The sequence below is a fragment of the Onychomys torridus genome, chromosome 20, assembly GCF_903995425.1.
Source record: "Onychomys torridus chromosome 20, mOncTor1.1, whole genome shotgun sequence".
NCBI classification, from domain to species: Eukaryota; Metazoa; Chordata; class Mammalia; order Rodentia; family Cricetidae; genus Onychomys; species Onychomys torridus.
This window is the reverse complement of record NC_050462.1, coordinates 36810807-36932926: the sequence shown is the minus strand read 5'-3', so window position 1 is coordinate 36932926 and position 122120 is coordinate 36810807. Positions and strand designations below refer to the sequence as shown.

Sequence of the window (122120 nt, the reverse complement as noted above, 5' to 3'; positions counted from 1 at the left end):
CTTCTCTTCCAGAGTTCATAAAATTTCCAGAGTAATTTGTACAGTGCCCAGCTAAGTTGCCTGCTATCCTCTATGTTTTCCTCTCTAAGTCTTTTTTTGCCCATCAAAACCATTTCAGTAGCTGGCCTGGTGGTTCGTGCCTTTAATCCCAGCGCTCCAGAGGTAGAGGCAGGTGTATCTCCATGAGTTCAAAGCCAACCTGGTCTACATAGCAAGTTCAGGCCAGCCAGAACTACATAATGAGAGGAGACCCCGTTTCAAAAACAGAATAGAAACAAACTCTCCAAAACAAAGCTGCTCCGATAGGGCTGGTTCTCATATTAAAAGTGGTGGTGTGAAAATATTCTAATGATCTCAGTCTCTGTGAATTCTTGTGCTCTTTGGAACAGGACATTTTTGGACAGTGCTTTCCGGAGGAGTCACATCATAGACTTAACACTTATGAGTAATCTATACAGTCAGGAAGGCGCCCCAGGCGTGCACTGCCACGAACCACTCTTAATTCTCATAAACAGTGTTCATTTAGGTACAGGGTCTAAGCACGCTTGAGAATCGTCCATTTGTGAACTGCGTCTGGCAGGGTAATCTGGACAGCTCGCCCTCAAAGCAAGGCCAATTGAAAAAGGAAAAGCTGCCCTCCCTGCGCTCGGGAGAGTGGGGACGGCTGCTCTCTGTTACTTCCCCCGCTACTTTCCCGCAGCACAAAGGACCACGCGAACACCGACGGTCTGAAGGGGGGCGTTGGCGACTGAATTCCAGCGTGCACTTGGGAGGGAGGCCCCGCTGAAGGCTTCAGAGGGTTTCTAAAGCCCCGAGCTCCCCGTTATCCGCTGGGGCCGAGACGGGAAGACGCTCCGTTGAGCCTGACTCCCGACTCTGTCGGACAGCCCGCAGGCAGGCGGGGGCGAAGCTGATCGGAGCACCCCGGGGCGCGGACGGTGAAAGCGGGGATGGAGAAGGACCCCGGTTCCAGCCCAGCGGGCCGGCTAGAGGCCGGGCGAGGCCCTAGGCGAGGACCAGCCCGCGGCGGCCACGCCCCTCGGAGGGCGTGGTCACGCCCCGACCCCGCCCCTTCCCGGGCTGCGCTCCTTGCGCGCCCCGCCCGCGGGCGGAAGCGAGAGCGAGGCTGAACGCCTGACGTCAAGGCGACACCGCCAAACCTCGCCCAGAGTCAGGCGTGGAAAGCAGCCTGAGCGGCGGCGGCGGCGGCGGCGGAGGCGGCGGCGGCGGCAAAGACCGCCGTGGCGCCGGGAGCAGCGACCCGAAGGGAACGCGGAGCGACGGCGGCGACGGCGGGGACCCGGTGACAGCGCGAGAGGTTGGCGGGGCGGGCGAGCGAGCGAGCGAGGGGGCGAGCGCGTGCGTGCGTGGCTGGCTGCGCGGCCGGCTGGCTGGCGGGGGCCGGGGCGGGCGGGGGAGGACGGGCGCCGGCTGGAGGGGAGCGATGGGGTGCGGCGCGGGCCGGGCGGGGCAGCCGGGCGGTGTGTGTGTGTGTCTGGATGTGTGTGTGTGTCGGAGGGGGAGCTCCCACGGCGGCGATGGTGGCCGGGGCGCACGGCAGGTGGCTGCGGGGGTCCCCACCACCATCGCCGCCGCCGCCACCCCACCCCACCGCGTCCCCCTCGGTCCCGCGGGCGCGCCGCCTCGGAGCGGCCGGGGAGGAAGCTCCAAGCCGCGGCGGGGAGCAGGCGCGCTTTGCGGAAGGGGTCAAATGTCTGAAATATGGCGGAGGAAGTGAGCGCCCGAGGAACCCCCACCCGCCCGCCCGCCTGCCTGCCTTCCCCGCCGCGCCCCGCTTCCCCGCTTCCCCGCCGCGGGGTGGGTGGAAGTTAGAGCGGAAACCAGAAAGTTGTCCTTTGCAGACACCCCGGGGTTTTTCTCCCAGCTCGCTCCCGGGGCCGGGCGGAGGAGCCTGGAGCGGGGCGTGGAGGGGATGGGGCGGGGGAGGGAGAGGACCACTCCCCGGCGCCCCGCGGGCTCGAGCCCGACGGGGGAAAAAGTTTGCCCGGATCGGGGCTGGCTGGCTTCGTTTGTTGCGGGAAGTGGCTGGAGGAAGGCAAACGGAGCGGGCCCCACCTAGTCTGGCCGCCGCCACCGTGCAGAAAGAGAGAGAGAGGGGAAAAAAATGTTAAAGGGGCCTTCCCCTTCGTCAGCAAGAGGAAATCTTTTTCTCTTGCAGAGGGAGAAAAAAAATCTAGGAAGTTTGTCCTCTTCTCCTTTTTTTTTTTTTTTTTTTCTTCCACCATCTCCATATGTCTGATTCTGCAAGTGACTTATCAGCGCCATGAATTTTCTTTGAAACTGCTCCCGGGGAACTGAGCCCTCCGGATTTTCCTTGGGGTAGAGGGGGAAGATGCCTTTGAGGAGAAAGATCTTCCCCTCAAGAGTTGGAGCGGATGGGCTTAACTTTCCTTTTCGCTGCCCCCCCCCCCCACCCTCCAGTACTTTAGAAAGACATTTTTGGCCCTATGAGCCCTGACTGGGGTGAATACAGGACAGTAATAGGAAATCACATTTTTTACTGAGTTAAAAGTTGACATTACAGTGAAGGCCGGACCTTTTTTTTTTTTTTTTTAATATTTTAAAGGTAATTGAGCCTCGTTTGAACGTTTGCTTTGCTGACAGTGTCTATTAACATATACCGAGTGCTTCTGACTTGTAAATTCATTTTTTTTCCCGTTTTCTTTTGTATAATTAGAATGTTGTTGAGACTTGCCTAAGAGGAATTTATCTTAGCAAGAAGTAACTTAATTGAATGGGGAAATTCTTTTCATTTAAAGCTCTTATCGTTCTTAAAAGCTAACCTGGAATCTATCTATCTATTAAGTCCTAATAGAGTCATGGGACTTTTTAAGGGCCGGAAAGGGACTATTTAAATCATCTGGTCCCACCCTGTCATTTTATGGAGGAGGAAACTGAGGCCTACAGTAGATAAGATAACCAGTTACCTGAGTCTGCTGACTCGTAAGGCAGTGGTCTATCCATTAAAAGAACCCACAGGAAGAAACGTGACATTTCAGTGGTGAGTGACATCTTGCAAAGATTATTATTAGTCCAATTACTCTCTCCTCTCTAAGGTAGAGTGCCTTGGTTAGCTAAATAGTGTGGAATAATCACTTGGGTAGTGTCATCCCAGGTTTGAGTTAGAGGAAGTTAATACTCTGGGGAGGAAATCATATTACTTAAAGACACAGAATCCATAATGACAGTCTTGTTTGAGCTTATCCATACTTTTACTCTCTGTAGTACATTATATTCCCTTGTACTTCCTGGTTGACATTCACTGTAGTTTAATAATCTTATCTGTGGAAGCCACAAAGTAAATTGCTGAAGGACGGGTAGCTATTTGGGTTTTAATGTGCCTAGTATCCGAATGCCAGCTGAAGGGCCCAGTGCTAAGCCGGCTTCATTTTTAGTCTGTGGTCCGGGACTCAGAGATGATGGCTGCGTCTTTCCCCATTTTCTGTCCAACGTATCCCTCTTCCCTTCAGTGGCTTGTGTCACTTCCGAACTTCTGTGACTGTTGTGTATTTTTATTTAGTCCACTCAGTTGTAAAGGCCAAGGACAGGATCTGTTTCTTTGATATGCTTCAGAAGATGAGCGTTTTGCTGTTTATATAGATTCTCGGTGGAAGTTAAGTGGAATTAAGTGAAAACACCATGAGGATAGGAATTCTGTTGTATTCTTAATCCTAGCATTTTTACCTGGGCCCTACTGATGTTTGGGGCTTAAATTTAGGGATGAATGGAAGATCCAAAGAGAACAGTGTAACTTTTCAAAAAGAATTACTTTTATATTTTCTTTGGTCTCACTCTGTACAAATTGATCATCATTTTATCATTGGTCATTTATAATGATTCCAGTCTTTTCTTTTGACCTATACAAAGAAAGTGAGTCCTCCCACCAAAGAGCCTGTTAGGACTATCTGGTGGTGGTGGTTGTGTGTGTGTGTTGGGGGGGGGGGGTGCGGTGCGGTGCCAGGCTTGGTATTTTGCAACTATAATCCCAGCAGTTAAGATAGTGAGGCAGGAGGATTGCCGTAAATTAAAGACTAGCCTGCACTAATGAAACCCTGTCTGTAAGTAAATACATAAACAACTTGGTCTACGTTTATGAAGACCTTTGGAAGACTTACACCTGTGCAGAGGTTGATGACATGTAACTGATTGTACATGCTGTTTTAAGTGCAAAGTCTAAGATTGGACTCATGTTCAACTTTCTTTCCTTTTTGTTAAGGTACTTGATAAATAGCTCTTGAATGACATTAACCTGTAAAATTCGATCTGAGAGAACTTAGCTGATTTTACCTCTCCCACCCCCAAAGTGTAGTTTACATTTGGCATTTTACTATTGAATGTCAGGGAGATCTTAGTGATTTTCATGTGTCATTCCCAGGAAATAAATTTTAAGGGGTAGATAGATGTTGATCTATAGTGTTTAGGCTTGAACTGCTACTAGGTTCATTTAGTGTTTATGCTCTAAATAGTCAAAGGCTATTTCTCTCGAGCAGTGATGTCATATCCTTACTCTGTAGAGTCCATAAAAATTCATCTTTCTGGCTGGGGATGTGGCTCATTGGTAAGTGTTTGCCTCTTTTCCAAGTTGCTGGATCCAATCCCTCACTGGAAAAAAAAATTACTCTTCACCTGTCTAAGGCTTTTTAAAGTTGTAACTAAATATACTTTGTGTGTTTGGGTTTGGTTTAGTTCTTAGGTGAAGGGTATGTTTTGTTTTGTTTCTGTATTTATTTCATTTATTTTTTCTCATTTTTTGTGGACCCCTTAGTCACATAAATTAGGCCAAAGCTTATACTGTCTGTCTTTCCAAACTGAATTCTCTTGAATAAGAACGTCTTAAGCGATGGCTTGATGCATTGTAACACTGGACAGAATTTTTATTCCACTGTGTGTAAGCAGCATTGTGCTGTCTCTTGTACTGAAAGCTAATCTTTTCAGTACTTGTAGATGTTTTGCAGGAGTGTTGAAAGGCTCTGATTACCAGTTGAGGACTGAAGTCTTGAAATTAGTTCTTTAGAAATTTCAAGGCTACAGTGGAAACAGTAGCTACAAAGAATAGAGTGATGGGCTGGAGATGGCTCAGGGGTTAAGTGTTTGCTGCCTTTGCAGGGGACCTGAATTCGATTCCCAAGCACCTATTGGGGGGGGGGGGGCTCTAGCCACCTTCCTTCTGGCATCCTCAGATGCCCACATGCAGGTGCATTTGCACACTCAGGTACACATAACTAAGAAAAAGAGACCAGAAGGAACTGAGCCATTTAGAGTAAAAGTTTGATTTGCTTTATAATCTGTTGTCGTTTGTTTGAACCTACTTGGCTGGATTCGAAGATCAATCCCTTTAGCAATAGAGTTTCTGTTTTGTAAAAAGTTTATCAGGAATTTTTTGCCACCTGAAAATAGTACAATTTTAAAATTCATGCAGACAAAGAATGTTACTTATTTTCCCCACACTTCATAAACACTGCTGTGCTTACTCCTAATGTTCAAATTGAGGGTACACAGCAGTTGATTACATTTCCAGAGAGCCCTAAAACTCTAAAAGAAAGAAATGAAACTTTAGGGGTGTAAGGTTTTGAAATTACATTCAAATTCTCTAAAAATATTTGCAACAGGAATTACAAAATTTCCCTCTTGTTTTTATTATACAGAGGGATAATATTAAAGTTGGTTCCATTCGAGATACCTGAATAGTAGAAACACTCATTTCTAGATGAAGAGTATCTATCATTCTCTAACTACAGCATGAGTTTGAGTTTTTACATACTGAACTGGTTCCTAAGGCTTCTGGTTGTTAAATACTGTTTCCTATCTTTATAGTTGTGCTGCTTTATAGCAGTGAAGCTCTTCTGTCTAAACTAGGTCGGGGCTTGAGGAGGTAACTTGCTGGGTGAACTGTTCCAAGGGTTGGGGATTGCAGATAGGTGAAGCCTGTTGGAGAATGTTAGAGGAAGAGGCGCCTGTTACAAGCAGCGCAGAGTGAAAGCAGTTTGAAGTACGAGATCTAAAATCTATCTCAGCAACTCTGTGTTTACGAAATAAATGTCTCATCGTCCCCCCAGCTGTGTGTGCTGGTCTGTACCTGTAATCCCAGCATTTGAGGAGGTACATACAGGAAGGGCCATCCTTCTGTCAGCCTTTGCCAGTCCAGCCTGGGCTACGGGAGACTGTGTCCCTGCGCATGTGTTCCTTTACTTAAACCATAAGTATTTTGAAAATGAAACGGGAATCGATTGCCTCACTGGTGGGCTGTGTCTACCTCCTGTGGTTTTCCTCTTTGCCTTGTGTGATAAGAAAAAAGAGGAAAGCAGCGTTCCGTCTGCTTGGTAGAGTGTCAGGTGGACTTGGGGAGACGCAGTAAGTGGTAGCTACAGGTGGGCGGGCTCCAATTGCCTGTCTTCTGAAGTTTATCCTCACATTAGAATGTTTTTCGTAGCCATCATCATAGGTGTTTGAATGCGGAGGGATCAAACCTAGGGCTTTGCATGTGTTAGACAGAGGACACAGAGTTCCATCCCCAGCCCTTCAGAGTCAGCCTGTACTAAATCTAAGTTAGTGAAACTAGAGGTTTCAGTTTTTAAAAAAAAAAAAAAAAAAAAAGTTATAAGTACAAACCACTTTCATTCAGTTAGTAATTTGAGACAGCAGATAGCCTGTATTCTCCATACAATTCATCACCCTGTGTTTTAAGTTGTGGTCATGCATGCTAATAGGACATTATACTAATGTGTTACAGATATAACCATCTGTGATTTTTAGGTAATGAATTGACTTCTCAGTTATTACTCCAGCATCTCTATGAAACCTTAAATTTTATACTGTACAGATAAAAAGGGATCAGGACAAGGTATATGTGTACTGTTACTAGTTTTCACACTCAGAATTTCTCTAACTTGGAGATACTACACAACATTTATATAGCTAAGATTGGCTGGGTTTTCAGATGTTCAGCTCTATAGTTTTTAAAATACAATAGAGAGGGTAAGAAGAGCATGAGTCTCTAATCTCTCCACTGCTCTGGTGCCTTGGGGAAGCATGGCCTTTTCTCTCTGAGTCTTTCCCTGGGCAAGATGACGTGTAGATGATGCACTTGAGGATGAAGTCTCATTCATAGACATTTTACAGATCATAGGACATACTCATGTAGTCCTCGTTCTTTAGAGCGTGTGTCCTCTAGCGTTATTTAAGATAATGTTAGAGAAGGAAAGGCATGAATGAATGAACAGTAGCTTGTGAGTGGTTGTTTGGGAGCTGTTGTTTTTCTTTTGAGAAAAGGTCTAACTGTATTGCCCACTCAGGCCTCAAACTTGCCATCCTCCTGCTTCAGCTTTGAAAGGACTAAGATGCCATGTGCATCCCCAAACTTGAGGAGTTTTAAATAGGAATTGTTTTGCTCAGTGATTATCAGAGTATGATCCTAGGAACCCTGCAGATCCTGTAGATGTGTATGGGGAGTCTGCGAGAACAAAGCTATTTATAATATTAATAACGCAAGGCTGTCCTTTGCCCTTTCTACTGTATTGACATCTGTTTCCATGGTGGAAGACCAGTGGCAAGTGGCAAGCTTGTGACACCTTGGAAGGAATCAGGTTAGAGCTCCAGTGTGTTCTTTACTGCCCTGACTCTGTTTAAAGGAAAGAAAGTTCCACCTAAATGTCTTGAGGTTCTAGGAATGAATTGATTCTCTCCCTGTGTACAGGTCTTTTTAATATGACAATAGGAAAATGCTTGAAACATGTTTGCTTCCCACTGAAGCATAGTGATTGTCTCCAAGAAAAGTGGTCAAGGCTCCGGGGCTGAACCAGTCCCTTGTGTTTGGAGTTTCTTTTACTTTGTGGGTGTTTTGCCCGCATGTTTTTGTGTGCGATGCCCTCAGAGGTCAGAAGAGGGAGTTGAGTCTTCTGTAACTGGAGTTGTATCTGGTTGGTTGGGAGCCGTCACCTAGGTGTTGGGAATTGAACATAGGTCCTCTAGATGAGCAGCAAGTGCTTTTAACTGCTGAGCCTTCTCTCTTCCCTGAACCACACACTTTTTAAAGGAAAAAATTGGCTTGAAAGAATGCCTGGTAACGTGGGCATTGGTGGCATATGCCTTTTTTTCTTTGGTTTTTCGAGACAGGTTTTCTCTGTGTAACTTTGCGTCTTTCCTGGAACTCACTCTGTAACCCAGGCTGGTCTTGAACTCACAGAAATCCGCTTGTTTCTGCCTTCCAAGTGCAGGCAGGTAGATCTCTGAGTTTGAGGCTAGCCTAGTCTATAGAGTAAGCTCCAGGATAGCTAGAGCTGTTAAACAGAGGAAAAAGCAAAACAAAACCAAAAAACCTTGTCTCAAAAAACAAACTCAAAAAGAAAAGAATGCTTGGTAAATGTTCAAATTCAGAGTTGAATATTAAGCTTTTTAAAAAAAATTTTGTTTTATATGTGTGAGTGTCTGAATGTCTGTGCACCACATGCGTGCAGTGCCCATGGAGGCCAGAAGAGGGCATTGGATCCCCTAGGACTGAACTCACAAACCACTTGTGAGCTGCCATCTGGGGGCTGAGAAGTGAACCCCAGTTCCCTGGACGGACAACAGTAACAGTGTTCTTAACTGCTAAGCCATTATGCCAGCCCCCTGACATATTGTTGAAAACAGCAAGGCTTAAGGAAAATTGTAACCATATCTCTGAATGGTTGTAAATAGCTCTTAAGCAGACATTAGGATTTTTTCTCAGCACTGGGCCCTTGATACTTGATAGCAGCCTCTTAGTACTGAGGGGAACATCTTTCTATGAAAGTGAGGAACATTTGAAAGAAGTGTATAATGGAATGAGCTATTTACTTGAAAATGTGTGTGACTATAAGCCAGTATTTTCAAAGTGACCAGCACAAGATGCTATAAGAAGTCTTGAGTGATGTGGCCTTGTTTCCCAATCCTTACTAATACAGAATTGGGTTAGATGGAGTTCTTTGTGGTCTTCTCTAGGCAGCCCATCGCCTTTGTTCACATAAATATAGATAGTTACTTGGCGTGTCTATGTTACCTTTTTAAAAATGCTGTTTCTTTTCCTTGTTTACTTAGGAACAATTGTAGCAATCTTGTTAAACAGTGAAAATTTTAGATTTTTTAGAGTAACCTAGGTCCAGCTCTATTAAATTCAGACTGAAAGCAAGTAGAAAGGTAGCTGAGTGGGTTGTGGGTGCACTGTGCACCGGTCATCTTAACCTACATTTTAGTGCTGGGGTCAAACCCAGGGTCTAAGGACGAGGACCCCAAGATTTCCAGAGTCTTCAACTCACCGTAGAGAGGAAGTAGAGAGGATGCCCCTGCTTTGTAGCCAGCTCACTGCTAACTAGCAAGACAAAAAAAGGCCCTGACCTATGACCCCCTGCAGTCTATTTCAACTACAAAGGAACAGACTTGCCTGTTCTACAATACTGTCATAGAAAGTGGTAACTTATTTTTTCCACGTGAGTAGTCTTGCTAAAGCAAGGCCTCCAAAAAAATTGGTTAATAGGGCCAGCAAGATGGTTCAGCTGTTAAAGGCACCTTCCACCAAGCCTGCTGACTGACTTAGGTGTGGTGGAAGAGAAACTGACTCCTGTGAGTTGTCCTCTGACCTCCCCCCCCCCCCTCTCACACACACACACACACACACACACACACACACACACAATGTAGGATTTGGGAAAAGTGCTCAGCTGCTAAGGTTGAGTGTTGTCCCTGTAGAGGACCTGGGTGTGTTCAGCTCCTTGCAGAGCCGTCTGTAACTCCAGCTTCAGAGGCCTGGTCGTTTGGCCTCTTCCTCAGGCACAAGCACTCACGTGCAGACATTAAAATGAAAAACTACGGTGGTTAAAAAACCAGCCTTGAGCCAGGCAGTAGTGGAGGCCAGCCTGGTCTACCAAGTGAGTTCTAGGACAAGCTCCAAACTACACAGAGAAACCCTGTCTCAACCCCCCCCCCCAAAAAAAAAAACCAGCCTTGTTTTTTTTCCACGGAAGCCTTTAGTAGAAGGCCGATTGACATGATCTGAAGGGAATCCAGGCTATTGGACAGCACTCTTTAAAGGACGGAGTTAACACCAGAGACAGGGTTGGGGGCGGTTTAAAGAAGGAGTAGATGCCCAGTGCCCACTTGAGGGATTAGGTACTGAAGGACTGCCGCCTACAGGAGCTGATCCCAGTGGGGGAGGAAAGTTACAGAGGAGCCTCGGTGCTGCTTCGTGTATTAAGTAATTAACTGCTCAGCTGGTCCAACGGCTCTGAATTAGGGAACATACTGGGAGCATATTTTATGTCCAGGACATCCAAATTCATCACAGGTTGCCACTAAAAAACTAAGTGCAATTTCTTCCATTTTTAGCTAGCTTTTATACATTTGTGGGCCCCCCACGAGCTCAATCACTTGAATCATAGGCTTTACTGGCCTTTTGGGGGGCACCTTGTTTGGTTGGCGTGTGTGTGTGTGTGTGTGTGTGTGTGTGTGTGTGTGTGTGAGTGAGAGAGAGAGAGAGAGAGAGAGAGAGAGATTTGCTTTGTTTGTTTTTGAGGTTTTGAGGCTTCCCTATGTAGCAGAGGCTGACCTTAAACTGCAAATCCTCTTGCCTCAGCTTCTTGGTGCTATTAAAGGTGTGTACCACCATAGCAGGCCTTTTGTAAGCTTTTAGTGACAAAAAAGAATTGATAACATTTCTCTGGGATGTGAAATGACTGTTGGTTGGTTGTTTTATTCTGAGATGTGAGTTAGAGCCTTTACTGACCTTGAATTTGTGGCTGTCTTGCCTCAGGCTCCTGAGTGCCGAGGGTCCCTGTGTGTGTCACCAGGACCTACTTGTGTTGTTTAGAAGAACATGATGGCATTGATAATAGCCATGAAGGGGAGAAGAGCAGGACGTGGCAGGACAGGAGGATGAAGAGGGTGCTGAGGAGGTTCCGGTGTGAGTGAACAGGACTGCGGTCACCTGTCTCCACTGCTGCGGTTCAGCAGAAATGGTCGAGCTGCCTTGTCTCCCTCTCGGAGCCTGTGCAAAGAATAATGCAGCCTTCTCTGCCTCTGAGCTGACAGTGCCTTTGCTCCCAACAGAACCTACTGAACATTAAACACCCAGGCATCCACATTAGACACTCACTTCACTGTTCTTTATGTTTTAGCTGATCCCTGGGAGTATAAGGGTAAATCAGAGAAATTACATACCTGCTGTTCTTGTTTCTTAAGACCAGAGCCTGGGCTGATCTCAAACTTGTCATCTCCTGCCTCTGAGCTCCTGGCTACCCCTCCTGGTGCTGGCCTTACAAGAGTGCTGTGTGTTTTGGATAGTTGCTAACCTTTGGTTCTGTCTTTTGTTCGTTTGTTACTTTATCTTTACGGTTTTGGTTTTTGGTTGATTTCCTGTTTTGGTTTGAGATAGGGCCTTACTCTACCACCTAGAACAAACTGTGTAGCCCAGGCTACCTACCCTTCAACTTGAGGTACTTTCCTTGCCATGCCCAGTCCTGGACTTGGTTACTTGTGGTTTATTGACATTGATTTGTCTTGGGTTCAGTTCTCTCTGGCGATGTCTGTGATAGTTGTTCACTTCTTAGGAGCTCATCTTCCTATGAGAAGTGGGAATGAATAGCTGAGGCCTTTTGGGCTCTCAAAGGGTTTAATAATACCCTCCTGGTGTCAACCAGAGCTAATCTTTCTGTTTAATATTTATTTAGATGGGTGTCAGAAGAGGCGGGCAGAGCCCCTTGAGCTAATTGCAGGCACTTGTGAGCGGCGCCCCCTCCCGTTGTAGGTGTTGGAACTTGGGTTCTCGGCTTGAGTAATGCATGGCGTTTAACTGCCGGTCATCATCTCTGCAGCCCTCTACTCTAAAAACTTCTAATTGGAGAAAAAAAAAAATGTTTATAAAGAATTTAGTGGTTTGTCTTTATTGAGGACCGGCATAAGCTACTTCTTGCACTTTGTTTTGAAAGTGTTGTATCTGATTGTTGAACTGTGTTTTTGTTCCTGAGAAGGGATCTCGTGTGGAACCTTGGGTGGTCTGGAGCTCACTATGTAGACCAGGCTGGTCTTGAACTCACGGAGCTCCTCAGCTTCCTCAGAGTTCTAGGATTAAAAGTATGCACTACCACGCCAACTTGTTTTTATGTAGGGTGTGTCTCTTGAGAACTGGTCCATCTGGCTGCATGTTATTCGTTGTTTCTGTTGAGCCTATTTCAATATAGAAATCAGTTCCTATCTTCCTCAATAAAAAATCGAAAGGGCCACTGAGATGGTTCAGTGGGTAAATGGTGCCTGCTGCCAAGCCCAAGGGCCTAGGTTTGATCCCAGGCCCCACATGGTTATTGAGAGCCAATTATTCATGGCTTTTGCATGTTAGAATTGAGTTAAACAATTTTACACAAAAGGTTTTAACAAAGATAGGCAGTTAACCACCAAAATGTCAATAAATACCCAATTGGTAATGCAAGTGTTTTTGGAGCCAGAATGGACAGCTCTTAGCTGTTATACTTAGAGAAGATGGTAAAAATGAAGTGGAATTATGCATAGTATAATAAGATGGGTAATAATAGAGAGTTCTTCCAACAGGCTTTATACTAGTAGGTGTTTGTGAAATAGATTGTAGGGTCCAACAAGACAAGCTGACTCCTGAAAGTTGTCCTCTACCTTCCACACACAGACACAGTGGTACAGAACAGATGAACTGGGTAGATGCTGCCCTGCTCTAGTACAGGTTTGAGAAATGGATTGTAGACCGATAACAGATAGGCCCTTCACCTTAACCCTTGTTGATAGGTATCTTCGTGTTGACACTTGATGTGGGTGATTCTTTTCTAATGCAGTGAGGATGGTAAAGTGCTGTCCATATGGAACATGAGCAGTCACACATCAGTGCTGAGGTCCAGTGTGAGCGCTTTATAAGAGACCAGGTGAGAAGACCCAGTATTCATCAGATTGTTTGGAAATAGAAAGTTTCTCTGAAGAAGACATTAGGATATGGAAATGGTACTTTCAAGCAACTTAAAACAGTCTACTAGAAACACAGAGGCTGGTAGACGTCGGCATTGGGTATCTTCCTCAATCCCTGTCCACTGTAATTTTTCAGGAAGAGGCTTCAGTGAAGCTAGAGCTCACCCATTCTATACTGACTGGCCAGAAAGCCACAGGGATGCTCCTGTCTCAGGAAGGACCCATATGGTGGATGGAGAGAACCCACTCCCTGAAGTGGTTCTCTGACCCCCACATGCAAATCTTGGTGCCTGTGCTCTTGAGGTACACATATGCATGCACACGCACAAAGTGAATGTAGTGAAAGAATTTTTCTTAAATCCCTGGTGTGGAGCTGGAGAAGTGACTTGGCCCTTAAGAGTACTTGTTGCTCTTGTTAGAGGACCCAAATTCAGTTCCCAGCCCCCACATGGTAGTTCACAGCCGTTGGTAACTAATTCCAGGGCATCTGATACCCTTTCCTGACACCCTTGGGCACCAGGTGCTGCAGTACATTATGAAGGCAGACACTTGTGGCCATAAAATAAGTAAATCTAAAGAAGATTTTACTTTTTCAATCCCAAGTGGAACCACCTGGTGTAGTGGCAGAAGAAGAGCTGCCGTGGATATTTTGAAACTTGGCCTTGTTAACAGGAAGTGTCTGCCCACTTTTCCTGTTTTCTCAGTGTGTTCTGCTGATTGTAACGGACTAAACACATCCAGACTTCACTTGGTAGATACCCTAATGTTAAAAATATGCTAACGTGTATGCATATGATTTGGGGGATAATAGTAGTTTGTCTCAGATTTGTGGGAGATGAACATTTTAAAGATACCTTTATGTTATGTCTGAGTGTTTGCTGGCCTGTACGTGTGTGCACAGTGTAACGTGCCTGGTTCCTTCAGGCCAGAAGAGGGAAACAGATCCTCTGGAAAGGTAGTTATAGATGGTTGTGAGCCACCATGTGGGTGCTGGTCCCTGAACCCGCTCTTGTGCATTGAGCTGGCTCTCCAGCCCCCAAGCTGCCTTTTGTTAACCTAGTAATTATGCCAGCGAGTAAGAAGCAGGGATTGTATATGGCAGTGGAAGGGAAACATTCTTTATGGCTCCCAGTGACGTAACACCTCCTTTATTTTTCTAAGTGTCCTTTACTTATTATCAAATGCATCTTTGAGCGAACTGAGAAATATAAAATAACTGTTAAATTAATCAAGCCAATGTGGACAGTAAGTAGCCAGCATAATTAATGAGTAGATTGAAATATTAAAACTAGTAGACAATCGTGGAACGTGCTTGTGCTTCCTGTGCCCTTTGTTTCATAGTTCCCTCTTCTGCACTTTCGGCAGATTTACTGGGGTATTTCCATTGGGAATATCTTGGTCCTAAAGTTTCTTGTGTGACATAAAGTTGTGCAGATTCCAGTCCACAACCTAAAATCAAGATATTCTCTTGGCTTCTTAATACACTGGGGGCAGTCACATTAAGCATGTCATTTGCTCCTAGTTATGTGGTAATAGGAAATGGAATATTTTTGTAACCGTGTGTTTATTCTCAAGCTAAATGCTAGTTGTAATTCTGAATTCAGCCTTATACTGAAACAGACTGTAGATGTTTATCCTGTACAAGGTAAAAACTAGGTGTTTATATTAAGAAATGTGTGTGATGTTTTCCATTCACAAAAATGGGTGTGACTTGTTCAAAAATCCCTACTCCTACCCTTTGCTAATAAACTAGTACTGATAGGCTGATTCTGATTTCTTACACTTTGCCTCCCAGGATTTCCAAACTGGACTTACTGCTTGCTTAAAATATGTTAGTGCGCGTCTTTTTACCAATGTCCCAGGGATGTCTTTACGGTGGATGAATGGTTACTTATAATTCGGCAGTCTCTGCAGATGTCCACCTTTGATGGCAGCATTAAATTATGTACATTGAGGACTGTAATGGGCTCCGCCCCACACCCCCGTGACTTACATAAGCTTGACTATGAGTGGTTATTTAGATAACTGGAGAGTTGATGGATGGAGGTCTGCGGACTTAGGACCGTCTCTTTGCAAAGCGAAAAGGTAGTTCATACTGTCCGTTGGACAGGTTGCCATCTTTCTTTGCAGACGTTCCCACCCTGTTGTCCTTTGCCTAAAGCGCAGTAGACATTGCTAAGGAAGGGCTCTACTCCTCCCTTGGAGTCCCTCGAGTCTGATTGCTCTCGACACTTGTTCCCATTACTACACTCAGTACACACACATATCTTGGGTGGATGTTTGAGCTTAACACAATTTGCCGCCGCTGAAGTGGGCACAGAATCTTCCCTTCAGGGTCTAGCCTATAAGGCGGTGATTCTCAACTTGTGCTCTCCAGCTCTTTGGGGACTGCTTATTAGAGATTTGCATTATGCGTCATAACAGTAACAAACAGTAGTTATGAAGTAGCAACAAATAATTGTATGGTTGGGGGTCACCACAACATTAAGATCTGTATTAAAGGGTCGCAACAGCAGGAAGGTTGAGAGCCATTGCTCTGGGGCCTCTGTAATGGACAGGATAATAATCTAGGCTTTGCTGACAATCTGTCCTTATCGGGACCATTCAGTTCTGCCATTTTAGCCTGGTGGCAACCATGGATGATACACTGAATGAGCATGACTGGGTTCCAGTTAAGTTGTTTTCAGATGCAGCCAGTAGATTGGAGACGAAGTTTGGTGGCGTAGTGCTTGCCTGGGATGCACCAGGTCCTGGATTCGATCTCCAAGTGTCTTTTCTGTTCCAGGCTATGCATTAAGTTTTAGTTATAGGTGTTACCTGTCAGGTTCACTTCCAAATGGCGGCCACACCAAACACTCCTCTCATGGCTGGACTTGCATCTCCAAGCAAGTAGCCTCCCCTCACCATGGACTCTGGAGTCTGTTCAATAAACTCAATGTACAGAATTATTCTAGTTGTCGTATTGTGTGACCTTATCCATTTCAGCAATAAAATAGTCCTAGAAATGAAAAAAAAAATGTTTTAGTTATACAGCAGTGACTATGACACATGATACTAGGCCACAGCATAGTTAAATAAGTCTTAACTTTGAGTGCATTTGGACAAATTCAAGACAGTTTATGTGCCTCACATACAGCCTCAAGAAAATTTTATTCAGTATTCATTCTTTTGTTTTGTTTTGGGGACGGGGTCTTACTATGTAGCCCTAACTGCCTGGAACTGAAAAAGATCCTCTTGCCTCTGCCTCTTGAATGCTTAGATTAAAATAGTGCACCCAGGTGGATCTCTGTGAGTTCAAGGCCAGACTAGTCTACAGAGTGAGATCCAGGACAGGCACTAAAAACTACACAGAGAAACCCTGTCTTGAAAAAAAAAAATTAGTGCACCACATGGCCAGCCTCCAAAGTCGTTCTTAAGGTGAAGTGGGGAAGCTGTGTGTGAGACCTTAGGAAGTTTGGTGCTGTGTTCTGTAGCAGTATAACTGTGGCTCTGGTATTGTGCTCCTTGTATATAATAGGCACAGCACAGCCATTTAAATAATACTGTCCGGTAAAGTTAACACCAGTTTTCTTAGCTGTCCTTAGGTCAGTTTCTTGAAGTTTCTTTCACGTGGTATATTGTTTGTGGTCTATTATTTCTGGCCCTTTTATTTTGGTTTTCATCAATATAAAACAGGTTTTTGTTTCGAGCCAGGGCTCATATTTTAAAAGTAGACCACATATTAATCTTAAGAAAGCATAATACCTGCAATATGTTGTCCCATTGCCTGCTATTACTAATGGCTACTACTACTGTTAGGATCTTCTTGATGATTTTAGGTGTCTTCCACTTTCTCAGTGTGGCATCTGCCCTTCAGACCGCCCATCGTCTAGTGTGTTGCCTCCAGAGTCGGAGCCCCTAAGCCTTTCACAGCGGTTTTCTTGGCTTCCTGTGACTACTCTCTGCTGTGACTTTCCTCTTCCTGTGCGTGCGCCCTGGCGTCAGGTCAGGCTGTGCTCTCCCGAGAGCCTGAATTCTGTGCTAGACTTCCTTTGGTACCTTGGTTCTCTTCTTGGCCCTGGTCATTTTTTTTTTTTTTTTCTAATTAAAACACTGTAGTTCTTCTTGACACTACCTCTCTGTAAAGCAGTTTCATGATTAGCATTTGAACTCTTACCACACTTGGTGTTTCTCGTGATGAATGCCCCTCCCTCTTTGGTGGTACTACAGATGGAGCCCCAAACGCTGACGCTAGGTTATAATCAAGCAGTGAGCCATATCCCTAGACTGTTTGCTGTGTTTGTCTTCCCCTGCAACCTTCTTGGGAACAAGTATGTGGTTTCCCTTTATAATTGAGATATGTGATCGGGCACGGGCGCCCACGCCTTTAATCCCAGCACTTGGAGGCAGAGGCAGGCGGATCTCTGAGCTCCAGGACAGCCTGGTCTACACAGAGGAACCCTGCCTCCAAAATCAAGACAGAGAAGAAAGGAGGGAAGGAACGAAAACAACACGCACGATGCATGCTTGTCATCCGAGTACTCCAGAGGCTGAGGCAGGAGGATAGCATGTTCCAGGCCAGCTTGTCTCATAGAAACATTTAATAGCCTCCTGTGGTCATGGAAACTCAAGTAGTGGAAATTTTGGCATGCCAGCACCTCTGTCATAGCTAAAATGGTGTCTTTTAAGAATCCATGGGCATTGTGGGTGTTAATAACGTGTGTCAGTGTAGGCATGAGTGTGGCACACCTTGGCACGAGGAGGTTGCAGAGCAGTGTCGGGTGTCATTTCCCCCCTCCATCCTGTTTGAGACAAGGTCTGTCACTGCCTGGGCCACACTAGCTGACCTGCAGTCCTGTGCCCTCTCCTCTGTCTCCTCATAAACACACTGAGGTTACAGATGGTCCAACTCGGGTGTCACACCTGATTGGCAAGCTCTTTACCCACTTCTCGCCAGCACTGCTTTTAGAGTTCCTTAGGTGTTTCAAGTTTCAAGCACGATAAACGGCCATCTATAGATAGAATTTCTAAAACTAGCAAATTAACTTACCACTGCTTACTTACTGTCTTGTCCATTCTCTTAACATTTTGTGTAGTGCAAGTTATTCCACTTGAATCTTAAAAACCCTAAAGAGGGTGATTCTGTTATCCCCATTTTCAGAAAAGGAAATGACGCACAGAAAGGTCAGATAACAGCCCAGTCCAGTCAGGTCTCAACCGTTGCTGCACTTTTCCAGTTCTATCAGACGATTAACTAAAGCCTTTCTTGTCATAGTCTGGTATCTATGGCAGATAGTAAATTAATGGCTGTGTTCTGGTTATCAAAATCATACTCCACAGATAGCATGCTTTGAGTGTGTATGCTTGCCTGTAGAATATACAGCTGAGTCTAATAAAAGGCGAGAAGGTTTCTTGCTTTTGTTTGGTTGGTTTGGTTTGGTTTTGGTCACTACCTTTTTTTACCTGGTTACTCAGCTGAGAAGTCTGTTAAGAAATTAGTGTTTGTGTTTTCAGGTTGCTGATACTTGTGTTCTAGTTAATGAACTAGAGCTAGTTTCTTAGGCTTCCATCCTGAGCTAAAAGGTGACTGCTGTGATAACTGGGAACCATCATTTGCACGTCGATGACAGATTTGGCGGGATTGGTGGAGTGAGCTTTGTTTACCAGAACTATTCATGCCCATGAAAACGGCAGGGGAGACTGTTTGAAGTATAGGAAACACGAACACGGTCAGAAGAGACAGACCTGCTATAAACAGCTTCATACTGGCTTGTTATGTTGTTGTGTTCTGTGCGGTGAGAGAGCCTCACTGCAGCCCTGCCTCGGCCTCCCAAGTGCTGAGATTTCACCTGTGAGCCACTGGGCCTGGCTAAGAGTTTATTCTGTCGGGTATTTGGCCTCTGAAAGAGAATTTTAAAATCTGCTCGGCTCTGCATTTTCACTCTGCCTAGCAGGTTAGGATTAGGACTGTGTCCTCCTGTTGAGTTAGCTAGTCTTTGGAAGTGAGAGGAGAACTTGGTGATTATCTGTAACTGATGAGACGCTCGCTACTTTGGGAGTTGGAGGCGGAAAGGAGAAGTCAAGTGCCTCCCTTCCAGAACGCGTTCAGTGGGAGAAGCGATGTCACTTGACTTCAGGAACTAGTAGTTAGGGGTTTTACATAGCCCTTATAATTTAAGATCACAGAGTTTCAGTTGAGGGAGGAGAGTTAGAAGGAAACAGCTTGGGGATAAGAACACTGCTGGTTACCAGCGTTCTAGGGGGAAAGTGTGTCTGTAGCTAGTTGTAGACTCTTTGACACAGTATTCTACTGGAAAAATATCAGGCCTTTAAAATGCTGCTTTTCAGGGCTGGAGAAACAGCTCAGTGGTTAGGAATACATACTGTTCTTGCAGAGGACCTAATTTCAGTTCCCAGCAGCCACACCAGGAAGCCACAGCCGCCTGTAACGCCAGCTTAAGGGGATCTGGCATCCTCTGACCTCATATATAGACATACATATGGTTACATAAATAAACAGCAGTAAATATTTTTAATGTTTTTCAGTTTTCAGACTCAGTTCTTCTCCTGACTCACTTGGCGCATTTATTATTAAGTCCAAGGGTGCACATACCTGCAGAACATAAAAGCTGTCGGTTCCAACATTGCTCCTACTCTCGGGTGCTTGATTTGCAACTAGACCAGTTCCGGGGGTCAAATGGAAAACCTTTGTATTGTGTGACGTCTTCAGTTGGGCTTCATGGTATCTGTTAGTACTAGATGTGAACTGAATGGGAGCTTATCTACTTGTAAAGGTAAATAATGGGTTGGCTTTTCAAAACCTAAATACGATCTCTTCGTTGGAGTTGTTTTATGTTGGGTTGGGTTGGGTTTTTTGGTTGGTTGGGTCTTTTGTTTTATGTTGTGAAGACATGCTCACTGTGTGGCTGCCCTGTGTGGAAACAGGATCTAGCCCTGTAACCCTGACAAGCTTCAGACTCACTACACTCCTGTCTCGGCCTGTAGAGTAGAAGGGTCGGTGGGTCAGTGGTGTGCTGCTGCAACAGCGTTTTGGGGGTTCGCAGTCCTGGGGCTTGGATTGGGGTTTCGCAGTCCTGGGGCTTGGACACAGGGTCTTGTGCGTGCTAGGCAAGCACTGGACTGCTGAACTACACTCCCAGCCTTGAACTAGTCTTTCATTCATTAAACAATTGTAGACCACACACTAAACACCAAAATGATCTAGACCCACTTTTCTCCTGGTTAATGGTGGTAATGACTATCGGTGAAGGCCTTTATCAGGACTGGAATTCTTGTTTAAAATCTGTCTATCCACCCTGTAAAATTGGCTATAGTCTGTGTTTCACAAGTTAGAGTATCAGCATAGAAATAAGTGACTTCCCTCTGGTAAATTACATAGATAGCCAGTTCTATGTCCCCTGATTTCCACGTTTCATCTTTCACCATCAAAAGAAAAAAAAAATACAAAGAAAAAATGATGTTTAATGAATATAAGGAAAAGCAAAATGTGGTCTTCTAAGCAGCCAAGTGACTTCTTCACTGGCCTCACTTGGTTAAGAAAGTGCCAAAAAATATCACTGGGGTTGTTTGGTTCCATCTTAAAATACAGAATTGCTGTGTTAGTGAAACATGGGTCAGCCTTGTTGTTGTTGTTGTTGTTGTGTGAAGATGGCCACAGTTTATTTACTCTCTAGGATAGTTGTAGATTCATTTTTCTGGTTCCTTTTGTCTATATTCTATCCTATACAGAATTCAAGCATTCTTTTTTGGGGGGAGGGGGGTGTTGTTGTTTTGTTTTGTTTTTAATGTGCATTGGTGTTTTTGCCATGGGTATCAGGTCCCCTGGAACTGGAGTTACAGACAGTTGTGAGCTGACATGTAGGTGCTGGGAATTGAACCAGGGTCCTCTGGAAGAGCAGCCAGTGTTCTTAACCACTGAGCCGTCTCTCCAGCCCCCAAGCATTCTTTTCTTTTTTTTTTTAAAGTGTGTGTGTGTACAGGTTCCCATGGAGGCCAGAAACAATCTAATCCTTTGGAATTGGAGCTGTAGGTGGTTGTGAGCTGCCCGGTGTGGGTGCTGGGAACTGAAATGGTCCTCTACAAGAGCAGTATGTACTCTTAACCATGTTTCTCCAGCCCCAAATGAAAGTGTTTTTTAAAAAACACTATTCACTTTTTTTTTTTAAATGATATAGTCTGGTAACTTGTGATTCCCTAGTCTTCTCCCCCTGTATTTGGTTTGTAGACTTTTCCTTCACTTTTTTCTTGAGTCAAGGTCTCACATAACCAAGGCTGGCCTTGAACTAACTATAACTACATAGGGTAGAGTGGCCTATGTAGCAACATCATTTTTGTTTATAGTTCTGGGTTGTGAACAGTGTGTCCCTAAGGAAGATTTCTTAATAGGTTTCAGTTTGGGGAGTATGTTGGGTTATTTACATCTCTTGGTATCTATCACCTATCTTGATGCTTTTAATAGTTTCCTTATATAAGGGGCTAGCTAAGTTGGTATAACTATAGTGTTCTAGAACATGTCTCAACTGATTCCTAAAGTCTGCAACCCGTTTCTGAAGCAAAAGGAAATGTAGCTTTGGTGGTGTGCTCATGACATGAGAATATTACTGCATTCAAGAAAAAGTGCTTTGTAATAATTGAATGCTTTAAATCTCAATGGGGGTATGGGCTACGTGGATGGTGACATATAGCAAAACTTATTTAATACTTAAGATCTACATGTTTAGCTAGATCTGATATATTCCCATAAATTAAAATGTTTTGAATGCTTTAGAAAATAAATGTTTTCCTTGAGCCAGGCATGGTGGCTCACACCTCTAGTCCACCCAGTATTAGGGAAGCTGAGGTTCACTGAGAGTTCAGGGCCATCCTGGGCTGGAGTAAGACCTTACTGCTAACAACCAAAAGGGAGAAAATGTTTCCTAACAGATTGTGAGGTTCCTTGACAAAGCAGATGTTAGAAGACAAACTGATTCCAAATTGAGAAAACGATTGTCATCCTCCGCGTTGTGTAGGTGACGGGAATTTAAGCATAGCCCCCCACGTTCGCCTGAATTGCTCGTTGGCTTTACTCATCTTCAGTTGGTCGGCTTGAGCAGCACTGAAGGCGATGGGGCCTCTGTAGATAGCAGGACAGTCCGGGCCAACGTAGAACGGGGGAGACAAACTTTCCCAAGTAGATGAGCAGAAGTTGAAGGAGCTGCAGAATCAAGCTAATGTCAAGAACACTGACCAAATGGTACAATTCAGAGAGAATCGGCAGGCCAGTGGCCTTCTTCTACAAAGGACTGTTTGGGAGCTGTCCTGGGAGATGGGCCCAAGGAGTCAGATGGAAGCCTCCAACAGTGTTGTTGCTACAGATGGCAAGAAGTTAGACCCGAGGAGCTTTCTGAGATGATGCCATGAGAAGAATGCAGGAAGTGTCTGAAGCAGGAAACATAAACGAGCAATTACTGGTTACTTAAGCACAAAAACTGACCATATTAGAAGACTGCCTCCCCTAGGCAGAGCAACCAAACTGCTGATGTTATGAATTGAGGGGAATTCTGAAACTTAAAGATTGACCGACTTCCAAAGGCAGGAGGAGTGCAGGAGCGTGGACTGAAGGAGCGCTGTGACTTGAGTGAAGCAGTGTTGATTGATGGGCATTCAGACGTCTGTTTTTCAGTGCCCCTGGGAGCTGTTTACGTCACCCAGTCCCTGTCTTCGTGACTGACAAGACAGCAAGTACTCACCCGTTCATTAACTCTCTCCCTGTGGCATGAACTAACCGGACAGTACACAACTGGAGCTGTTCTGAGTTCTGAGATTGCCGGGTGCACAGTCACAAGTCACACCTGGTGTGTTTCCAGTCCCCAAACATTCTTCTAGAACGTTGTCTCAAATGAGAGCAGGGATTTTTCTCCAGTTTGTTCGTTGAGTATATCCCGTACTCAACTACTTGTAGGTGGCTCGGGATATTTGCCTCCTCTTGTCTTAAGATGGCTTGAGAAAAGAGGGGTAGATATGCCATGTTATCTTGTAGAAAGCCCTTAGTGGTGTTTCTCACCCCTCTCCCCCTCCCCCATATTCTAATTGAAATTACTCACTGTTGTCGGGCTTCCAGATTCTTGGGTCTCAATCAGTGAGTTGAAGAAAGTGCACACAGGTTGCAGAGCAGCGGCGCAGGTCAGACATGCTGCCAAGGATGAGTGGACTGTGACAGGACTCCAGCCTTGCCTCATGGGGTCTTGGAGGAAGAGGAAGAGTTGGATCGCAAAGGCAATAGATACCAGGGGTGGTTGCTCTGTTTTGCTTGACAAGCTTTGATTATGTGCAGTATTATAGGGATTCTCTAAAAGTTCACTAAGCACAGTGTGCCTAACTAGTTGTACCAAAACTAGTTCAGACTGGACCTGCCCCCTCATTCCCATTCCTGGATATGTCCAAGAATATATTTGAATAGAAACTACCCAGAAAGCGGGGCTTCTTCTTGGTAGTTGTCAGGGGAGATTTAGAAACTTGCTCTTGTTTGTGGAGGGGTGAGCAAGCAGGATCTTACAATGCTAGGGCTTAATATAGGAGGGTCTGTGTGCCTATTACCTGGTGGGGGAGGATCAAGAGGGGTGTATTTATTCACAAGGCGATAAGCCATTCCCTATGCTTCTATGCCTCATTAAGAGAGAGCTAAAAGTCCTTTCTGTGACTCTTTGTGTTTTGCTCCGTCGCTATTGTGTGTGTGACACGCATGTGTGGGCACATGTACTGTGCAGAACACAGGTGAACGAGAGGGGCAGCTTTGTAGCTGTGGCTCTTTCCTCCACTTCCACATGGATTCAGAGACTCAAACTCAGGTTGCCAGGCATCATAGGAAGCACATACTGAGCTAGCACACTTACCCTTAACTTGAATTCTGTAGTAGATTTGTGCCCTGCTCCCATGGCAGTCTAGTCTAGAAATCCTTCTATGTGAATCTGCTGTTCTGACTGTCTTATAAAAAGCACGTAAAGACTTACGGTTTGTTTGTTTGTTTCCCTTCTCTCTAACAAGGTACTAAGTGTAACCAGTTTGCATCATGCGTGAATATAAGCTGGTGGTTCTTGGCTCAGGAGGCGTTGGAAAGTCGGCTCTGGTAAGCCACTCTTGCTCAGTGTGAGCTTTTTACTCTAGGTAACATTAAACTGGCCAGCTAGCACAGATGTTCTTTTTCTACTGAGGTATTTTTTTATTTAGTGTGTAGCCAGGGGAAGCCTTGATTTTGAATTCCTAATTCTCCCGCCTCCACCTCCAGGAACTCTGAGGTTACAGCTTTAAAGGCCACATCCATTGTATGAAGTGATGGGGACAGAACACAGGGCCCCATGCCGGCGGCACAGCTCTCCACCACCCGAACTGCAGCTCAGCTTTTGTTAATGTTTTTGTTTCCTAAGACGATTTTTGCCAGGTAGCCTGGGCTGGTCCTGAGTAGGTGACAGCCTCACTTAGACTGAGATTATAAATATGTACCACCACAGCTAACTCTTCTAAAATATGCGTGTGGTTATTTGTGTTTACTGATTAAGTTATCCTATAACTTTATGAGCAAGCAGTATAAAATTTTTCTTGTTATTTTAGGCAATTGTTAGTTGTATCTGCATGGGTAGTGTTTAAGTTACATGAGAATGTAGTTTAGGCTTTCCAGAGTAACAGCCTATACATGTGTATGTTTGCATTTTTAGTACCAGACAGGAATTAACTTTTTTAAATTTATAAATAGGCATGTACTGTATATTTGCAATTAAGTCTTTTTCAAAATCTTTGACTACCTCGTTTTATATTATTTTAATGGGCAAGGATTAGTTTTAGCAAGAAAGAAGAAACGGGTTGATACAGTGAAGGTTGGGGAATGGAGAAAGACAGAATCACCTTAAATAGTTTAGAGTTTAGCGAAACACCAGAAGAACATGAAGGTGATAGTGCATGCCTGCAATCCCAGCACTGGAGACTGAGATCTGAGTTAAAGGCCAGCCTGGACTACAAATGACTCTGTTTCAAAACAAACATAGATTGACTTTGTGTTTACCGCTAATAAGGGAAACCATCTTTCGTGGTCATTTAAAATGGCCATCTAGCACAGAACTTGATCATGCTTAGATCAAACTGAGAAGTGTATATAATATGACATTTGCTTTTTAATTTGTATCTGCAGTGCTGGGAAGGTTTTGGCTGTGTTTAGGGGTTAAAATTACAGTGCCAAAGCCAGCGGTGGTGGTGCATGGCTTTAATCCCAGCAGTCTTGCAGGCAGAGGCAGGCAGATCTCGGTGAGGCTAGCCTGGTCTATAGAGCGAGTTCCAGGACAGCCAGGGTTACACAGAGAAACCCCGTCTCCAAAAAAAAAGAAAAGTGCAAAGCCACCATTATATAAGTGCTGTTTGAGTAGCTATTGCACTGTATACTATAGTGAATAGTTGTTATATGTGTAGTTAACAGTGACAAAATGTGTGTATACTTAGTACACACACAATCCGATTTGTCCTATCCCCAAATATTTTTGATCCATAGTTGTTTGAATCTGAGGTTATAGAACCCTGAGGTAACAAATACAAATAGTTCAGCCGGGCGGTGGTGGCGCACGTCTGTAATCCCAGCACTCGAGGCAGAGGCAGGTGGATCTCTGTGAGTTCGAGGCCAGCCTGGTCTACAGAGCTAGTCCAGGACAGGCTCCAAAGCTACAGAGGGAAACCCTGTCTGGGGGGTGCTGGGGGACAACAGACTACAGGTTTAGGCTGGGCATAGTGGTATGAGCCTGTAATCTCGTCCTTGGATGGGAGAGGCCAGAGGGTCACCGCAAGTTCAAGGCCAGCCTGGTCTACAGATTGAGTTCCAGACTAGCCAGAGACACATAACTGTCTCCAAAAATAAAAATAAAAATAAATAAAATGTACAGATTTAGATTTTTTTTCTTTAGAAATGTAATGCTGTGTTAATTTTTTTCCAGACTGTACAGTTTGTTCAAGGAATTTTTGTTGAGAAATATGATCCTACGATAGAAGATTCTTACCGAAAGGTATGTTACTTTTTTTGAAAGTCTTGATTTTAATATAAATGTATTTTTAGTTTGCAGCTATCACGTTTTATATGAAGAATGATGAAGAGATGTTGGTTAGTTGGAAAGTTCTTGGCGTTGCTTGTCTGCTGGTCTCAGCGGCTGTGAGCACTTACACAGCGTGCTTGTGGAACTCTTCAGTTCATTCTGACCCAGAGCTGGAGTTTGACTGTCACTTGGGGTGGCCTCGCCCACTGGGAAGACTGGCCTCCAGCTCTCTTCTCTAGAGACAGCAGCCTCCAGTGGGTCTCCTGTCCTCCCTACTGGAAAGCTCCCTAAGAACTGCCGCAGCCGAGGGCATCGCTGTGTGCGAACACAGCCCGTGTTGATAAGACACTGTGCAGACACCCAGAGCTGTCTCTGCTTTCCTGTAGCGCCTGGCCCTCCCTCTGATGGTCAAGTTACTGTGTTCTGTTCCTTCCATTTGCCTACCTCAAAACTGGAACCGCCTTCTACACCCGGCCGGGGAGAAGTGCGCTGTTTCCTTCTGGATCTACTTCTAAATGAATTTCACTCCTAGGAATATTAGAAGGAATAACTGGGATCTAGGCTTTACTTCATAATTACGACACTGCCTCCTTGCTACCAGAAACTGTGTTCCATTGTGATGAGGAAAGTGTCTAGGAAAGAAATGAAGACATGCCCAAAGTCTTCATTTATAGGGAAGCTGATAGGCAAAATCATGCTGGCATTGTTGGAACCGTTGCTTTCCTGCTTAAACTATCTTGAAGGCGTTTCTGTTCCAGAATTAAGTGGGGAGTATGTCACACTGACTGAATCTTAGTGACTTATCAGTACATGCAGTTTGCACCTGACTAACCTTTGGGGGGCTTTGAAGCTTGATGACTGCATTCGGTACTTTTCAAGACACTGTGAACAAGGCAGCCTGTAGAAGGAGTTTATTCAGTGGAGTCCATCCATCAGGGCAGCAGGTGGCAGGCAGAGCATCAGGCAGAGAGCAAACTGGGAATGACACCTGGCTTTGAAACTGCAAAGCCAGTCCTCGGCACTGTCCTCCTACCGCTCCAGACCTCCCAAGGAGCAGCACCAAGTGAGAACCAAGTGCTGGTGCGCCATAACCTGAGTGCTTTCTCATTCAGCCGCCATGACTGGGCTGCTGCGAAGTGTCCTTGGTGTCTTGAAAAGGTGCCATAATTTATATCGAGTAGACAGTCTTAACTGCTGCGGGTATTTAATGTAGTTTACAGGTGTCAAAAGTAAAGAAATGTCTTCTTTTTCCTCAGCAAGTTGAAGTAGATGCACAGCAGTGTATGCTGGAGATCTTGGATACTGCAGGAACGGTATGTAAATTAAAATGATAAAGGATATGCAATGTGGATCAGTTTAAATGTTGAACTTTCTAAAATGCTCTGGATCGGTTATTGAAGAAATTTTTTAAATGCCAGAGTGGAAAATGTCATGGTCTGTGGTTGTACTAGTCCCTTTAAAAGATTATAGCGCTTATTTCAGATAATGTTGACGATGCTTGGTTACACATTTATTCTTCGATGGCTGTGTGAAATGTTGTGATTGGTAGTTGTCCTTCTTGAAGGTACTTTAAGTAACTATATCAACTCTGTTGCTGGAATGAAATGCCTAAGGCTAAGCTAACTCTATGAATGGAGACTTGTTTTGGGTTTGTTCCGGAGGTACAAGGTCTAGGAGTTGAATCTGGTAATGGCTTGTTCCTGACAGAGCAATGCTCAGCAAGTGGCAAGACATAGGAACGTGCATGTCTGTGTCTCCCCTCGCCTGTAAGAAGACACCGTATTCAGTCCAAACTGAATATTCCCAGTGCCACACCTCTTAAGCTCGTAGAATCAAGTTTCTGCCCACTGGATACTTCAGAATGAGGCTTAAATTTGGGCACATGAAGCCTTTGGGACTACTCGATCTATATCCAGACCATAACAACCAATTAGGTTTAAGAAAGTAAGGGAAAGAGTCTGGTTATGTGGTAGACGTCAGCAGTGTTTAAAAGACCAAAATATGCAAGACACTGTTCTTCCCCACAGATGCCCACATCCTAGTGAAGAAGTGTGAGAAAGTGATAAGATACAGGTGTGATGCAGATGTCCCCACAGAATGATGACTTTATGATCTACTGTACCTCTGGGATAAGACTAGAGCTCAACACTTTCTGTTAGGTTAAAAAAAGCTGCTTGTAATGCTGGATGGTGGTTGCTCACACCAGCACTCGGGAGGCAGAGGCAGGCGGATCTGTGAGTTTGAGGTCAGCCTGGGCTACAAGTTTAGTTCCAGGACAGCCAGGGCTACACAAAACCCTATCTCAAACAACCATGGAAGGAAGGAAAGAAGAGAGAAAAGTTGCTTTAGCACAACTTTAGAGACACAGTGTTTTTGTTTCAGTTGAACATGTGTTGTCTATAAATGTGTGGTGTCACTTTTAAAGAATTTTCTTATAATGCAATTTTCAGACAGTTATCTTCCTATAATCTATAATTTTAGAATGTTATCTAATACTGCCATATTCAGTAAGCTGTTGAGTTAGGTTTTTAGAATTGTGTGATTTGGTATGGAAACTCATCCTTGTCTTTCGATCTTTCTGCTCTAGGAACAATTTACAGCAATGAGAGATTTGTACATGAAGAATGGACAGGGCTTTGCGTTGGTTTACTCCATCACAGCACAGTCGACATTCAACGACTTACAGGATCTGAGAGAGCAGATTCTCCGGGTTAAAGACACTGACGATGTAAGCAGGCTTCTGTGGTAGATGCTGTTGTCATTTCCACACTGCTGTAACTGAGAATTTGTGGGGGTCTGTTTTCCTACCAAGTGGATCAAAGTATTTATAAAAAAATTTCAAATTTCTTTCAAAAGCTGAGGTTCTTGTTTGAATTTTTTTTCCCTCCAAGTGTACTTTAGAAACTGGTTCTTAAATGGCCATTAGTGGTTTGGTAAAATAAGCATCGCTTTCCCTATACTGCTCTTTTAAAATTCCAAACATTAGATCTGTCCAAACCTGCGATGCCATTAATAAATATGTTGACTTGACTGAGTTGATTTATTTCTACATGGCATACGGAGGGAAGTGAGAGGTTCCACTGAGACCGTGAGAAGCTGAAGTCTCTGCTCTAGGGACCCCCTTAATTTCTCCTTTTTGTGTTGTGCAATTCATTAAATATGTGTCAAAAACCAAAAAAAAAGTGAAGTAGATTCACACCCTTAAACATTTTAAAGTGTCGAAATATGCGGGCGTTCCATGGTAACTCCCTTTGTACTTCCTTGTTGAAAGGCGGTTTTGATCACTGTGATCCAGTCCATTGCAGTATAATTGTCCCTCTGTTGTAAGCAGTTGCTAGCTTGGTGGTGGTTGTTTGTGTCTTTGCAGGTCCCAATGATCCTGGTCGGGAATAAATGTGACTTGGAGGATGAAAGAGTTGTAGGGAAGGAACAAGGCCAGAACCTGGCAAGACAGTGGAACAACTGTGCGTTCCTAGAGTCCTCTGCAAAGTCAAAAATAAACGTTAATGAGGTAGGTTTGTGTGTGTTTAGGAAGCTTTCTATGTTGGACATAACACTTTAAATTAGAGCATGTGAGAGAGCTTACTATTTATTACAGAGAAACCTGGGTTCAATTCCCAGTACCTACATGGCAACTCATAACCATCTGGAACTCTTGTGGTTTTTTGAGACAGGGTTTCTCTGTGTAGCTTTGCGCCTTTCCTGGATCTCACTCTGTAGACCAGGCTGGCCTCGAACTCACAGGGATCCACCTGGCTCTGCCTCCCGAGTGCTGGGATTACAGGCATGCGCCACCACCTGACCCATCTGGAACTCTTACTCCTAGGAATCCAACGCTCTCTTCTGACTTCTGTGGACCTCTGCATAAACTCATGAGGAGACACACATAAAATCTTAAAGAATGTTCAGTTAATGGGAAAGTACTGCAATAGAACTCCCAAGTTAATATATGCTCTTACAGGCAAAAAACAGTCTTGTTGAGTATATGCATGTAAATAAGTAACACTATTTCAGTGTCTTTGTAATGCTTATACAGTGAACTTACTGTTAAAGGGAAAGTTGGGCAGAAGGCCAGTGTGGGAACATTAATTTCATTGAGGACTTGAGGGAAAAGTATTTGCGTTCTGAAACTCAGAACGACAGGCGTGGTTCTTGAAGTGGGTGGAGCCATGTAGAGCCAAGGCCTACAGAAAGATCTGAGACAGTAAAGGGGCTTTTCCCTTTCTTCCTTTTTCTCTTCTCTTGTCTTCTTTGGTAGGATAGGAGAGATCTGCCTGAATTGAGTAGAACTCTGCAGCTCCTTCAGCTAAGTACTTACTGTAAGGGAAACATTTTTAAACTTCTCAGAAAAATAGAAGAACTTGGTACTTGTAAGAACACTGGCTTTACCCATTCTGCAAATGAATATTGGCTCTCTAGGGTTTTCTTGATAGCTGTGGAAATTGCCCGGGAGCTATTTGTTTTTGCTTCACTTTTTCATTCCTGGGTTTTGAGCTTGTTTTTCCTCTTAAAAATAACAACAACAACAACAATAATAATAATAATGTCTCTGCAGATCTTTTATGACCTAGTGCGGCAAATTAACAGGAAAACTCCAGTGCCTGGGAAGGCCCGCAAAAAGTCATCCTGTCAGCTGCTTTAATGTCCTGGGTGCATTGTAGCTCTGAGCCAGGTATGTGCCGTCCGCCTCGCCGCTAACTTCCTTGCAGGGACTGCCAGCAAACAAGCAAATGATGTTAGTCCTTAAAAATAGACACCGTGACTCAGCGTGATAATCCTGGGAACTCGGTTATTGACTAGGTATTTCAGTTACCTGTCATCAGAAGTAAGGTCATTGAGTTATAATAGAGATAGTTTTAAAAGCTACATAGTGTGGCAACCTAGTGAGCGGGGAGGACTCTTAAAAACAAGCCTTTGAGGCAAGACAACATGACAGATGAGGAGACTGGGCACAAAACAGGTTCTCTGTCTGTACTTAACTCCAGAATTCATGAGCACTGCCCAGCCCTACAGTTAGTGGCACCAGCAGAGCCAGAATTCCAGTAGACTGCCTAGCTTCTGAGAAGCGTTAAGGTGAGAGATACAAGGCACAGTAAGTAGAAGTCCTCAGCAGAGAGGATGACCCGCACCACCTCGGAGTCTAACCAAGGAAGACTAAGGGTACCTTCCATTTTACCATTCTAAAGAGGCACTGAGATGAGCGCTTGTAAAGGTAGGTCAAGTGTCCAGCACACAGCAGACACTCAGCTGTCTACCGGGATTGTGTGCAGGGGTAAGAGTCTCCTGTTCAGTTAGCATTCAAGCACTATCAGTACCTTGAGAACTTGTTTTCTTTTGAGACAAGGTTTCTCTTTCCCTGTTACATAGCTCTGCTGTTCTGGAACTGGCTGTGCAGACAGACCAGGCCGGCCTCAAACTCCCACAGATCTGCCTGCCCGGGATTAAAGGCTTGTGCCACCACACCTGGCTCCATCTTAAGAATTTATGTCTTATTTGCTGAGTAGCTCCAGCACTCGGGATACTGAGGCAGGGAGGGTCTCCCAAGTTCAAGGGTGACCTGTGCTATATATCGAGTGCTTATCTCAAGTGAACAAAAGAGAGTATTTCAGCATAGGCATGCATCTATAAAGTCAGCTCAAAGGAAGCAGTTTCTGACCTGACAATTCAGATTTTGTTCCTCTAGATTACTCCAATTTGTTTGTTTGTTTGTTTGTTTTGTTTTGTTTTTTGAGACAGGGTTTCTCTGTGTAGCTTTGTGCCTTTCCTGGAACTCACAGAGATCCACCTGGCTCTGCCTCCCGAGTGCTGGGATTAAAGGTGTGCACCACCACCGTCTGGCACAACTCCAATATTTTAAGTTTTAATTTTCCCATTTTCCTTCAAAAAACATGATTACATGTAATTTTGGTGTAGAACCAGCTTTGTATTTTTTTATGTCTACAAGTTGATTGAATCCATATAAATGTGGATTTAGGCAATATAACTTATCAACTATAAGGTAGTATAGAACTGTCATGAAATAAATTCAGTTTGTTGAGTTCACTGAACCAGCTTTTCGGCCTTTGCTGGAAATGGGAAACCAAGGTCTTCATTTTCTACTAGGTGCTAGAAACCCTGCTTAGATGTACGTTTTGAATTTTACATGTAATTCTAGGATCATAAACAATTTCTTTAGGATTTTCTTTTCTGTTTTTTGTGTATAAGTATTTTTGCGTGCATGTATGAGTACCATATGTATGTCTGGCGTCAGGGAGACCAGAAGAGGGTGTTGGGTACCCTGGAACTGGAGTTACAGGCAGTTGTAAGCAGCCATGTGCCGGGTGCTGGGAGTGGAACCAGGGTCCTTTGGGAGAGCAGCCAGTGTTCTTTACCATTAAGCCATCTCTGTAGCCTCCACTTTCTTTTTCTTTTTAATCTTTGGGAAGTAATATGCAGAAATTTACACATGGCTTTTTCCTTCTTTGGGCCTAGAATTTTCATTTGCCTGGCTTTATTCCAAACAAGAGGGCAGCGGTATAGACTGCCCTCTTTTTTGGAATAAAGATGGAGAAATGCCTTAGCTGTAATGTAATGTAATGACTAGAACCAGAGCCTCTGTCTCGCTGGTTCCTTAAGCTCCTTGTTGTACAGTAATGTGTTTGTTTTTCCCTTCCACAGGTCTGAAGAACTGTTGCCCAATTCAACAGTGCCAGCACTCCAACTTTGTTAAACCTACCAACATCTTACATGGACTTTCCTGTGGTGGTACCCTTAAGAAGCGGATGAAAGCTACTTTATCAGTTTGCACATTCTAATCACTTTCCAGTACCCCAAGAGATTTTTACTTCTATAATAGTTGTAGAGTATGCAGCTGGTCCAACCAGAGGCTACATCATCCAGTATTACTGCTAAGAGACATTCTTCATCCACCAATGTTGTACATGTATGAAAACGGTGTACTGTATACTTTAACACACCCAGACTTTGTATTGGAGAGTACAATAATGTAAATCCTAAAAGCACCACTATTTTAGCATAATAAAAGAAAGTCCAAAGAGCTCCTATATAGACTACTCCAGATAACTTCGCTTCTTTGATACTTGTAGCTTATTGTAATTTTTTTTTAAATTCAAGGTCATTATCATTGTATTATACAAAATAAGCGCTTTGATTAACACAGCTATATAGTTTTTTTAATTTTTCAAAAACCTGTGGAGACAGTGATCTTGTCTTTAAAATATGATAGTCCTTTCAGTATAATGTCTTAGATTAAAGACGTTGCCTTTAATATCTGTTGGGAAGGAAATGTCCAGGCTTTTCAAATCTCCTTATTATATGTTTCCTTTTTTGTTTACATAGGGAACAATGTTTATAGTTGTGTGTACAGTGGGGGTCTACAACAAGAAGTGTATATTTTCAAACAATTTTTTAATGATTTAACAGTTTTTGTAAATCATTTCCAGGCTTCTGCAGCTGTAGATTCTCACTGTGACTCCCTTGCTTGCTCATGCGTATGTGTGTCTGCAATACCAAATATACAGGTTTAGTATCTTTGCCTGTTAGTGATTGTTTCACATGGGTAACGTTTTGGTTGAGCTGTTAACAGGTGGACGAGTACTGTGGATGTGAATGTGGGAAGTAATTTTAATCATGTGTAATCGGTCACAAGGCCGAATTGCAGTAACTATTGCGGTTTTATTTAACAATGCCTTGTTGCTTTGTATGCATTAATGTTTGGGTGTAAAGATTGTGTGTCCATCCAACAGGGAGCCACAGTATTGAAATTGACCAACCTGATGTTACAACGACTTTGAGGTGGCCAAATGTAAACTAAAAGCCTTAATTAAAGTGGTGCAATTTTGTATAACTTAGCATCCGTAGTTCAATAAATTTGGATTGCCGTGCAAGGGCTTGCACTTGAATGTGTTTTGTGTAACGTTTTAACCGTGCTAGTAAATAAATATGGGTTTACCTTTTTAAATGTGATAGGTGTTATTTTACAGTGTGATTTCCTAATTTATAACATACAGGTAAACCAGACTCGTAATTAATTCCAAGAATGATGAGTGAAAGATGTCAGGATTTGGTTTGTTTCTTGTTTCTTCTCTTTTCTAGAATTGTTTGACTGTCCACACAAAACCGCCCTTTGAACTTTTCCTCGAGAAAGAATGTTGTAAATCAAGCAGTATGACTTAGGAACGAAACGCCTTTGGTTAGTGTTCAGTGGCTCCTTGGAGTGGGAAAAAGGAGGAAGGATTCAGATACTTTGGGAACTGCACTATGGACTTTTTTATGCAAAATGCAAATCTTTGGGGAACTAGTACTCAGAAGTTTGCACCAATCATGCTTACAGTATTAATAAGGTCATAAGAATTTTTTATGTGGACTCATGCTACTTTTCTTTTAGATAATAATGTTTGTTTTATGTGTGCATTGAATTCTGTGAAATTTGTAAAGAAGCTCTTACACTTTTTCATAGTACTTCCCAGCTGCTGGAGCAATTACTTAGTGGTACCTTCTAATTTGCAGGTGTGTGCCAATCCTCACCACATGCTGTTTGAAATGGGACATTAAAGGCTTTCGTTGAGATAGTCCTACTTGTTACGTATTAAATCACAAAGTTCCATGCCCTGGGAGACTAAAGAAAAGGTTCTTTTAGACACTCTGGTCCTTTTATCCTTGAGAGACATGTTTTGGTAAAGCATGTTTTCTTTATACTCACTTGGGGACGCCTCCAGAAGTGGGACACTGAAATCATTCCAGTTGACTGTGTTCTGTTGAAGGTACCATTGTCCATTATGAGCAGTAAGTACTCATCCAGCAGATAAAGCCTAAGGGTCAATAACTGTTGAAGGGTTTGCTGGAATTACAGAGACGGCAACAACAGAAATCAACTCAAGTGCTGCCCTGTCAGTCCATATCTGTAAGATTTCTTAACCTTGCCTGCTACTCTAGATGTTTCATACTAGGTGAGGGTTGCCCTCCATCCACATCGTAGAATTTTAGCCTATCCTCCCTGGGAGTGCCCACTAGATGTGATGAGACCCCCTCATACCCTGGTTACAGTGAATAAAGACAACTCCCCACATCAGATATGCTTCAGTTGTGCTGGCCTAGAATCCCTAGTCTACAGCTGATCCGGTGGAGAAAGCACCTGAGTTGCAGACAAGTATATAGGAGTACAACATGATCACTTTAATATAGTAAATAAGAATGCGGAATCAAGAGCCAGAACTAAGTGCCAGGTGGTGGTGGCAGCACACGCCTTTCAACCCAGCACTCGGGAGGCAGTGCCAGCCGGATCTCGGTGAGTTTGAGGCCAGCCTGGTCTACAGAGTGAGATCCAGGACAGGCACCAAAGCTACACAGAGAAACCCTGTCTCGAAAAACAAAAAAAGGCAAAAGTGGGCTTTTAACCCTACCGCGCTCATCCTCTCCCATGCGACCTTTCTCTTGTAACCCAAGACTTCACATTCCGCCATCTGAGCTGCACCCCCCAGCCTTCCCTCTGCTCAATGAGGGTGCCGACAGCATTCCTGGGGATTAATGGTCGTGCAGTCCTGTAGGTCAGCTTTATCCAGCTGCTGAACTCTAGTAGGCTGTGGTTATCTAAAGCACCATGTCTCTTGTACGAAAGTAGAAGCTGCATCCATGGTATGGAAATACCATGTAGGTGGACTTCCCCGGGGGGTTAGATGGAATAATAGGAAGATAAGAAAAGGACAGACAGAGTCCCCTACTCGTGTTTCCGAGAACAGGTCGGGGAGCTGGACTCTAGGAGAAAACCATTTTCTCGTGTGCTTTTGTAAGAATGTTAAAAACTCGTGGGCCTTGCTTTTTTGTGTGTGGTGTGTGATGCATATTCGCATGTGTATGGATGCACTTGGTGTGTTCCGGTATGTGGAGGCCAGAGATCTATGTTGGGTGTCTTCCAAAATCACTCCCTCCCTTCTGTATCATGCCAAGATCTCTCAGGTGAAACCAAAGCTCACAGGTCCTGTTAGTCTAGCTAGCTGCCCTGTCTGGGTCCTCTCTGCCTCCCTCCCGTGCACTGAGATACAGTTGGCCACCACAGCTGCATGATGATCACCGTACGTCCTACGGAGCGCTCTCTTCCGACCCTAAGCAGCTGTTTGGTTTTTACGTTAGTTCAGGGTTGGGTCTCTCCCTCCCCCGATTAAATAGATAAACAAACTGTTTACCATAAATTAACATTAAAAATTCCATTGGGAAACTTTTGCTTTCTTCCTTTAATCATCTTAGATTGAATGACATTTTACTATGTGTCCTCATTGAGTGTAGACCCCAAAGCCAGAGGTGTGGCTCCGTGGGCTTGACCAGCATGCACAAAGACTGGCAAGTGGAAATGTAATTAATACTCCTACTACCTTAACAATAATCATTTATAGGTTTATCTCCCTCAAACTGTCAGTGTGCTTTCACTTTGTGGTTTATAGGACAAGTGTATTTTAAACTGTAGTTACGTTGCTGTGCACCTGCGATGGACCAGGGTTAGCCTTGCCTTCCTCACTGTTGTTGGTTAAGTGAGGTAATTGTTCATCTGCAGCCTTTGGCTCTGCAGCATCTTCAGCATCTGAGGTCTCTGGAAACTCCACCCTGATCTTTGAAGATTTCTGTGTGAGTAACGTGTCTCCTTCAGTTAAAAGGTTACAGCAGTTTTTAAATAGGCAGAGAACAAAAAACCTTTCATGGTCTTGTCATCTGCCATTACCCATTTGGCTTTCTATTTATAGTGTGGTAGTGTGTGTCCCCTGTGAGTACAAATTTCAGAAGAAGAAACTATTGCTGTCAAACTGGTAATGCGCTCTAGGTTTGGGGAAGAAATGCTAAGGTAGATCTGGTGTCTGCTGACAAGTTTGGTAAGTTACTCGTCAGGGGAAGGACCAGTCAAGTCCACTACCAAATGGAAGGCTCATAGTCACGTGAGCACGCTATAGAGAACCACAGTTGCCCCAGGGACAAGCAACAAACTAGACAGCTGTGTGGAGGATGCCCAGGGAAGAGTGATGGTTGACTTAGACGTAACCCTGAAGTGATTTGGGAATAGTGCTCTGATAGAGGGGAAACCCAAAAAACTAAGAGTGACTGGAAAATTGGTTAACCAATTGGGTCTCGACCTTCCTAAGGCTGCGACCTTTTAATATAGTTCCTCGTGTTGTGGTGACCCCAGCCATAAAACTATTTTCGTTGCTACTTCACTGTAATTTTGCTACTGTTAGGAATCATAATTTTATAATTTTATTGGCGATAGAGGCTTGCCTTCCACAGGTTGAGAACCACTGGAATGGCCTGGGTGTCAAGGCTCAGGGAAAGAAATTCGATGTCTGAGGATGGTGTGAAGCTAAGGGGTTGATCACCAATGAAGATAAAGTAGACAGGCAGGCAAGGAGCTGTAGGTACCTACCTCTACATAAAAAACCCCAGGGGTTGGGGATTTAGCTCAGTGGTAGAGCGCTTGCCTAGCAAGTGCAAGGCCCTGGGTTCGATCCTCAGCTCTGGACAACAACAACAACAAAAAAAAAAAACCCAGGGAAGGATGGTTTTATGTCGAGTGATGCCTGTCTAACAGTTGCCTTGACTAGTAAGTGTAGGTGAAGTTTATTTTCCTAAGAACCAAGTGTGGAGACCTGGTAGAAGCAGGCTGGGAGTGGAAGGGTTGGATTACAAGGGTGGATTGATGGCAGAGGTGGTGGCAATCGTGAATGTCATCTCTCACCACACACGTCACCATTTCTGTACTCTTACACTTCCTGTGATAGGACGGTTTTGGAAATGCCGTCCTCTTTTGGTACTGGGCCTGTGTGTATCTCTACCGGCCAAGGGTCCCAGGGCTAGTGTTGAGCCATGTCACGGGTACCCCACTGCAAGCCACCGCCACAGATAATGACGTTTCAGCATTCTTCCACATACCTCCAGTCATGTGCCTGCGGTGGTGGTGTGTTCTCCAAAATATTGTGCATGCTAATAAACTTATCTGGGGTCAGAGACAGAACAGCCACAATACTAAACATAGAGATAGGCAGTGGTAGCACACGCCTTTAATCCTAGCATTCCAGAGGCAGAGATCCATCTGTTCAAGGATACAGCCAAGCATGGTGACTCACACCTTTAATCCCAGGGAGTGTTGGCAGAAAGAGAAAAGATATATAAGGCGTGAAGACCAGAAACTAGAAGCATTTGGCTGGTTAAGCTTTCAGGCTTTTGAGCAGCAGTTCAGCTGAGAGGCTTCCAGTCTGAGGAAACAGGATCACCTGAGAAACTGGTGAGGTGAGGAAGCTGTGGCTTGTTCTACTTCTCTGATCTTTCAGCATTCACCCCAATAACTGGCATCAGATTTGATTTTATTAATAAGACCTTTTAAATTCCATGCTACATGTACCCACTTTTTCTCTTCTTAAATGATACTTTGGTACTTCGTCAGAAATGTTTTAGGGGTAGATTATTAACTGAGTTTTTATAACGAACTATACCTGTATTTGTCTAATTCTCTGGAAAAGATATTTGTGTCCTGAACAGTAGGGATGTTCTAACAGCTGTGGTGACTGAAGCCAGAGACGTGTTCTCTCGTGTTCCCAAATGTCAGCAGGCCTGCACACTCGCTGAGGGTGCTAGAAGAGAGCCCATTCTTGGGCATTTGAAGATATTTGTGATGGTATTCAGAGTCCAGCTGGATAATCCAAGATAATTTGCCAAACCTTTCATTGCATCTGCAGATTACATCAAAGGCTTGAGATGTGGGGTGCCAGCATATCCTTTGGGGGCCATTGTCAGCAGACCTCCCTAAAGGTCAGAAGCACCTCAGGCAGTCCTGGGTCTAAACTGCTCTGCAGGTAGTCTGAGCAATCCTAGGATTAGGTGAGGCATCCATGAGTCACTACTCCATCAGACGTTCGATCCACGGTAGAAAAGAGCTTCAGAGCCTGAATGGTGGTGTTTATTCGCAAGATTTTAATTCTACCCTGTCCTGCTGCTTGCACGGGGGCGGGGTATTTTAAGAAATGAGGTAAACTGGGTATCAGTTTAGTTAGTGCTCAGGAGGGAGAACCAGAAGGATACAAAGAGTGGAAGACCTGGAGTGAACCAGTTTACCACAACTGGGTGGATACAGACAATACCAGGTTTGAGAACATCAAAACCTGTCTCAGAGGAGAAAGGGGGTTACAGGTGGGGCTCCATGGTTAAAGTTCTTGCCCAAGACAATAGCATTGATTCTCTGTAAATACTCCAGAAAGGAGGAAGTGAAGGAATTAGATGATCTCAGCTTTGGACTCTTCCCTCAGCTTACAGCCCACTTCGATTCTTAGGAGTATTCTTTTTTTAATTTAAAACATGATATTTATTCAAATTAACTAATTTGGAACAATAAAGAAAATATAAGATAACTAATCTATCCTTGGGGTCCTAAGATGTTTGACAGAAGGCAAAAGATACACAAAACTAAGTAATCTAATGATAATTTTTCCCATCTCACCCTCTCACCTTCTCATCTGGAGGATTCAAGTCTTTTCCTACAATGACATGCCCAGTGAAATTAGAATTTCATGTGGTTCACTGTTTCACTAGCCAAAGGGAGAGAGAGAAATGCCCCTTTAGAATATCCTTATTCCTACCAGAAGTGCAGGTTACAGGGATTGACAGGGTAAGGACTGAGGAGTTTTAAGGCCCAAGTAAGGAGCACACAGTTGGGGCTGCAGGAAATTGTTACTGACAACTACATGTAGTTGTCAAAAACAGGAAAAAAAAAAAAAAAAGTTGAATACCTGGAGTGCACCAATTTACCACAACTGAGTGGACACAGAGAACACAATAGAAGCCAGCTTGTCCTCAGGTACACCCCAAGCATTCCTCTCTGGTCATTTGATCCTGGGCTTAGGGGTATTCTTAAATAAAATAAAATAAAATAAATTTTTTTTATTCTGTGTCTTTCATGTCATGCATCTCCATCCCATTCATTTCTCTGTCCCTTCATATCCACTCTCTGCCCTTGCAACCTCTCCCCCAAAAATGAAATAAATTTAAGAGAAAAAAGAAGGGTAAAAAAGGAAGAATTGGTGTCATCACGGAAACTGTAACGTGACACAGTGAGTCACTAGGTAAATCCTTTCATCCACAAATCTTTACTGGCAAGTGTTCATCACAAAGAGTCATTGGTGTGGTTCAAGGCCTCTGGTTTCTGCTTACACATCATCAATGCTGGGCCCTCAGTGGAACTCCTCTTGGATATCTTCTTGTTCCCTGTACTGTGGAGATCCTGTAGCTTACAGTGCTCACGTGCTCCAGCAGATCATGGATGGAGTGGATGGATGTTGGAGTGGGCCAACTCATAAACCTGTTTCTGGGCCTGGATAGTTGGAGCGTTGGTCAGCCTGCCAGCTCTCTGGTCCTCACCACCAGGGTGAGCTCTCCTGCCTTGCCCTGGCTAGCTCATCCCTTGCAGCAGTGAGTAAGGGGCAGGGCCAGTTCTCTGCCTTTCACACCCTCTGGGCTGGCTCTCCCACACCTACACCTTCAGGGCCAGCTCTACTGCTCTGCCCAGGCGAGGTATAGGGGCCGGGCCGTTCTCCTGAGTGCTGCAGCTGATAGAGAGGCAAGCCCAGCTCTCCTGCTCTGATGACCTCAGGGCCAGCTCTCCCATGCTTGTAGCTTCAGGGCTGGCCTACCTCTGCCAAAAGAATTGACTGTCCTGCTGTCCAGGCGAGGTGCAGGCCCTGCTCATCCCTTGTAGCTGGTGGTGGGCAGGGGCAGCTCTCCCACCTGCCTCAGGCATTGATGGGCAGGGGAGGAGGTGTCCTTAATGTTCTCTCCCTAGTCCATGCCTGACTTACACACACACACACACACACACACACACACACACACACACACACACACACACCGCAAGCCAGGATTTTCACCTACCCTGCACTATATTTCTCTCTTAAACTAATAAAATTGTCCTTGAGCTGGGAAAAAAAAAACTAATTAAATGACCTCATCTGGTGTGTTACATGTAGTTCATTAATAAAGCACTTTCCTAGCATGTATGAACCCTTGTGTTCGATCCCTAACACCACAAGTATTTGGACAAGTTCAGATGAATTCCACCCACTGATGGGGGAGGTGTATACAAACAACATTAGGGGCGGGATTTCACCTTTTATACTCACATCTGGAATGAACTTTGACCCTCCAGGTATCGTTATATATGCCCAAAAATGTGAGTCAGACATTATCGGGTATTACAGAAAAACTTTGCTGCTTTGCTGAGTATTTAGACTCCAGGAAAACATGGCATGGACCTAATGAAATCTGAACTGGAGTCAGATGTGTTGGGGTGCACTTTAATCCCAGACCTGCAGAAGCAGACTGAGCTCTTGGGAGTTGGAGGCAAGTCTGGACTACAGAGTGAGACCATGTCTTTAAAGACAATCAACTAGAGGCTTTAATACTGTTAGCCACTACCATTTCACTAATCATATTACACCAATATTTAGAGGACGTCCTGGAAGGAGGTGGCATCCTCCCACCATGCATTTCCCCACTCGCTCTGAACCAGCACAGGATATTCTTCTGGCCAGGGCATCTAGATAGGACAAGGCTGATGACAGGTGCAGATGGATGATGGGCTTGGCTGCCCTGGACCCTTGTTTAAGAGAAAATAAAGCACTGGTCTCAGGATGTCATTCAAATGGCGGATGTCATACGCCAAGCAAGCTTGTCAGCCCTGGGAGGTTGACACATTTTCAGTGCCACCGTCTCCACCTCCATGGGATTGTCAGTTGCACACTGTCCATTTTCCCAGGGTTTGTTGTTGTTGTTTGTTGTTTTTATCTGTTACTCCTAAAACTCATTGGGGAACAGTGGAGTTAGTCACTGATGGCATGACTGCTTTATTGGACTCTGAAAAGGAAAAGTAATACATTTTAGGAACTGGAAGGTTTCCTTGAAGGGATTCTTTAACTGATGATGACATTCTAAAGGAGGGTTTTTTAGCCTGCTTACTCAGTAGAGCCAGGGTAGTCCCTCCAACGGTGACTAGCTTTCTGCTGGAGAAGCTTCTAGAACCCAGTGGCTGCTCAGATCCTGAAGCTGGATGCCACGGCTGCAGGCCTGGAGATTCCTGGGAAATCACTGGTCCTCAGTACATGGGGAAGGCTCAAGAAGCCAGATTCTGATGTCAAAAAGAATGGCAGCGGAGTCTGTGTCAGTGGACCAAAACAGCAAAAATGGGGAAGTCAAAGACAGACACACCACACTGCCTTGTCCCCGAGACTTCCTGTTTAGACAAGGGTGCCACCCTTGAAGCGAAAACAGTGAAGGTGAAGTTGTAAAGCTAACGTGCTAATGAAACAGTGGAGAGCCTAAGTCAACTCCTGGACAATACTTAGTAGGGAGACAAAAACATTAGTTTCTCCATATTAATGTAATACAGCTCAACTCTGATCTTGAAATAAGTGAAAGGAAAAGAAAAAACATTATCAGCAGAGAAGACAAGAGTTCAGAAGTAGATTTGATTACTATATGACACTGGCATTGAACACAAAAACCCACCGAAAAGCTCAAGGACTGGCAAGATGGCTCAGCAAGCAAAGGCTGTGTGACCTGAGTTCGATGCCTTGGACTCCCGTGGGAGAGAGAACCAAATTGTCCTCTGGTCACCGTGCATGGCTGTGGCAAGCATGCACCATATACACAAAATGAAAATCTCTGTATCGTGAAAAAAAAATGACTTCTCCAAATTTATTTAGACAATAAACTCCTTGGAAGTCTATGAGGTTGACAGTAAAGCCTAGAGGTCAAGGGAATCTTAGCTGATTCCTGAAATAATATATTTAAATATATGTTTAGATAAAATATATAAATCTTAAGTAAAAGGTAACTGCAAAGCCAGATCTAGAGAAATAAACTACAAGATAAAAAGATAAGGGGGGGCTGGAGAGATGGCTCAGAGGTTAAGAGCACTGACTGCTCTTCCAGAGGTCCTGAGTTCAATTCCCAGCAACCACATGGTGGCTCACAACTATCTGTAATGAGATCTGGCGCCCTCTTCTGGCCTGCAGTCATACATGCTGTCTACATAATAAATAAATAAATCTTTAAAAACAAAAACAAGATAAAAAGATAAGTAGCTGTAAAGTATTAAGAGTTCTTAGGTTCTTATTAAGGGTTGACAATCCCAAAGAAATACATAAAAGATGGAACCAGACAGTTCAAGGCAACAGATTTAGATCACTTGTGGGGCATACAACCTACAATCCTCAGCACCGGGGAGGCTAAGACAGCCTGGGCTTCCAAGTGAGTTTCAGACCAACCTGGGCTACATAGACAGACCCTCTCTAAAAACACAAAACGAGTTAGAGAGAGAAAGAGAGAGAGAGAGAGAGAGATGGCTCAGTAAGCAAGAGTACTTGCTCCTCTGGAGGACCCAGGTTCAATCCCTGCACTTATGTGGCAGCTCCCAACTGTAACTCCAGATGGAGGGGACCCAACACCCTCCTCTGGCCTCCGTTGAGCACTAGGCACACACATGGTGCACATATGTACACATAGACAAAACACTCATAAGTTGATCTAGAAAATAGAAACAAAACAAATTCACTTGGCCCCTAAACAGGAGTTTTAGCTAGTAGCCACAGAAATGCAAATCAACATAGGTACTCAAGAACTTCATGTATGCATGAAAACTGCAAGACAGGACTCTGCTGCTTCCCGAAGGCCCCAAGGTTGGAACCCAAGAAAGAAGTTACTACGGTCCGGGTGGAAGTGTAGAGAAACTTTAGGTAAGCCAGAAATCGGAAGCTATCTGCAAATATTTAAACTTGAACACTCATTTGGCCAGATGGGCTTAACGTCTGTACCAAAAGAGAAAAAGTCATATACCAAGATGATTAAGTATTGCCGTTGTGTAGAAGGAAAGGCACGTGTGCCTGTCAATGGGAAGAATAACTGAACAAATCATGATTGATTGGTGCATACTGCCGGCTAGCCCAGTACTCCAGAGGAGGAGGTGGGCTGATTGTAAGTTCAAGACCAGCCTGGAGATTAAGATAGACAGAGACAGACAGACAGACAGACAGACACACACACACACACACACACACACACACACAGAGTCTTGGTAGGGGGAAATGTGGGAGTTAGGTTTAAAGGTTGATTCACAGTGGGGCATGGTGGCACATGTCTGTGATCCCAGCATTCTGGAGGCAGAAGAGAATCACTCCTAAGATGGAGGCAGTCTGGGCCACAAAGTGAGCTTCTGGCAAGACCTTGTCGTTAAAGAAATGATTGATTCACAGGAGAGATCGTGAAGTATTGGGAGTTTAAAAATGAACTTTCTCCAAAGGGAGGGGGGGGGGGAGGGAGGGAGGAGGGGGAGGGGAAGGGGGAGGGGGGAGGGAGAGTGAGTGTGTGTGAGAGACCTGACCCCTGGAAAAGGTGCAGAAAGGGACAGAAATAAAGGAAATCAGAAAGATGGGAGAAAAAGACAAAGGTGCTGTGGGGGACGGGGATAAAAACAAAACTAGTGAAAAGGTGTTTTCTGAAATGCAGATATTTTTATTTATTGTAAAATCAGTTTTTTGGGTTGGGGATTTAGCTCAGTGGTAGAATGCTTGCCTAGCAAGCGCAAGGCCCTGGGTTCGATCCTCAACTCAAAAAAAACAAAAAACAAACAAACAAAAAAAAACAATTATTTGGTCTGGAGAGATGGCTCAGTGGTTAAGAGCACTGACTGCTCTTCCAGAGATCCTGAGTTCAATTCCCAGCAACCACATGGTGGCTCACAACCATCTGTAATGAGACCTGGTGCCCTCTTCTGGCCTGCAGGCATATATAATAAATAAATAAATAAATTTTAAAATAAGTTTTTATTAATAATTTTATTATTATTTATTTATTTGAATGTGCGTTGGTGTTTTGCCATGGGTGTCGGCAGTTGCCAGCTGCCTTGTGGGTGCTGGGAATTGAACTCAGGTCTTCTGGAAGAGCAGTCAGTGAGTGCTCTTAACATCTGAGCCATCGTTCCAGCCCAAATGTAGATTTTTTTTTTCAAATGTAGATATTTTTAAAAGCTGTGTTGTCAAGTTTTCTTTTTGAGATGAACTCCATATATATCTAAATGTCATTATTATCTGTAAATATAGATGTGGGTATGTGGACAGTGACATGCTTCTACATGCAGCTGTAGAAACAGTATTATGGATAACTAGAATATATTCTTGTCGGGCGGTGGTGGCACACGCCTGTAATCCCAGCACTCGGGAGGCAGAGGCAGGTGGATCTCTGTGAGTTCGAGGCCAGCCTGGGCTACAGAGTGAGTTCCAGGACAGGCTCCAAAACTACAGAGAAACCCTGTCTCGAAAAAACAAACAAACAAACAAAAAAGAATATATTGTGGCTTTTTTTTTTTTTTTTGAGCTGAGGATCGAACCCAGGGCCTTGTGCTTGCTAGGCAAGCGCTCTACCACTGAGCTAAATCCCCAACCCAAGAATATATTCTTAATGTTATGTTATCCTTAAGTAAAAATAATTTTAAATTTTACCAAGAATGAAGTCAGCATTGTACCTTTATAATTTGTTTTTTAATCTTTCAAAAAGCCAAAAGAATTTAGCTTTCTGATATCACCTGAAATTCAAGCCTTTGTATACAGCTAAAGAACTCGGGTTGATCTTGTGAAGGGTGGAGAAGCAAAGATAGTCCCTTAGGGGTATGAGCTTTTCCTAAAGATTAAACTCAACCATGTCAGTTGCAAATAGGGAGCCAGGATGTGTGTTGAGGCACACATTTTACCTCTGTCCTCTTTTAGAAAGTGGTTCAAGCTTCCACCAGAGTCTGCAAGGACGATGTTCACAGCGGTCTTCCTTAGCATCCTTCCAATGGCCAAGACTCGGTCAGGTCCCATCTTTTTGTGCTTTGAAACACACTTTTATTTTTAGAAGCCACAGAGTCAGATGTCAATAAATTTGCAACGCAAAATACGCTCACAAGGTATTTTTCAAGTCAATTTCTGCTCCTGATTTAGAAACTACATTGACTTTTCTCTGTCTGTGGCGCTGAAGATTGGAGCCAGGGCATGACACCGTGCTAAGCCACTGAACTACAACCTCAGCCATTAAGAGTGTGTCCTCACAAATTCTCTAGAAGGCATACTCTAAACCCTGAGCCTCTAAGAATACACTTTCATGAATTCTCTAGAAGGTGTTTTACTATTGACAAAGACAACCCTATGTGTGTAGTAAGATCTACTTTTCAAAGTCTTTGTTACATTGTTTCTTAAAAAGTTACTATCCAGAGGCCTGGAGGGATAGATAGCATAGCCCTGCATGTAAGAGAGCTGGCCACTCTTGCAGAAGACCCAGGTTCAATTCCCAGCACCCATGAACCAGCTGTAACTCCAGCTCCAGGGACCTGACACTCTCTTCTGTCCTCCACAGGAACCAGAATGCACATGTTCATGCACACCACACACAGAATCTTCTTTGAACTTATCATCATATCATTTATTCAGGCAATAATGTGTGTTGGCTCTCTCTTTGCACCTTGCGCCCAATCTATCTCACCTAGCCTGTACCTCTGAGACCTGCTTGGCGCAGGCCTTTAATCCCAGCACTCAGGAGGCAGAGGCAGGTGGATCTCTGAGTTCGAGGCCAGCCTGGTCTACACCAAAACAACCCAGAGAAACCCTGTCTTTAAAAAAAAAAAAAAAAAAAAAAAAATCCACTGAGTTGAGTCTCCTGAGATGAACAAACCCTTCTCACAAGTGGTGGTGTTTTACCATGCCTTCACCATGTAGCTCAGGCTGACCTTGAACTTGTAACTATCCTGCCTCAGCTCCTGAGGAGGGCTGAAATGACAAGCCTGAGCCACGACTCTGGTTTCACCTGTAGATTTGGTTATTGTTGTTTTAGGGTTTGTTTGTTTGTTTGTTTCCCCTCCTGTATTTGTTTGAGACAATGGTGCCCCTGTCTGACCAGGAACTTGCTATGTAGTCTAGGCTGACCTTAAACTCAGAGAGATCCTCCTGCCGAGAGATCCTCCTGCCTCTGCCCTTTTTTGAACACTGGCATCAAGGGTGTCCATCATGCCCAGCTTCACCTATGTTCTTTTTGTTGTTGTTTTTAAAGATTTATTTATTATGTATACAGTGTTCTGTCTGCATGTGTCCCTGCAGGCCAGAAGAGGGCACCAGATCTCATTACAGATGGTTGTGAGCCACCATGTGGTTGCTGGGAATTGAACTCAGGACCTCCGGAGGAACAGCCAGTGTTCTTAACCTCTGAACCATCTCTCCAGTTCCCTTCACCAGTGTTCTTAAGAGCACAGGGGAGCATCCGCTAGATTCTGCTACAAGTACTAGAGAAGTGATACCCTTGGACCAGTCCCCTCCCCATCAAATCAGGCAGAATGAGGGGATGGTAACACTGGATAGCAGAGAAGAAGAAAAAAAAAAAAAACCTAAATGTGACTTCTTTTATTTCCTGATCCAATTTGTATAAAGACCAGGCCAGCCACCTTCACAGAATACAATCTAGACAGAATAAAAGCCGTCCTAAAATTCTAATAAATCAACCAAAGAAATGTGGCCATGCATTGGGTTTACAGGATGTCTGTGTCTGCAGAGAAGTACCTGAAGACAAGAACACGGGTGCTGAGCTTGCAGGCATGGTTTTGTGGTTTAGCTAGAGAGTGTCCCATGTTAACTGGAGATAACGATCTGAGTTTCTCAGTTGCTCCTAAGATCATCTCCACTATTGATGGCAGCTGCAGTGTCTGCAAAGAGGAGTCACTGCAGATGATTTACTTGTCTGGCGAGGCTTCACACTGCCTTGAAAATGTCACCCCAAATACACCATGCTTAAGGCACCAGAGGCACAAGTACAGAGAAAAGGTACATGGAAACAGCAGGTCAACCCCGGCTGGCCGCACGGCTTGATGGCTCCTGGTTATCATGCTTCTGATAACCAAAATCCAATATCAGAAACCGGCAAGGAGAGACCTGTCTCTGAAAGTTGTCCCCTGACCTCCACACATGGGCCACGGTGTGCTTATGCATGCATTCACACTCACACACACGCACACACACACACACACACACACACACACACACACACAAAATAAATAAATAAATAAATAAATAAATAAATAAATAAATAAATAAAATAAAATAAAATAAAATAAAAAACCTGAAAAGTTCCTCTATTGAAAAACATTATGTTGACTTAATGGCAGACTTCTAAGAAGCATCCTTGTATTTGTTATTCTGTGTTAAAAGTCTATCAGATGGTGCCCTAGTTTGGTTTCTGTCCCTGTGATAAAACACTGATCAAAAGTAACTGAGGAGGCGTGGTGGTGGTGGCGCACGACTTTAATCCCAGCACTCAGGAGGCAGAGGCCTCCTGTGAGTTCGAGGCCAGCCTGGGCTACATATTGAGATCCAGGACAGGCACCAAAACTACACAGAGAAACCCTGTCAAAAAAAAAAAAAAAGCAACTGAGGTAGGGAAAGGTGTCCCAGTTAAGATTACTATTGCTATGATGAAACGCCAAGACCAAAAGTACATTGGAAAGGAAAGGGTTTGTTTGGATCACACATCCACATCAAGGTCCATCTTTGGAGGAAGTCAGGACAGGAACTCAAGCAAGGCAGGAACCTGGAGGCAGGAGCTGATGCAGAGGCCATGGAGGAGCTGCTGCTTACTGGCTTGCTCCTCATGGCTTTGTTCAGCCTGCTTTCTTATAGAACCCAGGACCACCAGCCCAGGGGTGGTCCCACCTGCAGTGGGCTGGGCCCTCTGTCAATCACTCATTAAGAAAATGCCCTGCAGCCAGACCTTACGGAGACATTTACTCATTTGAGGCTCCCTCCTTTCAGATGACTCCAGGTTGTGTCAAGTTGACACAAACTAACCAGGACAAAGGGGTTTGTTTCATATCACAGTCTGTGATCCGGGGGAGCCGAGGGAAGAGACTGGAGACAGCGGCTGATGCGGAGACCATGGTGGAACGCTGCTCACAGTCAGCTACGGTCTTATTGCGGTAAACGTCATTTTTAATTTGTTAATTGTGTGTGGGGGTGAGTGCAGTGCCTGTGGAGGCCAGGAGAGAGCGGTGGATCCCCTGGAACTGAAGTGACAAGTGAGAAGGAGGACGAGGCAGATTGCCATGAGTTCAAGGCCAGCTTGGGTGGCACTGTGACTTACTAGCTGTCCCGGCATACAGTGATACCATGTCTAAAAAACACGAAAGAAAGAAACATCAGCCGGGCAGTGGTGGCGCACGCCTGTAATCCCAGCACTCGGCAGGCAGAGGCAGGTGAATATCTATGAGTTCGAGGCCAGCCTGGTCTACAGAGCGAGCTCCAGGGCAGGCGCCAAAGCTACAGAGAAACCCTGTCTCAAAAAAAACAAAAAAACAAAAAAAAAAAAAAAAAAAAAAAGGAAGAAAAAAAGAAAAGAAAAGAAAGAATCATCAAATGGTACTGGATTAATATGTATAACTTTATTGTTTTTACTTATCAGTTAAGTAATTGAGGCCTGGCTTGGGGTGGGGGGCATACTTATAATCCCAACTATCAGGAAGCTGAGATAAAAGGATTATAAATTTTACACCAGCCTGGGCTATAGTCTGTCAATTTTCTCTCTTCTATATGAAATTCAAATAAAACACCTGAGTTTCAGGACGCACACAACTTAGCACTCCATGTGTAAATATTTTCCCCTCTCCTGATCATAAACTTCTTGGAATCTACCTATTTTTCCTATATCTTTTGCTACCCAGTCTGTCAAAACCAAAGTTGTGGGTATCTACCAGATCCCAATGTAGCCCTGAGCCTTTCTCAGGGTGAGCTTTTAAGCACACACACACACACACACACACACACATACACACACACACACACACACAAATATCCTGAGTTGATGTACTTCAGTTAACAAGAACAGTTAGCCAGAAGTGTAACTGCAGAAGCCAAAAAGCAAGGTTAGTACATTTAGAGACTTTCCTAGAACTATGGATTTTGATGGATTGTCTTTGTTTTCATTTTGCTTGGTGGTACTGAGTTTTATGCCTGAATGGCACTTTCATCATGGAGTCAGATGTGCTAAGTTCTGGGGTCCTACTAAGGTCTGGGGACCTTTCTTAGTTGGGGTTTCTATTGCTGTGAAGAGACACCATGACCATGGCAACTCTTATTTAAAGGAAAAACATTTAATTGGGGCTCACTTACAGTTCCAGAGGTTTAGTCCATTATCATGATGGCGTAACCTGGCAGCATGCAGGCAGACATGGTGCTGGAGAAGGAGCTGAGAGTGGAGGAGCTGCATCTTGATCCGCAGCCACAGGAAGTGAAGTCAAATATTGTGGCTTAAGCATATATGAGACCTCAAAGCCCGCCTCAACAATGACACATTTCCTCCAACAAGGCCACACCTACTCCAGCAAGGCCACACCTCCCAATAGTGCTACTATAGTATAAGCTTTACAGGTTCCTCTGAAATGCATTCACAGCTGAGCTCTGTTTTGCTCCAGGTGACTGACTGATAGCTAACTATTTGGTGTATGGGGAAGCTGGTTGTTTTGGATTTTGTTTGTTCGTTGTTTTGTTTTTTTCTTTTGGTTTTTCGGGACAGGGTTTCTCTGTGTAGCTTTGCACCTGCCCTGGATCTGGATCTGTAGACTAGGCTGGCCTCGAACTCACAGAGATCCACCTGGCTCTGCCTCCTGAGTGCTGGGATTACAGGCGTGCACCACCACCTCCCGGCTGTTTGTTGTTTTTTAAGTCAGCCTCACACAGCCATGCCCGGCTTTTTTTGCATGACTGCAGGAGATTAAAGAATTAAAGAGTGAAGTGGGGAGGGGGGGGCGTTGATAGATGGCTCAGTGCTTAAGAGCACTGGCTGCTCTTCCAGAGGACCCAGGTTCAATTCCCAGCACCCACAAAGCAACTGTCTATAACTCCAAGATCTAACGCCCTCACATAGACATACATGCAGGCAAAACATCAATGCACATAATAAAAATAATGAATTATTAAAAAAAAAAAAAGAGTGTTAGGCAAGCGTAATAACCACTACACTACAGAAACCCTCAAACTGTGTAGCCCAGGCTGGCCTCGAACTCGTGATCCTCCTGCCTCCGCCTCCTTCAGCAAATCCGACCCGTGTGCGAGCACGCCTGTAATCTCAGCACTTGGGAGGCAGAGGCAGGTGGATCTTTGTGAGTTCGAGGCCAGCCTGGGCTACAGAGTGAGTTCCAGGAAAGGCGCAAAGCTACACAGAGAGAGACCCTGTCTCAGGAAAAAAAAAAAAAAAAGATTTGTGAATGGATAAGCAAAGGATTCTTCTGGATAAGATCCATTGATTGTCTTTATATGGAGGACAAAAAGAGGGCTTGCAAACATGTAGTTATAGATGTAACATGTTAACTATATTGAACTCTTCAGGCAGAAAAAAATTCTGCTGTTATCACAGCATCTCAGAAAATACCTCTACTACCTCCAGTACTGTGTATCAAGTCTGACATTGCCCAATGGGCTGGTAGTCATTTTAGAGTTGGGTCAGCGACGATGGTTCAGCAAATACAGGTACTTGCTGTAAAACCTAATGACCGGAGTTTGGTGCCCAGGACCCAGGTGGAAGGTGAGAACCAACCTCTATAAGTTATCCTCTGACTCTTTACACACAGACCATGGCATGCACTTATGTCCAAATAAGTAAATAAATAAAGCTTATTATTTAAAAGCTGAAATGATGAATCAAGGAAGATTGTGTTTGAACAGCCCACTATGTCACAGATATTACAGTGCCTCATGCTATTCCAAGTCCTTACATACAGATCATCCAGTCCTCCTAATAATCCTATGATCTGGTTATTACAACCAAAAAGAAAAAAAAAAAACTGAGGCATGCTCCTGTGGCCTAAGCAACGCAGCTGAAATTGATCGAGCATGGGATAGGTAACCCTAGGCAACACAGCTCTGAAGTCTGAGCTTCCGGGCATTTTTCTCTGATGGTATTTTTATGTTGAGATCTCACAGCCATCCTAAGAAAATACATTCTCAGACTGAGGGTGTAACTCAGTGTTAGAGGCCTTGCCTAGCATATCCAAGGCTGTGGCTCAGATCCCCAGCACCAACCATATATATTCCACCTCAGGAAGCCTGATGTCCAAGACTGTGCTCCTAACCTCCAGCAAACAAGCTTCCCACTGCAAGATAGCTCCGTGGGTGGAATACTGATCAAGCAAGCCCAAGGATCTGAGTTCGATCCCCAGAACTGATTCCACAAAGTTGCCCTCTTTCCACTCATTCTGTTTATCCTTGGAAAGAGTAAACAAAAATGTCTCAAATGGCCATTGAATGTTTGGGGAACAGAGACTGAATATGGCCAGAATTTAAAATTGGAGGTGGAGACAAGTACAAGATGGTATCAGGCAAACAAACCAGAATCGAGCAGCCTGGAGTTAACCTTGCCATGTGGAGGAACCTGGAGGGAGATTGATGCTCAGAGCAGCATGGATAAAGCACTCTCTTAGGAAGAGAAAGCAAGGAGTTCAGCTTGGGCACTGTGATGAGCTGGGACTAAAGAGGAAGCAACAGCAATGGAATGCATATCAGAGATTTGGTAACAAACAGAGAAAACCAGACAGGTGGTGGTAGCGCACACCTTTAATCCCAGCACTCCAGAGGCAGAGGCAGGCGGATCTCGGTGAGTTCAAGGCCAGCCTGGTCTACAAAGTGAGTTCTAGGACAGGTGCAAAACTACACAGAGAAACCTTGTCTTGAAAAACCAAAAAACAAACAAACAAAACAAAACAAAACAAAAAAACAGAGAAAACCATTCTGCTGACACCCGGGTAGAGCTCTAGGCAGAACCTCCAGCCTTACGGGACTTCCGGTTCTATTGAGGTTCCATTCCAGACTTACAGGAGATGACTTTCTGACAAAATGGAAACTATGGGAGAGTTAAGTTTGCCATTATGTTGTCTGGTGATGATGTGCAATAGGTCCAAATGGGCAGCTATGTGTGTTAGTCTGAAAAGCAAAATCAAGGCATTCTCTGGAGACTTGTGGCAGCTAGAGCTGAAGATATAGGAGAGTTGAGGACGGCTGGGTTCTGGTCTGGAAAGGAGTATTTAAAGGAAGGGCAGACTTCCTCAGCCCACAGAGGAAACAAACCAAGAGAAGCCTGGGCAGCAGGAAAGGCCATTAAGCAATCATGGCAGCTCATCACAGGAGAGGAAGTAGGCAGATTGGCCAATGGCGGTGTTGGGAGCTCCGTGAGGAGAAAGGGAGAGAAACCTGCAGAGCCTGTTGGTGACCTCGCCTAGGACAGTTTCCACTCACAGTGTAGGGTAAAAGTAGAGTGCGTTGAGGCGTGAAGAAACAAATGGAAACCAAAGGAATGTTACCCTCAAAATATTCAGCCCAATTACCAGAGCTGTAGCTGAATGACTTTTGATATGAAAAGATATTCATGCTAATCGAATCAACAACTTATGAAACAGTGTATAATGTAATCCCAACTGTTTGTTTTCACCACATAAAAAGCCAATACAAAATGTGCTGGCATAAACAATAATTAATCCTGTCAGTTAACTGCATTCAAGTGGCAGACTTTTATTTTATTCATTTTTGAGACAGGGATTCACTATGTAGCACAAGCTTACCTAAAAGTTGCAATCTTCCTGCCTCTACCTCCTGAGTGACGGGATTTCAGAGTGTCCTACCATGCCCAACTTTGGGAGATCTCCATCAGGATATCTCCTGGAATTATAGTCACAGAGAGCTAAAGGGGTCATAGGAATCTTACATTAGTCCGTGTGCTTCTGTGTATTTTCCTAGTTTTCTATGAGAGATGAACATGAATTTATATTAAGAAAACCATTTAGTGGCTAGAGCATGTCTCAGTGGTTAAGAACTCAGTACTGTTCTTCCAAAGGACCCAAGCTGGACTCCCAGGACCCACATCAGTATCTCACAGCTGCCTAGGACTCCAGTTGCAGATCGGAGGGCCCCTGGCCTCCACCAATGTGGTAAACATAAAGTCACACAGGCAACAGCCAATAATGGCACACACCGTTACTCTCGGCGCTCAGGAGGCAGAGGCAGGCAAATCTCTGTGAATTTGAGACCAGTCTGATCTACACAGTAAGTTCCAAGAAAGCCAGAGCTACATAGAGACCCTGTCTCCAAAAAAAAAGCAAAGCACAATGTGGTGATGTTTAATCTGTGTACCCCAATAAAGCTTATCTAAGGATCAGAGGAAAAGCCAGCCATTACAGTAAACATAAAAGTCAGGCAATGGTAGCACACACCTTTAATCCTATCACTCGGGAGGCAGGGATCTGTCTGGATCTCTGTAAATTCAAGGCTACACTGGGAACAGAGCCAGGCATGGTGGTACATGCCTTTAATCCCAACACCAGTTAACTGTAAAGGCTTGGACAGACAGACAGGAAGTGACAGAGCTGGGCAGGAAGAGGAAGTGATGTAGCTGGGCAGAGAGGAAATGAGTTGGCAGAACAGAAAGGCATATAGGCGTGGGTAGAGAGGAAGTAGGTCTATTTGGAGACTGAGGGCTGGTAAGGTGAGGTTTGCATGGCTTTTTCTTTTCCTCTGATCTCTCAGGTTTTAACCCCAATACTGGCTCTGGTTTTTTTGTTAATAAGACCTTTTAAGATTTGCGTTACGGGTTGGGGATTTAGCTCAGTGGTAAAGAGCTTGCCTAGCAAGCATAAGGCCCTGGCTTCTGATCCTCAGCTCCACACAAAACCATACATACATACATAAACTCATACAGTCAAACAACACAAAGACACAAATAAATAATTTTAAAAAAGAAAATCACTAGTAGCAATTACCAAATCAGGAAGAAAAAGAAGTTTAGCTAAGAAAAGATGGGAGAGGGAAAGAAAGGAATGCTGGGTTCATCCCTAGTTCCCAAACTTCTGCTAGGGTCCCACAACCACCATGATAATCAGCCACCCAAGCCTTGGACTCTACAAGATCTGGGAGATCCAAGAGGGCAGAGCTTCAAAATGGAGGGCAAGGTGGTCAGTAGGAGAGAGGAAAACAACACTGCTGACTTGCTCATGGTAGAAATGCTTCTGCTGAAGGCCCTGGGCATGGAAAATACAGGCCTTCCCAGGAACCTTGTCAGGAACCATCACTGGACAGGGACAAGCTCCACAGGCCTACGGGAAGTACATCGAACTGCACAAAGGCACTCAAGGCAAACTAGAAATATAGAAGCCAGAAAAAATAGTGTGTGTGTGTGTGTGTGTGTGTGTGTGTGTGAGAGAGAGAGAGAGAGAGAGAGAGAGAGAGAGAGAGAGAACAGGACTCTAGATAGCACAGCTCTGGCTGGCCTGTGACTTGCTGAATAGACCAACAGACTGGTCTCAAACTTCAAGTACTTGGGATTATAGGCATGTGCCACCAAACCCAGCTCTAATGTGCCAGTCTGTCAATATTGATGTGATGTAGGCATGTTGTGACTAGTTGAACATTTTGTTTTAGAAATGTCAAAGAGCAAAACTTCAACTTGAATATTAAAGATCTGATTGACTCTTATCAGAGACTCATGAACTGGGCAGCAACCCACACACGGAATGGAGGGAAGCTCAAACCCCTGCAGAGGGGTGGGCTTTATAAACAGAAAGGGGCTGAATAGGGCAGAAATAGAAAAGTAAATTGAGGGGCTAGAGAGATGGCTCAGCGGTTAAGAGCACTGACTGCTCTTCCAAAGGACCCAGGTTCAATTCCAGCATCCACATGGCGACTCACAACTGTCTGTAACTCCAAGACCTGACATCCTCACACAGACATACATGCAGGCAAAATACCAATGCACATATAAATATAAATAAATTATTTTTAAAAAGTCAGGGGTGGTGGCGCACGCCTTTAATCCCAGCACTCAGGAGGCAGAGCCAGGTGGATCTCTGTGGGTCTGAGGCCAGCCTGGTCTACAGAGCAAGATCCAGGACAGGCACTAAAGATACATAGAGAAACCCTGTCTCAAACACACACACACACACACACACACACACACACACACACACACAAAATTAATGGAAAAGTGAATTGGCTATTTCAGAGTTACTTTTGTTGCAGAGGTAAAATGGAGTGTTTGCTCAGGAAGCAGGTAGCCTGAGTACCTGCTGTCACTGTAAATCTCCTGGCCTGCTTTGTTTTGTTTTGAGGATTTTCATTTTTATTTATGTGTGTTTGTGTCTCTGTATGTATCCGTGGGTGTCTTCAAGACTAGAAGAGGGTGTGAGATCCCCCGAATTACAGTCAGTTATGAGCTGCTCCAATATGGGTGGTAGGAACTGAACTCAGGTCCTCTGGAAGAGCGGCAAGTGCTCTTAGCCATTGAGCCATCTCTGCAGCCTCTGACCTGTTGGTTGGTTGGTTGGATTTTTGTTGTTTGTTTTTCAAGGCAGGGTTTCTCACTGGGCGGTGGTGGCACACACCTTTAATTCCAGCACTACGGAGGCAGAGGCAGGGGGATGTCTGGGAGTTTGAGGGTAACCTCATCTACAAAGTGAGTTCCAGGACAGCCTAGGCTACACAGAGAAACCCTGTCTCGAAACCCCCTCCCCACAAAAAAAAAAAAAGGCAGTTGTAGTTGGTTTTCTCCTTCAGAACTTAGATCATTAGGCCTGCAAGGCAAGCTTGCTTATTGGCTGGCCCTAATGATTGCTTTCAAATTGGAATAAATAAATAAATAAATAAAAATTGACTGAACTGAGGTCTTCAGGCCCTGAATGCTACTTTTTATCCAGATAGCATTTTGAATTGGAAGGGAATACTGTATTACTACTTTCTTTCTTTTCTTCTCTTTTTCTTTTCTTTTCTTTTCTTTCTTTCTTTCTTTTTTTTTTTTTTTAAGACAAGGTCTCAAGTAACACAAGTCTGCCTGCCTCTAATGTGGTTTGAACTGAGGATGACCTTGCCCCCTGCCTCCACTTTACTACGTTTTTTGGCCTACATGACTGCTCCATTAGGGATAAGGTTTTTATTGGAGTAAGAGAGGGGAAAGATCCAGAGGTGTCTGGAAGAGTCCAGAGCAGAGAGAAAGAGAAACAGACTAGATATGGCCAGGCCTAGGGAAGCCGGAGTAGACAAGATAGAGAGAAATATAGTTTCATGATGGGAGAACAGAGAATGGGAATTAGTGCTGGGTGGGGATCACGAGGAGGACAAAGAACTAGGGAGCGAGACTCCTTTTGAGGACAGAAAAATCTCAAGTTCCTGAGGGTTGCTGCCTTTTATCTAATCTCCAGAAATCCGATGGTTCAACCTGAGCTCATTTCTAGACATATGGAGGGGCTGAGACCTACGAGATGCTGGAAAAGGTAAGTCTCCATGCCGTAAACTTTAAAAAAAGGATTATTGAGGCCAGGTAGTGGTGGCGCACGCCTGTAATCCCAGCACTCGGGAGGCAGAGCCAGGCGGATCTCTGTGAGTTTGAGGCCAGCCTGGTCTACAGAGCTAGTCCAGGACAGGCTCCAAAGCCACAGAGAAACCCTGTCTCGAAAAACCAAAAAAAAAAAAAAAAAAAAAGTTATTGTTATTAATTTATTAAATCAGGGTCTTATTCTTAGTCCAGCCTGGCTTCAAACTCATGGTGCTCCTGCCTCGGCCTCCCAAATGCTGGTGTTACAGGCATGAGCCCAGGTGGCGTTTATGCATTGCTTTTCTATTTTTAAAAAGATGGCTGGTTCTGGAAAGGAACCATAAACAATGATAGGGAACAACTTTAAAACCCGGCCACGGAGGCGACACCCCAAGGCCCCGAGACAGGCCCGCTCCGGTGGAGTGTCGCAGGACTCCACGCAGGAACGCCGAGGCGGACTCCTTCCACCAGAATCCCAGAGTCCAGTTCATCGACTTGCGGTTTCCTAGCTGGACGCTCCACCCAGACCACGCCCACGAACGTCGCCCCGGGCAACGCGCCAGGCCCCGCCCCTTACCCGCCCCCTTCCCGCCTGGCCGGTACCGCCCAGCCACGCAGTCACGTACTGGCACACTTCCGGGCCTGCGCACGCTGGGCCTGCGGCTGTGGGCGAAAATCACGCATGCGCCAAGTGGGAACACTGTTTCTCCTTTCTCAGTACTTGTCGCAGGGAGGGCTGGTTTACCGAGGACCCGCTTCCGGGTCGAAGGGTGTGCTTCCGGAGAGCGGGAAGGCTGAAACGCGGTGGCCAAATTTGCAAGGTTCTAGGTGGACGTGGTGGCGGCCATGGACAGGTCAGTCCTGGCGGGGACGCCTGGGCCAAGGCTCGCGGCTCTCGCCTGTGGGCGGGACGACGTAGGTGACACTGTAGCTCCGCGAGGAGCGGAGCAGGAGCCGAGGGTTGCCATTCAATCCTTCCTCCTCCCTGCCGGGGATTTGGCCCCTCGTGGAGGAAAGGCCGTTCGGTGGAGGTGGAGCGGGCATGCAGGGTATGCAGATCCCTGCGTTCCAAGCCCGGGCTCCGGGGTCTGTTCGGCGCCCCCTCGCCGCCGTTCTCTCCGAAGTGGGCGGGGTGGGCGGTGATGGTCCGCATTCGAAATGCTAACTGAGCAGTCCGAGGTCACACACAGCCAGCCAGTAGTCAGTAGCAGTACTTGACACCTCAGTACAGACTTTCGAAGTGGATTTTATTGTGGCCATTCATTCATATCAGTGGTGCAGAAGTGGGCTGTCACTGTGATCAGCCCAGACCTGCCAGCACCGGGTGGTTGGTTTCCTCACGGGATCAGGTGGTGATGATGCTCGCCCTGCGACAAAGATGGGTCATTCACGTCCCTTGGCATGGGCGGAATTGATTGTGTAATGAAGACAGCCAAGCGGTGTAACACGCTGTGTTATATACTGTAACTGTGGGCAATTAGACGGAGGAGGCGTTAAATCCGCCTGCCACAGGAGTGTCAGGAAAACCTGTCACAGGTAATCTGCTAGCTGGTCTTTTGAGTAATGATGTCACATTATTATTAATACGGAATACATTGTGCTGGGTTTATTTTGGTGTGTTCCTTAAGACTTAAATAGTGCATTGAGTCTTAGACCTATCCTATGAGGATCTATACTGCCATCCTTTTGTCAGGAACAGGGAGCCTGTAAGAGATTAAGACACCAAGTTATGGGGCTGGGCATACAGCTCAGTGGTAGAGTGCTTGCCTAGCAAGCCTTAGGTTCTGAAAAACAGGAGAGAGAGAACCAGATTACCAACATGGAACTTTGTATCTCCATAAAGCTGTTTGGTGAAATATTTATGTAAATGTACACCAGGTGACAAGGAGCACGTGCAGACCTCTGTAAAAGAAACATACTCAGAGGTTTAAAGTTATGGAAAGTGTTCATGCTTGATGTGGCTGAAGGCTCACAGCAGTCTGTCTGTGGGTGAACATCATAGGCTGACCTCCTGGATTGGGATCGTGTTGTAAATAATATGCTGGAAAGTATGAATTGCTTCTGTAGGCCACAGGGAGTTATCTGAAGATTTCAAGTGGAAGAAAAGCATGTTAGTTTGTCGTTTTAAAATCTTATCCGAATGGTTTAGTTTGTAAACCTTCAGGTGACAATGTTGGAGGTCTGGAGCACTGTGACTTCAGTTGTACCGAGACAGGAGACAGCCTTAGTGTACACTAGGGGGGGCGGTAGGCATCGCTTGAAGGGTTGTTTCTCTGATTTACTAGAATCCCTTCATCCCATCAAGCCAAACAGCATGGTACTCACAAATTTGAGTTTTTTGGCTGCATAATGATGTTTTGATCAACAAACAGGTCATACATACAATGCTGGTCCCATATAATTGTATTGCCTAGTGACATGACAACCAGCTTAGTTTGTATACTGTATCGTGTTTGCATGAGAAGCAAATTACCTGAAGAATTTCTCAGAACCTGTTTCATCTTTCATTTGGTTTTGTTTCTGAAGCAAGGTCTCACTCTGTATCCAGGTTGGCCTGGAACTTACTACGCTGTTCAGTTTGGATTGCAGGTGTAAGTCTGGTCCAACTCCTCTGCATTGTCATGGAGCTAATTCATCACTGTATTTTAGAGACTGCAGAAGTCTTTGTAGAGAATTCTGCAGTTAAGCAGCTCTTTGATCCATTGCAGGAAAGATTTACCTTCAGGAAGCAGTTGTTATAGTACACATTTCAGGTTCTGAAGTAACTGTGTAGGAAAGAGAACATTATGGAACTAGGAAGTAAAAGAGGCGATTCACAGCTGAGCATCAAGTGGGATTTGGGGGAGTGAGCAAGACTTAGAAAAAAGAGGGTATTCTTGGTTAAAAGATTTAAGGCTTGGCTGTTGGAGTGACCTGTCCTTGACTGACTCAGGATCCTTTGCTTTAACTATAAAGTTTTTTGTTTTTGCAAATGCTGTCTAAGAGCTGAATTATACTGTTTGTTTTAGGAGTAGCTTTGGGGAGATGTCATCCCCTGTGATCCGGGAGGCAGAGGTGACGCGGACCGCAAGGAAGCAAAGTGCTCAAAAACGAGTTTTGAGTATCCTTTGTCTTTTAAGAATTGTACACACTGCAGAATGCTTTGAATCGGTGGTGCAGCATTGCTTCTGATGCACTGAGCATTAACTGTGGTAAAATTGGTTCATTACCCCCACAGGTGGACATACCCTCTTAATGAACTTCAATGAGGTCAAGATGTTTCTGAAAGCATGTTCTGGTTCCCTACTAGTATGTCATGGTAGACAACTAGTAGTCAGTACATATTATTTAATTCTGATCTGAGAATTTAAGGACAGAAGGAATTAACAACTATGTATACAGAAAAGGTGGTAGCAATCAAATACTTTGTTCTTGAAGAAAATGTATTCATGCATCTTGTGTATGTAATAAATCTATGGTTAACATTAGTGATTTTTTTTTTCTCTACATGGGAAACTTTCCTTAATTCTTCCCAAGTTCAGGCCAACCAAGATGAAAATTTTGGAAATACTACACCAAGAAGCCAAATTATTCCTCGAACTCCAAGCTCCTTTCGACATCCTTGTAAGATTTTTGTTTCTGCTTTGAAAGTATTTAATAGAGTAGTAGTCACCATGCCAACTAACATTTATATACCTTACATAGTAAAATATGTGGCTACAGTACTAGGAAGTAAGCATAAATAATAATGATTACAGTTATCTGAACTCTTAGAACAAGGACTGTACTTTTTATCAGTACATAGTAATGGTGTTCCTGCTTTTCCAAACAAGAAGGCGGACTTGGAGGAGCCGGTGGGAATGAGTTGGTGCTGTTATTTAGACAGTGAAAACAGAACTCAAACAATGGTTTGCTCTAAAGTGCAGGCCCACTAACTACACTGCACACCTCAGTGTGCTCTCTGAAATTAGACAATGAAGGATCTGCTGACTGGTGCAGCCTTGGCTTTTTAAAATTTTGTCTGTGCAGTTACAATTATATTGAATGTGTCTTTTATAGTTTAAAAAATGTTAATAGTCAGTATGATAAGCTCAATTTCAGAAAAATAAGTTAATTCTTCATAACAAATATTAACATTTAAAGTGTTTGATTTGCATCTAAATAACTGAAACTGAGAAATTGTTCTTTTGTATGTGTATGTGTGGGTGTTTCATGTTCTTGTATATGTAGAAGCATGTATATGTGCATATTCCTGTGTGTGTGTGTCTAGGGGATTATGTGTATGTGCATGCAGGAGTACATGCACATACGTGTGCACGTGTCGAGTCTACAGTTGAACCTTGGGTATTTTTCCTCAGGAGCTGAGCCCTTTGAGGCGGGTTCCCCGTTGGGACCTAGAGCTTTCTGATTAGTCTAGACTGCCTGACTAGAGTTCAGTGTCCTCCCCCGACTCTGGGATTACAAGCGTGCGCCACTGTGCCAGAGTTTCTTAGCTGGGGATCAAACTCAGGTCCTCATGCTTGTACCACAAACACTTTACCGACTGAGCCAGCTCCCCACCACCCCCCTGCACCCTGGAAATATATTTTGTTGCTGGCCTACATGCTTTGTGTTGACGATTATTGACCTTTCTTTGTAGTTACCCCACCAAGCCGGAGCTTACTCAGACACCCAGATATTTCCTGCATTCTTGGAACAGAAGGGAGGTCACCCCGGCACACACAGTCTTCTGGGTTCTTGGGAAATCTATCCATGGTATGTATAAATAAATGCACTTTAATACTTGGCTTAAAAGCCTTTTAGTGAAAGTCGAAGTTATAGTCATCCTGAAAGTAGTTTCGGGTTGTGTGGACTGATAGGATTGGTTAGATATTTGAACAAAATCCAATGTTGGAGGATGTCACCTCACAGGAAAATGGCAGTAGTGACCTTACAGCAGTGACCTTGAGACAGGTAAATTCCCGAATCTGACTGTCTGCTGACCAAAGGCATTCTAAAACTGTCGATGGCTGTTAAAGCCAGTCCTCTTTTGTTGGTTGGTTGGTTTTGGTTCTGGATCTGTTTTTTCGAGATAGGGTCTCACTCTGTAGACCAGGCTGGCCTCGAACTCACAGATCCACCTACCTCTTCCTCCTGAGTGTCTGCACTACCACACCCGGCTGTTTTACAAAGAAGGCTGAAGAGGTGGCTCGGGGTGTAAACTGCATGCCTCACAAGCATAAGACCTGAGTTCAGACCCTAGCAGTAATGTAAAAGCTGGGTATGACAACACTGTAACCCTAGAACTGGGGGCTTGGGGGACTGGGGCATGGGCAGAGACAGGCAGAACCTGGAATTCACCGGCCAGCCAGTCCAGCCGAAGCAATGGGCTTCCGATCCAGTGAGAGACCCTGTCTTGAAAATGAGGCTCAGGCAGTGGTGGCTCACGCCATTAATGCCAGCCAGCACTCAGGAGGCTGAGGTCTGCAGAGTGAGTCCAGGACAGCAGGGCTACACAGAGAAACCCTGTCTCAAAAAACAAACAAAAAAAAACAACAAACAACTAAACAAGAAAGTGACTATTAAAAGATGAGAGCTGTGGTAAGGAAGAAGATGACTGTCTACCTGTAAGACCTGACAGTAGGCGGTATCCGATTTGAATTAGGGGACCCCACCTTTGTCTGCCTCTGAATTGATTCCTGGCTTTTGTAAGGAAAACCCTCTTCCCACATTTGGTGACTGGAACCGGCTGTGTTGGAAAAGTCCAGGAGACGCTAAGCTGGGCTTTTCGACTCAAGATGGACGAGAACATTCCAGGAAAGGATGAGAGAGTCTCTGGGAGTCTCTGTGGTGCAGTACTGAAAACAGCAGAAATGTTGTGTACGCTGTAATGCACGGTGGCTTCACCTGGTCATCAGATGTACCAACTAGGAAAAGAACGCCTTGTGTCGAAGAAGCAAACACAAACTGCTGCAGTAGTAGACTCTCGAGACATGTTTAATTCCAAATCAAATGGTTCTGTCTTTGACATTGTGGTTCACTAAACGGGCATGGAGAATTTTTATGTACATAGAAAGTTGTCTGGACAAGGTATTTCCTGAAGGGTAGTTTTGCCTTTTAACTTTGCTTTGTTAAAGGTTAAAACTACCTCCTTTTTTTTTTTTTTTTTTTTTTGGAATCAGCCAGGTTCTCAGTGGTGGTCTGTGCCTGATATCTCAGCACTTGGGAGATAGAGGCAGGAGGATCAGAAGTTCAAGGTCATTCTCAGCAACATAGTGCATTGGAGGTGGGCTTGGGCTACCTAAGACCTGTTGTAAAACAAAAAAAAAAATTTTTTTTAATATATTTATATATTAAAATTTTTTTCATTTTACATACCAACCCCAGTTCCCCCTTCCTCCCCTTCTCCCGCCTCCTCACCTCCCTCCCACTCTACCCCCATCCACTCCTCAGAGTGGGTAAGGCCTCCCATGGTAGTCAACAAAGTCTGGCATACCAAGTTGAAGGAGAGCCTAGTCCCTCCCCATTGTATCAAGGCTGAGCAAGGTATCCCACCACAGGAATGGGCTCCAAAAAGCCAGTTCATGCACCTGGGTAAGTCCTGGTCCTGCTGCCAGGGATCCCACTAACAGATCAACCCACACAACTGTCACCCACATGCAGCGGGCCTACTTCAGTCCCATGCAGGTTCCTGAGCTGTCAGTCCAGAGTCAGTGAGTTCCAACTAGCACTGGTCAGCTGTCTCTGTGGGTTTCCCCATCATGATTTTGACCCCCTCTTCTTCTTCTCCCCCCCCTTTTTTTTTTTTTTGAATGCCGAATGCCGTTTATTGAAGGAGGGAGGAGGTCTTAAATACAGGCTTACAGCACAATGGGAAGTTCCCTTCTGATGGTAAAACAAAAAAATTTTTAAAGCTAAAAGAATAATCCAGGGGCTGGAGAGATGGCTCAGAGGTTAAGAACACCGACTACTCTTCCAGAGGTCCTGAGTTCAATTCCCAGCAACCACATGGTGAATCATAACCATCTATAATGAGATCTGGTGCCCTCTTCTGGCATGCAGGTGTATAAGCAGGCAGAACACTGTATACATAACAAATAAATAAATCTTTAAAAAAATAAATAAATCTTTTTTTTTTTAAGTTTTATTTATTTAGTATACAGCGTGTATGACTGCTGGCCAGAAGAGGGCACCAGATCTCATTACAGATGGTTGGGAGCCACCATGTGGTTGCTGGGAATTGAACTCAGGACCTCTGGAAGAGCAGTCAATGCTCTTAACCCCTGAGCCATCTCTCCAGCCCATAAATAAATAAATCTTAAAAAAAAAAAAAAAAAAAAAAGAAGAAGAATCCTCAGATATTGGGGTTGGGTAGATAAATGGCTCAGTGGTTAAGAGTATTGACTGCTTTTCTAGAAGACCCAAGTTTGATTCCCAGCACCCTGCATCTTGGCTCACAACCACCTCCAACTCCAGCCTAGAGGAGCCTAGTGTTCTCTTCTGGCCTCTGAGCACCGTGCACAAAAGTGGTGCATAGAACCACATGCAGGCAAAACATTCAAACACATAAAATAAAAAAGCTTGTGGCTTCCTTAATAGCATCACAGTCTTTTAAAATGAAAACCATGTAAGATGGAAAAGTACTATGTCATTATTAATTTGCTTATTTAATGACGATGGCGCTGTTGCTTTCCTTCTTTTAAGGTAACTAATCTGGATGACAGTTCCTGGGCATCTGCATTCTCATCTCAGCGTTTAGGGTTCTACACAAACATGGAACCCCACAATGTAACCGAAGACATTAACCTAAGTGCTGTTATGTTACGTGAAGATGACCCTGGAGAGGCTGGTAATTGGCTTAGAGCTTATTACTTGAGCTTATTACTTCATTGAGATCAAGGCAACCTGTTCCTGAACATCATTATAATGTGGCTTTTTTTTATGGGCATAGTAGTACAGACCTGTATTCTAGCACTTGGGAGGCAAAGGCAAGTGGATCTCTGAGGGTTTGAGACTAGCCTAGTCTATATAGCAATTTCTAGCCAGCCTAGGCTAGATGTATAAGCAAAATAAGAGTTCAAGGCCAGCCTAGGCTATGTAGCAGAATTTTGGCAGCTTGGGTTAGATGAAACTTAAACAAAACACCATCAGCAAAATATAATAAATCAGTGCTGGGTGTGGTGGCACAGGTGCTTGATCTAGCACTCAGCAGGCAGAAGCAGAGGTGGATCTGAGTCTAAGGGGGCACAGCAACTGATCTACATAGTTCCAGGCCAGCCAAAGCTATCTAGTGAGCCTCTCTCAATGTGTGTGTGTGTGAGAGAGAGGGGGGGGGGGGGGGGGCTGCGGAGGGAGAGAGGGAGAACATGAATCAGCCTGGGAATAACAACCGCTAGTAGAAATGGAGAGATCCAAACATACTGAGGCCTTGGGCACAGTAGCACACTCCTGGAATCTTGGCACTTCCGGGTAGAAACAGGTGGATTCTTATCTGTGTGCGAGGCCAGCTGGGCTACGGAGACTCCACTTTCATGACGTACTTACAGTGCTTAAACTCACAGAGACATAGAAGATGTGATGGTTACCAGGGAGTGAGGGAAGTGTGGGCGGAGGGCTACTGAGTAGTTAACTACAGAGGGAAATTTTACAGAAGGAAGAGTCCTGTGGATGGCTGTGGGTACAGGCAGCACCACAATGTAAGTGCACCTAAGGCCACCGAACAACACAGAGATCTCTGTGTAGCTTTGGCTGTCCCGGAACTCACCTGATCAGGCCGGCCTGGAACTCAGAGATTGTCTGCCTCTGTCTCCTGGGTGCTGGGATTAAAGGCGGGTGCCACCACCGCCCGCCTAAAAATTTGCAAAATGAAAAAAATTTTCATGTGTATGAATGTTTTGCCTGTGTGTGTGTGTGTGTGAGTGCTGGTGTTCTTGAAGTTCAGAAGAGGACAGTAGGTCCCCTGGAGCTGCAGTTACAGATGATTGTGAGCGTCCATGTGATGGATGTGGGTGCTGGGACCCAAGCCTGGGTCCTCTGCAAGAACAGCCAATGCTGTGGACCACCAAGCCTCCCCTCTCCAGCCCCAAGTCACTAGAAGACTTGTAGCTGCTCTTGTGGGTTTCAACCAGTGGGATTTCTAGAACTGTGCGCTGACCCCGGTTCCTTTGTCTCCTGTGCTGTAGCCTCCATGAGTATGTTCTCCGATTTCCTGCAGTCCTTCTTGAAGCACTCTTCCACCACAGTTTTTGAGCTTGTGGAAGAGTATGAAAATATCTGCGGTAGTCAGGTAATTCATTCATTCCATCGTGCGTGGATGTTCATCTGCTAATTCCCATTCTGTGCTTGCTGGGGGTGCACGGTGGACGGCCAGGGGAACTGGTCAGAGGGTCTCTGCTTTTTCCATACTCCGGGTCCGTAGACTCTTATTTGGAGAAAAAGAGGAATCTGCTCTCGAAAAAGGAAAGTCCAGCTGGGCGGTGGTGGTATACGCCTTTAATCCCAGCACTCGGGACGTTGAGGCCAGCCTGGTCTACAACGTGAGTTCCAGGACAGCCAGGGCTACACAGAAAAACCCTCTCTCAAAAAGCCAAAAAGAAAGAAAGAAAAAAGAAAGTCCGAGGCTGGAAAGACAGCTTAGTGAGAAAGAGGCTGACGGTAATCATGGAGCCTGAGTTCAGATCCCCGCACCCAGTAGTACATAGCTGTGGAGAGCAGCCAGGAGAGGTAGACAGATCCGGGAGGCTTGCTGGCCGCAAGCAGAGCCAGAAGAGCAGCTGCAGGTCCGGTGGAAGACCCTGGCTCACTAAATAAGATAGAGAACAATAAAGGGACCTGATACCGTGCACACCCGCACGTACACATGTGCGCACACAGCAAAAAATAGTCTACAATGTACAAAGAACTCTTAAAATTCAACCATAGGAAACAAAACAGCTAGATTAACACTGGTCAAAAGATGGGGACAGGCTGCTAAGCAGAGAAGGTATATAGACACCAAATAGGTGTGTGTAGAGAACATGTCACATCTTCAGATAGCAAGGGGAAAGCCGGACAGCTGCAGGCCTGTTAAAATGGTGACACTCCGGAAGACAGGCCTGGAGAGATGGCTCAGTGGTTAAGAGCACTGGCTGCTCTTGGAAGACTGAGGTTCATTTCCCAGCACCCACATGGTGGCTCACACCTGCCTGTAAAGTAGTTCCAGAGGATCCAGTAGCCTCTGGCGCCTTTAGCGCCTACGTGCCGGTGGTACGCATAAACTCGCACAGGCACACATGCATACACATAAGTTTGGAAGAAAGTCCAAAATACACCACCCATGGGTAGCAAGCATGTGAAGCAGCAGGAACTCTCACTCTTGGATGGGAGTTCCCAGTGGTTCAGCCATAAGGGAAAAGGTTTGGGCGGATGCTTATAAAGTTAAACATGGTCTTACAACGTAAGCCGTCACTGGTATAGTCTTTGGTATTTACTCAAGTGAAATTAAAGTATACCTACACAAAAACCAGCACACAGGCTGGGGCAGCTCTGTTCATACAAATATAGATGCAACCAGGATGTCCTTTAGTTGTTACTGAATCAGATACCCAGAAATAGAGAATGAGAGTTCTCAAGTCATGAAGAGACACAGAAACCTTAATACATGCTGTTAAATGAAAGAAGCCAGTCTGAAAAGCTTCTGACATATGATTCAAACTGTATGGCATTCTGGAAAGGCACTCTGAGATAGTGACAGGATTGTTGGCTGTCACGGGATTAGTGAGGCAGGAATGAGAGATGGCCAGATGAGGATTTTCAGGGCAGTGATGCTGTTCTCTGTGGTACTAGTGAATGCCTCTTATGAGACATTTCTCAAAGCCTGTGGAATGTCACCACCATGTGTGAATCCTAATGCAAACTATAAACTTTGGGCTGTGGGGTTCGCTGATGGTAATAGATGCACCCCTTATTGCCAGGTACTGATAATGTGGGTAGTCCATACATACGTGGAAGCAGTGTTGGGTTCTCTAGCTTTCGTTCAGTTTGGCTGTGATGCTCAAACTGCTGTTTATAAAACAAGGAAAAGAACTCCAGAAGAGCAGAGTGTTGACTTGGGAAACAGCCCAGCCAATAGAGTGCTTGACACACAAGTATGAGGACCTGAGTTCAGTACGTGGCCGGGTGAGTGGTGTTAAGAGGATGTCAGGGTAGAGTTGGAGATTGCTTGTTGGCTGGCCAGCCTCACCAGGCAGTGAGCTCCAGGTTCAGGAAGACACGTTCTCAAAAATTATGGTGGCAAACTGAGTCTAGTGACATATTCCTTTAATTCCAGCCCTTGGGAGGTAGAGGCAAGCTGATCTCTGAGTTGAAGACCAGCCAGGGTTACATACTGAGACCTTGCCTCAGTAAATAAGTGGAGAATGTTGGAGACACTCTAAATCGACTCCGACCTCTACATGTATACACACACCCTTTTACATACCTACGCAAACATGTAAATACACAACACACACACATGCACTCCAACAATCAGAATAATAATAGCCAATATGTCTTCTAACATTGAATACTTTTAAACCTTCTCTTATTGTGTGAAAGGGGGGTTTGTGTGGAGGTCAGAGACAACTCGTGGGAGTCAGTTCTTCCGCTGTGGCTTGGCGTCCAGCAGCATTTCTCAGTAGACCACCTCATCAGCCCTCAGCTGTGGGTTCAGTGAATGAATAATGGACAGGGGATGCTTTTCCTAGACACTGGTTTTCAGACAGAACATTTCCTACAGGGTAGGTAAGTCGGCGTGATTGTATTCTAATGAGGATAATCCTGTTTCTCAGTCACCTCACTTGTGTTACTCATCACTTCTAAACAGATTGCCTTTGCTTCCAGGCCTTCATCTCCCTGTTCAACTATTTTGTGTGTCTTTCAGGGGGAATATTTATTTGATTTTTATTATATTCTCTTGTTCCTCAGTCCTAAAAAGGGTTCAGGTCACCAAATTAGAGAAAGGAGGAGGTTTGTTGAATTTTTGTGTAGAAATAACATGTTTTGGTCCCAATCATTAAGGTTTTTTTTTTCTTTCTTTACATGTCATAATTTTTTCAGACATAGGTTTTTGGTTTTTGTTTGTTTGTTTGTTTTGTTTTTTGAGACAGGGTTTCTCTGTGTAGCTTTGCACCTTTCCTGGAACTCACTTGGTAGACCAGGCTGGCCTCGAACTTATAGAGATCCGCCTGGCTCTGCCTCCCGAGTGCTGGGATTAAAGGTGTGCGCCACCACCGCCCGGCCAGACATAGTTTTAAGATAGTCATTGTTACTAGTTTATATGATTTTGTAAGGTATAAATTTAACTTATCCTCTGGGTATATATATGGAGAGAAAAAAATATATCTGTGGTTACTGTTGTTGGATCTGAAATTTAAAGAATATTAAGCTCTAGCTAGGTGTGGTTGCATACACTTTAATCCCAGCACTTGGAAGCCAGAGGCAGATGGATCTCTGTAGGTTCAAGGCCATCCTGGTCTACAAAAGTGAGTTCCAGGACAGCCAGGGCTGTTACACAGAGAAATCTTGTCTTGAAAAACCAAAAATAAATAAAGAATGCTAAGCCCTTATGTATATTTACATAAACATACTTTGCTTAAATTAGCCTCATTTCTGATGAGAATGCTATATTGCATTCTATCAAAAACATAGTAGACAGGCAGGGAAAGTATGTGTTTGTACTGCACAAGGTTCCTGTTAGCACTCTGTACTTGAACACAAAGATACTAGTAACGCGGAATCGTAGGAAAACAGCCTCTTTATGTCTGTGTTTCTAATTTAGGTGAATATACTAAGTAAAATAGTGAGCCGAGCAACCCCTGGACTGCAGAAGTTTTCAAAGACAGCCAGCATGCTCTGGCTTCTTCAGCAAGAGATGGTCACGTGGAGGCTGCTTGCATCTTTGTATAGGTAAAGTTGTCTAGAACTCATAAGTGAGATAAACGTAAGGTAACAAGCCAATTAGGCAAATTAACTTAGATTTTAGTGAGAGATAGGTTTAGTGTAGGTTTTGCTAATCTTGAGATTTATCATTTCTTTTTTTTTTTTTTTTTTTTTTTTTTTTGGTTTTTCGAGACAGGGTTTCTCTGTAGCTTTGGAGCCGGTCATGGACTAGCTCTGTAGACCAGGCTGGCCTCGAACTCACAGAGATCCACCTGCCTCTGCCTCCCAAGTGCTAGGATTACAGGTATGCGCCATCACCGCCCAGCGAGATTTATCATTTCTAATATTTCAGGTGTCAAGAGTCATGAGAAGAGGAGCCTATCAGGTCATAACTACAAAAAAAAATTGCTCCTTAGCTGGACAAAGTAATATCCATGCATAGTCCTGGGAGGCCAAGGCAGAAGGATCGAAAGTTTGAGGCAAGCCCGGTCTGCAGAAAGTGGGAAAGAGAGACTTTGTGGTTTTGTTTTGTTTTTGGTTTTTTTTGGAGCTGAGGATCAAACCTAGGGCCTTGTGCTTGCTAGGCAAGCGCTCTACCACTGAGCTAAATCCCCAACCCGTGGTTTGGTTTTTATTATGAAAGAAAATCATGATTAATTTTGTCATGTCCTTAGCAGATGCCATTAAAGGCTACGGTAGTAACTACAGTTTTATTCAGATGTCGAAATTAGATTAATCACATACTTAGTACTACTTCTTATATTAAATATGATGATTTAGTTAATTAGTAGCTTATTTGTTTCTGCCTAGTAGAATGTGGAACAGCTTTAAAGGTGGTTTTACGTGTTTGTTTAAAATAAAGCTTTTTCATTTTATATTATTGTCCCCAGAGACAGAATACAGTCTTCATTAGAAGAGGAAAATATGTTTGCAGTTGCTGTAAGTTTTCTATTAATTTTTTCCATTATGGGTATTTACAATTGGGAGATTGTGTTTTCAACCCTCCATTTGCATTTCCCCATTTGAAAAAATTTATAAGTACATAAGACTATCAGAGTAATGAAATATTTATATTTGTAGATAAAAGTCAAAGTTCCTTTTTATCTTCTAATTATTTAACATAATAACTTGGTTTGCATCCTATCAGGTGTTTTCTGTGCATCTTTATATGAACACCTAATCAAACTATTCATGTATGATTTGGTTTGATTTTTTGGTTTCCTTTCCAGACTGGGTGTGGTTTGATAGTCCAGATGGTCTCAAAGTCCCCATCCTTCTGTCTCCACCTCATGAGTGTTGAAATTACAGGTGTGCACTACCATGCCACATAGCTTTGTAGTATTTCATTTTAGGGACTTCTTTACTGTTGAGCATTTTGAGACAATCTCCTGAAGTATGAACTGGCAGAGAACTGTCTAGGAGAACCTTGAACCTTGCAGAACTGTTGGAATTATAAGGGGACGCCGCATCACTGACCAGACCCAGGCCTTTCATATGCTAGGCAAGCACTCTGCCAGCTGAGCTGCTGCATCCCAGCCCATAGTTTTTTTGTTTTGCTTCTTAAACTTGTTAATAAATTTGTATGTCAGTTATAATAATTTTATATGGGGTTATCTTTTTTTCCTGTTCCCCCAACCTCTTATTTTTATTTGTATGTGAAGATATAAATACATTGTAACTGTTTGGGATTATTTTACTTCTCTGTTTTAGAGGAAAATATCTCATTTTAATATGTAAGTTCTTGGTCACTGGTAAGAAGGAAGTTTTTTTGTTTGCTAATAGTTGGAATGGGGACTGGATACAGTCAGTGGTTTTGTTTTTAGGTTTTGTTTTTTTCCTAGCTTCTAATAAACTTTAATTTATTGTCATAATGGATTTTAATGATAGTTTCCTAATATTGCATTATTTCAGATAAGTAGTGTTCTAAATATACCGCTAAGTTTTATTAGGCGACTGTAAAGTCTGTGGTCTGTTTCTGTAACACCTTCATTTGGTCTTGATGTCTAGTATCGTGCTGGTTCTTCAGAACAAGTTCAGAAAAGTGTGTGTGTGTGTGTGTGTGTGTGTGTGTGTGTGTGTGTGTGTGTGTGTGTGTTCTGTTGAAGACGATACAGATTGACTTGTTCCCTGGAGGATGAACCGAGATGTCTGGAGAAGCACCACCTTCTAGGGATCAGCTCTGCTGCTGTTGCTGCTGTTCCTGTGCCTACCCCAGAGCTGCATCCCCAGCCTCTGTTTGTTTTTACTTTTCAGATAACATCTAGTTAGTGTAGCCCAAGCTGCAAATTTTTAAAATGATTTTATCTGTTTATGTGGTTTTGCCTGCATGTATATCTGTGCACTACGTGTGCCTGGGGACTCCCCAAAACTGGAGTTATGGATGGTTGTGAGCTACCATGTGGGTGCTGGAGACCAAACTCATGTCTTCTGAAGAGCAGCCAGTGCTCTGAACTGCTAAGCCCTCTCTCCAGACCCAGCATTCTAAATTCTAAAGCAAGTATTCTGCTCCCCAGGCATGGTATTACTAGTTTAACCAAGTAGTCCTATTACACTTGTGTCATTGTTTTCTTTCAATTAAAAAATCATTTTGAGATTTATTCTTATTTGCCTGCATGTATGTCTGTGTACCACATGTGTGTCTGGTGCCTTCTGAGGTCAGAAGAGGGTTTGGATCCCCTGGAACTGGAGTTAGGTAGAGAGCCCCATGTGAGTGCTGGGAATTGAACCCCAGTCCTCTGCAAGAGCAGCAGGTTCTCTTAACTGCTGAGGCATCTCTCCAGCCTCTGATTCTGCTTTTAATCAGATATGACTGTGTAGCCTAGGCTTCATACTCTGATCCTCCTGCCTCAGCCTCTGGAATAGAGAGACTGCAGGTGTGTACCCCTGACCTGGCTGTAAAGTCAGTTTCAGTAGCCTTAAGAAACACTTAGGATTTATTACCAATTAACTTGTGCTGTTTTAAATAAAAATACTCTAGAGTTCCAGAATATTCATTTTCTGGTATGGTGCCATGACTACAACCAGCTCTTTATATAATCTGGGGGAGGGGGGCTGTTTTGTTTGAGAACATGTCTTTCTTGGGATCCTGGAATCCAGGTTTTGACTTCTTGGCAAGCCTCCTGTTTCCCCCTCCTGGCTGCTGAGGTCATGTGCATCCAGCCGATGACCAGCAACCTTCTTCTTTCTGTGGATGTGTGTGCGTGCGTGCCTTTTTTTCTGAAATACCATCTGTGGAAATGGGAGATGTTATTCTCGTGCAGTGCCAGGGTGGACCCATGTTTGCAAATGTCAGGCCAGCACCGTGTGACACTGAGCTCTGTCCCAGCTCATAAACAGAATTTTAAAAATCTAAGTATGACAAATTAATTGTCAGGTAAAAAGTAAACAGTGTATCGTTGAAATTTTATTTATAAATGATATTTAAGGAGCCAGGAGGTGGTGGTGCACTCCTTTAGTCCCAGCACCCTGGAGGCAGAGGCAGGCGAATTTCTGAGTTCGAGGCCAGCCTGGTCTACATAGTGAGTTCTAGGACAGCAGTGCTACACAGAGAAACTCTGTCTCAAAAACCAAAAAATAAAAATAATAATTTTTAAGAATACATATAAAGTCAGGCATGGTGATACATGCCTTTAATACAGCTCTCGACCAGCCTGGTCTACACAGAAACCCTGTCTAAAAAACGAAAGGAAAGCCCCATAAAGCGGAGGGCAGATACAGGTGTTAAATGCACTGATTGTGACTTGCCTGTGGTTTGAAGTCTGTACCCTTCATTCTCTCTCCCTTTAACTGTTCTCTGTCACAGGCAATTAACGCCAGCGAGAAGACGGTTGTGGAAGCCTTGTTTCAGAGGGACTCACTGGTCCGCCAGAGTCAGGTGTGGCTGGAATTTTTAAATTCTGTCTGTAAAAAACATGGAGAAAAGGCAAATGACGTACAAACTACTGCATTTTTTTTTTAACCTATCTCTTTTAATTTTCTTGATTTTCTTTTTGTAATAAAAGAAATTCGGGAAGTTGTTCTTCAACTTTTAAATAATAACCTTTGTGTTTCCAGGGACAGACTATTAAAAATAGCATTATTCCTATAGGAAATACTATTATTGGTTGTTTGTTTATCTTAAAAAGTAAAAATAGTGGTTGGAAAAAGTTGTTATTTGATGTTAGAAACTTCAGATTAAGGTTGGAAGTACTATTAAAAATAAAGATTTTAGAGTTAAAATGATCTTTATTTTTTTTCTTTCTTTCCTAGTTGGTGGTAGATTGGCTAGAAAGTATTGCCAAAGATGAAATTGGAGATTTTTCTGATAATATTGAGTTTTATGCAAAATCAGTATATTGGTGAGTAACTAAGCTTTTTTTCTTTCTTTTTTTGTTTTTGTTTTTGTTTTGTTTTTTGTTCTTCAAGGCGTCTGTTAAATGTTGCTTTTTTAAATTTTGTTTTGGTTTGTATTTAGAGACAGGGTTTCTCTGGATAGCCCTGGCTTGTCCTGGCACTCACTCTGTAGCCCAGGCTGGTCTCAAACTCACTGAGATCCGCCTGCCTCTGCCTCCTGGGTGCTGGGATTAAAGGCGTGTGCCACCACTGCCCAGCTAAGCATATATATATATGAAGTAAAAACTGGTAGGGCACATACCTTTAGTCTCAGCAACCAGGAGGCAGAGTCAAGTAAGTCCCAGTTCTAGGCCAGCTGGTCTACACAGTGAGTTCCAGGTCATCCAGGACTACATAAACAACAGTAAAAGGCAAATGATTTAAACATAGCCTCATAAAAGCAGGCTTATGATTGGCCACCAAGCCATGAAAGCAAGTTCACCGTCCTCGTTCATCAAACTGCCTTCTGTGTTAAGGACTTTGTGCATTTTTCTACATGTGTTCTCTTCTTTTTCCTTGTTTTGAACACAACAGGTGTACTTGGGGGGCGGGGAGTGGGGCGTTGTTACCTACAAAAAGAAAAAAAATAGTGTTCTGATAGCCCTATAGAAAACTGCTACTTCTTCTTTCAGGGAAAATACCCTCCACACCTTAAAACAGCGGCAGCTACTGTCTTATATAGGAAGTGTCCGGCCTCTCGTCACTGAACTGGTAAGTTCCTAGTTGGGTGGCCACGTCTGCCCAAAACGCCGTGACCAAAGAGAGTGGGTTAATTTCCAAATCATCAAAGGAAGTCAGGGAAGGAACTCAAACAGGGCAGGATTCTGGAGGCAGGAGCTGATGCAGAGGCCATGGAGGGGTGCTGCTTACTGGCTTGCTCCCCATGGCTTGCTCAGCCTGCTTTCTTATAGAACCCAGGGACCACCAGCCCAGGGATGGAACCACCCACATTTCCCCACCCCCCCACCCCCATCAATCACTAATTAAGAAAATGCCCTACAGCTGGATCTTAGGGAGGCAGTTTCTCAATTGAGGATCCCTCCTTTCAGATAACTCTAGCTTGTGTGTCAAGCTGACATAAACTAACCAGGACAGTCAGTGTTCTTGGAAATAAAGTTGTCTTTGAAGATAAGTGGTAATCATTTCTTTCTTTTTTTTGGGGGGGTGGGTTTGAACCAGGGTTTCTCTGTGTAGCTTTGCACCTTTTCCTGGATCTCACTCTGTAGCCCAGGCTACCTCGAACTCACAGAGATCCACCTGCCTCTGCCTCCCGAGTGCTGGGATTAAAGGTGTGCACCACCACCGCCTGGTGATAATCATTTCTTAAGTGACATTAAAATCATTTTGTTTGAAATTCATTGTGATTGTGCAGTGCTGTTTGCTGCTAAAGTGAAGACTGTATTAATGCTAAATGTTCAAACACACAAATGTACAGGAGTACTTAGTAATCACCAGAGTACTTAGTAATCACTGGAGTACTTAGTGAGCACTCTTGCCCTATGTTCTAGTCAGACTGGAGCCCTTCTGTTCTTCCTTTGTGTCTGTCCATCCTCCGGGTCTCTTCCAAGTACAGCGACGGAATATGCTCAGAGAACGTAGTGTTAGAGTTGGCTGGGTTGGGCAAGTGGTATTCTGCACTCACTAGGCATGCGCCATGTTGGCCAACAAGATCTGTTCCAGCATGAGGTGGGGGCAGCAGACAAACAGGCCTATTAGGAACCCTTGTGACACTTCATTCTCTTTATTAACTAGATTTTAAAGGAATTTGTTTCTGTGTATAAATACCGTATAGATTCATCACGTCATGATGATTTTTAAAATGTGTAGGTGTATATAGGGCCAGGGTTTTGTAGCTTATATGCTTAGCATTAGAGCCCTGAGTTTGATCCCTAGCACCATATGTATGACTGACTAAGGTTTAAACAAATGAATAAACAAAAGTTTTAAATGTATGTAGGTTCCAAATATCTACAGTTAATGGTGGGTTTTTTCCTAGGACCCTGATGCTCCCATTAGACAGAAAATGCCGCTGGATGATCTGGATAGAGAAGATGAAGTTAGATTACTCAAGTACCTTTTCACTCTAATCCGCGCTGGGATGACAGAAGAGGTAAGTGATGGGATTCCCGGCTTGCTCAGGTCCACGTGCCCTAGGCCCAGAGTTCGAAGAGTCTTCGTGGCCAAGCCGTGATCCCATCCAGTATGCTGTCCCTGCCCCATGGGGCATTTCCAGATAAAGTACATGGCTTCCTCTGTGCTATGATCGCATCCAGTGTGCTGTCCCTGCCCCGTGGGCCATTTCCAGATAAAGCTCATGGCTGTGCTTCCTCTGTGCTGTGATCGAATCCAGTGTGCTGTCCCTGCCCCGTGGGCCATTTCCAGATAAAGCTCATGGCTGTGCTTCCTCTGTGCTATGATCGCATCCAGTGTGCTGTCCCTGCCCCGTGGGCCATTTCCAGATAAAGCCCAGAGCACAGTTGACCCTGGTTCCCAGAACTCTCAGCGAATTCTTCCACAAGCCCAGCTCTGCCTTACTCCATGGCACTGCAGACTCTAGTTGCAGCCTCCTGATTTCTTGTCATTGCTAAGCATGACACTGGGTGATGCTCCTCACACACTTACGGTCCTTGGGTCTCCCATTGCTCCTTGGTTAGGTTGAATTTAAGGAAACATCAATGGACTAAATGAGTGATAGCTCTCATCTCATTAGAGAGACATTTAATTTTTTTTTTTTTTAATTTTTTTTTCTTGGTTTTTTGAGACAGGGTTTCTTTGTGTAGCCCTGGCAGTCCTGGAACTCACTCTGTACACCAAACAGGCCTCCAACTCAGAGATCCACCTGCCTCTGCCTCCAAGTGCTGGGATTAAAGATATGCACCACTACTACCCGACTTACCCCTTTTTAAAAAAGATTTATTTATTTATTATATATACAGTATTCTGTCTGCATGTATGACTGCAGGCCAGAAGAGGGCACCAGGTCTCATTACAAATGGTTGTGAGCCACCATGTGGTTGCTGGGAATTGAACTCAGGACCTCCGGAAGAGCAACCAGTGCTTTTAACCTCTGAGCCATCTCTCCAGCCCCTGACTTATAGACTTTTATAATAATTTTGTATTCCATAAATCAAATGTCATCAAATCCATTTATTTTTAGTAAAACTCCATGTTAGTGAGCAAGTGCCATAGTACCTTAGTAGCAAGCCTAAAATGAAGGAAGAAAGGAATAAACAAACAAACAAATAAATAAATAAATAAATAAGGGCCTTGGGATATAGCTGAGTTGATCAGGTGTTTGCCTCACGTGCTTGAAGTCCTGGGTTTGATCCCCAGCCCTGCCAACACGAAAAAGGGGCAGCCCAGACAGCTGCTGGTCCGTGGGTAGAATGGAATGCCACGACCAGTGTCTTCAGCATCCTCCGTGACGTTGGTGCCACCTGGTAGCTAATCTTGTCACCCTGGCTGTGCTTTGCTAATGGCGCAGTGCTTTTCAGTTCTGCACCAGTGATGTCTCGGCCCTTTTCGTTTCCTAAGGCGCAGAGGCTCTGTAAGCGCTGTGGGCAAGCATGGCGAGCTGCGACCCTGGAAGGCTGGAAACTCTATCATGACCCTAACGTTAATGGAGGTGCGTTGGAGTTCATTCTGAGTGGGGTATGGGGGCTTTAGCTCTCTGTGCCAGGCTTAGGGAATGGGGGCCTTTCTTTGTAGAAGTGTTTGAAATGTTTCATCTTTTTTTTTAATAATTTATTTATTCTTATCTTATGTACATTGTTATTTTGCCTGCATGTTCGTCTGTGTGAGGGTGTCAGATCTTGGAGTTACAGACAGTTGTTAGCTGCCATGTAGTACTGGGAATTGAACCTGGGTCCTCTGGAAGAGTAATCAGTGCTCTTAACCACTGAGCCATCTCTCCAGCCCCGAAATGTCTCATCTTAAGTTATGACTTTTCCTTCACTGTTTTGTAGGAACAGAACTAGAGCCTGTTGAAGGGAATCCATATAGACGGATTTGGAAGATTAGCTGCTGGAGAATGGCTGAAGATGTAAGATAAGGAGACTCCCTGAGACCCACTTTCACCCGGTTTAATTCAGTGAAGGTGTACTGAGGAGCTGTGAAATGTTCAGCATAGCATGACTAAAGTCCTGTACTCGCAGAAGGTTTGGCTGTGTTAGGATAGGCCTGGTGATGGAGCGGATTGTTCGGACACCAGGTGGTAAGAATTAACGTTGCTGTGAGGCATAAGTGTAAGGACAAACCACATGAGCTCAGAGAAGACTAGTGGGCGCACCTCAAAGCTTGCTCTCAGAAGACATCCCTGTTAACTCCTTAAAACTTAATAGGAAGGAATGGAAGGTAAATACATGGGTTGGGAAGCTAACGGGATGGAGGTGTATGAGGCTGGATAAAAAGCTCATAAGGGAAATACCAGTTCTGTTATCACATGATAAACACATTCCTGCAATCGTGACAGAATGCAGGATCGTGCAGGAAATCTCGGGAGTTTATGGAGAATGGGGTTACAAGAAAATACTGGAAAATGTCATTAGTGGTGCATAAAATGCAACCCTGGAGAGATGGCTCAGCAGAGAAAGGCACCTGTATGTGGCACAGGCTGCATGGCCCTTGTGTGGTACCTGGAACCCACCTAGAAGTAGGAGAGGACTGACTCTACAGAGCTGTCCTCTGACCTCCACACATGCGCTGTGGCGTGTGCACACACACACACACACACACACACACACACACACACACACACACTAATGATGATGATGAAAACTAAAGGTTTTTTTAGAAGCAATGAAAGTGGTGGTGACAGTTTCACATCTGTCAAAGAGTGAATAAATAGAGCAGTACAATAAACCGGGCACGTGGTTTTAGGAAAGACCAGAATTTGCTTGTTGAGTCGGGTGTCAGAAAGCTGAGAGCAAGTGATGCAGGAGAGTGGCATGGCCATGCAGGACAGACCAACAGCGATGCAGGAGAGTGGCATGGCCATGCAGGACAGACCTACAGTGATGCAGGAGAGTGGCATGGCCGTGCAGGACAGACCGGACAGCGATGCAGGAGAGTGGCATGGCCGTGCAGGACAGACCGGACAGTGATGCAGGAGAGTGGCATGGCCGTGCAGGACAGACCGGACAGCGATGCAGGAGAGTGGCATAGCCGTGCAGGACAGACCGACAGTGATGCAGGAGAGTGGCGTGGCCGTGCAGGACAGACCGACAGTGATGCAGGAGAGTGGCATGGCCATGCAGGACAGACCGGACAGTGATGCAGGAGAGTGGCATGGCCGTGCAGGACAGACCGACAGTGATGCAGGAGAGTGGCATGGCCATGCAGGACAGACCGACAGTGATGCAGGAGAGTGGCATGGCCATGCAGGACAGACTGGACAGTGATGCAGGAGAGTGGCATAGCCGTGCAGGACAGACCGACAGTGATGCAGGAGAGTGGCATGACCATGCAGGACAGACCGACAGTGATGCAGGAGAGTGGCATGGCCGTGTAGGACAGACCGGACAGTGATGCAGGAGAGTGGCATGGCCATGCAGGACAGACCGACAGTGATGCAGGAGAGTGGCATGGCCGTGCAGGACAGACCGGACAGGACTGAAGTCACAGGCGTGATGAGGAGCCCGTCAGTCAGGCTTCTTCACCCTGCCGAGGGCTGCCTGTGATGGCAGTGATGGGAGTCGAAAGGGGCCCCTGTGCCCTGCTGGGACAGGAAGTCTTGGAATGCCACTGACAAGCCCTCAGAGGAAAGTGGTGGCTGTAACTGCGTCGGAATCACTGTAACAGATGGCACCTGGCCGTGCTGGTGTCCCAGGCCGGCGGCAGGAGCATTACTGCTGAGACGCTGGAGGAGCAGACACCTGCCTGGGTTCTGTGTAGATGCGCATTTTATTATAAATAATCAAAATACACACCGGACTTGGCCTTGCTTTCATTTGAGATTTAAATGTTTGATTTTTATTTTTCCTGGAGATTTCAGAGTTATTTTATCAAACTAAAAAACTCTTCCTGTTTGTTCCTCTCAGTCTGTCACTGAAGCCTAGGCACTAGTGACCAGGTCTAGAGAATTAGGACGAAAACTAACCCTCAAAAGTAATCACCTCAGGCTGGAGAGATGGCTCAGAGGTTAAGAGCCCTGACTGTTCTTCCAGAGGTCCTGAGTTCAATTCCCAGCACCCACATGGTGGCTCACAACCATCTGTAATGAGATCTGGCGCCTTCTTCTGGACTGCAGGGATACATACAAACAGAGCACTGTATACATAATAAATAAATAAATCTTTAAAAAAAAAAAGTAATCTCCTCAATTCCTTCTATCTGTTGTCTTCCAGGAACTTTTTAATAAATACGAAAGGGCGATTTACGCAGCACTGAGTGGGAATCTGAAGCAGGTATGCAGCACCGTGGTGTTTACCTTCACTGTGGCATAAAGCCTATCCCTAACCATCCTGCAATTCTGTGAAGCAGACTTGGGCTGATTCCCGAAAGCAGTCGTGCACAGCTCGTCAGAAAGCAGGACAGGCACGGCCTGCTTGTTGTGATGCTTCCCACGTGCGCATGGCTGTCGGCTGTTTATTTCTGTGTGGGGGTTGAGTGTTGGCTTCTCTGATGTTCTTCTCCTTGATGTGTGGCTTATTCCAGCCTCACATTTGCTTCTTTGCTGTTTAGTATTTTGGGGGGTTTAGTATTTTGGTCTTGCTTTGTAGACCAGGCTAGCCTTGAACTCATGATCCTACTGCCTCAGCCTCCTCCGTGCTAGGATTATAGGCATGCCCCTGGCTCTTATGTGATGATTAAATAAATGAAGCCAGACTTTAATTCCTAAAGAAGAATTGTAGCACCCATTTGCTGGTGACTTCTATACCCAGAGGTCCATCTAGAAATGTACTGCTGAGGCACAGTGCCTGCTTGGACTTAAGCCACATATGTGTGTGTTCCTCATAACCCCACTGTCCCCCACATCTCAACAGCTGTTCTGAGGGATGCTGTCATAATTTAACATGCGAAGTCAGTGTGACCATGAATTTGTCTTAATCATACAAACTTCTTAAAAATTCTAGATTGGGGGCTGGAGAGATGGCTCAGCAGTTAAGAGCACTTGCTGCTCTTCCAGAGGTCCTGAGTTCAATTCCCAGCAACCACATGGTGGCTCACACCATCTATAACGAGATCTGGCGCCCTCTTTTGGTGTGCAGGCATACATACAGGCAGAACACTGTATACATAATAAATCTTTAAAAAAACAAAACCAAAAAAACTCTAGTTTGGGAGAAAGAAGGTTACTTGGTGTATATTTTTAACTGCATTGTTTTCTGTCATTAGAAGATGGTTTTAAAGTCTTTATCAGTGGATATAATTGGTTTCCTTTTCTTTTTTGTTGACTGTGTTTGTGTTTTGGAATGGATGAACAGCTTCTTCCTGTCTGTGACACCTGGGAAGACACAGTATGGGCCTACTTCCGGGTGATGGTGGACAGCCTGGTAGAGCAGGAGATTCGGACATCGGTAATGACGCTGGATGAACCAGAAGAGCTCCCTAGAGAGTACATGGAAGCGAAGTGAGTGTGGCGGCTTTGGGGTCAGGGTGCTCTGCCGGCTGGGAAGCCCTGGTGTACATCACTGTTCACATCACCAGTTCTGTCCCTTCTGTTTTTTCTCTCTTGCAGTTGGACCTTAGAAAAGGTTTTTGAAGAACTTCAAGCCACTGATAAAAAGGTAAGTGTTACATGAAGCATGTGAAGTTAATGCATGCAGTTGTGCACTGTAGCTGAAAGGGGAGAGTGTGGGAGTCTCGTTTCTCGTCCTTTCTTTACTGTTACCAAAATAAGAGACCTTAAAATAATACTTATTGGATAGGGCCTGGTGGTCCCTCTTGTAATCCTAGTACTCAGAAGGCCGAGACAGGACATCGCTGTGAGTCTGAGGAATGGCCGGGCCACATAGTGAGACCCTGTCTCAAAACAAAAAGAAAAACACTTCCTTAGTTTTTTCCCTCTGGTATCTAAAGTAATGTGTATGTACCTGGAATAATAAAACAACCCTAACATGTGCCAGTGAGACCTGTGTGACTCCTCAACCTCTTGTCCTTATTCCTCAGACGTAAACCACACCAACACATACATCCTGTAGCTTTCTCCATGGCTTCCCAATAAGTGTAAGTGGTGTGGACACTGCAGTGCGGTGTTGGGGTTTCAGATCACATTGCTCCACAACATTGCTCCACAGCTTGTTTCTTCCACTTAATGATAATCTCTCCAAGTTGATTACTGTAGTTTAGCCAACTTTCTCGTTTTTTTTATTTAGTTTTTGTTTGGTTTTGTTTGTTTGTTTTAAGAGAGATAAGGGCTTACTGAATAGCTCTAACTGCCTGGCACTTACAATTAAGCCCAGACTGGCCTCAGACTCCTAGTAATCCTCCTGCTTCAGACTCCCAGATGCTGGAATTTCAGGTGTGGGCCATGACACTTGGATTTAATGTTCTCTTTCTTTAGAATGTGTCTTTTCTCTCAGGCAACATTGAAGGTGGTGGGTTTTTACCATAGTGTCTTCATGTACATGTTGGTATACTCTGTTCTCAGTCATTCCCTCCACGGGTCTTTTGACAGATACAGAATGTTCTGGAGAACTGGTGGGGAGGTCTTGCGTTTTGTTCTGTTTCCTCTAGAGGATCCTCAGGTTGACTCTGGTGCTGTAGAGAACATCTGTGTGTGTGAAGATGTATGAACTTCCTGCTGTCTCTCTAAGGCCAGGGTCGCTGGGTTAGAGAACACAATATCCTCTTCCTATGAACAGCTGCTATGTCTCAGGTTTTTAAACTACTCACAAATATCATGGGGTGCGTTTTCAAGCTCCACAGTTAAAATTGAAGTTAAAAGAAGGAGAAACATGCAAACAGGAAAGTGTCCGATTATATAATGACTATTACCACAGTAGTTATTGAAGTATGCATTCGTTCCAGTCCTGAACGTAACACTTGATATTTTTGCCAACCTTTCAATGTAGGGAGCAGGGCTGAGTATGCTTCCTTCCCTCTGTCTGTATTTTATGTTTATGGGTGTTTTCCCTGCCTGCGCGTGTTTCATGTGCACACAGTGCCTGTGGAGGCCAGGAGAGGGCGTCAGACCCCGTAGAGCTCATGTTACAGTCATTAGCTGCCATCTTGGTAGTGGGAATCAAACCCAGGTTCTCTGAAAGAGTAGCCCCTGCTCTTAACTGCTGAACCGTCTCTGTGGTGGGCGCCTATTTGTTTAAAAATTCCTGTTCATGTCCTATAACTATTTTCTTTGGGTTTTTATTTTTCTTTATTATCGGTGGACTATATTTGTACAGTAAGGAAATTAATGCTTTTTCTGCCCAAGGTTTATGACCAGTATATAAATATTCTGGAAAGTCTATGAGTAGGTAAAACCAAGTCAGGAATAGAAGTAAGTGTCTCAAGGGTAGAGGACGTTACATGTGACAGGATGTGAGCGTGGCTACTTCGGACTGAAGGAGTTCCAGAATCAGTGGGCTAGTGTGTCAGAGTAGCAGACAACAGAATTGCGTAGCGTTTTGTGCCTGTTATAACTACTCAGGAGAGGATATAGCTCTCTGCTCCCAAAGAGTCTCCTTTAAGGGAATGACTAAAACCAAAAGGCCAGAAATAAAATTAACCAAGGGTTTCAGGTTACTCTCTCTCTCATAAAGAAAGCAATAAAATTTTATTGGAAGACATAAAGACATGAGTAAAATAGATAAAACATAATTCTGAATGAGAAGACATGACAGTATCAGTCATTCTAAAATTAACATAAGGACCCTCATAATTTGGGGAGATTGTTTTCGGAGAAAAATAAAATTGTAAGTGGAACCATAAATAAGAATGAGCAAAACATTCTGAAAAGGCAGCAGGAGCAAGGAACACTTCCTCTCTCGGTGAGCACACAGCAGTGCGGTGTACAGTTGCCGTGGGGTAAGCCGATCAGTGACCCTCAGGTCTAAATTAGAGCAAGCATGCATGCGTGTCTGAAAGGCATCAGGTGTGACCTTCCATTTCACAGGAAGCAGGGTGATTATGTAAGAGAATGGTCCTGGCAGAATTGGACTTCCATCTGCAAGGAAACAACAGCCTTGACTAATGCCATGTAATTGAGCTAAGTGCCAATAGAGCAAATGTTTTGAATGTACAAAAGAAAACAGTAAGAGTAGTAAGTTTGGGGCCCACAAGTGGCCCAGCAGGTAAAGACTCCAGGCTGGGCCTGACCACTGCGTTTCCTCTAGGACCCGCATGGTGGATGACACGGTGGACTCCCACAAGTTGTCCTCTGACCTCTAGAGGCACTGTGGCACACATGCCCACACACATGTGCATGTGCACACACCGGATAAATAAGTGGGTGTTTTACAAAGACAATACATAGAATAAGATTCCCGGTATTAGACTGTCTATTGGAAGGTCTTGTGCAGTCATGAATGTATTCTAAAGGCAGCAGTCTTCCCATGTTTTTGATCTTCCTAAAGCCCTTCATTTTTAGCTTCGTGTATGTCCCATCAAACTTTGACATTTTCAGTGTAACAGTGAATACATCCTTCAAAATGAACACAGGAGACTGATGGCAATGTAAAACTTTTTCAGAGAGTTCTGGAAGAGAATCAAGAACATTATCATATAGTTCAGAAATTCCTTATCCTGGGAGACATCGATGGTAAGATGCAGTTTGATTTTGCTTTGCTTGAGTTCTTCATTTATGGGTCGTCATCTTTGTAATAACTGTTCTTGATGGAGTACACATGACTCACTGCATCTTATACTTCCTCCTCAAGTGCAGCCATGTTTACATGCTACTGTAAGGCCAAGTCTGAGCTGAACCCAGGTCTCTCGTGGTGGGTGTTGGCAGTGAGACACTCAGACACTGTAGGGTCCTGGGGTGTCCTTGGGATACTTCTTTCTCTCTGATGTGTTCTCACTGTTGAACCTTTGGTGGCCCGTAGGTTTGATGGATGAATTTAGCAAATGGCTTTCCAAGAGCAGAAGCAATCTACCTGGACACCTCCTCCGCTTTATGACTCACCTTATCTTGTTTTTCCGCACCCTGGGACTACAGACCAAAGTAAGTAACCGGGGACTGTGTTTCCAGCTCTGCATGCTTGCGGTTAGCCGCCTGTCATCAGGACCACCTCCTGTGGCGGCCACAGAACGCTGATGCTTGCCCAGTTTTGAAGCATTTGGCCCTCGTTGGTGCCCACTAAGCTAATGGAACCAAAGTAAATTCTGTGAGAATGGAAACCCTCCTGTTCCTTTCTGTTTTTCATTTTTCTAAATGTTTGATGACATTTTGGTGAAGTATGTACAACAGCAGTGATGACCAGTGGAAAAGCTCAACTTTGCAGTGACTCTGGATTCGGATCCTTACTAGGTGACTTCTAGTGTGTGATTCTGTGTATCTAAGATCTCCTTCCTCCTCTGTAAAGTGTGGACAGAATCTACCCTAGGTCTATAAGATCTCCTTCCTCCCCTGTAAAGTGTGGACAGAATCTGCCCTAGGTCCATAAGATCTCCTTCCTCCTCTGTAAAGTGTGGACAGAATCTACCCTAGGTCTATAAGATCTCCTTCCTCCTCTGTAAAGTGTGGACAGTATCTACTCTAGGTCTATAAGATCTCCTTCCTCCTCTGTAAAGTGTGGACAGAATCTACCCTAGGTCTATAAGATCTCCTCCCTCCCTCTGTAAAGTGTGGACAGAATCTACCCTAGGTCTATAAGATCTCCTTCCTCCCCTGTAAAGTGTGGACAGAATCTACCCTAGGTCTATAAGATCTCCTTCCTCCTCTGTAAAGTGTGGACAGAATCTACCCTAGGTCTATAAGATCTCCCTCCTCCTCTGTAAAGTGTGGACAGTATCTACTCTAGGTCTATAAGATCTCCTTCCTCTTCTGTAAAGTGGGGACAGTATCTACTCTAGGTCTATAAGATCTCCTTCCTCTTCTGTAAAGTGGGGACAGTATCTACTCTAGGTCTATAAGATCTCCTTCCTCCCTCTGTAGAGTGGGGACAGTATCTACCCTAGGTCTATAAGATCTCCTTCCTCCTCTGTAGAGTGGGGACAGTATCTACCCTAGGTCTATAAGAACTCCCTCCCTCTGTAGAGTGGGGACAGAATCTACCCTAGGTCTGTAAGATCTCCTTCCTCCTCTGTAGAGTGGGGACAGAATCTACCCTAGGTCTGTAAGATCTCCTTCCTCCTCTGTAGAGTGGGGACAGAATCTACTCACAAAGAGTTATGGCAAGAGCAGTGACCTGTCTCAGCAAGTCAAGCATTGTATGGAACCCATATAATGGAACAAGAGAATTGACCCCCCACAAGTTGTATACACACACACATGATAAATACATGTTTAAAAAAAAGAGGTGTTGTTTTAAAGTAAAAAAGAGTTATGTTAAGGTGAAATGAGGCAGTACATGATCTTTGGTAAGCATTTAGCTAGGGTAGGTACCACTTAGTGTAAATATTAAATTTCTTAAACCAGTTAAAAGTAGAATTTTTATTAGAAATTATATTATTATACCTATAAATAGTTATGTTAATAACTGGATTATGTTTTTTTCCTATGAAGGAAGAAGTTTCCATTGAAGTTTTAAAGACATATATACAAGTAAGCTTTTAGAATCTATAATTTGTTTTTTTTTCTATTTTAATGGAAACAAATATCAAAATGGTACTGTTTTTAAGATTTATTTTTGTTTATGTATATGTGTTTTGCCTGCATGTTTGTGTGGGCGGGGGGTGGGGGTGTGGGGGGGCTGTTAGAGATCGGAAGCGGATGTTGGAGTAATGGATGGGTGTGAACTGCTGTATAGGTGCTAGGAACCAAACCTGGGTCCTCTACCAGAGCAACGAGTGCTCTTAACTACAGAGTCATCTCACCAGCCCCCAAAGATACTATTTTAATACCACATAGTCTGGAAGCCACCAGACCCCATAGAGAACTTGGAATTAATTATTCTAAATACATTCCTAGAATTTACAAGTATTGTGATCTGAAACACATATCTATGAGTCTTTCCTAAATATATTTGAAATTTTGAAGCAAACTGGATTTTCAAAGTAGTGCTAACTTGTCTGGTCTACTTTGATTTTTGTGTCTCTTAGCTTTTAATAAGTGAGAAGCATACCAACCTCATCGCATTCTATACCTCTCATTTGCCTCAAGACCTTGCCGTGGCCCAGTATGCGTTGTTTCTGGAAGGTGTTACAGAATTTGAGCAACGGCACCAGTGCCTGGAGCTGGCTAAGGAAGCAGGTAAAAAGTAGTTAAGAGTTTCATCTATTGCCGGGCAGTGGTGGCGCATGACTTTAACCCCAGCACTCAGGAGGCAGAAGTAGGCAGAGCTCTGTGAGTTCCAGGAAAGCCAGAGCTACACAGAGAAACCCTGTCTCAAATAAATAAACAGACAGACAGATGGATGATAGACAGACAGACAAATAAATAAATAAAAAGAATTTCATCTATTGTGGGCAGTGGTGGTGCACACCTTTAATCCCAGCACTCCGGGACAGCCAGAGCTACATGAGAAACCCTGTTTTAAAGAACTGGAAAACACACACACACACACACACACACACACACACACACACACACACAAACGGGTTGGGGATTTAGCTCAGTGGTAGAGCGCTTGCCTAGCAAGCGCAAGGACCAGGGTTCGATCCTCAGCTCAAAAAAAAAAAAAAAAAAAAAAGTCCATCTATCATTTCTTTTTAGGTGTATATTATATAAAACAATGAGTTTTGTTATGACATTTTTAAATGAATATTTCTAGGTATTTTGAACATATTTATCCCCTACATCTATTCACATTAAAATATTGTATTTATATATATAAGAAAGAGAAAGGGGGATATGCGTGCCAGGACATGAACATGCTACAGTGGGTATGAGGTCAGAGAACAACTTAGATATGGATTCTGACCTTCCACCCTGTTGTGAGACAGGTTCTATTGTTTTCCTGCTGCGTAAGCGAGCGAGCTCCATGATTGGTCTGCTGCTGTATAAGCGAGCTCCTGTTTGTTTTTTGTTTGTTTGTTTGTTTGGTTTTGGTTTTTCAAGACAGGGTTTCTCTGTGTAGCTTTGCACCTTTCCTGGATCTTGCTTGGTAGACCAGGCTGGCCTCGAACTCACAAATATCCGCCTGCCTCTGCCTCCTGAGTGCTGGGATTACAGGCGTGCGCCACCACCGCCCAGCTTTCTTTTGTTTTTTTAAAGATTTATTTATTTATTATGTATGCAGCATTCTGTCTGCATGTACACCAGAAGAGGGCGCCAGATCTCATGACAGATGGTTGTGAGCCACCATGTGGGTGCTGGGAATTGAACTCAGGACTTCTGAAAGAGCAGCTAGTGTTCTTAACCGCTGAGCCATCTCTTCAGCCCTTGCTTTTGTTTTTTAGAGAATAAATTTTCAGTATATATCCCAGGTTGGCCTGGAACTTGCCCAGGCTAGCCTCAGATTCAGTAGTCCCCCTGACTCATCCACCTTGTGATTACAGGCACAAATCACCACAGCCAGCCTAAAATCTTTTTGAATTCTGATATTTCCTGTAATGTTTTTCAAATGTATGTATTGTATTTAAAATAAATTTTTAGCAGTGTGTACATGCTCAGGCTCCATGGTGCTCATGTGGAAATCAGAAGACAGCCTGCTCTTGCTCTCCTACCATGTGGGTCCTGGGAATTGAACTCAGGTCATCAGATGGGTGGCAAGCACCTTTACTTGCTGAGCCGTCTCCCTGGCCCTATGTGTTACATCTTTAAGAAGGGGATGTAACTGGGGATGTAACTGAATGGCAGAATGCGTTTCCAACCTCTGTAAAGCCATCAGTTCAATCCTCAATGCCAAAAATGTGAAAAGAATTGTTTCAAATTTACCAAATTGTTGTAATTGTTTAGAGAATATTCACATTAATAATTACTCTTTGGTTTTTGTTTTGTCATTTTTCAAAAATTCCTTAGATTTGGATGTTGCAACAATAACAAAAACTGTAGTTGAGAATATTCGAAAGAAAGATAATGGTGAATTTAGTCACCATGACCTGGCTCCATCCCTAGATACTGGCACTACTGAGGTAATTTGGGTGAGGGGGGGATGAGAGTTTCATATAACTTATAGTTTATCTTCTTATTCCTTGGTGAACACCTTCCTTAAAATACACTGGCTTCTGACTGTCTTTTAAAAACTGTATGTTAATAAAGGCCTTCTAAATTTTTTAAAATATATTTCTTTTCTTTTTAAAAAAAAAAAACATTTTTATTTTATGTGCATGGGTGTTTGCACCATGTGCATGTCTGGTACCCAAGGAGGCCATGAGAGGGTGCTGAATCCTTTGGAACTGGAGTTAGAGACAGTTGTGAGTCACCGTGTGGATTCTGGGAATCAACTACTGAGCCATCTTTCCAGGCTCCAAGGCCTTTTAAAGGACAAAATTTGGCAGCAATTTTAAGATTTTATTGAAATAATTAATTATGTTCAAGAAGGGTTATAAACAGAATTTTTCCTGGCAGCCGCTCCCAAATAATCACTCAGAGAATTACTATTAGTTATAAATGATTGGTCAATAGCTCAGGCTTGTTACTAACTAGCTCTTACAAATTAAATTAACTCATTTCTATTAATCCATGTGCTGCCCTGAGGCTTGTGGCTTTTACCTATCCTGCATGTCCTGCTTTCTCTCCATCTGGCTGGCCACTCCTCTGACTCAGCCGTTCTTCTTCCCAGTATCCTTAGTCTGGCTCTCCCACCTAACCTTATCCTGTCCAGCTATTGGCCAGTCAGCTCCTTTATTAAACCAATCACCATGACATAAATCATACAGTAGGAATCGTCTACAAAGTGTTCTATAGAGCAGACCTGAGTGTTAGCTTTTGCTCATCAGGTTTTGCTGGATGCTTTAAAAGCTGCTGACTTCTGTCTTTAGGAAGAAAGATGAAGTCTCAGAAGGGCATCAGCAGGGGGCTGGGAGTGTGGCTCAGTGATGGAGTGCTCACCTAGCGTTTGTGACCCCTAGGGTTATTTCCTGCATCCCATAGCTGATGAGTTAAGTTGGCGAGACATACAGTGAATAATTCCACATTGATAGGCCAGTGAGATTTCTCCAGTAATTTAGTAGAGAGCTGCTGAGTAGAACAAACTGAGGGAAGATGGCTTCTTTCATAACTTTATATAATGTGGGGAAAACGGTTTCCATTTAGAGAGCATCATAAGTTCTGCTCGTTTGTAAAATGGCTTTGAAATCAAATGGGTTTTCTCTGCTTCCGATGATTAGGAGGACCGGATAAAGGTGGATGTGATTGACTGGCTGGTGTTCGACCCTGCACAGAGGGCAGAGGCAGTGAAGCAAGGCAACGCCATCATGAGGAAGTTCCTAGGTGGGTCCTGCTCTTACACTGTTTCATCAGATCCATGAGTTCTTAGGTGGGTCCTGCTCTTACACTGTTTCATCAGATCCATGAGTTCCTAGGTGGGTCCTGCTCTTACACTGTTTCCAGATCCATGAGTTCCTAGGTGGGTCCTGCTCTTACACTGTTTCCAGATCCATGAGTTCTTAGGTGGGTCCTGCTCTTACACTGTTTCATCAGATCCATGAGTTCTTAGGTGGGTCCTGCTCTTACACTGTTTCATCAGATCCATGAGTTCTTAGGTGGGTCCTGCTCTTACACTGTTTCATCAAATCTGTGAGTTTTTAACTGAAATAAATGGTAAAGTGGGGCACTTGGTGAGGACTTTAAGCTTACATCAGTACCAGGGAGCAAGGTGCTCTTGAACAATCAGTTGCCTCCACCTGTGCATCCTCAGTGATCTGCTGACCCATTGAAAAGCCGTCTGAGGTGACTATAGCACTCAGTCATCCATTCATTCAATAACTATTTCCTGGGGCTTAAGAGATAGCTCTTTTTTTTTTTTCCCCCCCCCGGAGCTGAGGACCGAACCCAGGGCCTTGCGCTTGCTAGGCAAGCGCTCTACCACTGAGCTAAATCCCCAACCCCGAGATTGCTACTCTTTAGAGGAAACAAGTTCAATTCCCAGCACTTATGTGACAGCTCACAGCCATCCATAATTCCAGGTCCAGGGGATCTTCTGACCCCTCTGAGTACCAGGTCCATACATGATATGCATACATACATGTAGGCAGAACACTCATACATGTGATAGAAAATAAAGAAGCAAGTAAACACTGAGTAGCCTGATATGGACAGGCTCATGCTGATTGTCTCTAGCATACTCAGTACTCAGTCCATGACACTGAAGTTACAGCTTTGACCTTTGTCCGTAGTCAGGGACAGGTGCTTGTTCTTGCTATATCTGTTTAGTTTTTGATTTTGGTTTTGAGCTGGGAAGTATATATGTGCCATGGTACATGTATGGAGGTCAAGGGACAACTTACTCTTCCTACAACTTCTCTCCTTCCACCGTGTTGGTCCCAGTGATGAACTCAGGTCTTTGGGCTTTACAATAAGCACCTTTACCTACTGAGACATCTCCCCAGCTAGGTCCTCACTCTTACAAAGCACAAGTTACTTTGGTTTCTCAAGTCAGTAGGTTTTGTTTGTTTGTTTGTTTGTTTTTAAGATTTGTTCCATTTTAGGTATATGGGTATTTTGCCTGCGTGTGTGTGTGTGTGTGTGTGTGTGTGTGTGTGTGTATACACCACATGTGTGCCTGTTGCCATGGATCCTCTGAAGCTGCAGTTACAGACAATTGTGAACTGCCGTTGGTGCTGGGTATTGAACCTGGATCCTCTAGAGGAGCAGCCAGTGCTCCCAACCACTGAGTCACTTCCACAGCCTCAAGTCAGTAGTTTTTTAGCAAAAACTTTGAAGTATATCTCCAGACAGAAACAGTCGATCAAGGGACCACACTGCATGTGCATGGGAAAGGCCGAGAGTCCCCGTGAAGAGGGGCATGGTATTGGACCCCAGATATCAGGCCGTGTGCTAGCACAAACAACTGAGCAAGGAATCCCGTCTAGATACTCTTCATAGAGGTTTCCTCATGTCAGTCAGTCTCAAAGTAAATTTACTTTATGAATAGTTTAGGAATCCCTTATTTAGTAGCATCCTAATATAAACTGCATCCTACAAACAAAACTGTTTTATAAACTCTGATACCAAATTTGTGACATCCTAGAAACAGGAACTAAAAAAAGACAAACATAATGCTACAGAATCCAGCAGTTATAGCTGACCTTTTAAAAGTAGTTCACCATTCCCTAGGCAGGGCTTCCAGAACTGTACTGATGTAGAGAAATTGAGCTGAGTGCAAGCAAGAGGAGTATGCACGCATGCATGCATTTTTCTGTGCCCCTGACTGGATGTGATGCATGCATTCATTTCTCTGCTCCCCTGATCTGTGCATGTGATGCATGTATTCATTTCTCTGCTCCCCTGATCTGTGCATGTGATGCATGCATTCATTTCTCTGCTCCCCTGATCTGTGCATGTGATGCATGCATTCATTTCTCTGCTCCCCTGATCTGTGCATGTGATGCATGTATTCATTTCTCTGCTCCCCTGATCTGTGCATGTGATGTATGCATTTGTTTCTCTGTACCCCTGACTATGAATGTGATGCATGCATTCCTCTGCTCCCCTGATCTGTGCATGTGATGCATGCATTCATTTCTCTGCTCCCCCGATCTGTGCATGTGATGCATGCATTCATTTCTCTGCACCCCCGATTGTGCGTGTGATGCATGCACTTGTTTCTCTGCGCTTGCTCCTGACTGTGGGTGTGGTGCATATGTTCGTGGTAGAGCTCTTGCTAGGCCCTGGGTTCGATCCTCAGCTCCAAAAAACAGATGTTCTTCTAGATTGGAACTCTGGCTTTGCCATATCACTGGTTAAGCCTTGAGAGGACTGGCTTCCCCAGTGCTGGGAAGGCTTATCTAGCAGGGTGTGTGTCTGGGAGAAGATGCAGCCCACAGTTTCTAGTCTGCTGCCTGCCACAGCCAGCGCCTCAGGCAGAATGTGCCACCTACTCTCTTTTGTTTTTGGTGTTCCCAACAAAAAGGGAGAGAACCAGCTATTCTATCAGGCTTTGTATTGTGAAACCAAACCCATTTAGTAGTAAATTTCACTGTAGTAATCAGCTTTGTATATGATGGCATAGCCTCAGACTGGAAAATGTGATTTCTTTAAGACATAGATGTATGTGAAAGTAACTTTGTGTTACCTTACACTGGGAAAGAGCCAGCCCACTAGAGAGATTCCCCAAGACCTTGCAATCAGTGACTTGATACTGTAAACCACCAGCACACAGATGAGGTGTGGTGACATTCGCCTTTAATGCCAGCATTCAGGGGGCAGAGGCAGGCAGATCTCTTAAGTTCAAGGCCAGCCTAATCAGCAGTACGTACGCAGAAGTCCATATATTTTGATTTTTTTTTTTTCCCACAGCATCAAAGAAACATGAAGCTGCAAAAGAAGTGTTTGTGAAGATCCCTCAGGATTCCATCGCAGAAATCTATAACCAGTGGGAGGAGCAAGGCATGGAGAGCCCGCTTCCTGCTGAGGATGACAACGCCATCCGGGAGCACCTGTGCATCAGAGCCTATCTGGTGAGACCGCGAGCCGCAGCCTGGGTGGTGTTCCTGGGCCACTCTTGGAACTTGAACGGTGTATATGTTTTTAGTTATGTGTAGGTGTATACGTCTGCAGGTGGGTATGTGCATGTGAATACCGGTGCCTGTGGAGGCCAGAGGCATCTGAATCCCTGGAGCTGGACTCACAGACAGTTGTGAGCTGCCTGGTGTGGGTGCTGGGAACTGAGTCCTCTGGAAGAGCAGCAAATGCTCTTAACCACTGAACCATCTCTCTGAACTTTTTCCAAAAGTGGTGATTGATTCACCTAAGGTCCCCTGTGACAGCAGTGCTGACTCACTCCAGGGGTTAATGTCACGACCTGTCATCGGCATGCTATGCCTGCGACTTTACAATCGTGTGTGTGTGTGTGTGTGTGTGTGTGTGTGTGTGTGTGTGTGTGTGTGCCTTGTGCTGCTGCTCTTGGCAGGACACGGAGTAGGGCTAAGTTTTGAGGATAGAATTCTGTCGTTGCCTGAAAAAGCCAGTTGGCTAATCAAGAAGCTAAGTAAGCACGCCTACCTCACAGAGGGACTGTGACACCTGAGCGAGGGGCCGGGCTAAGAGGGGCTTCCAGAAACAGCGCAGACGCCTTATGGGTGCTTGCCACTTCATAGAACATTTGCTTATTCCTGGGTTTTGACTCAGAATTATGTCTAAGAACCAGAACTTTTAAAGGCCCTTTGAGCAATAAAAGTGAAACTGGGACAGGAGGATTGTCGTGCCTCTGAGGCCATTCTGAGCTGTATAGTGAGTTCCAGCTACCCTGTCTCACAAAGATCAAGATGTAAAATGTGTATTCCATTTGTTTCGCTTGGCATTGTAGGAGGCCCATGAAACATTCAATGAGTGGTTTAAGCACATGAACTCGGCTCCACAAAAACCTACCTTGATACCTCAGCCGACTTTCACAGAGAAAGTGGCTTTTGAACACAAAGAAAAGAAATATGAGGTAAGTCAGTGTGAGGCTGAGATGAGCCTCTAGTCCTAAAAATACGGTATTTAGAGGGGCCTTCACCATGTATGTTCTGATTCGAATGGGATTTTCCTGTTACACATTTGCTTTGAATCATGTTGACTTTTTCATAGATGATTAATCTTGACAATTGCTGCTAGGCATGATGGCTCACACCTTTATTCCCAGGACTTGGGAAGCCAGTGTTAGGCAGATCTCTGTAAGTTCAAGGCCAGCCTGTTTTATATACTGAATTCCAGGCCAGCCAGAGCTACACATAGTGAAATTCTGTCTCAGAAAAACAAAATAAGAAGGAAGGAAGGAATGCGTTAGACAGTAGTATTTATTTACTAAATTAATATTTTAGTATTTTATCTATGTGCTATTTGTAATAGTTTTTCTTTATATACATATCTGAATTATCAACTCTTAAGGCTGTTCTTGTTGCTGGGTGGTGGTGGGGCACACCTGTAATCCCAGCACTCGGGAGGCAGAGCCAGGTGAATCTCTGTGAGTTTGAGGCCAGTCAGGTCTACAGAGCGAGATCCAGGACAGCCAGGGCTGTTACACAGAGAAACCCTGTCTCAAAAAGACCAAAAAGTGAATGAATGAATGAATGAATGAATGAATGAATGAATGAGAGGAATGTTGCTCAGTCCATTATAGCTGCTCTGTTTGTTCTGCAGATGGATTATAATATCTGGAAAGGACATTTAGATGCCCTAACTGCTGATGTGAAGGAGAAAATGTACAACGTCTTGTTATTTGTTGATGGAGGATGGATGGTAGATGTCAGAGAGGTAAGTCCGTGTGTTTTGTTTAAAGCTTTAAAAATAATCAATATTAACAAACCGGTGAGGGAGCTCAGCCAGCAAAGGCACTTGCCACCAAGCCTGGTGATGTGAGTTTAATCCCCAGGGTTCAAATGGTGGAGAGAAATGACTTCTGCTATCCTGCACATCCTTGTGTGTTTATAGTTTTCCATTGTTTTAATTGTGTAAGAACATGATCCATCTCCTCCTTTCTTACCTCCTCCCAGCTGAGCCTCCTTGCTTGTTATTCATTACTGTCGGGTTGGCATGCTCTCTTAGACCTCAGGACGTCTGCAGATGCATGCACGCCCACCGTTTTCCTTTTCAGGGAAACTGCAAACATTTTCCCTTCTAACGTTTGCTCTAATGGTGTGTCGTCACATTCCTCATGTGTGACCAAATGCCTTGTAAGAAACAGCTTAGGAGAGGATGGTTGTTTGGGTTTGCAGTTTTGAGGGTACAGCCTTTGGCAGCATGAGTGAGAGGCAGCTGGTTTGTCTACAGTTAGGAAGGAGGAAGTGTGGTCAGGCTATAAAACCTCAAGCTCTCACCCACCCTGTTACCCACCTCCCTAAAGCGTCCAGAACATTCCTCAACAGCTCCACCCTCTGGGGGCCCAGTGCTCAAACACATGGAACCTATGGGGGACATTTCACACTCAAACCACGCAAGGCCCGATCCTGAGACGTGACAGAATGGTAGCTCAGCTTTGCATCTGCAGAGGGATCCCTCAAGAGAGCCAGGAGTCCTGCGTTTCCTCGGGGCATGCCCGGTGTCTTCCTCTGCCACCCCTTCTAGCACTTTTATGCTTTTTCTTTAATTACTTAGTTGTTACATTTTCCTACCTCTCTGGCTTCTCTTTTCTGACAAGGGCAGAGCTAAATTAGGGCCTCTGATTGATGCTGCTACTGATACCAGGACTTTTATATATATATAAATTATTATTATTATTATGTGTTTTAATTTTACACATCAGCCATGGGTTCCCCTGTCCTCCCCCTCCTGCCCCCCCCCCACTTTCCCCCCAGCCCCTCCCCCCCATTCCCATGTCCTCCAGGGCCAAGACTCCCCTGGGAATTCATTTAAACCTGGTGGATTCAGTACAGGCAGGTCTAGTCCCCTCCTTCCAGGCTGAGCAAAGTGTCCCTGTAATAACAGGACTTTTAGAGTCCACTTCTGACTTTTTGTTTGTTTGTTCGTGGTATGAAGGATTGAACCTAGGCCTCACACATGCTGGGCATGCACAGTATCACTGAATCCTCAGCCCTCAGAGTGTACTTCTAAAGTTCATAATAAAACTCTGCAGCATAATTTTAAATGTTTCAGTGGGTTCCTTAAGCCAAACCTTTCTCTTCTGATGCAGGCTTGTGTGGAAGAAAGATCCAAATGTTGGAAAATACCAAAACTCGAGGAGTATATTGATGTATAGTTTTGATTAATTGTTCATTTAGATTAGATAATTAAAGCCATAAAGTAGTCAGGAATCTGTTGAGAGATGGAAAGCAAGGAATGACGAAGTATTCTACAAGCACTGGTGGTTCAGCAGTTAAGGGCACTGCCCTTGCAGAAGACCGAGCCTGGCCTCAGCACTCCTGTCACGGGCCACCGCAACCCAGCACCAGGGCATCTGACTCCCTCCTGTGGCCTCCTCAGGCAAACACACACACACACACACACACACACACACACACACACTCACACTTCTTTAAAAATATAAATGAAGGTGCTGTTCAGTGGTTAAGAGCACTGGCTGCTCTTCCAGAGGACCTGGGTTTGATTCCCAGCACCCACATGGCAGCTCACAACTGTCTGTAACTCTAGCTCCAGGGGACTTGACACACTCACACAGACATGCATGCAGGCAAAAACACAGTGCACTTAAAATAAAAATAAATTATTAAAATACATTTAAAAATACATAAATGAATAAAAATTACCCAGTCTTCACTTCCTCAGAACTAATCCAGAAGAGTTTGCTGTAACCTTCAGATAATCGAGTATTAAATATCCTGAGTTTAGTGTACTTAGATATTTAAGAATAGGAAATTGGTAGGATGCCTGCTGGCCCATGTTACTTAACAAATGAGTTAGAAAATTGCACCCCTTCCCCTACACAGGGCGATTCCATGTCCTGTGCACATGCCCTGGAGCCTGGAGCACAGCTCAGGTTTCAGCTGCACTGCCTGGGGTCAGCTGTCCTTAAATACCAGCGCACCCCTACATGCCAGCTGCTTAGAGGCAGTATGAGTCTAGGAGCCCAGAGGCACTGTGCAGGAGGAAAGACTGCTACACCACACAGGGGAAGGTCCGGGAACCAGTGGTCCAGCCAGTCTTGGAATCCCCAAGCTGAACAAGGTCTCAAGGTACTGAGATTATATTTTAAGTCTGTCTGAAGATAGCCACACCTTATCTTGAGAAAAGAGAAGTGCTTCCATTTTAAAGCTAAGAAGTATATGAAGTATACATTTTAATATTTGGTTGTATGTATTTGTACCTCAAAACAATGTTAAAGGGTTGACAGGCCGTGATTCTGTGTGGAAACCTAGCCGGGGTCGGCTGTTAGTGGTGGACCACCACATCCTTTGTGCTGGTTGCTTCATTACTCCAGTATCTGCCCTTGAGAAACGTTTCATAGTGTAGTTTAGTAGCCTTGCACAAGAAGGGAATCCCCCCAAACACACACTGGGTCTCTGTGCAGCCCAGTCAGGTCTTGCTGTCACGGTCTCCTTGCCTCCCTCTGACCCCAGGGTGCCACCGTTTCAGCCATCACCCTGCACCTGCCCTAAATTTGTTGATTGGATTTGTGGGCCGCTGCTGGTCTGTTACCGTTCGCATCGGATGTACGTTCTGTGGATCTCCTTGCTTTACTCCCGTGCTGCTGAGGGTTAGACTAGGGCAAGTGCTCTATCCCTGAGTTAACGCCCAGTGCTGGGGTTTGGGGTGGCAGGTGTGAGCCACCATACCTTGCTCTTGTTGACTTTTCTGTTTGTAAGGGTATGTCGCTTAAAGTTGTTGACGGGATGACCCGGTGTTTGTCCATAGGATGCTGAGGAAGACCCTGAGAGAGCCCATCAGATGGTCTTGCTAAGAAAGCTCTGTCTGCCCATGCTGTGCTTCCTGCTGCACACTATACTGCACAGCACCGGCCAGTATCAGGAGTGCCTGCAGCTGGCCGACATGGTGTCCTCCGAGCGCCATAAACTGTACCTGGTGAGTTCTAGGCCATTGGCAGTTTGAAGTTTTACCGATTTGATATGCTTGCATGATGGTATTTGTGAATACTTGTTTACATTTTTTTTTAGTTCTTGCATTTTCTGAAATTAATGTTCTAGTTTTAGTGTACTTAAAAAAAAAGTGTCTATATATAAATGGAAGTATATAGTCTGCTGTGAAAACCAGCACGAGGTCTCTGAGCCACATAGATCTTCAAGGAAAATTTCTTCTTAAAATTGATTGGATTTTTTTAAAAGTTTATGTTCTCATTTTAATTTTTATTTTTTAATGTCAGGTCTTTTCTAAGGAAGAATTAAGGAAACTTCTGCAGAAGTTAAGGGAGTCCTCTCTGATGCTTCTAGACCAGGGGCTTGACCCACTCGGCTATGAAGTTCAATCGTAACTCATCCACTCTCTGATGCCTCTGGCATGAGGGGTGCTTGGTTGTGATCAAATATACATATTTGTAATTATTGGGTTTTTTCCTTTGGCATTCTGGGGGAAAATGTAAAATTTAGGCATTTGAATTTTGTATTATATCAGTATTTCTTTAAGCATTTTTTATTGAAATTATACAAAATAAATGTTTTGTTCTATAAATACTCGTTTTCTCTTATGTAATAGAATAAATATTTTATTATTTTTTCCTGTAATCATAAATCCTTGACATATTAAAATGTAAAGAAAATGGAAAATAAAGAATAGCTTAATTTTCAAGCCAGGTAAGTAATCTCTCATAAAATTTAGTGTTTTTCTGAATAGTAAAGTTAAGATGAATCTAGCAAGAATATTTTAAAATAGAGCTGGAGAGATGGCTCAGCAGTTAAGAGCACTGGCTGCTCTTCCAGAGGACCAGGATTTCTTTTCCAGCATACATATGGTGGCCCACAACCGTCTGTAATTCCAGTTCCAGAAGATCTAATGCCCTCTTTTGGCCTCTGTGGGCACCAGGCACACACAAGATGAACAGAGATACATTCAAGCAAAACATCCACACAAAAATAAAAATTAGCCTAGACCCACATGGGCAGAAAACACAATCAGGTGTAGCTCCATCTTCAGATGACCTAACCCTCTGGCAAGAGCACCTGCACTTATGTGCACATACCCACACACATACACATGATTAGAAATAAATCTCTTATTCTAGAAAGAGGTTATGTAGTAGTATTGTTGAACAAATACTAGTTTTCTTAGGTGTGATCATTGGAATTGTGGCAATGTAGGGAAGTGTCTGCCCTCCTCCTTAGGAGATGCACACTGAAATATTTAGGGTTGAAAGTCATAAAATCTACACTTTATATTGAAATAGTTTAGCTCTAAAATTAAAGTCTACACAGTTAAAACAGGGGCTGGAGAGATGGCTCAGCAGTTAAGAGCATTGACTGCTCTTCCAGAGGACCTGGGTTCAGTTCCCAGCACCCACATGGCGGCTCACAGTTAAAGCAACATGGTAACATAGGATCAGTTTAAAGGGCAGGGGAGTGTTCATCATTCTAATCTTTCAACTTCCCTTTACATTTTTTGTCAAGATAAACGGTTTACACAGTGTTCAAAACTGCAGCAGAACTGAGTATGCATGTGGGTGATAATGGAACTTTGATTCTGACTTTATCCCAGACCAAAGGGATCCGAATGCATGATGGAAATTTCACAAAGAATCAATAAGAACTGAGAAAAAGGAAAGAAAAAACAGTGAATATAAATTTTTATTTCCAAATAATACACACAAAACTTGAAAGTCCTCTCCAACTCCAAAACTTTGAAGTCGTACTTCACATGTGCTACTATAATAAGCAAATAATATCTTGGTCATACAGGAAAACGTACTTGCTTCTTAGGTTTACAAAGAATTTGAGGGTGAAAGATGTGGTTTAAAATTTTTCGAGGCCAATACGCCAAAATATTTTCAACTCTACATCCTCAGTACATGACGGCTATACTGTCTCCATCCACTCTCCCCTATGTTTAGACTTGTAAAGATAATTAAAAGTATGCAGAGTAATGCTTTCCCCTCTGCAGAGGGTTAAAACTGTTCAGCGCCCGTGGAGTGTAACCTTGGCGGGGACTCTGCGCCGCCGGGTCTCCAAGCTCGAGAGACGTCGTCGGAGAAGTCGGGTGACCCGCCACAGATATTAATCACCCCCTGCACCCGGGAGAGGCCAAGGGCTCCTCCGGGCCGAGGTGGGCAACCCGGCGGGCAGCGTCCGGCGCCTAGCGCGCCTGCGCGGCGGAAGTGCGAGCAGGATCACGTGGCCGCGCGGGGGCGGGGCCAGGAGCAGCCGCGGCGTCTCCGCTCCGAGGGCGGCGGCCCGGGCCCTGGCTGGCGCATGCCTGTCTCCGGCCGGAGCGTGAGGCGGGCGGGCGGCTGCGGCAGGCGGCGGTGGAGGGCCCGGGCAGCCGGAGAGCGGCCGGGCGCCCCGCGGGGACGCTGGACAGCCCGGGTTTGGCCGAGGGTGCTGCTGCTCCGCCGCCGCCGGCGGGCATCATGGCATCGCTGGCCGACCGGGTCCGGGGCAACGGGCGCATCGCCGCGGGGCTCCTGTTCAACTTGCTGGTGTCCATCTGCATCGTGTTCCTCAACAAATGGATCTATGTACACCACGGCTTCCCCAACATGAGCCTGACCCTGGTGCACTTCGTGGTCACCTGGCTGGGCTTATACATCTGCCAGAAACTGGACATCTTTGCCCCGAAAAGTCTGCCGCTCTCCAAGCTCCTCCTCCTGGCCCTCAGCTTCTGTGGCTTTGTGGTCTTCACCAACCTCTCTCTACAGAACAACACCATAGGCACCTATCAGCTGGCCAAGGCCATGACCACGCCGGTGATCATAGCCATCCAGACCTTCTGGTACCAAAAGAGCTTCTCCGTCAGAATACAGCTCACGCTGGTGAGTAGCTGCAGCTGCTGCTGCGTGCTAGCGCGAGCGCGTCCCGGGCCACTTACCTGGTTGTCTTGCTCCCCGGGAAAATTGAATGCGCTTTGCTTGTAGCCTGGCACCCCCAGGCCTTGTCTCCATCATCTTGACTCCAAACACGAGTCTATAATTTAGTGGCCGTCTGGCTTATTTTGGAGAGGGGTGGAAAAAGCCATTTGGCACTCCGCTGGCTCTTAGTAAAAGGGTGTGTTCCTGTGGGTTTTAGAACTACCATGTGATGGAAATCTTTAAATGCTGTGATTGGTGAGCGGGGGAAAGCTGCCTTAGATGGTACAGTTCCAAGTGTCAGGATATCTGCGAAAGCTTAACCTGGAAAGGGGGGGAAAAGTTCTCCTACTCCCGGGGAATCGAACCACATATGATAACCATGAAATGGTTTAGCATAAAATATTTCAGGATATGCCTTCAGCGGCATACTGCTGGGGTGTCTTTAAATAAAAGAGCCATTAAAATAGCGTTAGCACTTGGTTCTTAGTATTTCAGGTCCTAATGCTTTCCTTACACGTGTATGTGCATGTGTTAAGTACTGGTTTGGAGGTCCATTTACTTACCTGGAAATGCGTGTCATATTTCCTTTAAAAGCACAATGCGTGGACTCATTATTTTCCCCAGATGTAAGCTGTATGTGGATGTCAGCAGAGTCACACTATTTTACATAGGTTGGCAGTTTTTCCAAACAAAGAAAACATCCAGTTCAGTGCTCCCTGGTGACGAGTTTGATTAATTTTGTATGACACTGTTCTTGAATTGAATCTCAACAGCATTTGCCTCTTTCTCTTCACAGATCCCTATAACTGTAGGTGTCATCCTAAATTCTTACTATGATGTGAAGTTTCATCCCCTTGGAATGGTGTTCGCTGCCCTCGGTGTGTTAGTTACATCCCTTTATCAAGTGGTTGGTAATTTTTTTTTCTTTATGTGCCTTTTTAGCAAATTTCGTAAACTTTGAAGCTGTATCCAAGGTTTAGAAAATAGAGTGTAGAGTCAATATACTGTTGGGAAGAAAGCAGAATTGATAAATTGTCTAACTCCTGGTGAAGAAGAGACAGAGAAACTGGGTGTGTCGTGTTCACCAAATGCCCATTTGTAAGTGCCCAGTACCCACACTTAAGCATCAGAGTTTGGGATCAAATTTGTTTGTTTGAGTTTCTTTCCTGGGTAGTCTTTAGAAAATGAGCAGTAATGCTTCATAAGTTTGTTGATTTGTCATCTGCTCTGTAAGTTTAAAACTGCTCTTAAGACACACGTACACTTCCAAACATCTGAACATAAGAAAAATTAGATGTAAATATTTTAAACTCAAAAGAAGTGTTGGCATTAGGACTCTGATTGGCTTTTAATAATTTGTCTATGTTGATAGAGTGGCTTCTAGGTTTTTAACTTCTTGTACAAACACAGCCCCTTGCCTGTAGCCAGGATTCAGCTAAACTTTTTTCATGGATTCCCTTCATTACCATAAATTCCCAACAAGCTGGTTTTTGTGTCCTGTATAGTGGGGAAAAATAGCAGGGGGTAGGAAACAGTGAAACAGTATTCTCTCTATACTGAAAACCTTGGTCTGGAAATTCTGGGTGTGCCTGCATGGGGAATCAAAGCCAAAATAACCAATGTTACCTCTGTCACAAGCATCCACGGGTGATAAAGGAAGGCATTCTGGTTAGGAATGTTTATTCAGTACTACACCCTAGCACCTAACTCTTTGATGGTAGTGATTGTCCCAGAAATATTGTTACAGAAAATACTATCCTTGGGGCGGGCACTGAGGATTGGACCCACGGCCACCTTGCATTCTAAACAAGCACTGTTCACTGAGCTGAAGCTCACCCAGCCCACAAATAACTTCACCCACTACTGTTAGTGTTTCTAAAACTTCTAGGGTGGTGGTTGTCTTGGGGATTGAGTTCAAGACCTCACACACCCGGCAAGCACTCCACTGCTCAGCTACATCCCCAGCTCTCTTGACGTTTTATTTTTACACTCACTTTGTTTGTATGCACGAGTACTCATATGTGCATGCACATGCCTGTCACTGTGTGCATAAGAGGTCAGAGGGCAACTTTGAGAGGCCAGAGTGTTCTCTCCTACCACGTGGGTCCCTAGGATCGAACTTTGGTCGTCAGGCTTGGCAGCAGGGACCTTTACCCACCAAGCCTTTACATCAATCCTCTTCGGACTTTTTGTTGTAGTTAATTTTGTTTTGGGTTTTGTTTTGAGACAAGGCTGATGCTCGGGCTGACCCGGAACTTACAGAGCTCTGCCGGCCTTCCAAGTGCTGGGATTCAAGGCATGTGCCTGGCCTCTCTTTTTACTTTTTGAGAAAGAACTACAGGCATGTGTTACCACACCTGTTCTACTTGTTAAATATTAGTTTCTTTTACTCCGTATACATAATTTCAGTTCACAACACTCAATGGTTTTTTTTTGGGTTTTGTTTGTTTGTTTGTTTGTTTTTTGGTGGCCATTTTTGTCCCCGAAAGTTTCAAGCTTGCTGTAGATCAGAATCAAAAGGTTCTGTATCCCTGAGGTTTGCAAAGAGGTTGATCAAGGAATGACTGAAGAACAATGGGCAAAGGTAGTAAACAGCAAAAGTACTGTGTCAGAATAGGTAGATGCCCCCCACACATACACGCAGATTCCTTTTAAACAAAATTATATCTGCCTCTTTTTTTTTTAATTACACTCATTCATTAATTACACTCATGATATTAATTACATTTGTAGTATTCATTGATTACATTCACAGTATTCATTCAGTAACTATATTTATTAATTACATTAATTGCATTGATTTATTACGTTCATGATATTATGTCCTGATACTACTGTCCATTTGTGGGGCTTTTCCATCGTACAAAACAGAGATTCTATACTTAGGAAATCATTGCTCTGTATTCCTTCCTTCTCCATCTTGAGATAACGTCTCGTCTTTCTGTCTCTATAGGTTTGTATATTCTGTATACTTCATATATCTGCCTCTTGTATCCTATTTGGCTTCTAAGTTACTTGTTGCTGCTGGGAACATTAAGAGAAGTTGGAAGAAGCATCTCCAGCTCTTAGCTGGGGAAATGGTGGGCTTGTTTGTATGACAGACATTTCCTGTATGTTCACCCTGAGGACAGGATGAGGAAAAGTCTCCCTACCCTTCCAGACACATATGAGACTCGGCATTCTATAGCCAGCCTCAGGAGTATCCCTCCACGCCGAGGAGAGTCCTGAGCAGCAACACCGAGGCAGAAGTGGAGGCTGTGCACTCAGAATGGCTCGGCTAGACCAGAGAGACGCTTAAGTTGGAGGCACATACATTTGCTCGGCACTGAAGCATTGAGGCGCATCCTTTTATATGTGTCAAAGCACGGAGCATGTGGGGAGAGCTTGCTATGTTTTGTGAGGCTAGACCATAGGTCTGTTGTAGGAAGGTGATGCTGAATGGCTAATACCAGGTGGCAAAGTCTTGCTGTCACTCCGGAAATGTCTTATTCTGCAGATGCCAGCGAAGAATTGGGAAGAGGCTTTGCCCAGCCTTATAGTTAACAAAAACGACTCTAGTGACAATGGAAGGTGCAGGAGAAAGGAAGGAAAGTGTGGAGAACCTGAGCTAGGGCAGGGGTATGGACATAGGACAGTGAGGCCCAATGGAAAGAAGAATTAGTAGACCCAGACTGACCGGAAGCCAGCACAAGAGAACTTTGTTTATAGACAGGAGACGTTTGGTCTTAAACATGGCCCTGCTGCAGCGCACGCCTTTAATCCCAGCACTCGGAAGGCAGAGGCAGGCAGATCTCTGTGAGTTCGAGGCCAGCCTGGGCTACCAAGTGAGTTCCAGGAAAGGCACAAAGCTACACAGGGAAACCCTGTCTCGAAAAACCAAAAAAAAAAAAAAAAAAAGAAAAGGCCCTGCAGAGCCAGGTGGTGGTGGCGCATGCCTTTAATCCCAGCACGCAAAGCAGGTGGATCTCCATGAGTTCGAGGCCAGCCTGGTCTACAGAACAAGTTCAGACCAGGACAGCCAAGGCTACACAGAGAAACCTTATCTCAACAAACAAATAAAAACACACCAGTAACAAAAAAAAAAAAAAACCACGGCCCTGCAGACATATAAAAATGACCAGGAAGCTGTGGCGGCTGAGAACTTACAGATACTCGGGGTGTGGGAATGGGGTTGGAGGTCAGTGATAGGGTGCTTGCCCAGCATGCACAGGGCCCCGTGTTCTGCCCCCAGGACCTGGAAGCATTTTTTTAGAGATGCGCAAGGAAAGAGGTCAGAGCTGTAGGTGACTGCAGATGGGAAAAGATGTCAGTCGGGTGGTCCTTTGGGTGTGGCGTGGGAGGTGATGGGTCCATTTAAGGAGGCCAGAGGCTTGGTTAGACAGCCATCCCAGCTATGACAGACGGAGAAGCTACCACAGGCAGGAAGGTGAGCCTGCACAGTCTGCAGCCTTCCTGTGTTTGCTAACTGTGGTCAGTACTCCTGTAAGAGGGCTGGGGAAGAATCAGTTCTTTGTCCTTTACAGTCTCAGAAGACTGCTCGTGAAAGCTGGCGGGAGTGTGGCTCCAGTGTCCTGTTTCTCCATCTCAGTCTTGCTAAATTCCTATAGAGTTGCTTTATGTAACAGAATAGCTAGACTTAGGAAAGAGGTCTGCAGAGGTTATTCCAAAGCCAGGCTGTTTCTGCCAGACCTGCCTCTCACTGCCGACTTCTCTTCAGAGCCTCTCTTGAGTCATGTTTGTGAAGTATTTTGAGGACATGGGAATGTGAGGTTCTGAGGTTTTTTACTGAATGGAACAGCATTGTAGGGTTTCTGTTTACTCCATGGAGCCCGGGTATATCGGTGGCATGTGGAAAGTCTGACCCACAGAAAAGTTCTCTGGAGAGGAAAACGTCTTTCTGCCGCTGATTGGGTTTAAAAGTGGCTCTGAAGTCCACGTACCTTTAAAGCCACAGATGGGAGTCCACTTAGAATAAGAGAGATTCTAGTTCATTGGCCAGTGGTAACCTAGTCCAGCCATAATCAAGTTTTTCTCCTTCTACTTTTATGAGGAAAGCAGACCTGGCGCTGCATTTGTATCCACACTTCTCACCTAATTTGCTACTCCCTCCATGTTTTTTTTTTTTCTGTGTCCTGATGCATGGGGGCTCCTGGGTGCGTTTACTCCCCCCTACCCCAGCGATTTAGTAGACTCCTGAGAGTAGAGGGGCGCTGCTTTCCTGTCTAAGAAGTCAGGAGATCAGCACGCGCCGTGTTCATAGAGCTCCTTTATCTGAGGTGCTCACGGTGACCCATCTCCCCTCCACTCTTTAAAACCTTGTAGAACAATGGAGGGGAGGGGCTGGGGGGGAAGGCGGGTTTGGGGGCGGGAGGGGGGAGGACAGGGGAACCCATAGCTGATGTATAAAATTTAAAACACATAATAATAAAGAAAACAATTTAAAAAAAAAAAAAAAGCTGGGAAGAAATAAGCCAAACTAAGGCCTGACATTTATAATTAAGAAAAAAAAAAAAAACTTGTAGAACAAGGAGGTGCGTCCTCTTCCCCTAGCCAGACCCTGTGCGGCTTTGACTGAAACGATGCTCTCCTGGGTACCTGACGTGCTTTCTCTCCTGATTTTCAGTGGGTGGGAGCCAAGCAGCATGAACTGCAGGTGAATTCCATGCAGCTGCTCTACTACCAGGCTCCCATGTCCTCCGCCATGCTGCTGGTGGCCGTGCCCTTCTTTGAACCAGTGTTCGGAGAGGGAGGAATATTCGGACCCTGGTCAGTTTCTGCTCTGGTAAGTCCTGACGGTTTCGGTGCCTAAGAAGTTGCGGTTGACACTCCCTTCCTAAGGCAGCGTTTGGATTTCGGAGCACAGCCTCAGTTCTGTTCTCACATCTCACCCCATGGTTGCTCTCTAAGGAAGGCCAAGTAAGGCTTATTTTCACATGGAGTAACCGAGGCACAGGAAAAGGAAGGGACTCGCCTGGACTGGGACAGCCGGACAGTGAAACCAGGTTGCGGTTCACATTACCCAATGCCTGGTTACCATCTTGTCCATGCCATACTAGAGTCCACACATAATTTGGGCATTGTGTTTTAATTTTATATTTCTACAGTGTAATTGTAAGAAAAACAATGGCTTTGTTTCATATAAATACAACATTCTCATTGGATAGATTTTGAATATACATAAAAATATGAAGACAGTGGAGCCCCCCCAACCAGAAGCCTAAGATATCACATTACCATTTTTTGGTTCTGGTCCCCTGCCTTGAGATTGCTGTAGAACCTAGTGTCTGGCTGCCCACCAATGATGTAGATCTCAAGAATCATTATGTGGGTAATGGTTCTGTAAACATTCTGTCTAATGCTCCCTCTTAGGTAATGGAGAAGTAGCCTAGCCGAGTGGGCAAGGAGCACAAAGCAGGTCTAAATATTAGCACTAGTCTTTACCAGCTGTGTGGCCATTTGCTCTACCCTCCTGTGCTCCCAGGTGTAAAAAAGGGAGTACTGTTTCTCCACCTGCCTCATGGTCATTTGTGAGAATTAACATGTGGGATCCCGTACAACATGCTATAAGTTGGGGTTATCCTGATTTGTGTATGTATGGGTGTGGGTATGTACAAACTGCACATGGAGACCGGAAGTTGACACTGGGTCTCTTTCTCAGTTTTCTCCACCTTCGTTTCCCCAACAGGGTCTCCCTCGAGCCTTAGGGATCCTCCTGCCTCCACCACCCTGGCGGGGTTGAGATTACAGACACACAGCCACTCCCAGCTTTTGCATGAGTTCTGGGTATCTAAACTCAGGTCCTCATATTTGTACCAACTGAGACATCTCCCCACATCATGATGGTCATTATCTTCAAGTAGTTCTAAGTCCTTTGAGGGCAGGAGCTTTTTACATACTATATTCCTCACAAGGCCTGGCCTGATACTGGTTTTGATTTAAGTAAGAGTAAAAATGAATGATTTGTCAGAATTTAATCTGTGAGTATCCATTCCTCACTGTTAGCAGATGTGGTAGTGGATGGGATTATAAATATTCCATTGACTGTTTTGCTTACCTTTATTTTCTGATTTTTCTATATTATACATGGATTGCTTTTAACGAGAACTTATTACAGCTGAGCTCGGGGATGAATGCCTATATCTCAGCTGCTCAGAAGCTGAGGCCAGAGGAGTCCTTAGGTTTTATACAGGAAGCTTGGGCAATATAGGGAGACACTGTATGGGGGAAAAAAAAAAAAGGAAGAAAGAAAACATCTCTTCCTTAAGTGAATAAGGAAAAAGAAAAGGAACCTAGAAATTCACATTCACGACTATGTTTTTTGTTTTGCTGGCTCCTTGGCTTGCTTTTTAAAAGTTGATTTTATTTTTCAGTCTGTGTCTGTATCTTTGGAGGCCAGTAGTATCACATCCCCTGGAGCTGGAGTTGCAAGGTGGATGTAAGCTAACCTGAGTGCTGGGACCCGGACATGGTCCTTTGGAAGAACAGGAAGCACTCTTAACTGCTGAGCCATCTCCTAGCCCCTTGTGTTTTTTGGTTTGGGGTTTTTGTTGTTGTTTTAGATAGCGTCTCATAGAGCCAGGCTGGCCTCAAACTCACTGTGCAGCCAAAGCTGCCTTGACCTTCCTGCTGCTTCTTCCCAAAGGCTGGGATCACACAGTGCACCAGGTCACCACTGTAGTCTCCCATTGCTTATTGGAAAGTCTGTGTTTTGGCTTATTGAGACAGGGTTTCTCTATGTAGTCCTGGAACTCCCTCTGTAGAGATCCACCTGCCTCTGCCTCCTGGGTGCTGGGATTAAAGGCGTACGCCACCACTGCCCAGCTCCAAGTTGATGTTCTAAACTCATTTTTTTTTTTTTTTTTTTGTAGGGAGTTTGTTTGTCTTGTGTGTATGTTTTGAGACACGCTCTCACTATGCAGCTCTGACTAGCCTGGAACTCTGTAAGCCACTGGCCTCAAACTTACAGTGATCCTCCTGCATCTACCTTAAAGTGTATAGCTGGGATTACCAGCATGTGACATCTTGTTTAAATGGGTGAAGTTTGCATTTTTGCATATTGTAAATGAGACATATTTGTGTCTGGTTATAATGACGCTCTTGGTTTCTTTGTAGCTTATGGTACTGCTGTCTGGAGTAATCGCTTTCATGGTGAACTTATCGATTTATTGGATCATTGGGAACACATCACCAGTCACGTATCCTTTCCATGTACTTTCAAACGTGGATAGCCTTTGTTTCCCGTTTGTTACTGTTCGTTAAGAAGGCTTGGTTATTTTAACCTGTTTTTATTGTTATAATTCATTAGTATGAGTGTTTTTCTTCATGTATGTCTGTGCACACATGCATGCCTGATACCTTTGGAGAAGCCATCAGTTCCCTGGAGCTGAGGTTACAGATGGCTGTAAGCCACCACATGGGTGCTGGGAATCCAACCCTGGTCCTCTAGAAGAGCAGCTAGTGGGCTTCACTGCTGAGACATCGCTCTAGCCCCTTTATTTTTAAAGAATGTCTTCCCACACTAGTGTCTGTGGAATTTATTAACTGAGGAAATGAGCTTGCTTTCTGTAAAGGAACACTTGAGTTTTCTTATGTAGTAGTGAACTTTACTCTTATAAAAACTGACTTAGCACCATGACTTGCCAATAGTGGGCCTAAGTGATGTTTATTGAATGAATAATGGAGTGGAGTCTTAGGTTTGAGTCAGTTTTCAGGTATCCATGGTGATAAAGTAGAGGTGTAGTCCACTTACGTAACGAAAGGTAATTCCATACTGTGGGCATCTGATTTGGAGTGGGTCTGTATTTATTTGGAAACAGGTGTTCTTGTTTCCAAATAAATAAATGTTCTTAATATTCCAGATTTTTAGAAAATGAAGTTATATGTTGAAGGATGAATTCCCGGGCCAGTTTTCACTATGCTGCCTGCCTGCCTTTCTTTCTATCTTTGCATTTCTTAATTTTTTTTAAAATTTATTTATTATGTATCCCTGCAGGCCAGAAGAGGGCACCAGATCTCATTACAGATAGTTGTGAGCCACCATGTGGTTGCTGGGAATTGAACTCAGGACCTCTGGAAGAGCAGTCAGTGCTCTTAACCACTGAGCCATCTCTCCAGCCCAACTTTGCCCAATTTTTAAGCAAATGTGAAGAATGAATTTCCTCATCTGAAAGAAGTAGTTTAGTAATCTTTTATTTCAAGAGTATACTGACTTAAAGCTGTGTGTAATGATGGTTCATGCCTGTAATCTCAGGACTTGGAAGGCTGAGGCAGAGGATTGTCATGTGTTTGAAGCCAGCCTGGGCTATATATAGACTGAGATCTCATTTATTAAAAACTGGAGGGAAAAAAAGTATGCTGATTTATATAAGTGAGTAAATACTGAGATGTCAAAAGTACAAATAGCCTATTTTCCAAATATCAATAAGTAACGATAATGTATTTTGTGCCTGGTACTGTTGTGTAAACAGATCATTTAATTCTCGTCAGGGCTCTGTGAAGGAAAAGTCTGTCATTTTGCAGCTAAGGAACGAGCCACCGAGATACAAAATATTTATACACATTAAACAAACAAACAAAAATATTCATTCAACAATATCTATTGAATAGGCACTACAGACCGTTACTTGATTTAATGAATCTTTATACGGGACATATAGTAATATGTATATATACTATATACTGTGTGTCAGCACTCATGGTATGGTAGTGAACCAAAGCAATGAAAAATCTCCTCCTTCACGGACTTAAATTCTAGCAAGGAGGCCAGACTACAAACATGAAGAAGAATTCAGTATGAATCTGTAGCAATGGGTAGTGTTAAGAGCCACAGGGAAAATATAATAAAGCAGGAAGACGGGCATGTAAAACGTTTGGGGACAGGATTAGAGTCAGTAGACTAGTCAGGTGGCCTTAGGAAGGTGACTTTGAAAGAAATGAGGTTGGGAAGAGCATTTAGATGGTGGCAGCAGGTGAGGGGCCTGAGGGGAGTCTAAACAGAGTGAACACAGAAAGCAAGGGAGTGGCCTGAGAAGCAGGGAGAGCTAGGTCAAGTGGAGCTTTCACCTTCGTGAGGTGAGAAGCCACAGGAGCATGGAGCAGAGATGTGACATGGCCTCACATCCTCATGGAAACACTGTAGATACCTGTGGTGCTGAGCAGGATTTCTCACCTCTCACCTTTGTCTGGGGCCTATGCTATTCTTGCAAGATAGACAGCAGCATGTCATGTCTGCCACTAGATGCCAGGAACACCCCCAGCCCCACCCCAACTGTCAAAAAGGTCTGCAGCCATTGCTCACGTGGTTGAAGAAAATTGGAAAAGGTATGTGAGAAGGGAGACCATCAGGAAGCCACCTGAGTTCCTAATTCAGAAATACTAGCTCATGGGGCTGCAGAGGTGCCCAGCAGTTCAGAGCGCTTGCTCTTTATCCAAAGGATCTGAGTTCAGTTTTCGACACTCACAATAGGCAGCTCACAATTGCTTGTAAGTCCAGCTCTAGGGAATCTAATGTCCTCTTCTGGCTGACACACACACAGATACACTAACAGGTGTCCTGAACAGTTGAATGTGGAGAATGCGAAGCAGTGAGGGTGAGTCCCGTGTGTGTGTGTGTGTGTGTGTGTGTGTGTGTGTGTGTGTCTCGCCTCGGGAGGAGGTCTGAGGTGCAGGCAGAGTTCCTGTTTCAGGGTTCGGGGACCAGGCGTCAGCTACAACAGGTCGTCCTGAGTCATTGTAAGGAAGTGGGGTGAGTGGTGACTCGGGTTACCCAGTCAGAGGAAAGGCTCACAAACACTGACTCCTGGGCACTGCACCTTCGGGGTCCCCCAAGGGGCGAGGGGGACTAGGCAGGGAGCCCCGGAGGGGAGGAGAATGATGATGGGTCCCCCTGAGGAGGAGGGGGAGGGAGCACTGTGTCAGGTTGGAGGAAGATTGGCCGTCGGTCCCAGCCCGAGCGAGGCGAGGCCCCTGACAGTTTGACTGGAGCACTTGGGCTGAGGCAGAGGCAGGCTGGAGCAGAAGGAAGAACTGGAGCTTACGCTCTTCGTTTTCAGTTCCCAAAAAGAACCGCCATAGAGCGTCATTCAGTGTGCCTTCCCTTTTCTTAAGGGACTTTGACAGGCCATGAGCTGCCTAGCAGGGCTGGAATAGTTGAAGCTAACGTTAGTGGCTAGTGCATAATTGAGATAAGGCGTATGTATCTCTCTGCGGTATTATGATAGTCATCCTGGCCACATCCTCTGCATCTCAGATACCAACTCCACTGAATTTTAAAAAAAAAAAAAAAAAAAAAGAGCCGGTACTGGCTGCCCACATTCCCCTTAGGGCCGCTGCTAAGTGGATCCCTTTTTGATTTTTGATTGGTGCTTTTTTTTTTGTTTCATGGAAGAGTTTCATGTAGCCCAGGCTGGTCTCAGACTTACTATGGAGTTGAGGATGACCCTAATCTCAATCCTTCGGCTTCAGCCTCCTGAGAGCTGGGATTCCAAGGCTGCATCACCATGCCCGGCCGGCTGCATTGTTTTTGAAAACCAAGTAGAGAGCCTGAGCATAGAGGTCAGACAGAGGTGGGCCTCTACCCAGATCTACCGCTTCCTGTGAGCTGAGTGTGTTGTGGGAGCTCTTGTGGTTCCACTGAGGGCACTTATGAACTGAGGGACGTAGGGTTGGGTTTAGTCAGCTCCTTGTCCCCATCGCTGCAAAGGGGTGACAGGGAAAGGGCAGAGAAATGAGGGGCAGGAACATGGACAGCGCTGGGCGGTCCTGTCAAGCACGGGCGGTTATTACCCAACTTACAGTTCACACGATGGCGCTTACTGTATACCGAAGCTGCGCAGGTATTAATTATTTACTCCACGTCAACCGCGTAAGGTAGACACAAGATCATCTTACCATTTAATAGGCAGGGAAGCTGAGGCACAGAGTGGTAGCTGCTTCTGTGGTGCTGCTAGGAAGAACACAGGTTTGTAGCATCCGAAGAGCAATACAATATTAGTTCAGAGAGAAAAAGAATAATTATGTGTAAAATGTCAGGAGAATAATTTCTGAGGGGTGTGTGTATATGTGGTTTGATTTTTTTTTTTTTTTTTTTTTTTTTTAATAGGAACAATGACTTGGGAAAAAACTTTAGCCCAGTAACAAACTGCTGGCAGTATATTAGATTACAGCCTGAACTTTGGAGTTAAATACGCCCACCTTTGTTTAGACTCCCAACACTTGAACTGTGCACTTGGTTATTACAGGCGGTCTGCTGAGATGACTCAGCACATTACCTTCCACCAAGCCTGAGTCCATGGGCCCACATAGTGGGTCCATAATTGTCCCCTGACCTCCATACAAGTGCCTTGGCAAGTATGCGCGCGCACGCGCGCGCGCGCGCGCGCGCACACACACACACACACACACACACACACACGCGAGTACATAAATACAGTATTTTTAAAGTCCTGAGAATCTCTGGGCCTCCACAGTTGTAAATAGAGAGGTGAGAAGTGGCAGTAGGTGAGATGTTTACGGTAGAGCTCCTCACGGGGTGCCTGGTGCTGTTCTTGCTCCCTCCCTGGCTCCTCTCCCTTGCCCTCCTAACCTTAGGCATCCTGGAAGTTTCCATTGCCTCAGCTCCCTGTCACGTGGCACATCTCAGCTCACTGCCAGGACCGTTTATTAGACATGCCATTCCGTGGCATACCTGCAAACTGCCGTGCCAATGGCTCCTCTGTACCTTGCTCTGCACGTCCTGCCTCCCCTGCGGCGCCTCTTCGGAGAGGTCGTCAGGAATACTTGAGGCAGTTTCTTGTCACTGGAGTGTGTGTCTGTGTAGTTTACATCCAACCTGGAAGAATAAATCGTGTCGGAGCTGCTGAAATAGTTCAGCAGTTAAAAGTACGCCCTGCTCTTGCAGAGGACCTGAGTTTGGTTCCCAACACTCCCATCAGGTGGCCAAAACTGCCCGTAACTCCAGCTCCAGGGAATCCACCATCCTCCTCTGGCCTCCATGGGTATCACATTCATGTGTACAGACAGACAGAAACACATACACACACACACACACACACACACACACACACACTTTTAATGCCACGTCACCACTTTCAAATCTGTCTGTAAATTGCTAAAACCATGCCCAAAGAAAGTCTGATTGTCACCAAAATGTCTGTTCTTTAAATGCTCAGTAGCTGTTGAGTCCTTGTGGCACGGCGTTCTTTCTGGCCCCTGGTAGCCTTTGCCGTGGGTATACTGGTAATGTGTGACTGTGTGACCCGCACATCTGGCTCTTCGCTCCTTTGTCTCCTTACCTGAACACCTCAGCTACAACATGTTCGGACACTTCAAGTTCTGCATCACCCTGTGCGGAGGATACATTTTATTTAAGGATCCACTGTCCTTTAACCAGGGACTCGGCATCTTATGCACACTGTTCGGCATCCTCACCTATACCCACTTTAAACTCAGCGAACAGGAAGGAAGTAAGAGTAAGCTGGTCCAGCGGCCCTGAGCTTTGGCGGAGAAGAGAAAGCCGCACCAAAAAGATGGGAAATGCCTAAATCACTGGAGAGGCCACCATGCAGAGTTCACTCAGTGACTTACAAGAAGTATTGTCTTCACAAATCTGAATGTTTTCAGTACCTTTCATCGACGTAATTTTCTAAATTAAAACCAAAATGGTTGGAGCTTCTCTTCGAAGACTTTATGAAGCAGGAGCCGTCACTCAGCGGTAGAGTGTCTGCCCAGCATGTGTAAGGCCCCAGCTCAGACTCCGACACCTTCAAAGAGACAATACATACTCCATATGAGATGGTTTCATTCTGCCAACCAAAATATAGGAAGGTTCGGGGCCATAGGAACAACAAAGGGCTGCATACTCCAGTGCCGCAGGTATGCCCCGGCTTGGGGGTCACGCTCTCCCCAGGAAGGGCACATAGGACTCCTGCCCACTCACCCCCGGTTTCCCACTGTGAGGTTTATTATATGCTAGTCAGTGTATGCAGTGCAGGAGACTGACCCCAGAGTCTAGCACTTGCCAGACAAACACCACCACTGAGGGACACCCACAGACCTGGAGTCTGGATTTAAGTGAAAAAGAGTGGTGTATGTTAGCTTCTTTATCATTTGGGCAGAATGATGGTGGTTTTGAGACAGGGTCTCACTATGTAGCCCTGGCTGGTCCGGAATGTATTGGTGTAGTTATTAAGGCCACTCCACGTAATTGAAAGGGAGGTTTATTTTGTGGGGTAACTTACAAATGAAGGGATAGGTTGCAGGGTCTGGGAAAAGTGTGGCGCAGTCCGGCGGTGTTCTCTGGAGAACTCTGCTCGGTCTTCCTCCAGCGTCCAGGGTCCCAGAACCAAGAGAGAGACCTCTCCTCTCCATCCTGGGTCTCCAGCTTCCTCCCTCAGCCCCGCCTTGTGGGCGTGACCATTAGCGAAGCCTCAATGGGGGTTGGAACTTCCAGGCCAAGGCTGGGATGGCTACCCACTACAGGAATGCTCTACATAGACCAAACTGGCTTTGAACTCAGAGATCTGCTTGCTTGCCCCGCCACCACACCTGGCCTCTGGCATCTTTTATTATGTCTTTGTAGAACTGAAATAATATTTATAGGAAGCAAACTGCCATAGACACGATCATAAACCAAACCACAGCTCTGAAAGTAGTGGTTTTTTAGCAGAAAATTGATAAAAGCAGCTCTTCCTGTCAAACAAGGCAGGGCTTGTGCGCCTGCAGTCCCTGGTGTCTGGGAAACCAGGGCAGGTCTGCTCGAGGCAGGGCCAACTCAAGGACAGACTCTGCCTGTGCTCCAGTGAGTGTCAGCAGTCTCGTTGATCCTCTTGTGGTGGCTGTGAGCTTTCAGTGAGCTCTAGCTACTGTACATGGAGTTAAAAACAAAACCAAACCCCAGGATTAATGGCGCAAAGAGAAGCCTGTACGGCCAGTGAGTCTAGCCCAGTAAGTAGTAGAGTACCTGCCTAGCATGCTGAGGCGCTGGTTACAGCCTCCCAGCAACGACAAAAGTAGACTGTACCTGGAATGGGCAGGCCTCTCTTTACCCCGGCAATTAGGCCTCTGTTCCCATGAAGAAAGCTAGAGCAAAGGCTCTCCAAATCCTAGGACAACACTCGGTGAAAAAATAAGGAAGGCGTGAAAGAAGTAAAAACTGGCTAATATTTAGCTGGTTGTGTGAGGTTTCAGAGGAATAGAGAAGTGTCTTTAGTGGAGATGAATACCTGGTCTCCAGCGAACAGGGTGCTGCCGGGTGTGTGTGTCTGCCTTCGAGTATCTTGACATTTCACCATTAAAAGCAGCCATTGACCTCATAAGAGTAGGAATTTTCCTAAATATACACTTTCCTGTGAGAAAACAGCTTAAGACAAAGAGCCATGTGTGTACCTACATTGTGGCAACAAATTTTATCTCAGATTTTTTTTTTTTTTCCACAGAGGAAGGTAACTTTTAATATCTCTTAGGGTTGTTGTTGTTCTGTTTTGTTTTGTTTTTCTGTGTAGTTTTTGATGCCTTTCCTGGAACTTGCTTTGTAGACCAGGCTGGCCTCGAACTCACAGAGATCCGCCTGCCTCTGCCTCCCAAGTGCTGGGAACAAAGGCGTGCGCCGCCACCACCACCCATCTGTTTGGGGGGGTTGCTTGTTTGTATTTTCAAGACAGGGTTTGTTTCTCTTATGTGGCCCTGGCTGTACTGGAATTCTCTGTAGCCCAGGCTGGTCTCAAACTCATATAGATCCGCCTCCCTCTGCTTCCCGGGTGCTGGGATTAAAGATGTGTGCCACCACTGCCTGGCGTTTTTTTAAGTTTTTTAACCAAATAAAAAAGCCTGGGTCCTATCCCGAGCACTGCCAAAACAAAACCAGGACTTTCAAGTGATCAGGAAACAAGCTGAAGATTCCTTGGCCATGTAGACCATGTGGACTTCCAGGACAGCCTGAATGAAATACTGAGATCCTATTGACAGGAAATAAAAAGGAAAGGAAATATGCCTGTTTTAGGATTCTTTTTCCTGCCCCATTTAAAATGCAAAGCCTCATGAAACATGTATTTGGAGAATTTCATCATGTCAGTCTGTTATTCAGCGTATGTGCGCCCATGTTTTTACTGTTCTCAGTTTACATAGCTCTTGAGCTAAGAACTGCAGAACATGCCATCCTGACCCTATGGATCTTTGGTATTAACGTTTAAGAGATGTTTTCTATGTATGTATGTGTAAGTTAGTATGTCACTGTTTCCTAAAAGCTGAAGACAAATGTTCCAGGCCAGAGGTCATGTGGTTTCTGTGTATTAAGAACAACTGAGTTGATTTGTGCAGGCAATGAATCCTGGGATCCGAGGGTGATTGGAAAGGACGGTGTGTGGGGTTGTAATCGATGGCTGGTGTCTGTAGGAATGAGTAACAAAGTTGGAGGAAGATGAGTAAAGGTATGTTTCCATAAACGAATAAACTGAGTTCTGTTAGATCTACAGGCTGCTCAGCATTTTTTCACCCTGAAGATGATCGTCAAATTGAAAATTCCTGAGGAGAATGCTCCCCATGCCCTGGCAAGCATGGCACACATCAGACACAGGACTGTCTTTTCGGTGCCTGTGGAACTGGATTTAGTTTGTCTCCTCTGTCAAATAACTAAACTTCAAGTCTTGCTGAAAATAACAAGGACCTCTTGTTTTTCCCTTCTGTCTTGTAGAGCTCAGGATGAAGCTAGGCTTCTCTGTGTGGGGATATGCTGGGCAGTTCTGCGTGCAGACCCACAGCTCTAATGCAGCAAAATTCCAAGGCCCTTTTCAACTAGCGTTTGTCTAGGGGATAAGGTGGGGAGGGGGTGCTAGGAAGACAGCTCAGTGGGTAAAATACTTGCTGCCCAAGCACGAGGACTAAAGTTTGAGTCCCTAGCACCCACAGTTAAAAAAAAAAAAAAAAAAAAGGCCAGGTGGTGGTGCACACCTTTAACTCCAGTACTTGGGAGGCCAGCCTGGTCTACAGAGCGAGTTCCAGGACACTTGAGACCCTGTCTCCAAAAAAAAAAAAAAAAAAAATTAGGCTTGGGGGAATGGAGAGATGGTTCTCACTGGCTGTCCTTCCTGGAAACCTGATCTCATTGATTCCTGACATCCACATAACGGTTCATAACCATCTATAACTCCAGGAGATCAATGCCCTTTCCTGGCTCTGCAGGCACCAGGTATGTAAGTGATACACAGACACATAATTTTTTTGTTTCTCTGTAGCTGTCCTAGAACTCACAATGTAGACCAGGCCGGCCTTGAACTCAGAGATCTGCCTGACTCTGCCTCTTTAAAGGCATGTGCCACCCTGCCCGTCCATGCACAGAAAAAATTTAAAAATTAGGCACAGCTGTGTGGAAACCCTAACCCTGTATTGCAGGAAGGAGGGACAGGAAGACCCCTGGGGCTTGATGAACCCAGTCAAGCTAGCTTCAGATTCTGTCTGAGATCTCTCAAGGGCACAAGGCAGTGACAGCAGAACACCCGCAGTTTTCCTCAGAAAGTTTTGTGTGTGTGTGTGTGTGTGTGTGTGTGAGTGTGTGTGTAGGTGTTTTATACTATCTCAATAGCAGATAATACACACAGAAATCCTTCTCTGAAATGCAGCCTTTCTTTGCTTTATTTTTTGTTTTGTTTTTTGAGACAGGGATTCTCTGTGTAGCCCTGCCTGTCCTAGAACTCGCTCTGTAGACCAGGCTGGCCTCGAACTCACGGAGATCCGCCTGCCTCTGCCTCCCGAGTGCTGGGATTAAAAGTGTGAGCCACCACTGCCCAGCTCTTTGTTCTATTTTTTTTTTTTAATACCCCCAAAGACTTGCTGTTTTAAAAGCACCAATGTGGGTTGGGGATTTAGCTCAGTGGTAGAGCACTTGCCTAGCAAGCGCAAGGCCCTGGGTTCAATCCTCAGCTCAAAAAAATAAAATTAAAAAAAAAAAAAAAGCACCAATGTTTTAAAGTTTATTTCTGAGCAACATTAGTCACTGAAACCACAGTAAGTTTGCTTGTTTTGAGACAGGGTCTCACATAACTCAGGCTGGCCTCGATATGTCACTGAGGATGATGCAGTCTCTCGCCTTCACCCCTGTCGCTGGGATTACAGGGATGTGTAGCACGCTCCTAATTGGTCTTAATAATAAAAACCCAGAGTCAGATATCAGGGTGAAAGATCAGAGAAGCAGAGCAGCCACTAGACAGACTCTTATCTCTAGGAATCCCCAGACTGAAGAGAGCTGAGCTCCTGTCTCCTCCCATTTTCTATTCCTCTCTATCACTTCCTGTCTCCACCTCCCTAGTACTGGGATTAAAGGATGTGTGCCACCACTGCCTGGCCACTATGGTTGACTAGTGGCTGGGTCTGCACTCTGATGTCCCGGCAAGATTTATTCGTTAAAGCACAAACAAAATATCAGCACAGGTGTGAGCCACCACACCCGGCTAAATATTTAACTTTTAAGGTTTTCTCTTTCAAACTGAATCATCTGTACCATGCATGTGTCTTCCATTTTCCTCTCCCTGTGCCTGACTCTGCCCTCGGTCGGTTTCCTGTTTCTGCACTTCCTCTTTCCTGGGTTAGAAAGCACCCTGCAGTCTGTGCAGGAGGAGTGTGCTATGGAGGACCAGGCCGGACACTTACCCCAGGAACTCTTGAATGAGGGATAAGAGACTTAAGTTAGAAATAGAGAGGAGAGAAACAGAGAGAAAACAGGATAAACTCGAGTGAGTCTGGATCCTTATCCAAACGAGTCCAGAGATTTATTCCAAAGGTCTATTTATAACAATGCCAAGGGGTGGCGCAAAAGACCTCCCCCTTGCCAGTTAGACCCTTACAAACACCTGGTACCCAGGCTCATGGCCCAATCAACCTCTTATGCAGTCCTGCTGGGTGCAGCCACTAGGAAACCTAGTGGGCTCCAACAGTGTGCATGTAGGTCTTACTAGGTCAGTCTTGGGGGCACAGAATCAGGTCCAACTGGGAGCCAACCCCCCAGCAAGTGCAAAGTGGCCTGTTTTGCCCTTCACCATCCTCTTTGTGGTTCCCCAACACTGCGCATGCTCAGTTACGCAGTATCCCTTGTCCCGTCCTTGGGCTTCTTAAGTCCTCTCCATCATCCCCCACCCCCACCCCAGCTCCCCAGTTTTGCTTCAGGATGAATTGGTAGGAAGAAAGGGCTCTCATCAGTGAGGGAGAGATCACACTCAAGTGTGACTGAAGTATGAGGATCTCCAGCAGAGGGTTGTGACCCCTTTGAAGTCACATGACTCTTTCACGGGGTGGGTGGGGGAGCAGGCGGGTCTCCTGAGACCATCCTGCATATCAGATATTTACATTTACATTACGATTCACAACAGTAGCTAAAATCACAGTTATGAAGTAGCGACGAAAATCGTTGTATGGTTGGGGGTCAGCACAGCATGAGGAGCTGTATTAGAGGGCCACAGTGTGAGGAAGGTTGAGAACCCCTGCTCTAGAGGAAACCTGCAGCAGTATAGCCTGTAACACCATAGGAGGAGAGCCCTGCATGAGGAGACTGTGGGTTCCAGCTTGACCTGAACAAAGCCGTCTTGAGTCAACCATTGACTGTCCCCAAGTCATCCTGGTCCGCCTCTCCCACTCCATGTGCATAGTTTCCTAGCACAGACAGACAGCCGTCAGAGTGAGATGTTGGTCTTCTGAGAAGACCCTAGTACAGTCCACACCAGGGATGTGCCGGTGGACTTTGATGTTGCCTCCAGATGAGCTGGGCATACTCTGGCTCAGATAAGAATCACTTTTGTCCTGACTAATACAGAAGCCCTTTCTTCCAACCCATCTGTATACTCATCTGCCCCTTACATCCCATGATGCCTTGTACAGTTCTCAAGAGCAGGGCCTATTTTCTTTAGAATTCACACACCACACATCTGGAGGCATGGGTAAGAAACTATAAGGTGGGGAGGTCCTGTGGTCCTGCTTTATTGTGGGGTGACCCAATAGACAG

The 122120-nt window shown here is 44.7% G+C and overlaps 3 protein-coding genes across 4 annotated transcripts; all 3 read left to right on the top strand.

Moving 5' to 3' along the window:
- The first annotated feature begins 1109 nt into the window (after positions 1-1109).
- On the top strand, positions 1110-34573 carry Rap1b (RAP1B, member of RAS oncogene family). Its single transcript, XM_036170085.1, has 8 exons — positions 1110-1318; positions 23977-24058; positions 25905-25973; positions 27257-27313; positions 28588-28728; positions 29368-29511; positions 30556-30672; positions 32658-34573. The coding sequence occupies exons 2-7, from the start codon at positions 24002-24004 to the stop codon at positions 30640-30642; spliced, it is 555 nt and encodes a 184-aa protein (XP_036025978.1). The 5' UTR covers positions 1110-1318; positions 23977-24001; the 3' UTR covers positions 30643-30672; positions 32658-34573.
- Positions 34574-58120: 23547 nt separating this feature from the next.
- On the top strand, positions 58121-99785 carry Nup107 (nucleoporin 107). 2 transcript variants are annotated; one of them, XM_036170127.1, is made up of 28 exons: positions 58121-58234; positions 60389-60480; positions 60897-60983; positions 61999-62114; positions 65043-65187; positions 66521-66624; positions 70135-70262; positions 71126-71174; positions 74038-74109; positions 74484-74572; positions 75239-75317; positions 76603-76716; positions 78141-78231; positions 78572-78648; positions 80951-81010; positions 82031-82176; positions 82285-82333; positions 85233-85302; positions 85589-85707; positions 87211-87249; positions 87747-87897; positions 89608-89720; positions 90918-91020; positions 94048-94208; positions 95057-95182; positions 95872-95985; positions 99040-99207; positions 99506-99785. In XM_036170127.1, the coding sequence occupies exons 1-28, from the start codon at positions 58227-58229 to the stop codon at positions 99611-99613; spliced, it is 2778 nt and encodes a 925-aa protein (XP_036026020.1). In that variant the 5' UTR covers positions 58121-58226; the 3' UTR covers positions 99614-99785. The 2 variants fall into 2 exon arrangements, with proteins under 2 accessions (XP_036026020.1, XP_036026021.1); XM_036170128.1 differs by lacking the exons at positions 58121-58234; positions 60389-60480 and adding an exon at positions 61140-61156 and having other exon boundaries at positions 60912-60994.
- Positions 99786-101480: 1695 nt separating this feature from the next.
- Positions 101481-116308, top strand: Slc35e3 (solute carrier family 35 member E3). Its single transcript, XM_036170196.1, has 5 exons — positions 101481-102100; positions 102933-103043; positions 107760-107918; positions 110249-110331; positions 115442-116308. Exons 1-5 carry the CDS (start codon positions 101699-101701, stop codon positions 115626-115628), a joined length of 942 nt encoding a protein of 313 aa, XP_036026089.1. The 5' UTR covers positions 101481-101698; the 3' UTR covers positions 115629-116308.
- The last annotated feature ends 5812 nt before the right edge of the window (positions 116309-122120 follow it).

Coding starts and splice junctions, on each gene's coding strand:
- Rap1b (XM_036170085.1), top strand. CDS start 24,002: ATGCGTGAATATAAGCTGGTGGTTCTTGGCTCAGGAGGCGTTGGAAAG. Junction 28,729..29,367: donor GGGTTAAAGACACTGACGAT/GTAAGCAGGCTT, acceptor GTGTCTTTGCAG/GTCCCAATGATCCTGGTCGG. Junction 29,512..30,555: donor CAAAAATAAACGTTAATGAG/GTAGGTTTGTGT, acceptor ATGTCTCTGCAG/ATCTTTTATGACCTAGTGCG.
- Nup107 (XM_036170127.1), top strand. Junction 74,573..75,238: donor TATGCAAAATCAGTATATTG/GTGAGTAACTAA, acceptor TTCTTCTTTCAG/GGAAAATACCCTCCACACCT. Junction 85,303..85,588: donor TATCCTGGGAGACATCGATG/GTAAGATGCAGT, acceptor GGTGGCCCGTAG/GTTTGATGGATGAATTTAGC.
- Slc35e3 (XM_036170196.1), top strand. CDS start 101,699: ATGGCATCGCTGGCCGACCGGGTCCGGGGCAACGGGCGCATCGCCGCG. Junction 102,101..102,932: donor TCAGAATACAGCTCACGCTG/GTGAGTAGCTGC, acceptor TTCTCTTCACAG/ATCCCTATAACTGTAGGTGT. Junction 107,919..110,248: donor CCTGGTCAGTTTCTGCTCTG/GTAAGTCCTGAC, acceptor GTTTCTTTGTAG/CTTATGGTACTGCTGTCTGG.